General features: G+C 47.3%; 1 protein-coding gene across 1 annotated transcript; it reads left to right on the top strand.

Moving 5' to 3' along the window:
- The first annotated feature begins 8,733 nt into the window (after positions 1 to 8,733).
- PRICKLE2 (prickle planar cell polarity protein 2) lies at positions 8,734 to 112,897 on the top strand. Its single transcript, XM_036390952.1, is given in 10 exon segments — positions 8,734 to 8,813; positions 9,096 to 9,181; positions 80,110 to 80,293; positions 91,823 to 91,936; positions 93,643 to 93,780; positions 94,437 to 94,640; positions 96,305 to 96,491; positions 99,096 to 99,586; positions 99,588 to 99,960; positions 110,216 to 112,897. Coding segments are annotated over 10 exon segments (2,688 nt in total). The 5' UTR covers positions 8,734 to 8,771; the 3' UTR covers positions 111,085 to 112,897.
- Positions 112,898 to 121,199: the final 8,302 nt, after the last annotated feature.

The following is a 121,199-nucleotide window of genomic DNA, read 5'->3' as shown; positions in this document are numbered from 1 at the left end:
AGAGAAGCCTGTTCTGTTGAGTCTTTCCAACACAACTCCTCAAACAGATGATTGAGGGCTGACTCAGAAGAAAGCATTCTGTCAGGGGAAGAGCACTGAGGTGAGACACCTCCCATTACCAGGCAAAGGCACAGGAATTCAACCCAACCCAGGTGTCATTAACAGCTGAAGTGGCTCAGCCCATGCCTTAAGTTCTCCCATCACTTGAACTCTTCAAATGGAGAACTCTTTCAACCAGGTCGTTGTAAGAGAAGTGTTTCAGTTCATCCAGCAGTCACAGCCCTTCGTAGTGTTGGTCACGTTGTGGGAGGGGATGAGTCCCTCTGCAGAACAGATTCCTGGAGGCAGCTCCGGCTTGCATTGAGCAGGAGGAGGAAGCTGATGACCGAAAGTGGTGCCTGTCAGTCTCACTCCAACATTTTCCAAGTATTCTCGCCTGTGAAGTGATCCAGGCAATTGGAATTGTAGCTTTCCAGAAGCAGATTTAGCTGACAAGTTTCTGACCTCTCTTTGCAATAGCGAGATGAAGAATGCTAAGAAGTTATTTTCAGCCTTCACAGAAGAGCCTGAGTTTCCACTTCAAAGTTGGCTTAATTTTCCAGCTATTTAACATTTGCAAATACAAGGCACAGATTTCAGAAAAAAAAAAAAAGCATAGTATTTTGACCTAACCCAAATGCCTTTTATACTATATTTCCTGGGGAGGTTTCTTTTGTTTGTTTGTTTCAAATGAAAAAAAAAAAGAAAAATAAACCTGTGAAATTTTCCATAAAATTACTTCTGCCTCTCTCTAGTTATAAATATTGATTTTGAAGTGTTTGGAGCTGTGATCTGTTGACTGTAAGTACAAGAAGATCTGATGTAGGTACCATTTTCAGTAAGGGGAGGTAGAAATTCATTTCTCCTTTGTGTCACTGATCTAGGTCCTTCTAGGCAGGATATGAAATGCAGAAGCTGAGGCCATGCCCATCAATCCATTTCCACCAGGAAAGCCTCAGTTCTGCTGGGAGCAGAATGGTTTCCACATTACATCTCCTCACAGGTTTTGGCACATGCCTGGCTCTAATGATCAGTCTGAGCCGCCAGCAACAAGATCAAGCTGCAGCTAATTAAACATGTGTTGGTAGTCAGTGTCTCCATTTCTTAAGAGACAGTATGAGGAGAAGAGCCAGAAGTCTGGAATAATCTCTGATTACAAAACCCTTTGTATGTGGGGCAGAGGGTGCAGCGGGAGGCAGGGCTCTGATATTCTCTCTGAAAATCATTACTTGGCTCCATTCATATGCTTATAATTTCTTCATCCTTCTTTAGTCTGCGCCTACATTTCAGATGAGCAATTAAATTAATCAGGTCTTTTCTGCATTGTCCTTTTCTAATCCATCCTCTGACCTTCCTCCTTGAAGCTATTCACAGCTCGCTGCCTGCCTTCCTCAGCCCCACACAGAAAGGAGCATTGACTGTGAAACGCTCTCATTGCTCCTGCTGCCGGCAGCAGGGAAGTGGGAATGGCTCCCTGCAAACTCGCTGGCAAGAACAGACACGTCCAGGTTAGTTGCTGTTACTGGCAAATCCGAGTAGCAGTAAATACAGGTGCTGCCTCCAAGCCCCCGCGCAGAGGGGAGCGAGGCCGCCCGCAGCAGAGGATGCAAGCAGGTACCAGATGCTGCCAGAGGCTGGAGCTGTGGCCTCATGCATGGCTTGGACTTCCCAGATGAAGTTTCTCAGCTTGGTCCCAGGTGTGAGTAGCCCTTTGGAGCAGGATGCACGTGTGTAGTGGTGGGAGCACGCAGCTCTGCACTTCCCACTGAGGCTGATGCCTTGCCAGAGCTTAGAATAAGCAGGTACACACTGGTGGCAGCCTGTCCCTGCTTCAGAAAACGCAGCACAGCTGAACTGGCAAACAACTGAGACCTAGAATTTCAAACCATGAGCTGCTGAAAGGAGATGTAGGGCAGCAGTGGCCATGGAGGTTTGTTTCCAGGCAGCACAGTGAGTCTGAGCCTTGTCTGTGGGAGCAGGAGGCAATGGCCTTTCTTCTTACTGTGCTGGGGCTCAGCTGCCTAAACATTTTGCTGCCTGTCTGTCCTTCAGTGTTCTCATCCCTGAGCATGCCACGTCTCCTCAAACCACATGTCTCAGGGGAACAGTAAACCCAGATCAGTGGCACAGGAAACCCCAGCAGATCACTCTGCTGGCTCTCACCTGAGCTGCTGCTCCATTCAGGTAGGGCAAATAGAGAGGTGATACCCTTCAGATCCACTTTTTAGAGATATTTCTAAATTCTGCTGACTGAATTGCTTGAAGTGGGGTGTCCTCAAGACATTTCAACAGCTCTTGTCAACACCGACAGCTTCATCCTGCTCTGTGTGGAAAAATGCAGTGGGTGTGCCCTGTGCTGGGGCAGAGCTCACCTGGAATAACCCCTGAGAGCTGCCTGCCTGCCCCAGAGAGGCTGTTGCCCAAGATAACCTGAGTGTGTCCTCCTCTTCAGCTTTCCTCCACATTGTGCAAGTGGCATGTGAAGCTTTCCAGGTACAACTCACATTCAGGTTTCAGTAAGGGCATTCTCCCATCTGATCATTCCCAATGGCTTGGGGCTTTCAAGAACTCAAATGTATGGCAGCATTTAACCTGGGAGAACCAGAAGCTTTTGACAGCAGGTTTGTCCTGGGCTGTTTGCCTTGGCTAAAGAACTGGTGGCTCCAGCAGGCAAAAACAGCACCAATATAAAACCTGATAACATTGGTGTCTAGAAAAGAAACAATTTCTGGCCTCACAGCTACCTAATCTCTCATAATCTGAGCTACCACCAGCAGCCTGGTTTTGCTAGGCATTTCTCTACCCTATTTTTAAGCAGGCTTCAACCCTGTAAAATGGTAAGTAAAAGACTCTCTTCTTTTTCTCCCAATCAAAAGAGACAATAAAACAGCTTTAAAAACATGAGTCAAAGGACCTTTCCACCTGCAGGGTGGCAAATGAATGATTAATGTGAGGGATTGCAGGATGTCTGTGACACTTCCAGTGCTGTGGCAAAGGAAGGGCAGGATGGCTTCACTCCTGCCAGCTCACCTCCTGCCGTGCCTGCTGACACCTGCCTCTCTGCCAGTTACCCTAAATTGGTTTGTTTTCCCTTATCTTCATAAATGGTCCTGAAAAGTCAAAGTAGCATGGCAGAAGTGTGAATTTACAGCGTAAAGCAAATAATTCTGCTGCACTAAAGACAGCTCCAGGGAGTGAGGGGGGATAGTAGAAAGTTACTTGTTGCTATAGCACTAGGATGTTGTGTGCAAATTGGCAGAGTCCCACCTGATTGCTTTGTTTAGCTTCAAATTGAAAGGCATTAAGTAATCACATGAACTGGGGCCATCTCCCACCCCTTTGTCAGAGAGGCTGGGGGAGCTGAGCTGAGGGGTTCCTGAGCTTGACAGCAGAGAAATACAGACCTGGGAAAAGCTGAAGCACTGGCATTTCATTTTGGAGAGCAAAAGCCTGAGGGATGAGGAGAGGGGCTGGAAAGGAGCAGGAGGGAGGGAAGGGGGCCAGTGACACTCTGCCATGCTGGCATCAGAGGCCAGGGTCCCTCCAGCACCTCAGCAATGCCCAGCCTGAGAGGGGCAGGTTCCTTTTTGAGAGGATAAGTTTTATGTATCCACTTGGCTCTGCATTTCATAGCAGGTGCTGCTCTCCACAGAGTGGAACTGGGCTCCAACTTTTTATTGGTGTGGACTCCAACTCCCAAATGCTATTTACAGGGAAATTGAAGACCGCCTTCAAAATTAACAATAGATGGCTATAAATCTTACTCAGTTACTTAGCAACTAACACAATAAAATCCTAAGGTTAAAAGGAGAAGGGTTATTTGGAGATACCTTGGGGAGCACATAATGGCCATTTGCATTCCTGGGTGGGAGGACACAAAAAAAATTCCTGGGATATTTACAAATGAGTGTACTGATGAAAGAAAAAAGGTGCAATTACTCAGTACCGTTTTAATCAAAATACCTCAGAACAGAGAAATCGAACAAAAAAAGTAATAGTCAAATGGCTGTGATAAAGAGCACTGAGAAAATGTATGATCTCCAGAACTTGTAGAAGGGCTTGTTAAGTTGCTAAGCCGACTTTGTTGCCATTTGTGACATTTGAAGTGTGTGTACTGCTAAGTATCCCTGTAAGAAACGTTCAGAGTGAATCTGACCATTACATGCCTGATGGAATATGCCCCAGAAAATCCTACGCAGCGCAAAAAAATTTTAAAACCAAAGTAACACAGCATGATTCATCCCGGCCTGGGTTCCTGTTATGCACAGCACAGATTGAAATTCCATCTCCCCACCTCAAACTGGGGTTTGTGCACAGCCTTTTCTGCCTGCAGTAATTGCAAATCTGGGAGCTGGAATGAGTGGAAACACTGAGAACTCCTAAAAGACCCTCACGGGGGCACATTTACCCAGGAAGAAGGAGGCTTGGTGGAGGAACGATGCAGTAAATTAGAGGTGTAGGCCCCATCAAACTCCTTCAGCAGCTGTGGCACTTAGAGGTATTTTTAAGCCCTCCTTTTGCTGTTTGAAAGGCTTCAGACAATAACTTCCTAATAACAGTGAGACATTTATAACCTTCACAGTACTAGATGGAGACAGGGCTCATGTTGAGCTGTAATTCACCTGCACAGGCTGCTGGCAGGAGGAACCACGAGGGGACTGACTCAGTATGTAACAGCCAAATTCACCTTGACATCACAGAGGGGAGAAATGGATGGGTCCAGCATGAAAATGAGAGCTGCTTTCTGCCTTACTACACTGCTTTCTGTTGGTGCTACCCCTGCCTTGGTGCTGATGGTCAGGGCTGGACTGTAAGAGGCACAGGGGTGTCAGAGCTGATGGAGGGAGGATGAGAGCTTCCTGCATGTGGGTATTTTGGAGGTGATTTCCTGACATGAGGCACGGTTTGCAGGATAGAAAAGCCAGGGGCACTTTCCTGGAAAGACTAGCAAATTTTCCTGGCTTCACACTCAGAACTGTTTTGTCTGCCAGCTAACTCCCATCCAGAATTACTGGACCAGAGCTGGAAGCAGACTTTCCACGGTCTTTGGTGGCACAAGTTGTCCCCATATTTCCCATCCCATGGTTGCAGCTACTGCTGTGGACCTGCAGCTCCTCTTCCCAGCTGGTAAGGACTGCCCACTGGGCTGGGACACAATCACTGCTGCTATTGCACATGCTGGTGTCCCACATGGGATGGAGGTCACCAGGAGAACAGAGCCCTAATGACAGCTCTGCCCTGCATCCCAGGCTGCCCTTCTGCACAGATCTATCCCATGCCAGTCCCTGTTCCACCTACCTTGTGACCAAAAGCTAACACAGGAGCTGTATTATACCTTTCCCTGAGCTCTCTGATTTTCATCATAATTATTTCTGTAGTATCAGGTACAACAGGGAGCAGGAAGCAAAGAGCATCCCTGTCATTTCCCTCCTCTTGGCCATCCACAACTTCAAAGGGAAGGGAAATGGGTCCAACTCAGTGCATGAATGGAGCAAACTGGGTTTTAAACTGGTTTAGTCATTAGAAGGGCTGGAAGGAGAGTCAGCTCTCGGCAGGTTTGATTGAAACAGAAATGGGAGGGGAAGATCACGTATGGAACAATTTAAGTGACAGCAGAAACAATAATTTGTCAGCCAAACTGTCTAGCATGTATTATACATGTGTGTCTGTTTCTGAGCCTATTTGACAGCAGTATCTGACACCCCCCACCTCCAAGCTGAGTCTGCCTCCACTCAAGAGGAAGATCTCCATGTCTATAAAAATAATAATGCAAAATACTCTTTTGAAAGTAGCTCTTGTGGTAGCACAGGTAGGGCTGGAGCTGTGTTGCTGTCCCCTGCCTACCCAGCCATGCCAGGATGGTGCATCATCCCCTTTGCACATGGTGAGAACAAGGGAGTGGGAGTTTATTTCCTGAGAGATCTTTACTCTTGGCAGCTTTTCTGGGGGAGGAAAGAGAAGAGGAGCATTCAGGCCAATGAGATAATGTATCCCCTCCCTTTCCCAAATGCATCCAGAGATGATGTTCTGGCCTGGCTGTTTCCTTATAGAGAGGGAGCATCTGAGCATCCCTAAAAGGGGGGATGGGGTCCTCCCAAAGAGCCTTTTGTTTACCCTGCATGTCTCAGACCAGAGAGAAATTGTTGATCCCATGAGATATTTAGGTGAGCAGGAGTCCCTAAGGACCTGACTTCACTGGGGTCTGTGCTACCTGAACATTTTTATGGCTCTGCATGGACCTGATTTCCCCAGATCCCTCTGCAGGCACAGCAGAAGCAGTGAGCACTCCTCACCCCTCTTATCTGCATTTTCTGCACTCCCAGGCTGAGCCCTCATCTTCCCTCTTCTGAACACACTGATGCAAGCCTTGATGCTCAGAGCCTCCCCTGCCTTTTGCTTGTGTCCCCCCCTGTGCTTGCAGTATCTGCTGGCATGAGCCTGGAGGACACAAGCATGCAGGGTGACAGGGAAGTTTGGTAGCTTCATGGACAGCTTGGGAGGGGACCAGCCAGCCTTGTTTTAAGTAGCAATTTAGGACTTGCATCTTCATCAGAAGACTGGAGCTGTGATTCAGTACAGCCACACCTCCAAGGAATTTATCCTCCAACTTTGACTTACATTTGCTGTTTTAAACTCATAGCAGATGTCCTCGCCAGCCCTGTTATTGAGGGCGCACAGCATCTCTTGCAACAGCAGAGCAATTAAAGAGGATTTGCAGGTCACCTTTAAAGCATCTCCCACAGCACGTTGAATCTTGTTATAAGTCCTGTATCCAATACTGCTTTTATTTCAGCAGTTTTAATTGGAGTTTTAAATATTCTGAACCTTATGCAAGACACCCAAAGTGCTGGAGATTTTCAGGCCCTCTCTTGCATGACACCCACTCCCTGAAATCCCATTGTCCTTCTGTAGAGCTAACAGTAACTCAGCACCCTGATAATGCATTAGACACTGGATACAGGCTGGAGGCTGAGATGTTTTAATATGAGGTCAAAACCCAGTCTGCAACCAGTTGCCCGCTGTGTGATGAAATGTATACTTGGAGAGATCGCCTCTTCCCTTGAGAGTTTATAATATATTCATGCACCACTGTATGAGTTGGAAACTGGGAGAGAAACCAAGAAGGAAAATGATGAGGAAATTCAGCAGAAGGGAGCAATAGAGGGAAGCTTGGAGGGTTTTGGAAAGGTAAAAATAGCAACCACAGAAAAACAGAGCAGGGAGCATTCAATATTTTCTCAGTGCCATGAAGAAAGCATATGGAAAAGGAAATTTTCTCCATTATAAAATTCTCCACGTGGAGGGTTTTTTATTTTCCTTAGGTTGGGTTTGTTTGTTTTATTTGGGTTTTTGTTTGGTTGTTTGTTTGGGGTTTTTTGGTTTTTTTAAGGAAGTACAGTATTTATGGCAGGAAAGAGTGAAAATCTCCCTGAAACTTTTTGTCTGAGACTCTTCAAAAGACCACCTCAGCTCCACAGCTTCCAGCCTCATTTCAGCCTCCCAGGGAAGAAGATACAAGAGAAGAACTGACAAAAATGAGAACTGATTAAATGGAAAAAAGAAATTATCAAAGGGGTACCATTTTAACCAGCTGTGAGGCAGCAAGGCAAGGGAACAAAGAGGCAGGGAAGGAGGGGAAGGAGCTGACAGGATCTGCAAACAACCACAACCCTGGGTGAAGCTGTGAAATGCTAATGGCGACGCCGCTCCAGCCCCACTGGGGAAGATTTTCCGAGGAGCCCTGTGCTCTGTGAAGCGTTTGCTGCTCCTCCTCTCCCCATGGTTCATTTTGCTCTGCCTTGTGCCAGATGTGTTGTTTGACTGCAAACCCCAGGAGCGCGGGGTGGGCATTGCTTTTAGTGCACTGCATGTATGACAAGGGTGGGCTGATGCATGGGCAACCCTATGGCTCCCAGCCCCATGAATCCCAGGCTCCCAGCCCCATGGATGCACAGATCCTAGGATCACAGCTCCCAGCCCCACAGATCCCAGGATCACGGCTCCCAGCCCCACGGATCCCAGGATCACAACCCCACAAATCCCAGGCTCCCAGGCCCACAGATCTCAGGCTCCCAGCCCCACGGATCCCAGGATCCCAGCTCCCAGCCCCTGGATCCCAGGATCACAGCCCTGCTGGCCCACACGTAGCTCCGGTAGCACCGTGAGCTCGGGGCTGTAACAGGTGCTTTGCGTCCCACTCCAGCATCTCAGGCCGCAAACATATTTCCTATGACAGTGTTTCTCCTGCACCCTGCTCGTGTTTGTGGGCTAAACCTTTCCTCCTTGAGGAGGGGATCCCCGGCAGGAATCCGGGATGATCGCTCCGTGCCTGGGCCAGTGAAATCCCCTGCACAGCGCAGGTAACCTCAGCGTGCGCCCTGCCGAGCCCCAGCTCTGCCCTTGGGGAGCTGAGCTTCTTTATCGCCACCCAGCTCTGGAGCCCAACGAGGACATCGCGCTGCCCACTGCACACCCGGCCGAGCGCGGTTCTCCGAGGGCGGCCAGGGCCGGCAGGGCCCGGGGAGCGCGGTTAACCCTGAGGGGAGCGACGGCAGCGGGGCGGGGGAGCCGGTCCGTGCCGGGGCGGTGCCTGCCGGGCTGAGGGGCGGGTGAGGGGCGGGAGCGCGGCCGAGGGGCGGCCGCCGGGGGGGCGGGACGGGCCCGGACGGGGCGGCCGCTGCTGCCGCGCACTCGGGCAGGGCTGCGCCGGGCTCCGCGCCGGGAGCGCTGCCATGTTCGGCCGCGGCTCCCGCAAGCGGCTCTCTAGCCGCTCGGTGAGTGCCAGGGGTCCCTCGCCCCTCGTTCCCCGCCCCGCTCCGCTCCCACCTGTGGCTCTGTCCCGCCGCCCGCTCCGGCTGCGCCCCGGCGCCCGGCGGGTCCCCGCCGCCCTCATGTGCCGCTTGCTTGGGATGGTGCATCCCCGCTCCAGCCCTTCCCCTGCCCTCTTCCAGCCGTGCGGGTGCCTTTCCCCCGGGCGTGCCCCTTCCCGATCCCTCCGGTGCCCGTTCCCGTCGCCCTCGTCCCGCAGCCGCCGCTGACTCTGCTGTTCCTTGCAGCTGACGGCGTCGGGGGAGCCGGAGCGGGGCCAGCCCTGCAACACCTGCGGGGACCAGTGCCCGGGCTTCGCCCTGCACAAGTGGAGGTAAGGCCCGGCCAGACCCCCGATTTTCCCCGGCCCGACCCCCGATTTTCCCCGGCCCATCGCCCCCGTCCCCCCACGCCGGGTCCCGTCGCGGCTCTCCCTTCGCGGCGCCCTCCTGGTTCCGAGCGCATCCGGGGTGCAGGTGTGGCTATTCTGGGAGGGCTTGTGTTAGTCCGAAGCGCGTTGCCCACCCACGGTGGGGGTTTTGGGGACACGGGTGGGCCACCCCCACACAGGTATGCCCGTGGCCGCCGCCGGTGCGGGGCGCAGCAGGATCCAGATGCGGGACTGGGGTAACTGGTTTGGCGATTACCGACTCGCAGCTTCCCCAGTGCGGTCAGGAGCTCGTCCTGCTGCTCCGGGTCATGCCGGGGGCTGAAGCCGCCCTGTCAGGGACAACCTGGGTGGGGTGGGGTGGGGTGGGAAGGGAAAAATGGGGCTGAAGGGGTTCTTGCGGTCTGCACCAAACCGCTGCGTGAAACTCCGGCAAAAATAGTATTTTTGGTTATTTCTGTTGTCTTTACAAAGATGGTATTTCTGTCTCTTTACAAACCTGACAGTGCCGGTGCCTGATAAGCACAGCAAGCCCTGGCCTTCTCCTGGGTCAGCCCCTTCTCCCCCTCCCCATGTTCTGCTGTCTCGAAATGAGTTCCTGCTGATGTGCGATCTGGGACTCGGTGATATTAAATCTGGGCTGTGGGCCCTGGGAGCTCTACATAGTCTTAGTAGGCCAGGGAGCCCTTGGCGACCTTTTAACCTTATTTTTCAGGGTATACCCTTTTCTCCAGCATCTGCTGTGCTTGGCGTTCCTCCCAGCTTCTGCCCTACTTCTCTCAGAGCTGTGTCTCACCAGATTAAAGCTTGGATTCAGAGCAAGGATGGGGATTGATATATTCCTGTTGAATTGTATCTTAACGTTTAGCCTTGCAAATCATTGTTCCCTTTGGCATTTGCCCCAGGGTGTGGTGGGACGGGTTCCATAGGCTGAGGCCTGCCCTGAGGGATGCACAGCAGCAGGTGGGGCTTGCCCTGGTCCTCGGGCTGTCACGGATTTCCTCGTGTCCCTGCAGAGCCACTTTGTAATACTTAAAAGTGCCAAGGAGAACTTTCAAATGCAGGATAAGAAGAAAAGCCGTGGTCACCAACAGTATTTCTCCCCTGCTCCAAGGACTTTTGAGGTGCTGTGCTTCATGTTTCTATTTCTACCCTGCCCCAAGGACTTTTGAGGTGCTGCGCTTCACGTTTCATAATGTCAGAGAGTACAACTGTACAGTAGCTTTTGAAGGATTAAGTGAATTTTGATAGGATCCCACCAGAGGCCAAAAGGCCCAGCAGAAGGGGCACACAGCTGCCTGGGGAGTGTCAGATGAGAGGGATGTTGCAGCTCTTTTCAGACTGTGCCCTCCGCATTGGCACACTGTGCCTCTAGGCCAGATCCTGCCAAACCCCATGTGCAGGAGGAGCCTCCACCCTGCCAGGACTACCCATAGCCATCTCCTTTGCTGAGGACCCCCAAACCTGGGAGAGGATTTTGCTAAAACAGTGTGGATTTTTCCAGCAGCTTTTTCTCAGGAGAGAAGTGCTTATGTCCCTTGGGGCAGGAGAAGGATGGGGACCCTTTGGGTATGGGTGGGGTCAGCTCCCAGAGGCATTGCAGCCTTTGTGCTCTAGGGTTTGCATCCCACTGAGCAGGTTAGACCTTACTCCAAGTTTCCTTACACCAGGACTCGATTAGCTGAGAGCCCTCCTGCAGACATTCCCATTTAATTGCCTTGATGTAAGAGTAATTACACAATTAAACCAAATAAAGCAGTCTATTTGCCAGAACACAATAGAGAGGAAATTCGTTCATTTTTCACTAGGCAGTGGTCTATTAATGCCAGGAATAGGTAAGCAGACAAATTATTCCCAATAGTTTGTAGGTTGATAACATGCTGAGGAGCCTGTGCCCTCTGTGCAGGAGATGTTGCAGTCACTGACTGGTGGGGCTGCTCACCTGAGCGTGCAGAATGAGACTGAAAGAAAACAAGAAAACAAGGTTTTGCAAGGAGATCCTCACATTAGGGGTATAAATCCAGATCAGTTGACCTGTAGAGATTTGTAAGGCTTTTTATAATCCTTTGACAGCAGAGTTTTGCTGATAAATGTAAATGGGGTGTTTTTGCTTCAAAGATGCAGAGTGGTGATAACACTTTAGGGAGACAGAATTTATAAACTTGCAGACACTGAAGCCATTGCTGAGGCAGGCATTGTCTATACCTAATTATGCTGGACTGTGTATTTTCTACTTACCTGTGATTTTAGGTGTGATCTGTGCAGGCACTACCTCAAGCAAGCAGATTGCTTTGTTAGAAGAGGAAGATTCCTGTGTTCCTATGTTGCCTTAACAGCCACTTTTCTCAGAGATGGCTCTGAGCGTTTGCTGAATTTATCATTCCTGGAAGCACAGGCATGCTTCCCGAGACAGGGAAACCTCTTGAAAATAATTTATATTCTGCAGAACTGTTTTCAGAATAAGCCTTCTCTCTACTGCAGGTGATGTGCAAAAAGAAGATGAAAGGGGATTGTTAAAGAATTAAAAAACGTCCCTGGTTTTTGAAGTTTGTTTTAGAATCTTCGTAATATTGCTCTGAAATTATAATCCCACATTTAAGGTCGTAGGTGAATTATCCTGTAGCAGTGTCAGTTTATTTAATGCTAATGTGGTGGAAGCAAGGAATTGAAAACACCTCAATCCAGCTAGAGCCTACATCTTACTCCATCAAAGAGCTCTCTTCTGCACGCCACAGATCTCTGCCTCTCGTTGTGAGGCAGAAATTCAATTTATAGCTTTAAATCATTTAGCCCTAAAGAGGAAAAAGTAAGTGGTTTTTCTCAGAAGGTTTGGGGGCAAAGTCCATGAAGACACAGCTATCAAACTATAACCAGTAAAATCCTGAATTTCTCATGGGCTGAGCAGAAAAATGACTCCTTCCTCTCGTCTCATCACTTTCTACTGTGGTGGGTTGTCAGCAAAGTGCCAAAGGACTGAGTTCATTTGTGTGGGCTCCAGTCTAGAAAATGGAAATGGCGTGTAGGTAACCAAATCCTCATTAATAAAGGTGGCTTTGCGTGGAAAAAGGGAAATCAAATTCAATAAAAATTGAACTCCTTAGGAGCCCGGTTGCTGTTTTCTAATCAGATCTGCATTACATTAAACTGTGTGCCATTCAGCTTGTTAACAAGCTTTGGCATTAAATAAAGCTGTCACTGGAGTTTGGTGAATGAATAGCCATTAGCAGTGTCTTTTGCATAATGTCTTGCAGAGAAAAGCCTTCGAGGGAGGTGGTCCAGGAGCAAGGAAGGGAATTTATAACCTAGTGCCGGTGCAATTAGTGTGAATATGCAAACCTTAAAGGTGACAAATGGTTCGCTTTTGCTGCTGTTAAGCTTACTGTGAAGAACTAATTTCAGATTTACTCCGGGTGAAGTAAAATTACAGCCTTAGTACCTCCGTTAAAATAGCTGATCCTTCGTGTTGGGAGATTGGCATGTGTTTAGCACACGGAGCCATGGTTTGTTTGCTCCTAGAGAAAGCCAAAATACTCTTGCAGTTCAGCAGACCTTGCTGTTCCCTGCTCCCTGCCTTCTCCAAACCCACCAACTAAAAAGATAGAAGCAGGACACGCAGGTCTCAGGATGGTGTTTGAGCTTTGGTGTGAGGAAGGGGGATGTGCCACCTGGTTTGCAAAGCCTGCAGAGGCAGTGGCATACGGCTGGTTTCTGAGGGAAGGAATTTGGATGCTGTGACAGAGAAGACAATTTTAAAAATAGAGTCTGAAAACCTTTGGAGAAGTCTTTGTTGCCATAGTTATTCTTCTGGTTTGCAGAAGAATTTGAAAAGCAGTAATAAACATGACATGAAGACAAAGACTGGTTTGCCAGGGTTTTAGTTTCAGTGTGAGATTATGTCTTACATCTTTTCTTGGAGCATCTTTTTCCTTGCATACGTCACACAATCTTTGTCCTTTGGAATCACATTTTGCTGAGGAAGAGATCTGCTTCTCTTCATGCATTGCTGTCACACATTGTGCTCTTAATATCAGTGCTGTGTGTTTGTGCAGCACACAGTGCCTGGCCCTTGCCTTTCAGGGCAAATTTATGTGACCTGATGTAGTATTCAGTAATATTCCTTATTAACAAATTTTGCTGCATACAGTTGTTTTGAGCATTTGTTTATTTATTTCCATAACTCAGCATCTTGCTGTAATCTACTGCAGTTAGTCCTGCTGAAGTCTGATCTCATCCGGCCTTTTTGGATCAGGGAGTGTCTGCAAAGACAAACTTCTCATCTTCTCAGGAGAGAGCTGCCTGGAGATCCCAGGTGATCAGCCCAAGGGGTTGTGATTGACCGCTGGATCACAGAAACCTCTGGACAAGGAAAAGAGATGCATGTCATGAGACTGTGACCTGAAATGGGGTAGTGGACCAGACGCCCTGTGATGTTTGATGATGTTGGGTGATGATGCACAAATTGCTTTGCAACTCCCTTCTCTGCCTTGTTGACTGTAGGCAGGGAGTTGCTTGTGGCAGTGGATGTTTGTTTTGTTTTGTAGGTTTGTTTGTTTAGTGCCCAGTGCTCTGGAGATTGCTGTGCACAAGAGCAGCAATCTGTGTGTTTGAAATGAGCGAGAAATTCTGTGTGTTTGCAGCCTTTGTCTGCATGCCTAGGGCTCTGATCCTGCCCATAGGAGGTACACCCCAGCAAGCTCATCCCTGGGTGCCTTTGGGTCTCCAGTTTGCTGCCTAGTTCCTCATCCAGAGAGCAGAAACAATAATATTTGTAACGCAGCACATGAACGAATAACACCGAATTCTGAAGCATTTGTTTCTACTTCCAAAAAAAAAAAAAAGTACAGATTATTGCTTCCATATGTTTTCAGCATTTCTCATAGGTTATGTCTCTTGCACACACACACTCCCAGCTTTTCCCTGGCATGAATAACAGGCTTTGTGCCTCCCTTCTTTAGGATTCAGATATTCCGCACTTCCTTGCGTGTTTATTGGAAAGGATTTGGAGATGTGAGAATAGCAATGCCTTATCTTGAATAGTCTGATGTTCCTATCACTGCCATGGTGAATTGTGCTAGCCTGGAAGGTTTTAGAAAATTCATTTTGCAGTTGGGAACCTGCTGAAATGGGCAAAATTCAGCCAGTGCAGGTCTAGCCCAGTGCAGATCCATCAAACACTCCTGAGGTGAGTCCCCAAGGGACTGCAGAGGGCTAAGGCTGCTGCTGTCCCTAGGGGACCTGTGCCTGTCCCTAGGGGGTGGGCAGGAGTCACCTGCTTCCCAAAGATACTGTCACCCTGGCAGAGGGAGTGCAAAAAAATTCAAAGGCTGGTTTTGTTTGCTGATTTTAAAGCCTTTCACAAAGCGGTTGGTACCATTAGCTTGTTTTTAATTTATTTTTTGTGTGCTTATTTGGTCACAGGTTCAGAAAGGAGAAGCCACTCCCTGCCAGGTTCTTCAGTGGCAGTCAGTGCCCTTCAGCCCCTGTGCCCAGGCTGGTTTGGTGTGGGTGGCTGTGGGCACTGGAGCTCAGCTCAGGGGGATGCTGCACTGTGCACTTGGCTTAGCATCCATGACTTCAGCTGTCCTATTTTTTTACACCTGCAAGATTAAACACTTGTGTAAGTGTTTGGAAAATCAGGTCTACTTTTTGGGGGGCTTTTCACCCCCATGGTAGTAGGGAGAGCAGGGATAATGAGTGATGGCTCATGCTGCTCCCACTGTTCCAACAGCATCTCTACCAAGGGGTGTCCGGGCCATTGCCATGGGGGTTTGGGTGGATTGTGGTGTAGGTATCAGCTTTGCCCTGCCCTGGGACAATTCTTTTCTTAAATATTGAGTGCACAGTTACATTTAAGGAACTCTCAACAATTTTTTCTGACTTGTGGGTTCCATTTCTTTGTGCCCTGCTGCTGAAACAGCACTTGAAACAGCACTTAAGACAGCCAAGACTGATAAGGTATCCTGTTTGTGTTGGCTGGGAGACACAGTATCCACATTACCAGAGCATTACAGTGTCAGAGGCAGTGTTGTCCCTGGCAAAAAGCCTAAAATAAATTCTTTAATTTTTTGTATGCAATGTACAAAAGAGCAGGTGAGGTATGTATTTGTTTCCGGGCAAGCCCAGGGAGCCTGTTTGAAGTCCTTTACAAGCCACTCGGGATTGTATTGCAAGAACTCAAAAGCAGTTTGGACACTTGTTGATTGAATTTCAGCTGAGCACAGAGCCCTGCTCTGCAGCTGCTCTCACTGGAGCTGCTCTGCCTGGCTCCATTGCCACTGAGCTGCTGGCAAAAGCAAGAAAAGCAGAATTTCTCCTAGGGAACGGGCAGTGTGGGTAGATTTTCTGTCTGTTTTGAAGTGGCCATGTGCAATTCTATTTTTATGAATGGTGTGAAAAAACACTTATAAGCTGTTGCGGGATTTGGGCTGATTTTGTGGGGTTTATTCTGTATCTGGTGTGATTGTGAATTACAGTGATGATGGATAGCTGTCGGTAGAGCAGACACACTGAATTCTGAGTTTGTATGGTATTTTACTTCTAAACAAATAATTTTAAAATTTGGTCAGGATTTTTTTTTTTTGCACTATTTTTGTTTTTAATAACTACAATTGCTTCTTGGTATGCAAAAAGTAGAAGTTTGCCTGCCTGGCATGAGCCAGTGGGGTTTGCCATCCCAAGGGCAGAATTTGGCCAGTGAATATTTTGCTGGCGCCTCAGCCACGGGGCTGTGCTGCCGGACACTGGCAAAGCACAGTTCCCTCATGGAGCCTTTTGAGATGGATTTGCCCAGGAAAAGACCCACAAAACCTGGAAGCAGGATGGATTGGCTAGCACTGGGATCTCCTAGAAGCAGACAGCTTTGGATTTGGAAGCTGTGAATTAGTGGGACATGGTGAATGATTTTATAGCCCAGTGCCGCTGGATGTGTAAGGTCCTGAGCTCCCTGTGCATCCACCCAAGCCCAGGGAAATGGGTTAAATCACTTGTTGAAGCCTCTGCTGAGCTGATGAGAGGGAGGAGGTGGGAGATGAAGAGTTGCACTGGTCCCGTGACATGCAAAGCTGAGCTGTCACCCCCGCTGTCGCCACCCTCACGCCCTTCCCGAGCTGTCCCTCCGGCCGCTCAGACCCGCGCTGCCCCGGGCTGCGTCCCGCTGGAGCGCGGCCGTGCCGTGCTGCGTGTGGCCTGGGTCGGGCCGGCAGGAAAGCTCCTACTGCCTTATTAGAGGGTTTGCAACAGGCCTTTGTCACCAGCGTGCTGTGGCGTGGAAGAAAAAGCTGCCAGCCAGCGCTTTGGTGGGATAAAGGCTGGAAGCCGGGATTCCCGCTGGAGGGGCCGGGCGCAGCTTTTGGCTGACGCCCACGGAGCGCTGCCCTCCTCTTTGTTGCTCTCGGCTGTTGAGAGTCTGTTCAGTGTTTTCAAGAGTTTTTCTTTGTTTTTGTTCTTTTTCTGTTTGCCTTTAAAAAGTCAATCTTCAGTCTTTTAGCCTTTTTCAAAGACATTCTCCCCACCTCATTCCCCCCCGCCCAGTAATCCATCCTTATTACACCAGTGAGTCACTCTTCAAATAATGAATTGCGTTTTCATTGTCTGGCTCGTAAGTCTATCACCGAGTTTAAGGATGGCCGATAGTATCAGCTGAGACCTTTGGCAGCTGGCTTTGCAATTTGTGGTGCTCATTTGGCTATTTGCTTTTTTCTCCAATGAATAATCTCCCAGCAGTGGTGGTGGAAAGCCGGACCCTTCCTGTGCTTGTAGCATCTCTGCGGTCGCTATCTAATGTTGAAGGAATTTGTAACATTAGCAGAATTGTCTGATGTGAGGAAAACTAATTTCAGGGTAAATCTCATGAGCGTGGCTGTAAAGAACATTTTTCTCATGCTTGCAGACCCCAGACATGCATCAGTGCAGTCCCAATGGCCAGAACCTTTCTGAGTTCCCCAGTGCTTGGGTCAAGAGGTGTACAGAAAACTCAGGGTGCTCCTCTCTGCTGCTGGAGAGGCTGTGTCTTCCCACGTGTGTCTCCACTCTTCACAGGACCCTGATACCAGGGCTTATCACTTGGAGAGCTCAGCGAGACAATTACTATTCTCACTGCAGAGCGAGACACTTTGTACTGAGCCATTGCAGCAAACGTTTCATCCCCTATCCATTGCCCTTGTGTGGATGCTGCCGCTGCGGTGATAAAAAACATAATGGCTGCTCTTGCTGATAAGGGGAGTGTGTAAGTGTAATTATTGAAATCCCTATGCAGAGCTCAGAGGATGGATGGAGAGTCCCTCTCCCTCTGAGGGGTTTCTGTTGCTCTGGAGCCTGTTGGGGAGAGCACGAGCCTGCAGCTCCTGGCAGCTGAAGTGGGAGCTGCTCGGACACAGCTGTGAGCAATTAGTAAAGGATGTCTTTTCCCCTCCCTCCACTTTCTTTCCTCCTCTTCTCTTTGAAACCAAGTCACAGGCTTCAGGGAGTCCAGAGGAGCGCTCAAGCAGTTCAGGTTTGAGATGCTCCTGGACCAGCTTGAAGGTGGCCACTGCTCAGTGCATTCACATTCCAGCAGCAAGGTGAAGGTCTAGGGATCCAGCCCAACCTTGCAGGAAGCATACTGCAGCCAGGGAGCCAGAGATTATTTAGATCAAGCCAACAAAAAAACATATTTCCATGGCAGCAGTAACCATAGGAAACCTTCTCAGCATGTCTTGGGTGGTTCCTGTTCTCCTGCCTTCATCTGTTTGCTTTGCAAGAGTAGCAGTGGTTGCAAGTGCCCCGGTGTCACCAGGAGTGGCCCATGAGCCCTGTTGTCCCCAGGGGCTTGGCAGCCACACCAGGGGTTGTGTCACTTCTCCTTGATTTCTCTTTTGCTCTAGTTGGTAAAAAGATGCTTTGAGAGGCTTCTTTAGATGCCATAAAGTCTCAAAGCCACCTCTTTACCTGGTGTCAGCTCACAAATGTGCATTTGATCCTTAAATACCCAAGGCATAAAAGCGAATTGTCTCCCAGGGTCCAATTCTTCTTCTTTTCTATAGCGTCTTAGAAAGATACTTTTATATTCCCTCTGGCTCAGCTAGTGATGCTTGGCCTTCAACCAAGACAGGGAATCTAGGACAAGAATCCCTGAATGCTCTTAGAAGAGCAAGATGAGAAGTTATAAAAAACCACAGCATTTTGTTGGCAGAAAAAAAGCTGGTAAAAGATTTTGTTTAAAAAAATAATCTGGAATATTTTTGATCAACTTCATGTGGACACATTTACAGGAGGGTGTAAGAGGAGGCTTGTTTTCCTGGGTAGTGCCTCCTCTAGGAAATCCAAGCTGTGAAGTGAATACAAATGCTGGAAATTGAGAGGTTTTGCAGTGAGTCACTGGAAGGGATGAGGAACCAGTTGTTCTGGTGTGATTGTGCTGATGACAACCAGCTCTTTGACCTGCCAGGGACAGAGTGGCTGTGTGAAAGCACCTGGAGGTTTGGGCATCTCAAGCCAGCACCCAAGGGTGCTTGGACCCCCCTGTCCTCCTCCCACCCTCCAAGGGCAGTGTGGAGGTGTCCTCACGGAGCTCTGCAGAGCAGATGGGCCCTGCTTGCAGTGCCAAGGTATTGCACAGAGACAGGTTAAAAAAAGATGTCTCCTTCTGTGGGAGCGTGACACAGAGAGGGAGAAAATACCTCGTGGTGCCAGTAACCGGGGTTTTGGTGCTCATGTAGCAGACAGTGCTGCTCTGACCTCTCCAGGCTGTCGGGTGCTTGTCATGGCAGGGTTTGCTCTGTGGAGAAGGACCTGGCTGCTCTTTGACCCATCTGCCTTGGAGGTGGAGCCCTGTGCAGAGATGCTGCTGGGCTTGGTGTCCCTTGTCTTGCCCTGACTCTTAGCAGATAATTTAATCCCTATTTTTGCAAAATCCCAACTCTATCAAAGTCAGACTTCTGCTTGAAATTACACATTTGAAGAAGTAGCAGCAGGATGGGGACAAGGCTGATTCCCTTTCTCTTCTCACCTGTCAGTGGGAGCACTCATCACATTGCTGTGGCTGGGCCCTATTATCTGCATTTGGTGCCATAAAGGCCATGTGTCTAAAGTGCAGCCCCTTTAAATGTCAGATGTGAGAAGAACTGGAACATGAGAAGACAAGAAAAGTTAATATTCTAAAGTCAGGTTTGTGCAGCGTAGCTTGGATTTTTAATATCAAGTGCATAATTTATTACGAGGTGTAGCAGTTTGAAATACATATATTTGAATATGTTTTAATATTATCTTTCCTTCCAGTAGCAGGAACAATGCTGCTTTACAATAGAAAAATGATTTCACATTGCCACGTGACAGTTTCAGCTTGTACCTCTAATAGATGTGTGATCTGCTGAAGTGTGAAGGCTATCTGATAAGTGCCTGAATAATAAAGCTATATTGTTTGTTCTGATCTCCCTTTGTCATTTTCAGGTGTATAAATAAAACATTTTCACATTGAACCCTGTGCAGTTCCAGCCCAGACTTATTTACTTTCTGCTGAGGTAACTTGGAAGAGACATGAATCTTTTAGTGTGACAGGAGAAATCAGGTGGCATCATTATTGCATGTTGCGTTCGAAATGATCAAATGTAATATTAATAAATATTTTCCTAAGAAAAGTTATAAGTATTTAAAGAATATTTTTAAACAAAGAAGCATTTGTCGCATGTACAGCAGAGGGCACTCGGCATCGCTGCTGCACTACTTGGCTGCTGCTCCAGCTGCCTGAAGGGGAAAACAATCCCTGTGCTTAAATTATAGTTTGCAGAAATGAAATACTCTGTGTGTGTTTGCTTATACAGGGGTGTGAGTGTGTATATAAAAAGACACAGGGTGGCGTATATATAAAAATAATCCCAGCACATAATGTAAAACTTAAATATTCGTAGTGGTTGCTGAAGTTAGGTGAAGCACATGTTGTGTTGATTAATGCTCTGCCTGCTGTTATGCTGAGCTTCAGAGGGAACTGAAGTGTGCTGAGAGGAGAAAATGAAGAGGCCCTGGCTAGTGAAGGGTTGCAATCTTCATCTTCTTGAAGGCACAGAGGCTGGCGACAGCCTAGGATGCTGGGAACTGCCCGAGCAAAGGAAAGATCTTGAAAGATGGATAATATTGGAGGGGGCAGAATTAAGAGTCCTTCTGTCTATAAAAGCAGCAGATCTGGGGGCTTGGGTGTTCTGTGCTGGAGTTTGTAGTGCTGAGGTCTCGTTCCCAGCAGCACTAAAGCTTGTGGAGTTGCGAGGCTCTCGTGGAAGTCCCTGAGATTGTTTTTATCCTTACTGTAGGAGTTATCTGTGTAAGGAAATTTAAAATACTGAGGTTTGTGCCTGAAGCAGGAAGCAGCCCTAACCCCAAGGATGCTGTGGAAGGGCTGGATGCTGGCTGGGGTGTTGTTAGTTGGAAGATGAAGCACTTGCTTGCTGGGGAGGGACCCCATCCTGGAGGTACAGAGGTGTGTGCTTCATGGTCCAGAGATGATCACAGAGATTGGTGCCATCTCACTTCTTTAATAATTTTTTTTTTTCCCCAACAAAAATGGACTTTTTTCATTTTTGTTCCCTTTAGCTAATTACTCAGACACTGCCAAGGTACTGCCAAGGTGTTTTTCTAGTTTAACTCTTAGTGCACCTTGTGTTTTTCTTTTAAGAGGGAATAAAGAACTCCAAAGCCAAGTCCTTGATCAGCTTTTGGCTGCATTGTAATGCTGTTGAGGTATTCTGGGTGGCTGGATTTTGTGACATGCTTTGGGTGATGTGTTTCATGGTAAAATCATACAATGCCATGCTGAATTTTCAGATTTTAGTAATTAATTCAAGAGGAATTCAGATTTCCTCCCGTCTCCCCCAGTGAGCTGCTTGCGTTGGGCTTAATCTAAATCTCTCAAAGCAGGGCTCCTGCAAGAATCTGGAAGTGTCAACGCTGTTGTATAAAATATGGGCCTGGTAACAAGAATGAGAGGGCATGTGGTTCAAGATAACCAGTTTATGCAAAATACACAGCTGGGTGGATTTTTCTATAGAGAATCTGTGGCATATAATGATCAGAGAAATATGGAAATGCTGGAGGGGCTTTATAATAATGGGTGTTAATTATGATGAAGTGGATTTGGGTGGTAGGGAGTAATCCAAGATTACAATAGTAAGGGTTTTTTTAAAGTAGCTCCTGCTATTTGGGAGGGCAGCAGAGCTCCTTGTTACATGGCTTAAAACAACCTCTCCATGGGATTGTCACAAGCAGCGTTTGTCCTTGGCTGGTTATTTCACAAGGGCTTGGTACAGCTCAGACATGACATATGTGAGTAATTTCAAGGATACAAGCTGGCCCACGTGCTGCAAAGCACCTTCTCACTAGGATAAAGATGCTGTTATATCACTGTGCCTGGATAATTGCTTTCCTGGAGGTGTCACTGGAGCTGGGTCTGGGATGGGGCATTTTGTCCCATTATGGTGGCTCCTGGATTGGTTCCTGGTTGTTTTGGGGCTGTGAGAGCAGTATGGTGCTGCCACCACCAGTTAGATGCTTCTGCATCTGCTGGTGGGCTGGGAAGTACTGGGAGAACGCTGCTGGGAATGAACTGTTGCAGGTCTGGGATTGGGACCAAGAGCAAGTTGTAACACCCCAGCCTGGAGCACAGGATCCTGGCTCTGCCCTTCTGGCTACAGGTTTTTGGGCAGGAGCACGTTTGTAGAGCCGGGCACTTATCTGCTTGTACTGCTTGGCTTTTCCTTTCTTGTAAGGATTTGCTGGTCTTTTTTTCTGTGCTGACCATTCCACAAGGCACTGGACTTAGCACACAGAGTGCCTCAGGTACTTGTCTCCTTGGGAAACAGTGATTGTGAAATGTTTTGTTGTTGTTAACAGAGATGTGGCAATGCAGAGCTTGAAAAGCTGCACTCGTGAATTATCCAGCCTTGTGCTGGAGACCAGCAAGCCTTATGACTCACCTTAGCCAGAGTCAATAGAAATGAAACTATTTAAATACACAATTAAAATATGTTGTTATGTTAGCATGTGGACCTCCATGCAAGCTTGCTCTCTAACTAGATCAATTAAAGGACCCCATGGAAGAGATGTAGGAGGCTGGTTAAAAAAAGAAATCCCCGTCTTAACTGCTTGTTTGCTGCCAAGTAGATTTTGGTCTGAAGTGAAAGGCATAAAGGCACCTGGGTTTGGGGGATTTATCTCCACTTTGGGACTCCAAAATCTTGTAGGCAGTGAGAAGAAATGGGTTAAAAAGATGCTGCATGCTTCCTTTCAGGGGATGAAACCCAGCTGCCCTGTGTGCTGGCACACAGTGCCCGAGCCCTGGTAGCAGACAGGGTTGTTAGCCATGGCTAGCACATCATTGTGGTTCAGCTCCACCACCTCCCTCAGCTTTTCCAGATGATCCAGGAGCTTGAGTAGTTCATAAAAGGAGTGAGTAGCCAAATGGACCAATAAAAGGAGTTTGTGGAAAGGCCCAATATATTTTATGAAGAAAGAAATGGATCCTCTAATGCGAGGGTTGTGTCTTGTAAAATTTTGCAGGGCTGCAAGTGCTGTTAAACACTGCCTCCCTGCTCCAGCCACTCCTTGGAGCACATGCAGCAACTGCTGAAACTTTCCTTTTGACCTGAACTCTTCCAAGTTTGGAGTGAAATCCTGACCTTGGGAAAGTCATGTCATGAATTTCCCAGGGACCAAGAAAGTGGTCATCAGTGCAAGACCTGTGATAACAGTCCTTGAATAAAATTTGTCTGGCCTTTGTGGGATTTTTTTAGGCAAAATGAAACAAAGCTTTACATCTTCTTAATGCTCTTTGATGGCAACAACAGCAGCTGGAAGACCAAAATTTGGCCTGACCATGGTTATTGCTGGGAAATGCCTTTGTGTGATCCAGGAAAAGTGAAGCTGTTTGGAAGTGAGCAATGAGTGAATTTGCAGAGTGGGACGCTCTGTGCATGCGTGGTGCTTCCAGTGATGGTAACCCAAGGAGTGAAATTTCAGCCCAGCACAGGGGGCACACGCAAGGGTGATCAATGATTTAAATCCCATCTCCCCCAAGCTGTTTAAAGAGTTTGAAGCTGGCTGTGGCACAGGGAGCTGGAGTGCCCTGCCAGCTCAGGTGGCATCATCCATAGCTGCAGAGATCTCATGTCACCATGCCACCCTGAATGCTGTAGGATGGGGAGGCAGCAAGTGAGGCACAGCATCACTGGATGTGGCATTGAAAGGATGGGCAGAGAGCTGCAGGAAAGTAGAAAACAAGGATCTTGCTGCTGATTCATTGTTTTCTGTGTCTGCAGCTTTGATCTTGATGCTAGCCAACCTGTGAGATTTTCAACTAAACCTTTTTTAGTATTCTCCTTAAGTAGTTTGAATTTATTCCAATGGACTGCAGTGATGTGGTGGTGTTCAAGCCAGGCTTGAGTTTCTTAACTGATAAAAATTTGATAACATTTCTTCTGTCTTGGCCCCAAAGAGCAAAGCTTCAGAGCTCAACCAATCTTACAAGATTCCTGTCCTTTTGATCCAGCAGCTTCTGAGGATGGTTTCTGCTGCACCCAGACTTTAAAATAGGACAAATTCCCAATTTCCAACCTGTAAATTCCCAGTTTCCAACCTGTAATTAAAATTTGGCTTCAAAACCAATGTCTTTGGTCCAAAATGCTGAGCAGAGACAAATTTTGGGTTGTGTCCCTCTGCAAAATGACCACAGAGACGATGCATGCAGGTGTGTGGCCTTTCACTGGACCAGCGATGGCGTGACCCCAACTGCAACCCAAGAGAAGAGTCCAAATTTTAAGGGAATGGCATTACATTTCTCAGTCACTGGAAGTCGTTACAGTCCAGGGAGGATTACCTTTGGAGAGGATTTGGTCATTCCCAGTTTTGGAGGACTAGCTTTGCTGAGATCTCCTCACTGGGAATGCTCAGCTTCCCTTCAGCTTTATGGGAACACAGCAGCGTCTCCTCTTGAGGACAGAGATGCTCAAGAAAAGGGGCTGTGGGACTGAATGAAGTTGCCATGCTTTTGGCTACCAAGCCCCTTCCTGTGAGCCTTCTCAAAGGCAAAGGTTGGGTTTTTCTGCTGGAGCTTGGCTGCTGCTCTCACTTTCCCCACGGCCACCTCTTGAGGGGATCGATGGTTGGTTTTGGCAGGAACTGTTTTATTTCGTGCTTGGAAACACAGTGATCTCAGCTGTGTGCAGGTCTGCGTGAGGCTGGGTATTAGAGCTGCTTTGATGTCTGCACTGATACATCTTAAGGCAGCTCAGGATGATTTTATGCAGTAGCCCTAAGGTGCTTGCACAGAAAAAGGTGCTTTAGAAATGTAAATTCTGTTTGAGGACAGATTTTTCTCTGCTGTTCTCTCTCAATTCAGGATGAGGCGGTAAAAATGTAGCATTTAATTAAAGTTTGTAAAGGTTTGGAAATGAATTGCCATAAACATAAAGGATGTAATCAAATGTCTGCCTAATCCCCACCTTAAGGGCACATTAAATGCAGACAGAGTATAATATATTAGAGACCAGGATTGAAAAGCGATGAGGATTTGGGAGTAGATCTTTTTTACCTGAAGCTTATAAATTATTTCACTTCAGGCTTAGGGATTTAGACATCTACGTACAATAGAAAGCCACGTAGCAGCCCAATTCTCAGTAAGCACAGCTGGCATCATTCTACTGAGTCATTTCAGCTACAAATCCTTACGGCACAGCCCTGTGACGTGGTTACAGCGCAGTGTCCTGACGGAGTGTGGCATGGGAATCATTCCTCAGTTCATCACTGAGTTGGGGGCTGCTTCTCTGAAGTCAACAGGTGATTAGGTAAAAGCACCTAACAGGTTTTCATTGTTGAAATAGAACAGGATGAAGAGGGGATGTGGCATTGCACAGTGTCAGCTGGGGAGCTGGGCTTACTTGGCTGCAAGATGCCTTCTGCCGTCTCCAGCTTCAGGTCTGAAATCCAAAAAATAAAATAATTCAACCAGTTTTTATCGTGAAAAACTCAGCAGGAACCAAAGGCTGTTATCTCTCTGAGATATTTTTTTACCTGTGACATATTTTATTTCTCTCTAGAGAAATAAAATCAGGACACATTGGAACTGTCTGGCTCCAATTGCCATTCCCCCCGTATCTGTGGGAGCCAGGCATCCCAAAGATTTGCTTTTCCTCATGGACTGCTGGACCCTGAGGCTGGCTACCCTTTAGCAGTACCCTATCAGCAGGACCATGCCATAATTTTGGTTTGCAGTTAGTGATATTTGGCATTGTTTGGTGTTGGGTAGAAACCAGGCTATGTTCTGTGGTCCAGCTGTGATTCCTGTTGTGATTTGTATGGAAATCAGGAATATTTCTCTTGGTGAAGAAAGAGCATGGAGGTGTCACCAAAACCCCAGCTAGACCCATGTCTTGTGACACTTTGCTGATGGCAGTAGAGCTTTGTATTCTTTGGGACCAAGGCTTGAGGGTGTGGGATGGAAAGGGTTGCAGGGAGTTGGCTCTCATGGATTGTGGTGGAGGTGGTGATGACAACCCTTAGAGGAGCAGAGGTGGTAGTAGGGAATTGCCCTCGATGGTAGGTAGCAGCAAGGAACCAGCAAAGGATCCTCTAAATGACCAGGAAGAAAAGAGCCTGGACTAAAGGGAAGGGGCCAAAATACTGGTGGCAGAGCTGAAAGTAGCCTGGTTAAAGGTAAAATCAGTCCCATGTCTTATACTGCAGGGCCCCATGGAAACGGGGAGGGCTTTCTTTTTCTGTTGAATTGGGCTCTATGCCAGGTGAAGAAAACATTTTCCCAACACCAAATGGAAAAATGCAAGGCAGACATCTTAAATGAACTGTTAAAGGAATAGAGCCGTGAAAAGAATACGTTTGCTGTGCACTGGGGTTATGGATTTAACAGATTTTTTACTATATGCGACCTTTGCAGTTTGTAAAAAGTGGAATCTGCTGCAGAAACTCAAATTGTACTCAAGGCTGAAGGCAAACCTCAGGTTTCATCGCTGTTCCTGGCTTTGCTCAGGAGGAATGGACAGTGTATCTCTGTCCTCCTCAAACCTTGCTCTGATTTTCCTCTCTCCTTTAGCCCTCTCCTTGCTCTTTCTACAGATCATTGGCAGTTTTGCTCGTGCTTTAAAATAACCCAGGCTAAAAAGTGTGATCTGCATTTCAGCGATTTTTGATTACACCCACGTCCTATATTTATTGCCGTTTAAATCATCTATGTTAGTTGGAAATGTGTTTCTTTTGAGCAAGGCAAAAAAACCATGACTCTGTTGCTAACTGTTGCTAAGGCAAAAAAGATATTTATTCATCAGGGCACTTCTTCAGTACTGCAAGGATGGTAGCCATGGAGGAGTGGAAGGAAAAGAACAGTTATGTATTTAAGCCCTTTCTGTTATTGTTGTTGGCCTCTTGCCATATCTGCTGATGGTCAGCAGATGTCTTTTTTCTCCCCTCCCAGCACTGTGCATCTTGGATTAGAGGTGCAGTTTGGGTTATGGTGCAGGGCAGCTGATCTGAGGAGCCTGGTGTGAAACCCAGAGGGTCCCTGGGATGATCCTCAGGGCTGTGGAGAGTCCACGGTCCCACAGGTGTTACGAGGCTCCCATGTTTTGTAGCTCTTTCCCCTCAGTCTCTCCAAAGACACTTTCTACTTCCTGGCTTCAGAACGTCCTTTTAAAAAAATCTCATCAAATCAAAGCCACCAAGAGCCAAAAATGATGCACATGGCTGTGTTCCCTCCCTGAGCTGCTGCTGGGGGATGTGCGGCAGTGCTGTTAGCTGGCTCTTGCCAAGGGAAGAGGTTTTCCTTTCAGCTGTCATAGCAACAAGAAAATATTGTTTTGATGGGGATCAAATTAAAAATTAAATTTGTCTTTTTCCTAGTAAGCAAATTGCTCACTCATGAAAAATATAAATCACTTTGATCAGGGTAGATGTCTTTTTAAGCACCTCTGTGGATTTCCAAAGTGAATTCTGCAAACGTCTCATGCCACATTATGTCTCTGCTGGGTTTATTAGTGTCCCATGAATCTGAGCTTTATTTAACATTAGACTTGGGTTGAAAACCTCCTTGGTAAAACTTCCTTGGTGCTTATAACTGGCCAAAGCATGTAGGGGAGAAGTGGGAAAACAGGTCTGAAAAGTTTCTGGAAGCAAAAGGAGTGACTTGTCAAATGTAGCATTTCTATGTTTTCAACTAAAAAACCAGACAAGCAGACATTAGTTTGGTGGTTTACAAGATGCTCTGGTTTTTGGAATGCAGAGGTGAGCACAACCTGAGAGTGGAAAGGAAGGGGTGAGTCAGGTAATTGGGAGTGTCTGGGACAGTGCTGGGAAGAGAACAGTGTGATGGTGTCTTGCGCATGTTCCCACACCCAAAGTATTTGCAGTCTGGGGACTTTCTAAGCCATGGTGATTTCCAGGTATCCCTGGATGCCTTTCTGTTCCGTAAGTTCCCTTCTTCCTTTGAGCCCACATGGACTTGTGGCACCACAGCCTCACTCGCCATGGCTCAGTGCCCCTGCAAGAGGGATCACCTTGCTGAGGGTGCTCTGAACCCAGGTGATTTCCTTCAGCAAGGTCACGCCATGCAGGTGGGGAGGCAGAGGAGGGAGAGGGAAAGGCCTTCCCAGGCTGCCCACAGGTCCTTGCCAGCACCAGAGCTGCACTGATGGCCACATTTCTTCTCAAAGCAGTACTTGGAAGCTCAAGCAAATTATATCTTTTCCCCTATTGGCTCATAGTATAGCAGCAGTTGCAAATTTATTCAGCCTATCTCATTCTCTCATCAGTTTTATCTGTAATAAAGATTCCTAACAGATAAGGAAGCAGCTTTGTGGTTGGATGAAAAGCAAAAAAAGGAAAAGGGTTTTCTTGGAAAGCATTTAAACATTACAGGCATTCTTCTGCAGAAGTGAACAACCCCCTGTCCAATGTTGTGCAAATAATTGGGTTTGTTTTGTTCAAAAGACATCCTGGTAGCTCAGATGCTTACATGGTTTGTGAATGTAACCAGGTTTTTTGACTGCATGAATGACTCTGACCTGACATCTGCCGTGGAATACAATGTATTGAGGGCTGCAGAACTCCGTGGTGCTTGATTGAAAATGATCTCCTAGACTGTGGTGACAGAGGGAGGCCAGGAACTTCCTACACATTACATGGGGTGTACAAAGGCCAGCTGTCTGTGAGAGGGGCTGTCCTTTTGGCCGTGTCCCTTCAGCTGCTCTCAGTACAGGCTCTGGCTCTGGGTTGCCAGAAGCTGGGGAAGAGGGAGAAACCATCCAGAAAATAACCATTTTATACAAGTGACTGGTGGGCTTTGGGACATCTGAGCTCTCCAAGTGCCCAGGCCTTGGTGCAAAAGTGCTGACTTTGTGTAGTGACTGTGCCACACTCACACACACTCTTGCAGACTCAAATACACTCACACACACAGAGTTACATACACACTAACACACAGACATGCTCACACACATTTTCTTCTTATATATACTATTGAAAAAGCAGTACTAAATTACATATATAAATGGCAACATCTGTTGCAGAAGCCTGGTCCAGGCAAATTACTGCTTTAGAGAGTCGGTGCAGATCCTCCTGTGATTCACTTCTGTGCTTGCCAGAGTCACATCATACCCACAGCGCTTTTTTCCAGCTATGATAGGTGTGTCTCTTTTCTTTTACACCCACATCAAATTCCTAAAATAAGAGGAGTGTAAAAGGGAAAAGTAACTGGAGTTTATTTTCCTCTGGAGTCCATGGGGCTCTGGAAGTTATTATTAGAGGTGAAGTCATCACAGAGGAGGCTGTAGCCCTTGGGGAGGGGTGTGGGCGATGCTGTTCTTGCAGAAAGAGGGGTGGTGGCAGCAGTGGAGTCCTGGGCCAATGGGACACAGGCACCAGTGGGAAGGCTGGAGAAATCCCTGCCTGCACCTTGTCCATGTCCATGATTTTGGCTGGATTGGAGACACTCTCCTGCTCTGTTCCCTCCTCCAGTGTGGTGGCACTGGCAGCAGAGCAGAACTGCCCTGGGTGCTCCAAGCTCCACCACGTCTGCAGCACCATCCCGTCACTGGCATAAAGTGCCCACACCACTATGGTAGCTGGATGGAGTTGTTCTTTATTTTTACTTCACATAAAAGAGTTGGATCCTTGTTACCTAGGAAACCAGCAGTCCTAATTATAAGGAGTTTGATTCACTGGATGTAAAATGCTATATGATTCTCCTTTTTCTCTTTAAAAAATAGGAATTAAAAATGCGTTTCATAAAATGATAAACCCGTACCTAATGTAAGGTTAATCTTGAATGTTTTCTGTATGAGTGGTGTCCTAGAAAATATAGAAAATGACAGTTCTGCTGTGTCTGTAGTGGTGAGCCAGGCTGTGATCAGCAATACCATCCTTTGCTACCCACTTCTTGTGCTGAACTATGGCTGCCTTCAGGCCAGCACTGAAAACAAATCAAAGTCATTGCATTCTCTGTGATTTTCTTGATGGGTTGGGTTTGGTTTGATTTGATTTGGGGGGATTTTTTGTTTGGTTTTGTTTGTTTGGTTTGGGCTATTCAGTTTTTTGGCTGTTGCATCATGTGAAGCACAGAGAGGAGATAAAGCCAGAGGGCAGAAGTGAAAATATCTCCTGCCGGGAACTCCAGATTGCAGCGAGGCAAAGAGCTCAGCACTGCTTGGTGCAAAAAGGATTTAAGTCTGTGCAGGGCTTATGAATAGCCCCATTGAGCAACTGCTGGACTGGAAGCTAAGCAGTGGCTAAAGTGTTTTGCCAGATCTGCTGGAATTTGCATTTTTCAGACAGCAGTGAAGTAATATTATGGTTTACAGCAAAACAGGATGCGAGTCAATATGTAAATGCTGAGTAAAGAATGCTGCGTGTGTGCAGAGTGGCCTTTGCAAGTGGTCTCAGAGTTCATCCTCTCCAACCCTCTGTCCTTTGAGGGTAATAGCTGAAAACTGCAAAAATTAGGGAGCGTTTTCTGCCTTGGCTTTCTGGCTTCCTTTACTTGAAGCATACACCAAGGGGACCATCCCATGCCGGTCAGAGCATTGGCTGTATTTGGGTCAGGAAGGTTACCAGGAGGGCAGAGATTTGCACATGGAATTTATTATTTTATTCCATTTTTAGAATGTGCTTGCTGCAGTTTAAGGCTAGAATTCATCTTGTAACACAGATATTTAAATCCAGGCCTGGAACCATGGCTAAGAGGAGAGCATTTAATACTTGCTAAATCCCTATTTCAAATAAACATGTGAGAGAGCAGCTTTCTGGTTTATTGGTGAAGAAACAAAGCTGATATTTTAGAATGTATCCAATTAAATTCTGCAGAGTGGGCTTTCATGTGAGGATAAATACATGTCCCTTCAAGCATGAGAAGCAGGGACTGATGAAGAGGTGTTTAGCTGTAACTTCATCATGGTTTTGACAAGGACTTTTTCCAGCCCTGGATGTGGTCACTGATGAGTTGGGAGCCTGTCTTCCACCAGGGAATGGCTGGCATGTTCTGGTTATATGGCATCATGGAAGGAGCAAGGCTCATTGTGTTAAATTTGTGCTTGGAGTTGATGGTCTTAAGGGTCTTCTCCAACCTAAATGATTCTGTGATTGCCACCTTTGGTTGGGTCTGCATCATATGGATGAGAAACCAATGTGGGAATGGGTGGGTAGGTCACAGCAGCTCAGGGGCTTTGCTGGGAAGCCTGGGCTGCCCTGTGGTCTCTCTGCATGGGCTGCACCCTCTGATGCTCCAGCATCCCTCTGGCTGGGTGGCACATCCTGGTCTCTCGTCAGGATGCTCCTCTGTGGGAGAGAGTGACTGAACAACCTGGAGAGAGGGAATGCTCTCTATCCGGGGCAGCCCAAGAGTGGTTTGATGTGTTACTGCACTTCACTGTTGTGGGGATGATCAGTACTGCCAGACACACTTTTAAGGCCTGGGGGAATAATTTGGGAGTGAGGAGGCAAGCAGCATTCCCTGTTTGCAGGAGTGGGATGGGTGCCTGCACCATACCTGTGCGCAAATAGGATGAGAGAGCTGGATACCCCAAGGATGCTCATTCTCCCAATGGTTTTCAGTTAATGGGGTCCTGATATCTGTGATTATGTGGCAAATTGTGTGCTTAAAGTTGTATGCATGAATGGTTTATCAAAGGCAGCAGAACTGACTCCTGTACTCAGTATTAGGTGTGTGTTTCAGTGCCTTGTTGAATTGTAGAGAAAGCAGCTGACCCCAGCCAGGACTTCAGCTGGGCTTTTTCTGGACTGAAAGAATTTTTCAGCTGTTTAAATACATCAGGATTTTCACAAGACATCCATCTCTGGTTCTAAAAACCCATCACCATAGTATAGCCTATCAATGTCTGACAGCTGTGACCAGGTAAGAATTACCATGTCTTGAAGTGAATTTATGAAGCCACAAATTACCTTTTACCTATTGAAAATTAATGCAATGCTAGTGGTTTTGGGCTAACACAAAGAAACCACAGTACTTTTTTCATTTAACAGTCAGCTTGTGACTGATATAATTTTTTAATGTACACCTCCCCAAATGTTTGGAATGTATAAATATATATTGCACGTTAAAAAAATTATAAAAACTATTAGGCAAGAATAGCACATTAAAATGTATTTTACATGTTTTTCTTAGGCTCAGTTGGCCATATGTTAAAATAAACTTCAGCAATGGCAACAATTCTGGTTTGAGATTGTCTTCATAAAATAGTATGTGGGTGGTAAATACAACTAGATACATTTCTGCACAGGAATTGGGATTCAGCTATTTTATATGATCCTTATCTAAACTATCCCCACTGAGTAGCTTCCACCTGCATCATCTAGGTTAAGAAATAGTCCTCTTCCCACTGGAGCCAGCAGGACCTCTCCAGTGGTATTGGTAGAATGTGCTATTGCAAGGGTGCCTGTGGGGTAGATGGAGCTGGGCATCCTCAGGGGCATGGTGCAGAGCTGCTCCTCTGAGAGCTTCTTAGAGCTCCTGCATCTACTAAAATCCTTGGTAGATACAGTACTGGGACAGCAGGCGGGACCTGCAGGGCTGGGTGCCTCAAAGAGGCTTTCAGCAGGTGCAGGGGCTGGATGCAGGCACTGGGAGCATCCCACCCTGTTCTCCAGTATGACATGGAATGCTTGGAATGGGGAGGATGCCAGGCAGGCTGGATAACAATTGCATTTTCCCTTGACACTGTAGTAGTGAGGTACCATGCAGCAGAAAATGAACAGTTAAGGCTGCATTAAAGAAAGTGAGCGGTGTCCTGGTGTCACTGTCACCAGTCTAAGGGTCAGGATGGGGACTGGCTCTACCTGCAGTTAGTTTGGAGTCCGTGCCATCACCTTCTGTGGTGTCCCAGCCCCTCTGGCTCCCACCTCAATGCCAGACCCATCCCTGTGCTATTTATCTTCACTGCTGATCATTTACTTAACTTTGCATTTACTCAGGATTTAACTCTGCAGCCTGTTTTAATTGGTGGGGCTGCAGCGTTGTTGTGCTAAACTCAAGACAGATGGTGCTTGATCAGGGACCACACACAGAGACCACAGAAATGGTGCTGGCCAGTCCAGCCAAGCAGGTCCTGTGTGGATACCGGTGGGTGGGAGCCAGCCCCAAGTCAGGGATGCTTTGCTGAGCTGCCTTAAACACCACATGGGGGGAGGCAAAGGGAAGGGGCCGTGCTGGATATGAGGGAGAGCATTGCCTCCCAAGCTCACCCACCTCTGTTTGCCCCATGGAATGGACTTTTTTTTGTGGGAGAGCCTGCCAGGTCCAGCTCCATCACCTGCATGGGGAGCTGTCATTTTTGCTGGAAGGGCCCTGCAATGCAGAAGTGCTCTCTTCCCCTTGCAGGCAGAGCAGGGAGAGAGGGCAGTGCCAGGCAGAGGCTTTCTAATGAGGTGATGTAACTGTGGCCAGACAGCATTAGCTCAGTGCACCAGTTGCCATAGTTGCCATGGCATCTGGCACATGTTGGCACAAGGGCTGGGATAGCACTCTGCCCAAATGCTCAGTTTGTCTCATTGCTTGGAGCCCAGGAAGGGGCACAGGGATGGTTCTCTACCAGGAGATCCCAAAACTTGTGCTCTTCTGCAACACCTGCCCCAGGACCCCTCAGGGCATCACACATCAGCCCAGCCTATGTGGCTGTAGTGGTGCTCAGGCAGTCACTGTGTAAGTGTCTCTCTGCACATCCTGACAACTCTTCCTGCTGTCAAGCTGAGGGCAAGGAAGGTGTAATCCTGGCTTCAACAAGATGAGGCTCCTCACAGGACTCTCTCAGAACTTGCTGATAGAAGTTAAAGGGAAGAACACTCCTAAGGGCTTGTGAGGAGTGGTGAGTGAGCTGGGGGCACTCAGCCTGGAGAAAAGGTGGCTCAGAGAGGCTCACTCTCTGCAGCTCCCTGAAAGGATGTAGAGAAGTGAGGGTCAGCCTCTTCTCCCAGGCAGCAATCAAGAGGACAAGAGGAAATGGGCCTCAAGCTGCACTGGGAGAGGTTTGGATTAGATATTAGGAAATACTTGTTCTGAAAGGATTGTGAAGCGTTGAATAGGCTGCCCAGGGAAGTGGTTGAGTCATCATCCCTGAAGAAGGTATTTAAAAGCAGAGTAGAAGAGGTACTCAGGGACATGTTTTAGTGGTAGGCTTGGCAGTGCTGGGTTCATGGTTGAACTTGATGATCTTGAAAGTCTTTTCTGACCTAAACAATTCTGCAATTCTATAAACTTGTTCTCTCCTCGAGATGATGACAAGCACAGTGGGCACATGTCTGTATGGTGCCTGCTTTGCAGCTGGGCTTTTTCCCCAAGGTGTGTGGGTGCCCTTCCTCTTGCCCATGCACCAGCTGCTGGAGATGTAGGACAGAGCATCCTGAAGAGATGGTCTTGCAGCTGAGAACACGTGTTGATGACCTCAGACTGTGAGAGGCCATGATTCACCAGAGCCCTCTGATGAGATTAGAGATTTAACCACTTGAATTTCTTGAGACCTCTGAAGCAGGAAGAAGCCACTAGTGATCAGACTTGTCCTCTCTTGTCCAGTACTGCAGGCAAGCAGTGAAGCTGGTGGACAGTGGTTTTGTGACTGCCAGGAGAGCCAATAGAATGTGCTGACCATGTGAAAGTGCAGGGTGGTGCAAAGGCTTTCTCATCTTCCTTAAGGAAATTGGTTTGCAAGTAGAAACGGTTCTGCAATTAGAAGTTCATCTGTGTGTGACTTGGTTGTAATAAAACACCTTCACACCTTCCTTGGACTAAATGCAAGGTAACAAATGCTGGGATCCTGACAGCTGGATTAAGGGTGATTATCACAGGATTTCAGGAGAATTAACATGACAGTAAAATCAGAAGAAACCCTGGGAAACAGTAAGAAGTACAACAGGAGAAGACCCATCCTGTCAGTCTGCCAAATGGCTGAGTGCTTGGTGTGGTCCAGTCAAAGCCTGGGAAGGGGGAGCAGATCCAGAGCTGTGGACCTTGGACACACACTGGATGGGAAAGGCAGAATCAGATATCTGTCTTGGGGTGTAACTCTCCCAGTATGAAATAAAATGCAGTCCTGGATTGTTGGTTGTGCCACAGCCAGGGTGCTGTTATGTGCATTTTTATGAGGCATTTTATCTAGAAGTGCTTTTTCTCTCGAGGACCCTTTAAATTGATTTTCCACACCAACTTATTTTTATAATTGCATCATGTTTACTGATTCTGGCTCGTGAACTTGTAACATCTGAATGCTGTAACTGCGAGGCAGCCAGCCTTTCTGGGGGGGCTGCCTTGAATAAATACAGCACAGAGGAACAGATAAAGCCAATTAATTAGCTAGCACCCAGCCTCAGTAACGAAGTGGCTCACAGGGTGTTTATCCAGGGAGTTGCACCTTGCCTGGGCTCTGCCCGGGGACAAGCAGAGGAGAGGTTACCTTATTTCAGTCAGCTGCAAGTCTGCTGGTGCAAGATGAAAAGCAGCAGAGTGGAGCCAGTGTTCAAAGCTGAAGTCTGAAACCTCTAATAGAAATAGAAAATTGAAGTAAACAGAGTAAGAAAAAGAATCTTTATTGAAATTCTGATAAACAGCTGAAGTAATGCAGATGAAAAGTGAGAGATTTTGTTGTCATTAGTGAAGTAAACAAGGGTTAGACAGGGTTTTAAATAATTTGACCTGTAGATTTTTTTCCTTTTTTTGTACTAAACTCATTTGAGTTGCCTGGTCAGTCATTCAGGGACTACCATTTTACTGGGAATATTGGTTTTCATCACATCAGCTGCTGATCTGTGGTGCAAATCTCTTGCCATAATATTGTAACTACCATTTCACTCAATTCCTCTGGCAGGGTTCCCTCCAGCTGTGGGGTAAAATGGTGACAACAAAGCAAAAAGCTGTCCTGACCTTGCCACAGTGGACATTACCCCTCAGAAAAATGAGGCCTTTTTAGAACCTCTTGGGACTTGCAGAAAATGGGTTTGCATTTAGGGCTGGCTCATTAAGAGCCTTCCCTGGCATTGCAAGGTGCTCAGAGCTCCAACAGCTCCCTGGTAACAAGCTGGGGTTCCCTCTGATGTACACCCCATCAAACCTTCCCACATTTCTCAGATTTTCTGCCAGAGTGTGGGTGCAGAGTTTCACAGGCCTTGGTTCAGGTGTTGCACTCTGTGTCTGTCATTAATAAACAGCATTTACATAAGTAAGAGGGTGGAGTACTGCTCACAGCCCTCATCTGGTGTAGAGTAGCTCTCCACTGATAAACTGTTTATGTCAAAGAGGGAAATAATGTTTAAGTGAAATGGATAAGCAAATAGCTGGATTTGGCAAACAGATGTGAGAAGTGGAGTAGAAATCAAAGTGTGTAACAATAGGTAAAATATTGTCAGGATTCACTGTCTTAGTTCCCCTCTCCTCTGGTCCAGTATCTGGGCAGACAGAAGGAGGAGGCACGTGGTGACCTGCCCCACAGCAACCCAAGCAGCTTCAGGGGGGAATTTCAACCCATACTGAACATTGCTTTAAAATCACTGAGAAGCAGGAAATTTTTTCAACAGCTTTAAGAACAACATGTTGATGGCAACAAAGCAAGGTTTTAATAATGAGGAGTGGAGAACAGTGTTATACTCCCAGGATCTGTTGCTCTAACACACAAGTTTGTACTGGGATGCTTTCCTAATGTGATTTATTACCAGCCTTGTTATTACATGGCTTTTCTAAATGATATTTTATTAATTCCAAGTGTTTGTTTGGTGCCTTTGAAATAGAAGAGAGCCAAATCTGACAGTTCGATAGTTTGACATTATTTATTGAGATCTCTGTACTCTGGTTATCTCTCCCTCCAGCTCCACAATGAGTTTCTTTACCCTGAATAGGGGTTTATGTATTGCACATGGAAGTACTATAAAAACTAAAACAACTTTACCTTTGTTTTTCTTGCTGTCTGAGCTCCAGCCTCACAGTCCATCCCAGCCATCCACAGCTGGGAGAATTTGGAGGGGGACAAAAGCAAGGTGTGGCCATTCTCATTCAAATTCTTTTCTAAAGTAGAAGGCCCCATTTTGCATCAATAAAATACCTTATGCTTAAAAGATAAATCTTGGTACAAAAGAGACACAAATTATAGGAGAGCTATCATAAAGGCTCCTTGGAAAAATGTAAGCAAGATATATGTGTGCTATAGATATACTGTGTGTGTAGATACTATTCTTTTTATTCTGTTTTATTTAAAAAGAGAGGTTTTTTCAATCTCTCTTTACCAGTGGTGTGGTCTCATCTGGAAACCATTCTTTCAGGCCTGCATCCCTACACAACAGATCACTATTTTGTTGTTTAATATGAGCCCAGTTCCCTCGGGCATTCAGTATATCCAGGCACTGGATGTATTTCTTATCATCTATATTGCCTCATTAATGCTGCACAAACTGACCCTGTAGCTGTGGAGCTGCTTTTGTGTGCCTGGTGTCACCTCCTGCAGCCAAATGAAGGCATGTGCCAGGGAGCCCAGGTCACAAATCTGGGCATGCAGTGTAAAAATACAGATTTACAGGGCTGTTAACAACCACAGCCTAATTAAAGTTGGACTCCCATTTTCTAACCCTCTGACCCAACAGATTGCTGGAGGTTTTTTGTTTTGCTGGGTTTTTTCTTAAAAAAGAAATCAAATTAAGCCTCAGATGAGAAGTCTGAAGTTATGGTACATCTGTGATAGCTGCAGGGTCACTGGGTGCTGGCCATGTAGACGTACCTTGGAGGCAGCTGGATGGGGACCATGTGCTTAATTTGAGGTGCTCATCTGGGGCCCTTTTTTTGGCATCCATGGCACTACACAGGTTTAAATGAACCCCAAACAATTCTCCTTAAGGTGGGAATGACTTTTTTCCAGATGTAATAGAAGTGAGAACTTTTTCTGCTGATGGATAGGAGAACATGGAAAGTTCCCAGTGCAGCTCAATGTGTAAGGGGGAACCCCACTCCTCCAAAAACGAGGAAAGAGAAGTGAAGTCCATATGGAAAGCCCTGTTGAACCAGGAGGAGGGGAGAGATGTGCACAGGCTGGGCATTACTGAAATCCAGCGGGATTTGTTATCTCAGTGAAGAAGCCTTTGAGCCTTTCTCTGTGTTTGTCTGGGAGGAGTGATGTGCACCCAAAGAACCATAGAAACAACAAATAACAACGGCGGCGCTAAATGGCTTGCTCTAATCAAAAGCAGACTGTTGTGGTTATATTTGAGCACTGTCATTACAAGAAACTCTATAATGAGGGGTTTTTTTTCATTTTTCATTTGCATCAGATTCCCTGTATTAGCATTAACATCCTTCTGTGGAGCCCAAGGTATTTACAAATTCGATGGTGCTGCTTCAGTCTTGTGGGAAGATTTTCAGTTCTTATTTAAATCACCCAAGACAGTTACACTAGGCAGATTGGAAGCATGAACTATGTGGATAATAGCACACATAAGCTTTGTTGTTGATGAGTGGTCTGTAGTCCTATGCCTTTGGAGACCTAAAGTACTGATACATAACATATGTAATATATATAATATGTCTATTGACTCACTGTGTTGTGGCTGTGATGCCAAATGCCCAGAGCATCTGGGAAGGTAAAGATGGACCATCCTTCTGCTAACAGCAAGTGAATCTTTGTTTTCCTCATTTGATTAAACCCCTCTTGTAGGAAACTTTGGATTTTGATAGTTGATAATTGGGGTTATTCGTAAGAGAGTGCTCTTACTAATTGAAATGTGAGTTGCCAGAAGTACTATGGTTAATCTTCTCTTTGTAGAGGGAGAAAATATATCTCAGACACGTGTTGATGTTCTGTAAGCAGGTTCTGCTGTGGCATTAATTTTGTTTGCAAACAAGAAGCATGTTTATGGTGAAAGGAGTCTATCCCTAATTGCTTGGCATAAAAGCGTGGCTGAGGATTCATAGTGGGTTGCACATCCTCACCTCGCCACAGTACCTCTGCTTCGTGATGACTTCACCTCCATCTCTGACAGCTACTTGAAAGCAAACTGTCCATCAGCCTCAGCCTCTCACCTCACCAAGGGGTGAACAGGGTTCATATCTGCTCCTGAGTCAGTTATACCACAGATAACCCTACCTTGCTGGTGCATTGCATGGATTTGCAAGCCCTAGTACTGCAGAGGTGGTGGCTGACGGTTTGATGTTAGGTCAGTCAGCATCTAAACTTTGCCCACATCCTCTGAAAAAAGCTGTAAAAAATAAAAAAGTGTACAAAAAACCCTGGGCTGGCCAGTCTTCCGAGGGGTTTCGCAGGGGGGTTTAGTTGAGGAGAAGGTAGTGGCTTGTAGAAATCCCTCCTTATTTCTAGGGACAGGTAAAATGTGGTGATCCATATTGATTTGCTGTGGGTTAAAGCCTGGAATAGCCAGGATTACTTTCTTTGGTGGAGGTCACAGCACAGAGGGCATGTGGTATCCTCCAGTAAAGCACTACAGTGAATGTTTAAAGGAACATTACTAGTATTTTAAGGACTTCTTCCAAGTGTATTTGTCCATTTCCTGAGCCTAGTTATATCTGATGGACCTTTAGAAGCAAGGAGACTCAGTGAAACCATACATGAGCAGCATGGGGCTGCCTTACAGGAAAGGACAGAGCTGCTCTGAGGTTTCCAGAAACAAAATTGCAGAGCAAATTCAAGATTCTTTGGTTCCAGTCAAAATTTTGCATCTCAGCCAGCTGAGCACTGTGATTGCACTGAGAAGAGAACAGGGCCCCTAGGCTGGGGTGTGATGAGCAAGGACTTGAGGTATCTCTCAGGGGATGTTTCTCCAGCAAACCCCCTTGTGGGAGCAAGGTATGGCCATCTGCATCCTTGTCATGTTTTGGTGGTGCATGAAAGCTCTTTTGTATGGTTTTTCTTCTCCTCTCCCTGTCTTTTACTCACCAGCCCCCCTTAATTTAATGGCATCATTTCCAGGGATCTGTGTTGGGGCCAGTCCTGATTAATACTGGCCAGTCCTGATCATCTTCACTGATGATCTAGACAAGGGGATTCAGTCCACCATCAGTAAATGCCACCAAGCTGGGAGCCTGTGTCAATCTGTTGGAGGGTAGGAGGGCTCTGCAAAGGGACCTGGACAGGCTGGAAGGGGAAGTTTAGGTTAGATGTCAGCACTGAAAGAGTGATTGGGCAATGGAATCATCTGCCCAGGGAGGTGGTGGAGTCACCATCCCTGGATGTGTTTAAAGAAAGAATGGATGGTTTAGTTGACAAGGGGGTGTTAGGTTAGGTCATAGATTGGACTTGGTGATGTCAAAGGTCTTTTCCAGCTTAGTTAATTTTGTGGTTCTGTGATTCCACTTGATCATTTCCCAGAAAACAAACATCTCTTCTTGTTTCTGCATTACTGTGTGATCACTCCATCTTGCAAGGTCATCCCTCATCAGCTGAGACACGGGGTCAACACCCTGGACCAACATGTCTGTACAATTTAGCACATGCTTAAACTGGGAATGGAAGGTCTCCTTTTCAGGTCAAGATACTTCTTTAGTTTTCAAGTATCCAGAGAGTTTGCAGAGTTTTGGAATACTTGGATTTTGTGTCAGCTTTCATTCTCTTTGGCATCCAGATGTTAATTATGGATGAACCAAGCAGCGTTGCTGATGAGCCCATTCCCACACATAAATGCATATGAAGAATAAATGAGTATCTTGGCTGGAGCAAGCACACGTTCCTGCTCTGCTTATATGACTCCACATACCTTTGAAATAGATTCAAATCCACGTGTCACCATGTCACCATATGTTCTCAATATAGTGAGCATGTCTGTCTTGGGAGATAGAAATAATAGAATCAAAGTGTAATTCAGAGCCAGTTGTTGTTGGTCCAACTTCATTTATCGTCATCATCATCCTTATCAGTTTTGATTCTGACTGTGGGCTGCTGTTGGGCAGATACTGGCTCTTTTGTGGTTGGTGTGTTTGGTCACAGTGCAGCTATTTTGGCACGATAACATGAACTGTGAAATTCCTTTTTCATAATATTGTTTTTCTGCTGTTCCTGTGTATGGCGTCTTGGAAGTAGAATGTAATTTTGCACATGATATTTTACATTGCGGAGAAGTAGTCCAAGAGTATTTGGTATTAACAAGATGTTTTTTAATGGGAAACATCTCTGTAGACACAGACTCAAGTTTTCATAGCTGTCTTTTCAGTAACTACCAGTTGTGTGCTCATTTAAGCAGATGTGTCTCCACCCATTCCCTTCAGTTTGTGTTTATTAGGATGATTTGTTTGCTTGCGAAGCTTTGAGAATTTCAGTCAACCAATTTGCAATAGGAAATAAGTGAATAATAAACTCTGCAGAAGTTGGTGCGTGATCTGTTTCAGGTACAGGGCTTGGTTGCTAACTGTTTTTTCAGACACGAGCACAGCCGAGGCTGTTGCACACAACAATATCCTGCTGCACTTGATTTTTTCCACTGCCTCTTCCTGCGTGCACAGACGTAGCCAAGGTCCAAGACGCACACGATTACTCACACAATCAATTCCCCTACCCCTTGGGCCAGCTGGTTGGACTGAGGTACCTTGCATGAACCCTTCTTTTCTCATTATTAGTTGGTCGAAACATTGACTTTGTACCCTGTGCGCACATAGTTCTGCAGCAGGCTGCCAGTTCAATACCATTCCCTGCTCTTTGAAAGATTTGCAAGGTGTTAACCATTCATCAGACATTTACTATTGAATTCTGTGCTTGTTCAAAGTTCCCAGCAGCTGTTGGCTTTGAATCTCCCAGATACACATTGCAGAAACCACTCTTTTCCACAGTAATCATTGTAGCAGGGAATATCTTGGCTCCAGCTGCTTTCCAATGCTGTCACTGCCTCGTTTGTGCTTTGGCACACGTGCATTTTGCCACCTGCTGATATTTCAAATACTGTTTTGCACACAGGTGGACAGAGTCCTTTTAGAAATGACTCTAGCACTGTTGTATTCATCACAAGACATGAAAATTCAGCCTTTTCCTATATTGTCCTTATACATCATAGTCTTCTGTTGGGTTTTTGAAAGCCCACTGTGCAGTGCACAGTTGGGCTATCAATAAACATGCTTGACACTTTCCTGCAGTGGCTAGAGAATTGTATTGAATGTCTCTGTAGATTTCACGTGGCTTGATAAACATGCTTAGTCTATCATCCCTCCCTCTCTGTTTCCTGCCATGATAATTGATTGTAGAAACCTTAATAAATAAATTCAGGCCAATCCATCAAATAACCAGCTTGAAATACATCGTGCCTTTCTCTCACTTGGCAAACAGATGCCAGATATTAGGGCTGCAAGTCACAAACCTGAGTGAATTTAATGGGGAGGTTCTCATCATTCCTAGGGCCTTTGCCGAGAGTTGTAAAATAAATTATCCTCATTAATTTTAATATTTCATGAAATCTCACAAAGTGATGGCATTCTGGGCAGATTAATACAAAAGCTATAAAATTCACATGTGCCATATGTTATCTGAGCACCAAATGGGATGCCTGGGCATCAATATCCTTTTAAATTTGGCTTCAGCAGTGATTCATTACATTGTCCCTGATGAGAGCCTTGATATTGCGAGTGACATTATTTCAATGTGCATTTGCTCTGTGCAACTGGTTATTGGACTGGATCTATGAAATCCCACCACACGTGGTGTTTGCTGGCTGTTCAGCTGCCTTGGTCTGCGTGGTGGCACAGTACCACCAGTGAAGTCTCATTCACTCTGGGTTAAATAGCTGGGCTCAGTTGGCCACGTAGGTGTTTTGGTCCTGAGCTCTTTGACAGCTGCTTCCACGCTAATGAGCCAGCTCGGGTTTCTGCATTAAATCCACCCTTACTGGTTTGTTTTCCTGCTTGCAGCCTCCCCAGGCTCCTCACATTTAGCCCTGGCTAAAAGCAGATTGGTGTCCTCTCTTGGTCCTCCTCACTGTAAAGTTTATTTGGGAAGTGCTCTACCCAGTCAGCATTATCAGGTGCTGTTTGTAAAGTTGCAATATTAAACACAACTATACTTTGGATATTCGTCCAGTGTCTGTGCAAATGTCTGTAAAAGCGGTCTGCCAGCTGAGTTTAGGGGGTTTTATAATTATTACTTTTTTATTCCTTCCTTGGAAACCCTGGCAGCATTGAGGCTGGACTGTGCCAGCATAGTCACAGGCAGTGCTTGCTACCTGGCTCTGCATTTTGCCTTCCCTCTCCTCGGATGCTGCATCTGTTCATTTATCTCAGAGCTGTCCATCATTTCTTAGGTCTCAGCCTGTCTCACCCAGACTACTTTTTGGAAGGGGGATGCTGTGAGGAGCCTGGGCATTTTGGCATGCTGGGCTCCCTTGGCATGCCAGGCTCCCCCACAGTGCCTGCATCCTGCAGCAGCAGATCCTGGGTCCCTGTGCCAGTGCCAGCCCCACCGAGGTGGCCAGGATGACTTACTCCAGCCACTAGCAGCAAAACAATGGTGTGGTTTGATTGTGTTCACTTGCTGAGAAGTTAAACCTGTCCCTCAACAGGGATTTGAGATCCACCCTTGACAGAGATGTTTTTGATTATAATTGTCTTAATGCACTTTTAACCTGGAGGTTATTCTCCAGCTCACAGAATGGTTTTTAAAATCCTGTCCCATGGGCTTTCCTGTGTGCTGGGGATTAGTGCCATTAACAAGAAGCACAAAACCATGTGGTTTTTTCTTCCTCTGTTTGCTAATATTTAACATAATGGTCTAATGTGCTAAAAATAGCCCATGCTCTTCCTAAGGCACCAATACAATTTATTTCCTAGTCAGTTTTCAGTTTTTCAGGCTGCTGCATTTTCTCTGAAGAAACAAGTTTTCAGAGAAAGAGCTGCAAAATAAAAACCAGATATAGTTACTATGTAGGAAAGAGGTGATTAGTTGGCAAAATACTTAGGTTTTTGTAGAAATGAGCCATGAGGTGTCAGTCCTTAGCCCAGTGGAAGTGTAGTTGCTGCTAGACAGTATTTTATACCCTTTGCATGCTGATTTCATAGCACTGTAGATGCCCAGGGATGGTGTAAGCAGACCCAAGCCCTGGCTGCTGTGTACGTACAAGAGAAAACAGCCCAGCACTCTGGGTTGGGCATAAACTGTGAGTTTATGCCTGTCTCTTGGATACCTCCTGAGAGAAAAGTCAAAGGTACCCAAAAGCATCTAATCAAGGCAATCCAGGAGCAATTAAAAGCCTGCAGGTGTCTGTGCTGCAGAGTGGGTGTGGGCATTGATGAGGAAAGCATTAAGAAGCACCCGGGAGAAAGGCACCAGGACTGAGGTTCAAAATAGAAAAGATGTTAATGTGGGTGAGAGCATTGCCTCCTGCTGCAAAACATGCCTGAATCCCAGTGCAGCCCCTCGCTGCCTCCTGGCTCTGGGGAGAGAGGGGAGAAGCTTGTGCTGGGAGGTGAGTGGGAGCTCTATTCCTCATTAGCCATCAGAGAGGAATTAGCCATGTCTGGGATCTCACTCATCCCCTGGGCATCCTCATTCCCTGAGCATCCTGCTCCCCTGGTGTCTTTACTAGGCAGTGGCTGCCCTGCAGTGATTCTCTCCTCCCCAGGCCTTCTTTGTCCCCTTCTTGGTCCAAGAAGGCAGGAGGCAAAGACTGGCAGGACAAAGGCAGGGTTAGGCTTTGTGATAGCACTGCCATATCATTCATTGGTGCTGGGCAGGCAGCTTGCTCACAGGCAGCTCTCTGGAGGGAATAGAGTCATCTGGAAAGCTGAGGCACACATTTTTCCTGTGCTGCATGACAGTGGGGTATCACTTTAAATAGGTTTTCTTGATGCGATTTCCACTGTTCACTATCCCCTTGGGATTGTGGCGTGTGTGAGGCAGGCGGGGCAGGTTTCCTAGGAGAGAGACAGGGCAGCACTGTGCCTGCTCACCCCCCTGTGTCCCCAGGGCCATGTCACTGCTGTCTCACTCCTGGCACAGCACTGTGACATCCCTCCCTGGCATAATCTGCCTGCGGTGCTGGAAACCTCGGGAGGCTGGGAGAGTGTGGAGAGAATAAAAAGATGCAGCTCTAAAAGGGTTTTAGGGGTGTCACTGTGCCAAACCCACCAGGGCTGAGCAGCAGTTCAGCCCAGACCCTAGCACAGATCCCTGCTTTGGGATGAAGATGTGTTGTGGGGGTGTTGAGAGGAGACTCTCCAGCAAACAATGTGGTTTCAAGAAGGAGAGGAGGAGAAGCCATCCATGGGTCAGGCAGCCCTGGCTACCCCCAGAGCTTTTGGAATTTTTCATCCTTCTCCCTGTCCAGGGATGCTTGTTTGGGTTTTCTAGTGGGTCATTCCTAGCTATCAGGACACTCGGGGGTTAATCTCAGCATTTCTCCACTCTTTCAGCAGAAGGACAGCAAGTCCTTGCTGTGTTTTGTTTTTAATCAGTTGGCCAGTTCAAGTAAAGCAATGTCAGAAAAAGCATCTTCCAGTGACAATATGATTAATTTCTTCTTATGGAAAAATAACAAAAAGAGTTGGGTATTTCCCCCCCCCCTTTTTTTTGCCATTACCTGGAGATGGTCTGACAGTAAAGAAACTATGATTAATTGCACCAAATGAATTATAATAGACACCATTTTTGGCACCATCTGTATTTTGTATGATTTTGTTGTTATCTCGTTGGCTCCATGCAGAAAAATTATCTCCAAGACCACTCTAAGGAATGTTAACTTCCTTTCCTTATTACAGATTGATCTTTGATATGTGCTTTTCTTCAGGAGCTATTTTATTCCCACAAGTGATACAAACCTTTTGCTGTTTTCCATATATTACACTTAAGTAGTTCAATACCTTTGGAAGCCCATATGGGAACATTTAATAAAGATTCAATGATTGCTGTATTTTGAAGGTTATATGATATGAGAAATCATATATTGTTTAATAGTTGAATATATCTGTGCTGTTGATTTCAGATAAACCAATATTTTTTAATAATACAGAGAAATGATACCTTCTTTTTGTTGTTTATATCCACTAGAGTGTGAATATTTTCCCTTTTCCCTGGTTTCCAGTTAAATGGATTTTCAATCTCTCTGAAATTTCTGCCCAAGTCTCAGCAATATTTGCTTAAGAGTAATCAGAGTATTACCCAAATCTCTGTTCAAAGCAACAGTGACCTTACCAGTGGTAAGCAATAATTGGATTCTTTTCAGAGCTGTAGTGAAGATTCACTGTAATAACAAGAGAAGAAATACCAAATGATAACACCACTTGTCTTCAGCACTGTAAGCCACAGCACTTTCCACAGGATAGTTTTAATATCTTAGCATATTATGGGTACTGAGTGAGAAAGGCAGATCTGGGGAATAGATGCTGCCTTGCAGTTTGGGGTGATGCATGTGTTTATGGCAGGGGAGTTCTTTTATTATAAAATCCTTAAGGTTGGAAAAGACCTCTAAGATCACGAGTCAAATGGTTAACTCGGCACTAAACCTTATCCCCAACAACATCCACATGCCTTTTTGTAAATTACTATTATTATTATCAGTATTGTTATTATTGAAGTAATTTTGTCAGGGTGTGATGCTCTCTATGTGTACCCAGGGCAGTGCTCACCTGCTGCAAGGTGAGTTTCAGCAGGTGCTGCCTCACTCACACAGTCACAGCCCAAAACACCCTCCCTTGGTGGCTGGGACACCTCCATGTCCCCAGCCCTGCTCACACAGCCTGGCCCTGGGGTGCAGGAGCAGCATTCCCAAGCAAATGCCTGTGGGGTTTCCTAGAAGACAAATTGGAAACCATTTGGGAGAGCAAATCCATCCCCACCCGGTGTGGGGTGAGCCTGATTGCCTCCCTCTCTGCTTTTAATTGTAAGGAATTATCTGGCTCAGCACAGCGGGGTGCTGAGCCTCTTGGCTGAAACTTGTGTAATTCACCTAAGTGTTTACATAAAAGCCAAGTAAATGTTAAGCTTCCTACAGATTCCAATATACATGAAGCCTTGTTTGTATTCAGTTTGGGAGACGGGGGAAGCAAAGCAGCCCATATGGCTGTGCACTGGAGCAGGGAATGTGTGTGTCTGTGCATACACATGCACAGGTCTCTTGTGGCACTTCAGAACAGGGGTCAGTGGTGGATGTGGTAGTACCAGTTAGTGGGTGGACTTGATGATCTTAGAGAACTTTCCCAACCTAAATGATTCTATGAATTGCACATGTTAAAATAAAAATCTTGACCTTTAATTTTCCCCTGGAGTGGGTTTTGTAGTGACTTGTCTGCTTACTCCACCAAAAAAAAAAAAAAATCTGTACAATTTTGGTTTATTAAGAGAAGCTCAAGGATACAGGGGAGTTTTTGCCTGTTGACCACTAAAAAAGAGACCTGTGCCATCAAAGCCACCAGTGTCCTTTGATGTCCTCCCATGTGCCTATATCATTCTTGTAATTACTACAAACGAGCCTCCTGCAGCCCAGGCTGCTGTGTAATTCTAACCGAGGCTGCTCGCCAGATGGGATCCTTTCTGGGCAGGACCTTGGCAGTGTCTGTCCCCACACTGTGACAGGAAGCATGTCACACAAGCAGGATGAGATGTTGGTCCTGACCTGTGATGGCACCTGGTTGTGGAGCAGAGCTCCCTCAGCCTGGCTGTGCCCTGGTGGGCTGAGAGGTGACCCCTGGCTCTGACACAGCCTCTGCCCTGCAGAGCTCCAGCTCTCTTGGCTTCCCCTTGACGCGAGAGGAGCCGAAATTTGTGATGCTGTGCATCAGCCAAGCCCTAGTTATTGTCCTGATGAGGCCGGGTTTGCTTTGAAATAACCAAACCAAACCAGGCTGTTAGAGATTTTGCATTAAGATAATTCCCTGGGCACGGTGCAGCCAGGAGATCTCTGTACCTGGATGTAATTTATTTTTAGAAGGCATGTTTAGGTGCATAATGACCTCATTACCGTGCCAGTTGCAGCCCTGCGTGTTTAGGAGTAGTTAATTGTTTTCATTCCCTGTGCACAGCCCTTTGAGTGGATAGGGTAAAAAAGGGAGGTTGTGTGATGGGAAATAATAAAGAATGCTGAGGCAGAAAGCAAAGTGCTTGTCTTGAAGCATCCCTGTAAGATTCCTTCCCTAAAGCATCCCAATATTCAGGGAACTTGCAGTGTTTTGGAGCCCTTTCCTTCAAAGAGGAGAGACAGCTCCTTCCATTGCCTTCTGAGGAGCCACAATTTTTTCCTCTCTTAGGTTTTTCTGCTGAGAAAAAAATGTTTGAAAGGCAACCTGAGCTCCCTTTCATCAAATGTCTGGAAGCTGGGGATTGAGGAGGGAGACTGAGACAGTGTGCACACTGCCCCTTCCTAGCTTCTCCCCAGGGATTTCTGTCATGTCTGCTTGCCAAAATCTCGAGGTGTCTCTGTCTTTTCCCAGAGAACCCCCCCAGCAAAGAGAGTAGCCAGCTGCACCCTTCCCTCCTTCCCCTTCCCAACCTCATCTCTTGTCTCTTAAGTTATCAGTCGTTATCATCTCTTAGGCAACAAATGGGACAAAATTCCCTGAGAGAAAGGGGGGAAATTCTTGCTTCTTTGGAAGAAAGAATGTATAAAAGCAGGTAAAATAGAGAGGAAAGGAAGGGGAAAAAATACTTATATTTCTCTGGCAGTGGTTTTCTAAGGAGCCTTGATTATTCAGCAGCAGTGGAAAAAAAATATAGAAGATGTAAATAATCTTCAGGATTATGCTAAAGCCAAGCTTCAGTCATTTTCTTGGAAAAAAAATGCATGAAGTCTGTGCATTTAATAGCGATCAACCAGAATTTCTCTAGGGCTTCTTATATTTTCATTAAAAGGATCAGTTGTCTTGAAGAGAAATGGTAATTCTGGTATCTACAAATACCCTTTGGTTGGGAAGCATGTGGTTCAGGTTGGTGTGCTTCTGTGATTGGACTTCTCCTTCCCCTTTTCGTTGTACTAATGTACATTCACATCCATGGTTACACACTGAAGTGATCAAAAGCAAAGGGTTGGTTTATCATGAAATGGCAAACCAGGGCTGTACTTTGCAGTGCAGGACACAACATGATTTTTAGCTTTCCCTGTGTTTATGTTTGCTGCCAGAGGTACTCAAGTGATTTTTCAATGTGTATACATTACAGTCAGGTTTTCAAAAAAAATATCCTAGTATCTGTTGAAATCTATACAGGATCTTACCCTGCTGGGCTTAATTTTAGACTATTGAGTTTATCATTCAAGTAGAAAAAAATGGGTTTGTTGTGTGTATTTAATCAAGTGCAGCAAAAAAATTTCACCGGCATCGTTCATCTTCACAAGCCAATTTTGATTTCTATTTTGTAGAAAAACCCTACCCCAGTAAAATGAACTCATTTATTGTGCAGATCTGATGGCACCAAGATTACAGCTGCTGGCAGGTATCGGCTGGTTTATGGGGACACTCCCCATATGGATTTTTGTTTTTATGGGCTTTCAATGTTGAGAACTGTGTGTTTAATCACTGCAGAAATGCCGGGAGCCAAGGATTTAGGGATGCTTGAAAAAAAGGGAAAGTGCATGGTGTTCCCATTGCAGCTTCCAAAACACGAGATGTGCTGCAGATGCCTGTGGCTGCTGGATCACCAGCAACTGGCAGGGTTTAGGATGCTTATTCATCCTCAGGCAGCTTTTATCCTTCACATCCCTTTGCCCTCCTGGGAAGCCCCATCTATGGAAGAGGCACTCATCGCTTTTGTGGTGAGCTCAGGTGTGGTAAAGCAGTTGGCATGGGGCATGAAGGGGGTCTGTGGTCCTTCTCTGCTCAGCTCCTCTCCATTCCTCAGGCTCCGGCTGTTTCCATGGAGTGCAGTACCCGAGGTGATGAGAGGAGGGTGAAGAGGGGAATTGTCCTTCATAACTCATGGCAAGGAACCACTTGGGCCAGCAATGGGTGCATCTCTTCTGAGTGGGGCACAGCCAAGGTTACGCTTCTCAGCAGACAAGGCTGCAGCTGAAGCTTCTCTGGGGGGAACCCTATTGGCTGCACTACAGAACATTTTAGTATTTAATAAATACTTGAAGAAATGTCATGATTTGCCAGTTTGGTGGCGCACAGGTAGTTGAGAAGGTACTTTGGCTGTGGTAGTGGTCACACATGCAAGCAGCCAGTGAGGTGCCTGGCTGGCATGGCCTGAGCAACAGGCATCCTCATGTGGGCAAATTTTGGGCAGGCAGGCATGAAAATCCATGTTCCAGGAGTGGGGTTAATAAAAATACTTGGCTTTGTATCAGAGAGCCCTTTGTGTGTGGGAGAGGCTCTGATTTATTAGTGCAAGGGCTTGTCAAGGTGGGGCAGTGGGGCTCACATTGCTCACAAAAAAATTCCGGTCATCACTACTCAAACACCTGTCTGGGGTTTGTTTCCAGCAACCCTTAACTCAAGAAGCAGCTTCTGTCCCTCCAGGTTAAGACATAGGCAAAGACCTGGAAGGGGGAGAAAGAAGTTATGTGTCCTAAGCTGCAGGAAGGGAGCACTGGTATTTTTCATAATTTGAAGTGCTAAATCCATAATCTTCCCTAAACACCCTGGCTGTCTCATATATCATATATCTGTGGGCTGCTACAGCAATATATTCTTCAGGTCCAGATTTGCCAGGGGTGATGGCTTGTGAGCTATTGTGGCAATACAAAAAAACCAAAAAAAAAACAAAACCCAAAAAAACCCCCAAAGCTAACAAAGCTAACAAACAAAACAAAAAACAAAACAAAACAAAAAAAATCTTGGAAGGGGGCAGGGAGGGTATGTGATGCCAAGTGGAACAGTTCTGTCTCACCAGTCTTGAAGAGAAATGATGGAACACTGAAGGAGACAGGCTCCATAGCACAGATTAATGTGCAGTGTTTGAAAGCAGCCAAGAACATTTTATACACACACGACGAGGCTGGAAGGAGCTGGTGGCTCATCTCTGCAGAAACCATTCCTTTCCCTAAGAGAGCATTTAAAAAAAAAATATAAAGGAGAGTACAAAGGTCTCCAGGAGAGCTCAGCTGCTCAGGCAGTTTAATTGGCTGGAAGTAGAGCTTTACAGTTGGGATTAATATGAATATTTCTTAATAATGTGTGGTGACACATTGTCAGGAGTTCCAGGGTCAGGACTGCAAGGCTGCACAGTGGATGCAATGAAAATTCTTGCCTTTTCCTTCTGTTTTTTATTACTACAGTAACTCCCAATAGTGTGTATTGAAAGGAAGATGTTGTTAAGTTGGTTTCTTCATTTATTCCTGTGCAACTAGTGAAAAAAGTGGAAAGATGAGAGGAAGAAATGATGATAGTGATGCAGTGATGCCTGCATTGTAGATTGGCTGGTGGATCCAGACAGGTTTTGACCTGCACATGGGGATGTGCAGTGCATCAGTGTAAACCTAAGCAAAACCCACCAGAAAGCAAGTAAAAGTGATTTAGCAGTGCTTGAGGTGGCTCAGAAGGACCTGAGACCATTAGTGTTTTTACAAGCATTTTTCAGCTGGCCTTACTGCCTTTTATCTCTGTGGGTCTCCCCTGAGTGACTACCAGCAAGGGTTGCCTGCAGGGAGGAGGTGGCTCTTCTGTCCCTGCTCTCAGGCAGCCAGGGGATGTCTGTGGGTTATTTTGCTGCTTCTGCTTTTTTTCCTTTTTTCCTTCTTTCTCTCACCTTCCCTTCCCTCCTGGTAATTTCAGAGCCCGGTAATTTCAGTTCTGGGAAGCCCGCCTCCTTGATCAGCATGTGTAATTGCCACCAGCCCTAATGGGATGCACTCAGAAGAACGTTTCTGTAATTTCCCTGCACTCCCACCTGCCCTTGCCCCTCTCCAGGAGTGATTGCCTCCACAGCTTTATAATCAACATCAAAACCACAGAAGAGAGGTCCTGTGCCTGGAGCCACTGCAGAGCAGTGAGGCTGAAGCCTTCCCTGCTCTCTCTAAAGCCTGTGCCTCTCTAAATTAGTGGCACAACAGCGAGCAGCGAGCACACAGCTGATAAAAGTCTCAGCGAGGCGTTTGTTCCTGTAATGACTGTCTTTTATGCATAGATAATTCTGATAGAGTTAGACTTCCGAAGCCCACTGTCATCAGGGTGGAGTGAGCTGACCTGTTAATCATAAGGGGAATTAATGGAATTACAGCTGCTGGAGCCCCCCTCTCTGCAGAGCTTGGTTCAGGGGTAGCACTGGAGGGGAATTCAGAAACGAAGCAGCGTGTGTTGTCCTTAGAGCTGCAGATAAAGTGGCAGCAAGGCCATTCCCTGGGGAGAAGGGAGGTGTGGAGGAGATAAACTCCAGGAGCACAAACACCAGATTAACAGCCTAATTCTCAGAAGCATGAGCACACATGCATTTTCATTGCATCCACTTGGTAACTAACAGAGACTTTTAATTTAGCAAAGAGAGAGACCAGAACTGCCAGGATTTGCAGCCTTTCTGGTGTCTGTATCTGAAGGACACCCAGGTGGGATGATCCTGCATTACCTCTCTTGATGGGACTTCTGTGGTATAAGTTGATTTAGCACCATTGATGTGAAGTGAACTGAAATTCAAAGGATTCTTGCTGATGTTTCACCCCATCTGAGGTCCTGACTATCTGCAGATATTAGCAAACAGCTACTACATAAACTCTACCAAGCATTTCCTCCAAGTTTTCTTTTTAGGATAACCTGCTTTTAAAATGCCATATATCCATGCAGCCTGCAGAGATTAAAAATGTTTATCTCATCCATGCAGAAGACTCATAAAGTCATTAAATGTGCTTTATATTGGTGTTTCTCAAAGGAAGGGCTGATTATCTGGTCTCAAATATCCAGAATGTGGTTGTTGCGTGCCTGAGTGTGTGTACTCAAGAGCTCTCTGATGAGTAGTCAGACAGGCTGCTCAGACAGACCACACTTAGGAATTTGTGAAGAATAACACAGCAAGTTGCATTGAAATGCTGTTGTCATTGTGCATTCCAAATGCATGTGCCAGGGCGTGGAAGAGAGGACAGCAATTAGTCAGTCCTGTTAATAATGAGTATGGTGCTGGGAAGGGAAAAATTATGATAGAATGAGTTGTTTCTTTTGTAACAGTAAAAGGAAGGTAAATGGCATTTGCCCAGTTCCATGTATGCACTTCAGGAGGTTTTAAAGTCTGCTTATCAGTTTGGGTAGTAATTGATAGGGAGGAGGGGCAGGTTTGATGCAGAACTAGCAGCAGGTTTGTACTTTGGGAAGCATGATGAAGTAGTCCTCTTCCAGGTCTGCTGAAGAGAGATGCTCTGAATGAAGGTGGTGTCCTTGCCCAGCAGAGGCACTGATGGGACCATGGGCACCCCTGTGCTGTGCCAGCCAAGGAGGAGTTTCTCTGTGTGGATACAGCCTTTACTAAAGTTTTACTGTGAGGTTGCAAATGAGGGTGTGAAAGTCCCCATGCAGAATACATGCTCAGGAAAGGGTGAGCACCTTTCCAAAATAATAAATTTTGGGATCTTCAGGATGTCATTCAAGGATTTAAGACCAGGCGAAAAATTACATTACACTGATCTCTGATGGCGCTGTCTCTGGCTCAGCTGAGGCTGGCACCAGGTGGCACAAGGGTGGCTTTAACTGTGTGTTTCTTATGGACACACTCAGAAGGTCCCTGTTTGCTGTCCCATGTCTAGTGCTGAGGTGCTACTGCTCACCTACCACACAACCCAGGTTAAATGACACAGTGGGGAAAACTCAGACTTGCAGGGGAGGGTGGGGAGAATATATTTTGGGTAGTCTGTCAGTCAGCTTGACACTAATTGGTTGCAGTAAGTAATCGTTCTCCATGTAAATTAGGCTCCAATTTCCTCTGTAGTCTGTCTGTTTGCTGTGTGGGCTTCGGTCTCTAATTAGGCTCTCACGTGGCAAACCTGGTTTGTAAGCTGCTTTTGTTCCTGGAGAGCCAGGCTCAGCCCTCCCCGAGGCTGCCAGTGCTCTTCCAGACCCGCTCCCCAGTGGAATGTTTCTTAGATTAACACTGCCAAGTTCTAAGTTCTTCTTTTAACGTACATTTTGATTACTTCTATATTTAAAGCTTGCAGTGGTGGTGGGGTTAGAATGCAAAGAGGCTTATTGGGCTTGCAGTGGGAATACCCCTCCGAAATGCTTCCTCTGTGTTCCTGGAAGCCCTGCTCTCTCCTCCATGAATAGACCTCATTGAATCCCCAGCCTGTGCTAGGGCTGGGGCAGCTTGCCCACATCTGGATTCTGCTGCCTGTCTGCTGGGACACCTGGAGTGCAGACCACTGGCTCCCCCCTCGCTTGGAGGAGCTGTGTGAGCACATTCAGAGGTCACCCAGATGCCAGCCCACGCTCTGGAGCTGCTCCAGGGTTGCACATCTGTAAGTGAGTGCAGCAATGTGCAGTTGCATGAGAGGCTTTTATCCCTGCCTGTTGGTTGTTTGCAAATGAATGCAGGTTTCCAGGTCGCTGCCTGTAGCCCTGTGCTTTCTGAGACCAGAAACACAGAACCAGTGCAGCCAGAGTGTCAATCAGGGTCAAGCATCTAGGTGTGTGTATAGCAGAGAGAGATGTGTCTCTACAGTCGTTGTCCGTGCCAGGCTGAAAAATAAAAGGCAAACCATATGTTTTGGCCAGACAGGCTGTTTGCCAGCAGCACTTTATGATTCAGTTACCTTTATGATTCCGTTTCCTTTGTGAAATTCAGTATAACTTCAGGACCCATGTGCTGATGGTTTCTGCAAACCTCCGTACGTGTTACAGTCCTGCCCCAGATGTGACAGGAGCACTGGTAGGCTTTCTTACAAACAGTGCTTGTATTGGCATCCTAATATTTACCATACTGATTTTTGATCTGGTGATACAGGCTGAGAGTTGCCAGCTTTCTTCAATGCTCTCACATCGCTGTTAGTAAGTAAATAAGAAACTTTTTTTGTCAGAAAGAGGTGAAATAAATTTGAGCGTGGGGGTGGTTTTTTTATTGCTTCTCTTTGTGTGATTTATACATTGGCAAGGTAACTTTGCTTTCACACTGCTAGTCAAAACTGGGAAGGATGTTGCCTCTGCAGAGAGCTACATTTGGGTGAAGGGACAGGATTGGATCGGGGTTTAGGATTTTCACCAATAAGCTAAAGCTGCGGTGGGCGTCGCTCCGGCAGCGCCAGGGCCCTGCCCTCCCCAGATGACCACAGCTGCTGGCAGGGCACAGGCAGCCCCAGCTCCAGGGATGCTCCAGGGTCTGTCCTGCCGCTCCTTGCCTCTGTCCTCACCCGTTCCATGGGGCTGTTCCAGCCTGTGAATGCCTGTTTAGCCGGGGTAAGTAATCGCGCCACGTTTACAGCCTCTGAAAGTATAAGAGGCTTTAATGCTCGACAAATGTTTGCATTAGGAGATGGTTTTCTCTTTCAGCTCTGGTTCCTGCCTGCCTTTGCGAGCATCGGTTCCCTTTGCAGGCAGTACCCAGGGGCTGTCGGGGGCCAGGCACTGGAGCAGGGCTGTGCTCTATCCTCTGCTAATATTTGGCTGAATATCCGGACACAGTAAAACTTTTCCTTGATGCAGACATGACTTCTGTCGCCAGTCCCTGAGCTGCTCCTGCGTTTTCACTCTCTTTAAAACCCATGAAGAGTAAAACCCCGCGGGAGGCTGCAGCTTATCTTCAGCTCTGAGTTTCCAGACCTGCTGTGTGTCTTCTCAGCTGTTGCAAGGATATGTGTGGAATGACAGAATGCGGATTTTTGGGTCTTTGGCAGCTGTGTTTAATGCAGGATAAAGGGGTTTTTTATCTTTGGGATGTTGGATTTCTCATGCCTTTGTTAATATGAATTCAGGAGAAAAACTCCAATTTTTTTCAGGCAAAACAAAAGCTTCTTTTGAAGGAAACTAAGTGTTCTAAGTACTTAATCGACTTGCCGAATTCAGTTGCTTTAGGATAATTTAGGAATTAAACAGAAGGAGGCTGTGTTAGTAACAAACTGCGGTTTTGGTTGGAAACAAGGATTCATTCCGGCTGGAGAAGGCAGAGGAAGCCGCAGCCTGTGGGCAGAGCTCCTGGGTCTGTTTGCTAGGCAGGGGGTGGGGGTTTAACAGCATCCTCTATTTGCCTTTGTTTAGGCAGTGCAAATTATTTGTGTACTTTAGGATTCCTTCCCTTCTTCAGCAGATGTTTTGTCTGTGCAACTGGTGGAATAATTAGTGAGAGACGTGGCACTGGTGTGCAAACACCCCATGGGGGTGGGTAGAGAAATCCCAGAGTCCACCCTGGGAGCAGCTGGCTGAGGAGCACGATCAGCACAAGATGCCAGAAGCAAAATTCATATGGCCCAATGTATTTGAATTTATTTCTGCAGAGGGTTTGTTCTCCCCACTGCCAAAAGCAGGCGGAGGCTGCTTCTTAGGGCAGAAGACCTTGCTGCTGCTGCTTATTGCAAATTTCTCTCAACATGTGAATCATTCACTTGGGATTTTTATGGTGGTGGCTGGGGATGATTAAATGTTCAGACTGTAGGAAATTACCAGGAGATTTGAGTGTTTTCCTTAGTGGCTTTGGCCCCCGTGGAGGGGTGACATGGGAAGCTCTCCCTGTGTGGATCAGGCTGACTGTGGATTTTGAAGTCTCAGGTTGAGTGAGCATGTTTTAGCTCAGCTGCCATTTAAGTAATGGCAGCAACATGCTGCTTCCTCTAATGGTCTTGATTTAAGTTATCGGTTATTTCCTTAATTAGCTACTTCATCTACTTATACCTTAAATTACTCTATTTGCTCACCCAGAGAACGGGGGAAAAGTTCTTTTTTTTTTCTCTTTTGAAGGGTGGCAGTGGAAATGTGCCGGCATGTGTGGTTCTGACTCCAGGAGATGCTGGTGCTTCTTGTGGGCTGACTCTCCTGGCAGCATGAATTAGAAATGAGGTGTAGATGTGCATTTATTCCTGGCATCTGTGTCATGCCGACAAACAAAATGAGTTGAAGTGGTCCTTTGAAAGCCCTGTTTGTGTGTATTAGCTGGACTAAGACTGGGGTTGTGTCTCAGGACCAGTTCCGATGGGGATAAGGCACCTTTTAATCGCCAGTGGTCTTTACATTTCCCATGCATTAGCACGTGGCACTGTGTTGGCTGCCCACTGTCTCCACACAGCCCTTCAAAAGCAACCTCTCCAGCTGGCACCAGTTCCTCACCAGTATTCCCCACACACCATCCTCTGCTGCGCTTTTTCCTGCATCTCAAAGAGACTCAAATATTTCTCTTCGGAGAGTCCTTGTGATACATGTGGCAGCAGCCCGTGCTTCAGACCAGTCTATTTGTTCCTGCTTTAGCACTGTTTATTACTTTAATGATATTCCCTTCGTTAGCCTTAGCTTCACACTCTCCCTAGTGCAGAACTCGCTGAAACACATATTGCATAATGAGCCTGTTTCCATATTTAAATCAGAGGGACAAGAGCTGGGACTCTCCCAGCTAAAATGGAACTAAATGCTTGCCCTTCAGTTACATTGAAGCATCTGTGCCAAAAAATTATGTATTTGGGAGGAATTACCAAAAGTTCTGACGTACACAAGCTTTAGTCCTTTGATTCTTCTACATTTTTAGCCATTTGGCATGAATTTGGACTGTACGACTTTCCTCTGTCAGAGGAAACATTTCCCATGGCCTATGTGAAAGGCAGAGCATTGCCCTGCAAAGCAAAACCACAGGGAGCAGCACAGACGTGTCTCCAGCACCAGCACTCACTCCAGCTGGGACCTGCTTGGATGGCAGTGCTGGAAATCCCACGTGTCACGTTTGGCAGCACACACAAACCCCCAGCCCCAGTGCTGCCAACTGGGCTGACTCTGGCCTCTCAGCGTTACTCTTGTGGTCTTGGGAATCCCAGGGGAATTGCAGCTTTTGGGTTGGTTTGTGAAATAGCTGAGGGTTTGGTGGGAAGGACTCAAATATGGGAATTCTAATGGTCTAGAAAACAAAATCCTAATATTTCTCTGTCGTGATTCCTAAATGATTGTCGTGGTGTTGTGCAAGCAGGCATGGTGGATCTTGTGGTCAGCTGTGCTCTGGTCAGCATGTTCACTGCTATAGCAATGCCTCTGGGTGATCCATGTTCCCTGACTTGTCTGTCCTGGATTGCTTGTGTAACCTTGGACAAATCATGGACACCCTCCAAGCTGCAGATGAGGGAGAACAGCAGAGTTCCTGTTGCAGCTGTTCAGAAGTTGGTGTCAGAGCAGAGCCAGCCCCAGAGCAGTACCCAGGGATTCATGTATCCACAGGATACCTGCAGTGGACCCCCATTGTCACAAGGACCTCCAAATGCAATGGAAAAAGACAGTAAAACCAAATAAGCTAGACTCAAGAAGAAAATATATTGCAGGCTTGTCCCCTCTGCTTTTCTTCCTCTGCTGATCCTGGGAGGAGGTAGCTGAGAGGAAATATTTGCTCTTAACAGGGTTCGATTTCTCTTTGCATTCCTTGGAAATCTGTGTTTGGTTTTTGCCCTGTTGATGTTGGTTTATGCAGTGATGTTTCCAGCAGCTCGATTGTGTGGTTATAGTTCCAACTCTTGGTATTTCATGCAAAGATAAAAAAGAAAGAAAGATGGTACTTGATGAGGTGGCTATTTAATCACAGCAGGACTCGCAGGAAAATGTGCATTAAGTATTTATGGGATAGTATTCATTAACATTTTCACTCTGTTGGCACTGGGCAGTTCAAGAAAGCTGCCGAGAGAATTGGAGTCTGTGTTGCACAGCCTCAGACCTGGAAAGGGCTGCAGCAGAGGCAAGGCATGAACGCTGCCTTTGTTACCAGATGTGTCCCTCGTAGCTGGCGTTGCATTTGGAGCTGCAGCAGTGAGCAGGATTTTGGTAGTTTAACTTACCCTTCTCAAAATGCTTGCGGTGAATATTTTAGGTCTGATTTTTCTGGCTGCCGTGTCTTATGAGAGTGCAAGTGGCTGACACTGAACCCCTGATTTTCAGGCAGGCAATTAGAGAGATAAGCCTAAGTGACTTCATGTGTCTCCTTTTTAGATTGCTCTGAGTTGATGTAAAGGGCTGGGATTAGCAGAGATTGAGTTCTCAGAGTGCTGGAAACCAGCTGTGGCCAGGGGCCTCATCCAACAGGAGCTGTAGGTACTGAGTTACAGAGTGAGTTTTCTGTGGGCATGAAATGATGCCAGGAAGATTAGAACTGATGATAAAATGCTATTAATTCTTGCTTCATTAACAGCACAGAAGGTATCAAATTACTCTGGTGCTATAAATCAAAAGGCTTTCTTATATTTGTTAAGTGAAGCTATTTAAATGGTTGAAATACTTTCACTTGCTGGCCATTGCATCCTCAGATACAGGATCACAGCAAAGTGTTTTAGATTTCCCAGTGTTAATGGAAGTATTGAGCAGTAGCAGCCTGATGGTTTAAATTTTCCTTTGAGATGACATGGGGTCTTGTGTTAGATTTTAGGATGCCTTGTTCTGGACCAGTACTGTGAGCCCAAGACTGGTGTCAGGCTCATGTCAAAAGCTGCAGTGGTTGCACAGGTCTGCCAGATTTGGGATTAGGGGCTGAAGGACCATGATGCTGGCCCTGTCCAGCCGTAGCAAGTGACATGCCCAGATCAGGCTATGCCCACAGGCACCTCCCCTGCTGGAAAGTTCCTTTTAGGATTACTGTCATCAAGAGACAGCTTTGTCCTACTTCTTAACAAGTGTAAAAGGGACATAGAGAGAATTACCTCCTTTACCTGAATGCCTGTTGAATAAAATAAATGTTAATCTTGACTAATTAGCAAATGGATTCAATGTGGATGTCTGTGATCCATTTATGTACTTGAAACCCCCATTGATTTCCACTGGAACTGTTCAGCAGAGCAGCAAGTGAAAGGTCTGACTGTAGCTGTGCTCTTGGCTTCCTGATACCTTTCCCCTGTCCTTTGTATGAGAAATGAGATCCTGATGGCAGTCAGGAGTGTGGTGTGGTTTGTGCCAGGCGTGCAGCACACAGAGCTCTCACTGGGCCTCAGCCTCTGCTTTGTTCTGTTTTTCACAGGATGCCTTGTGGCACCCCACATAGATGGCTTTGATTAATTTGCCTCTGACACTGCCTAACTGGTCATTCAGGGAACATTCAGCAAACCTCCTGGCTGCAGTTATTCCTGAACTCTCCCACCCAGCCTTTGCTTTTTCCTTTCATGAGGGGTTAAATTTACTCAACATAAACATTTTCTGCTCTCCGAGCTTGTCCTTATTTGTTGTCTTCATACTCTCATTTTCTTAAGCACAACAAGAAACAGTCCCTTGCTTGAAGAGCTTAGAGCTCATACCTCCAAACATATTCACAGCAGATACTTTCTGAGTGTCTTAACACCCACTAAAAATCATTGGGAATTGAATCCTTAACTACTGCCAAAATATGCAGATACCCTGAGGATCTGACTGCTTCCCCTGACCACCTCCATTAGACCAAGGGATAGAAGAGAGGAAGTGAGAAGAGCATTCCCTCCTGGAGCTTGAGCACCAGAAATTACTCAGAATTAGTCTGGGTCTAAGCCACAGCATATTTTTGCAATTTAGGTCCTGTAGCTTGTCACATCAGCAGATTTGCAACCCTTGTGCTGACTGTGGATGTTGATCCAGACCCTAAAACTGGTGGAAGTTTTTTCTGTGCTATATGCTCACTGCCAACTTTGTTGTGCTTCAAGATGTGTAAGGAAAGAACATCAGATAAATACCCATCAGTGGAGGATGGTTGTATATATCCACTGAAAATTGTATTTGTCATGTTTTGCAATTCGTGTAGAGCAGCTTATCTCTGGGGCTTCAGGCACTTCAGAAAGTTGAGTATGGCAGGTTTGCCTCAACATAGAGGAAACAACGTTTTGGTCAAAGTCACAGGCAAAATCATAGTTGACATCAAAACTAAACCCAATTTCATGTCCCTTCTGTCAGCACACAGTGCTGCTCACTCAGGTGGAGGTGGAGAGGCTGGAAAAGCATGGATGTGCTCTGTTCTGTGTCTTGTGTGGAATGCAAACTATCAAAGTCAGAACTTTTTTCACGGCAGAGACGTTCAGAGTGCAGCAAGTGTCAAAGTCCTTGGCCATGGCTGGTGCTGGTGCGTGCGGCAGACGCTCGGGGAGGGCAAGGCAGCTGTTGGGCTGCAATTGCTGCTTATTACGCTAATTACAATCGTCTCGCTGGTATCTGAGCTCCCCTTCTCCTCCCCCATCTGTCGGGTTGGCCATCCATGGTTGCTCATCCCTTTGAGATAGGTTTGAAGTGCTCATTACCCCAGAGAGCCTGACGGTGCTCCCCCTCTGCTTCTCTGTACTGACACAAGGGAATGGTCACAGTTTGTACAGAGAAGGGATTTGGGGGTTGAGCTGTTTGCCTTGAATTAAGGCCATGCAAAGGGGAGGTGTTGCCCTTACTCTGCAACTCCACATTTCTGAAAGTCACAGCCAGGTGAGCCACCCTGGTATGGAGCATGCCAGCTTGTTTGAGATGGAGGGAAGAGGCCTTTCTTCCTACTTTTTGTTTTGCCCTGTACCAGTGCAACCAGGCTAACTGCTGGTCAGAGCAGTCCCCTCCAGTCAGGGCATGTTACAGGAAGATTCCCAGCTTTAACCCATCCACGATTTTCCAGAAATAGCTTCAACCCTCTGCTGCAGGAGCCTGGCTAATCCTGCCTTCAGTCAGCTGCTGAGCTGACCCCAAACTGCTGTTGTTTTGTTGCAAGGAGATACTGTAAGTTAAACACTCAGCAGAAAGAAAGCCCCACTCCTTGGATGCCCACCTGTTTTTTATTTCCCTGGGGAGGGTTTATGCCTTGTCACAAGGTGCTGGCTATGCAGAACAGCCCAAAGAAGCTCAGCTTCCAAAGAAGCTGCATGAGCCACAAAACAATGGGACTCACTAAGTCTCCAGCAGCAATAGCTGCTTCTAAAAGGCTGATGTACTTAGTCTGCTTGTGTTTAGCAAACATCTCCACTTTGCCCTTTGAAGATAATGCTGCATGTTCGACACAGCTTGGTAGGAGAAAAAAGAGGAAGCAATGGCCCGTGGTTTGATCATGTTTAATGAGCAGTGGCTGGTGGGAGCCATAGCATTCAATAATGCTGGTGTCCCCTGTTAATTGCCAGCAATTGGGTTTCTCCACCCCTCCTGGTGCTTGAGCTGTGGGGCAGGATGCCCTCGTGGGCTCACATAAACCCCACAGCTGAGGCTCAGGCTGGTGGAAGGCCAGCAGCAGCCTGGCAGGGTAATGTGGTCTCTCTGCAAGCCATGCCTCAGTGTGGCTCTGATGGAAACAACAGCATCTTACAGGATGGCTTTGAGCCTTCCCTAGGACTGTTTCCAGGTGTGTGGGTCTGGTCTGACACAGTGAGAAGGGATGCTCTTGTGACACTGCCTGCATTGGACCCATCCAGGGGAGTGGGGACACTGTGGGACCCCGTGGAGGAGGGAGCCAGGGTAGGAATCAGTGGCCACGTTTCCGGCCAGCCCTCTCCTGATGCAGCCTTAATCCCTCCCTGCAGGTGCTGATCCCTCTGTTCCCAGAGCAGACTATATAGTTGCATTTCCCTATAGATGATGATAAGATAAAAGCCTGGCCGTGTTGTACAAGAAGAGAAGAAGGTTTAGGGGATGACAGGCTGCTGCAGGAGGAAGGGATGCAGGTTTCCAGCTGCTGCTGAGGCTGCCTTTGATGAGGGCTGTGATTGATGCTGTGTTTGGAGCAGGCAGTGACGCGCTGACCTTTCCCTGACGGGCTGAGCAGCTCTAATGATCTTGATGGAGCTGGCGATTTGTGTATTGGGTTTGATGTACAAGGCTTGACACGGCATGGAGAGATGGGACTGGAGTATGACTGACAGCCCATTCCCATTAAGGATGGTGAGGCACAGGCTGTTCTCCAGTGATTCCTTTCAGTGAGAATGCTTTGATGAATTATATTGTAGCAGAGAAGTTTTGCTGTTAAATACCGTCCTTTTAATAGCTTCAAAGCAGTTAAAACCAGATGAGATTGAAGTAACTTGCAGGCCAGAAGGCTTATCACTAAAAAGGCTGTCCAAATTACACACTTAATTAATATTTAGTGAATTATTTTTACTCTGACTTTAATGTTGAGTCCTGAGGCAGATAAAACAATGCAGTGGCTTGCATCTGGGATTCTCTTTTTCTGTAATTCAGCTGTATAAAATTTCAAACCCTGGACTTCTTGCAGGCAACATTAAAACCTTTTAATTTCCATGAGTTGAGCTGTGTATAAATCACACCCTGGTTGGCACATCTCGTGGGTGCTTGTGGCAAGAGTAATGAATTTCATGGTTTGTTATGAGCTACTAAAACCAACAGAAACACAGAAAGCCTGTTGTAATCTCAGCATATCGTTCAAGGAAGCAATTTATTCCCAAGTATGAACAAATGTCAAGCCATGGTAACAAGTTGTTATTACTAATTAAAACAAAGGGAAGAATAGCAAACATCTCCTGTCATGTGTGTGCAGTTGCCAGGCTGTCTGGAGGATACTGGAGCTCTATCCAGCTTCAACCAGTGGGACAGCCAGGCTGGGAACCTTGCCATTGCCTAAGACAGGACAACCCTCTGTGCATTCCAGGAAGGGCACTGGGCCATGATCCTAAGAGGGCTGGGGCTGAGAAACCACCCAAGCTTAAACAGAGATGCCACTTTTCAGAATTTTATTGTTTTCTGTGTTTTGGAGGATTATTTTAAAATCAAGGTCGGCTTGATTGTAGAAGTCTTGTGGAATTTGGGGTGTACTGAAACAGCACATGCTAGTCCATCTGCTGGCACTAGCTGGTTTTGTATCGTCCAGGGCCACTTCTTGTTCTCAGGTGTGAAATAAAAACCCATTTGGGCACCTTTCTTCCCGCTGCCCTGTTGGGAAGTGAGGAGCCAGGTGCATTCCTGACCATGTCTGATTTCCCTGTGCTTGCAGATACACTGGGAAATTTAAGACTTGAAGACATTGCAAGCTCCTTCTTGTTCATGACCCAGCATGCATGATTCCCTCCCTGACATCATATGAGAGAATTGACTGGATCCAAAAACATGCTGAATTTGCTACCTCCCTGGGCATTTAACACAGTTTGGGTGCAAGCAGCAAGCAGGTCTTAGTTGGCTCTGTCTCCTGGGTGGGAGTAGAAGCATTGCCATCTCAGACCTTTGCTGGTGTCAGGGATCAGAGGTTTGTGCAGCCCTGCAGGACCTGACTGGGAGCAGGGGCTCATGTGGTGCCAGCCAAAGTGAGGGGAAGCACTGAAATCCTGCTGGCAGCCAGGGAAGATGTGCACAGTCTGGTTTAAGGAGGTAAAAACCAGGCTTGTGTCACTTGTCGAGGACTGGGCTGGCTCAAGGCTGGCCTCTGAGCACGGAGATGGTCAATTCCCCTGGTCCTGGGGAATGCACAGCTTTGGTGGTAGGGCCAGGCAGTGCAGAGGAGAGATCAGTGACTTAAGGCAAGAAATCCTCAGTACATAACCACTGACCCGAAACACCCTGTTAGACAGGTTTGAAGCCAAAAAAATAAAATAAAAATCATCTGATGTGACAGCGACCCTGACAGTGTCAGGCAGTGAGAAGGGCGGCAGCGAGGGAGTCCTGAGCTGCTGCCAAGGCACATGTCAGTGCAGGCTTGCAGGGTTAGTTGGTTATCCTGAAAATACATCTTCTGTTTTGTGTAAATGGAAAATTAATTTGTTGCTGATCAAAGGTTTAGATCTTTGGACAACGTACCACCAGATAAGCTGAAGATTTATGCATTTCCTTTGTAATGCGTTTTCAGTGAACACTTTATTGTTTGTGGAAAGGCCCCAAGAAAAAGATATGATTACAAAAATAGCTATGTTGAGTTTATTTAGCTTAAATTACGATAGACTGCTTTAATGAGGCTTTTGTAGACATCATTAAAGGACACAATTAAAGTCTTCAGATGAGAAGCCTATCAGGCTAGCAAAGGGGAGAAAACCACGGGTGCATCTGGATTGTTCACATTCAGTTACAAATTTGATTTCAACATATAAAAGTAAAAAACATATTAGTGCCAAGTGGAAGCTGGAGGCTATGAAAGCCTTATTGTGTTAAGCTCTCTAAAGCTTCTTACATTAAGGTGATTAAAAAAAAAAAAGAGAGAGGAAGAGATAGTGATTGATGAAACCCTGTTGTTGGTGTGCTCTGTGTGTCACACTGGGGTGTGCAGTGCTGGGGTAGGGACGGTCAGTGGGTGAGGATCCTTTTGGGGTGCCCTGCCAGGGAGGGGATTGGGGTACCAGGCAGTGATGCTCAGGAGCATCAGCACAGTGTGCTGATCATCCCTGCATTTGTGTGGTTCAGTGCTGCCAGAGGACATGGGCAGCACAGCGTGAGCTCATGGCCACACCTCACTGTCCAGCCCTGGCTGTGCACCAGAGGGTACCAGCCAGGGCCAGACCTGTCTCTCTGGGTGAGTTGGTAGGAAACACAGAAAATTGTCTCCAGAATCAGCTGCAGTGTGTATGGGCTGTGCCTCCCCTTCTGCGTCAGCTACTGCTGGGCTCGATGGTGTTTTAAAAACTAAATTCCCCCTTGCAGACTGACAGCACAGATCCTTACCCATGGCTCTGCCAAAAATGAGTGGAAGGCAGCAGTGGTGACAGCCGGAGGACTGGCTCTGTTGTGGTTGGTCTCAGGCAGCAGCCACAGGAAGGTACAAATGGCAACCCTGAGGAGAAGTGGAGGACGCCAAGTTTGGAGATTAATGATCTGTGTCTGATGCTGGTCTCTCTGCCTCTCTGTCTATCCCATTTTTATTTGAGATAAGGCATCCCTGCTTCTAGCACTGAGAGCTGTGAGGAAGCGTTTGCTGCCTTGCTCAAAAAGAATAAAGAAAAAACAAAGCTCATCTGCATTTGAAGTCCTGACCTGTATTTCATGACTCAGATTCTCCAAGGAGCTTTCCCCATACCTGGGGCACATGCTTGTGTGTCTCCTGAAGAGCCAGGTGTTTGGCTGGGCAGAGTGGGGCTGTACCATGCCACATGGAGCCATTTCCCTTCCCTGTCACTAACAGCTTTTTGCAGTCATCTTGCCTTTCCCATCCAGTGTTTGCAAAGCTGTGCCCTCTCCAGCCTGTTGTTCAGCTGCTTAAAACTGCTTTGTGCCCAGGGACCACACTGGGCTCATCCTGTGCTGGCACTGGGCTGGGAGCACTAGCTCTGCCAGTGGGGATTGTTCTGCAAATTACAGGGTGAGCATGGGAATAGTGCAGGAAAAAACCACTGTAGTGTCCAATTCTGTATTTCTGTGGTCAGAAAGAGCGATGGGAAAGTAATCTATTACTATGCCTGTGACTGTGAGCCAGGATGGACTCAGTGGTGGTGGGGACCTTCAACCCCCCTGCCTCAGGACAGTCTGTGTCCCTGTGGGCAGCATTTTGGGGTGGCAGAGTCTGAAGCCTCTTGTGACATCCCAAGGTAGCAGTGCTGTGCAGTGCCCTGGTATGCTGCAGCAGAGGATGCTCACTAAATAATTCAGAAAGGCCACTTGATCTGACATTCATCAGGTTAGGAGCCCAGTGACCTTGGGGACACCAGTCTGCTGTTGCTCCGTGTGGCTCTGCTGTGCAGCCCATTGTCATCAGGAGAGTCAACATGGTCACATGGAACTCTATTGATTGACAGACAATCGATACATCAAGGTAATAAAACACAGCATTTATGAAACATGGGCTCTGCAATGATTTGTTAAATTAGCCATGGGTCTGAGTTTGTGCAAATGGCAGAAAGTTTAGAGTTGACTGGGTTTGGCTCCTTGTCATTAAAGCTAGCAACAAAGGGAAGAAAGATGGTGCTACATTTACAGGCAGAGTTGTCTGTCTCACACCACTGCATTGAAGCAGGGGCTTCCTGCTCTTGATCTTTCTTTATTTTAGTAGCTTTTTACTTCTGGTCGTTTGCTTCATTGCTGGCAGTTGTCAGCATCCATCCTTGTAATGGTGCAAGTCCTTCACCTAACCTTTGATAATATGCCCCACCAGCTCAGTATTCTCCTTGCTGCCTAATGAAACACCCATTTCACCTGCATAATGTGCAGAATCCGTCAGGAAATCTTGTGTGCCTTCTGGAGTTATTCCAACACATGACCTTTTCACAAGCCTCACAGTGGGTAACGGTAATATGGAGCAATTGCCAGCAAACCGGCAGCTTTCAAAGCAGGAAGGCTCATTTCCATTTCCCTGAGACACTTGTGTGTCCAAACGTTACACAGCTTCTGATCTGATTTCCTGTCTCAGAAGAGGCTGTTCGTTGGATTTTGTGGATATTTAGATTTGCAAGTATTGGAACAAGAGGTCTGTCAGGAGCGATGACAGTCAGAGATGCTGTTTGGAGACACAAAGCTCTTCTGCTCACAGCTAGCCCTGCAGCTCAAGTGTTACAGACATTGGTCTTTCACTGATCTTTTACTTCCATTTGTGATTCTGACACCCATTTAATCTTTGTGGATGATCTTAGAGTGAAAAGCTTGTAGTTCATGGTATGATCCCTTTGTGCAGATGATCAGTTGGCCAAGAAAGCCAAGCAGAACTCACCTTTAGGGTGGTTGGTTGTGTGGGGATGGCACTGCCATGTGCCCTGGGGTGGGATCATGTCAGGCTGGTGCAGAGTGATTGAAGCTGCTGTAGATGGTGGCACAGAGGGTGTTGTACAAGAAGTGTGGGGTTGGACACGTGCCTTGCCAACCTTTCCCCTGAGGGTGAGGCCAGCTGATGGAGACCCTTGGAGCACGAATAGAGACTTTGCTCCAAAGTATTTGCAGCTAAAGGGCCTTTCCTCTTGGAAAATTAATGACAATGAAGTCAGACATTTTTACTCATTTTGGGTGAAAATGAGTGTCCAGAGGACATGTCCTATGGAGCAGGATATGTTCCTTGTGCTGTTTGCAGCCCCGAATCACTGCTGCGTGCTTTGAGAGATATGTTTACAAGGAACACACGTAATTTCTGCTCTACAGCATTTCTGCTCAACATTATCATTTTATAAGCAGGCTTCTTTGTTTGCTTCTGCCCAATTCAGTTTTGTCTCATTCCCTTTGTGTTGTAATTAACATGTTCTGAGTGTAAGAGGAAAAGTAAATTGTCTTGGGGCCATGGCACATTAATCACAGAGGCAAGATTGACAGCCTGCCGGCAGCGCTGATTCAGGCTGGAAAGGGCAAAATGGGCCAGTTTAGGAAGCTGAAGGATCAGGGAAGATTTTTCCTACAAGTTCTATTGCTCTTTGTAGTTGGAGGAGTTGAAGGAGACCATTCTTGGCACTTCAGCCATCTCTAGCAGAAGCCCCTGCTCTGTGAAAGGAAGGTCTGATCTGGCTGGATGCACTAAGAGTCAGTGCTCAACTCTTGAACTTGCTGCTCAAACTTAATATAAATGAAAAAAAAAAAAAGAGAGAGTTCAGAACACTGCACATTCTTGATTTGTCCCACTTGGCTGAGTAAGTTGGGGAGGCTCTTAGAGCTGGGCTGGTTTGTCCCAGCTGCAGATCTCATCCTTGAGATTTTGAGTGTAATTCCATGTAATTAAACCTAATTTATGAGCCTTAATAATAACAATTTAAGGCATTTGAGGCTGCAGAAAGACTCACAGCTGTAGTTTCTGCATCCTTCTGTGTTCTGTAAACATAGCTAATATTGCCAAAATCAAGGACTCTGAAATCTGGAGTCAGGCATCAAAAGTCAAGAGCGTGCAAGAGAATGTTAAGGCAACTTCCCACTCTGACCATTCACAAGACTCTCTGGCAGTCACACTCCCAAGGCCAGAGACTTTAACTTCTGGGACTGAAGCCCCTTCATGGCAGCAGCTCCAGTGAGCCTAGATCCCCTCTTGGCTTCCCCTCTCACAGCCAGACCAGGTTTCCTCACTGGTTCAGCCCCAGGTTTCCTCGCTGGTTCAACCCCAGGTTTCCCATAGCAGTCTCAGATGTCCTGTTCCATAAAGCCATTTATTCCCGGAGCCCAAGCTGGTGCCTCTGAGAACCCTCCAAGAGAGAACACCTGGGCTTTTATCCTCTCCTAGTCTAGCCTTTCCCTCCAGTCATTTTCCGGCTCCTGCTCTCCTTTTTCCTGTCCGTCCACTTCACTAACATCACTGGTCTTCAACTCCTTTGTTATCCAAAAGGTCGGCAATTCCCAGTTCCTGCAATGTCTCTCAGTGTTCATTCACCTGGCTGGCATCCCCCATCTTCATGTCCTTTGTTATCCCAAAGGTTGGCAGTTCACGGCCTCTTGTCTCGGGGTCCCACCTAAAGTGCATTTCAATCTCCATCTCAATCTGCAGTCTTCAAGCTCAGCTACCTGGACCAGGTGTATTCCTCAACAAGAAGTGCTGTGTGTTGGAAAAGTTTTATTTGCTTTCTATGGGTTTTTTTTTTTTTGAGTCCACAGAAACGACTTTTTTGAATTTCACACACTTTTTTGCAAATGCTAAAAACTAAGAAGTACGCTGTCCTCCAGATGACTCAGATTATTCATTTCTGACCATCCAATTCCCAAACAACGGAATTAAAGAGCAGCAGAAGGAATTTGGCAGCGTAGCTCCTTCTCTGCATTTTCTTTTCCAAGGAGAAGGAAACACAGGGGAAAGAGGCTTAGCATCCCCGTTGAGGTGCTGTATTCCTGGGGCTCGCAGTACTCTCCTGAGACACACATAAAAAGGTGTGAATCGTTCATCTGTCTTGGCCCTGTGAGAGAAAATGTATTCAAATATGCAGTGACCGAAATGCCATGCTAATAACTTGTTTTCCCCTGAATATTTAGCCCTGCTGGTCATAAACATGCTGCGTCTAAAAGCCAGTAGGGAATCATAGCAAACTAGTGTAGAAGATAATTGAGAGGGCATTGAAAGCCAGGAGAAAAATGATGCGTTGCTCGGAGCCAGCGGATCATTGCGTTAATAGCCCGCATACCTAAGAAGCGGTACCTGAAGTTTGACAGCAAGTTGAGGTTCGGTCAGCATCAAAGAAGAAGGGAAGGATAATTAATGTCTTCGCACCATTCAATTTAGGCTGCTGGTGCGCAGCCAACTCTTAGAAACACGCAAGCGAGCGAGGAGGATTTTTTTTTCCCCCCTCCCATTGCCCAAGCAACCTGGAGGATGTATCGATTTGGGAGAGCGGGCTGATTTCCATGTAAATAAAGGGGCGGGTGGCCGGGCCGTGGCGGTCCGGGTGGGATGCGGTGACTTTGGCTTGCTGACATCATTGCTCATTAACATGCAGGAGAGGAGAGCAATGCAACAGCAGAGCCCCGCGCCGCTCCCGCGCCGCCAATTATTCTCCATGGGCTGCATCGCTCCTCGTTAATGCCTTGCGCTCGGCGAGCAAATTGGACATCCTCTCGCCACCTCCGAGGGTCACTCGGAGAAAGGCAGGCTGGAGGGGGGAGCTGCTGGATCCGCTCGGATTGGGAGCAGGGAGGGAGGGACCCTCCGGAGCCGGATTTCAAAGCGAGGCGATTGAGGCGAAAGCTGCAGACGCGGGGCAGGGAAGGCACGGTTTGCCAGGGCAGCTTTCCTACGGGAACGTGCCTGCTCGGAAAGGCTTCCACAGAGCCCCAGAGCCGGAGCGAGGGATGCTTTGTGGCACTGCGGGGCTCCGGCTGGTCCTGCGAGCAGCCCGCAGGCACCGGGCACGGCTAGGGCAGCTGGGCAGCTCATAGATCCTTCCCTCCTGCGCTGCCATCGCCAGCAGGAACAGGTAAGGAGCTGCCTTTGGCCAGTCACTCCAGATTTGTCGTGGGTTTTTAGAAGGGATAGAAAGTAGAGGAGGAGGAATAAGGAGCATTCCATGGATGCACGCAGTGCTAACTTTGCTCAGTGTGCTGCTGGTGGTGAGCTGCGAGGGGCTGCGCTGTTTTTCCAGCCTTTGCTGTGCTCTGTGTTTATGGATGTATAAGGTTAATTGTTAAATTGTATTTCTGCAGCTGCAGGACGTCTGGGAGAAATGCTGATGCTATTGTAATGGAGTTCTCGTTTTAAAAATAATCAGGAAGGCTCAGCTGGCTCTAATAGGAGTTTAAAAATCTTCATTTCTCGGTGTTAATTGTATTGCTCTGGTGAATGCAGCCCCTAGAAGCCTGGATTCTCTGCACATTTTCTGAGCAGACTGCGTGGAGGCTGGGGCTGTGAATGAGGACGCTGCCGTTCAGATGTTTATTTTGGTGGTTTTGCCTTCCTGAGAATAGGAAGTTTTAAAGTAATAATCTTTCTAAGCCCTTGTTGTTCATGCCAGTATGGCAAACTATAAACCAACCTAGAACTGCAACCTGGGGGTTATGTTTTTCAGTGCAATCTTTTCAAGTCCAATTTCCTTTTTTTCTTGTCCCTTGAAGGAACATTTTAAGCAGATGTGACACAGACGTGACCTGTGACCGTGGAAAGATTTTAATCCAGTTATTCTTTGTTTTCTAGTCATGATTCCTTGGCGGTGCTAAACAGTGATTGAATCTTTTTGAGCAGTTGAGGATTAGCGCTGGACAGAATAATGCCAAAATAATTATTTGCACCAGATGCAGTGTCATCCTTTCAGTTTTAGCTCTCTTATCTTGTAACTTATCTGACTTATTTTCATTCGGCGATTATTTCGCCTGCTGTGGGAGCACTTACATGTCTCGCATCACTGCATTGTGTTTATAAGGGTGCCGGCTTGAGCCTGTGATAAAGATTTGTAAAGTAAAACTGTCTGCAGCTAACAAGATTATATTTTGCTTCGCGTTTTAATCTCCTCTCGTTGTGTGTTTTCTGCCAGCCAGACTCGGCTTAACAGAATGACCCAGCCTTGCGCATTTGCTGCTGGCAGCCTGGCCGGGCTCAGCCAGCACAGCCTCGGATCAGCTGCCAGTGTTTGCTTTCACATGCGGGTCGGTATTGCCTGCCTCGGGGGACACCGTCTGAGCCTTAACTTCTGAAATAAATTACCATTTTCAGCCTAGCTCATCCTGCTTCTGAGCGCCTTGCCCATCAGCCAGGTTTTTTCCTTTAGGATGTATGGCCTGTGAGATGCTTGGATTGCAGCGTGTTTACTGCTTCCCGTGGTTTCTGCTTGTCATGCTGCAAATACAAGTGAAGGCCCTTAAAATAGTGTATACAGCCCTGGGGCAGGTCACTGGGAACTCACTTAGTTTAGCTAATCTGGAGTGATGGGCTTGGAGCCTGGAATGGGATGGGGGAAAGAGAGGGGCAGGAAGATAAATACTGCCTGTGGAGAGCCCAGAGTTATTAAAACTTGAGAAAACAGTGAAGATCTGCATGCTGAACTGAGATGGGTTTCTCAGTGGACAGCTGGGTTTGGATCCAGGGTGCTAGAACCCCAGGCTTGGAATTTTCATCTTCAGTTAAGAACAAAGCAGAAAGGACCTCCTGTGAGACTGCTCTACATCCTGTTAGGCTAAAAAGCCACCCAGTGCTATCATTAAAATCTGACAGGATAGCCCTCAGGGTAGGGCAGGGCTTTGTCACACAGACCCACACTGGCTCTTGGATGGGGAGCCCAGAGGGAGAGTTCCTCAGGGCCCTGCTGTGCCTGCTCCTCCACTGTCTCCCCTCTCCCATCCCCATCAGCCAGAGGCCCATTGGTCTCTGGGATCTGTGGGTTTGGGGTTGTCCTGCCATGGGGGACACCAAACCCTTCTGGGTGTCCACAGCCCCTGCATCTGCCCATCCTGTACCTTCTGCCTTTTATGATCATGACCTTGGCTTCAGCATTGTTTGCCCACCAGCTTCAGGGTTATTGCTGCTGCTCCTGAGCCTGTTCTTCTCTTCAACTTGTAAACTAGTGGTTTGCATTTCTTCTCCATGACTGAGGAAAAACATGTGGTTATTAGTGTTTCTGTATGCTAAGAGCTGGACCTTTAAGGGGAAAAAAACCAACCCTAATATAAATATGCTGAGAGTAGCGGTAAGCCTGTGAGCTGGCAGACTGCCTCCATCGTCTTGGATGTGAGGGAGCAGCCTGTTGGATGCCTTTTCTCCTGGTAGCATGGCTGGGCAACAGGCTGGGGCTCACTGCAGCTTCTTTTGCCTCTTCTCTCTCTCCCCTTTGCTTGATCTGCAGCTCACGTGGGTGTAGCACTTTGCCCACTTCTGTCTAACTTCTATTACAAAAAAAAAATTATTGAATCTTTTGCAAAATATCCTGAGACCCAAGTTGAGGGTTCTTCTGAGAGCTGCTGAGTTATTAATATCCTTTAATTTAACCATCTCATCTTTATGCATCAGAATCTTCACAGTTTGTGTCAGGGGTTGTGGCTCATGGGAGCAGCCTGGCACTGTGGCTCAGGTCAAGAGGGTGTTTCTACACCCTGCTGCTCTTACCCAGCTCACAAGGAGAAACTGGAGCCTAAGCACTGACCTGTGTTCACTGCAGAGCACTGAGATGCACCTGGGCTCTCCCAAATGGCCTGTGATGCACCCCAGATCCCCCACTGTGGTTTAGCCACAGGCTGGAAAGATTGGTCATGTTTTCATTCTCATCCTGGGGTGTTGCTGAAAAGTCTGGCCACAGCTTTGGTCTGTGGTTCTGGGACTCCTTGCTTGCCTAAGAGGGCACCAGACAGATCAGATGAGGAATCTGGGGGGTTGTGCCTTGTGTTGTGTTTTGTTCTAATTTCCTGGTCTGCCTCTGGTGTGCTGGTGGTTGTTCCCTGCCTGTGGTGCCTCAGACCCCAGCAGGACTGGGAGCAGCCTGGAGGCTGCCCTGGGCTGTGCCTCAGGGAAGCAGTGCTTTGGAGACAGGGCAGTGGAACCCACAGGCAGGTGTTCTACCTGCTTGGGAAAGGGATGGTCCTGATTCAAGATGGAAGCAGAACAAATGGAAAATCCTCAAAGGCTGCTTTTGCTCATATTTGGCTGCAACTGGCAGTACTAGGGGTAGTTCTTTTTTTATTCTTATTTTTCTTAATTAAGCAAGAATAGCTTCTGCGTTGGTAAAGGATGAGTTTTAAAATTAAAATTGGTCTCCAGCCTGAGGCCAAACATGGACAAATCAGCCAGAGAGGAGAATTTTTCCAGGAGTGGAAATAGGCTTTGTCATAAAAGCTTCAATGCCATCCTGAATACCTTCACAACTGCTGCTGTGGGCACTGCAAGGGTCAGGGGTAACTACAAATAAATCAATACTGTAAAGAAAGTTGCCTTGCTTAGAGCAAAATTGAGACAAGAACATGGATGGGGAAAATGGAGAAGAGTCTGATTTGCAACTCCTCCATCCTCTTAGTGTTTCCCCACCTAATGTGACCTTCATGCAGATGGGTGGCTACATGTGCTTTTCCTGTGGCCTTTGGGATCTGGGGACTTCTGTCTGTAGGATGCAACCACTTTGGTTGCTGGATTATTTCTCTCTTCCTTGGTTTCCTGGCATTACTGTTCTGCCAGCTCTGTTGCTACCACCTGATGTTGATCTGTCAAGCCAGCTGTTCCTACAACATGGTGTGTCAAGTGAATGTTGGCATCCCCTGACTGTCCTTGCGGGCCACCAAGGGCACCTTGTCCTCAGACTTTGAATTCCTGCTATTTTAGGTATCCATGTCAAATTCATCTCCTCCTGCACCACAGTAGGCAGGTAAAAGCTTTTGCTAAGCTTCCTTTTCGACCCAAGTAACACAGAGTCTTTGCAGTTCATTCCCACTGATAGGTTGGGGTTATTTCAGCTCCAGTGACTGGAAGAGCCGAGAAGTTGCAGAAATATTTTGTCTGGGGAGATGCCCCTTTGTCACTGGGATCCATGGGTCCTGAGGCCATGGGCAGCAGCTGGATGGGGGCTGCTGGGACCATTTGGTTCAAAATACAGTGTTAGAGAAGTTAGAGAAAGAGGCAGAATTTCAGTCTGAACTGTCTGTTTCAAGCACAAAAGCTTGGGACTCCTGATGGTTAGGAAGTCCATGGGGGAGCCACAGCTGGGTGCTGCTTGTGGTTGCTCCATGCCTCAGTTTCCCCGTGCTGGAGGAGAACTGCTGGACTCTCCCTGTGGCAGTGAAGGACTGTTAATTTTTCCATTTAGGTAAATATTTGCCCTGCCTGTGGGGTCTGGAAAAACGTGTCTATGGCTGGAGCTCACTTGGGATGGGAAGATGCCTCATTAACTCTCAATTGAGGAGAGCAGATAACAGGCAGGGATATTAAAACACCCTTGTTAAGAGACTGAGGGGTTATAGGAGCTGCCCCAAATCCTGAGCCTCCAGTCCCTTTTCCAAGAGGTCTTGGGGTTTTGTGATTTACTGACTGATGACCCAAAAGCCTTATTGCAGTCAGAATGATGGCAGGATGCTGGAAAGAGATCAGGCTGCCATGTGTGTCTTAAGCCAAGTGAGAAGGGAATTGTCCGTCTGCATTTACACACCCCATCTGAGCAGAGCAGACAATTGCCTTTTGAGGGATTCCAAATCTTGCATGCTAATGTGTGCACAAATGCATGCAAATCCTGTATTAGGGAGCACAGCAGAGGCGTCCATGGCCGTGCAGGGCCATGGCATTCCGGCTGCTCGCTTTGTCTGGAGAGGGAGCTGCTCCCTGACACAGCCCATTTATTTCCATCCCAGAAGAAACAAGTGAGAAGCAGAGATAAGCACCCGCTGGTGGGTGATAAGGGCTGTTTACTGAGTTCCTTCTTTGTCCAGGAGGAATTTTAACATTTCTGCCACAATTTTAAACTCTGCCTTCGTTCCTGCTGTTGCTGGGAGGCATTGGGCTCTGCCCTTTCTCAGAATATTTGTGGATCTGAGCCTGGGCAGGCTTTGCCTTGGTGCTCTTTGCTGTGTTATGTTCTGCATGCCCACCCACTGAACAGGAAGAGAAGAGCCCTGTGGCCAGGAGCTTTTCCTGCAGGCAGGGGTGTGCTGCCTTCAGCATCCTAGGGAGTCCCATCCCAAAAGCCAGACACACAGGCTGTTCCCTGGGAGAGGCCAGCTTACCTGGCTCCTTTGCTGGAGCTACACACTATTGGCAAGGACCCCCGTTTGCCTTGGTGACAGGCTGCCCTCCATCTCTCTTCCCTGACTTTTCAGCTCTGTTCATGCTTTCCCAAATTGGAGTCTGCTGGTTTTTCACAGCAGGGAGACCTCATCTCTCTTCAGAAAGCTGGGGTCATGCTCACAGCTCTCTCCAGAGCCTCTTGCACAGCACTAGTGTTTTCAGCATGGTTTAGCTTTTTGTTGGTGCCATTGCTGAGATGAAAGGGCTGCAGGAGGCCCCAGAGATGGCAGAGGCTGTGCTTTGCTAACATGGCTGTACAACAAGGGACTGCCTCGTCCCAGAGGCCTCACAGGTCACTTGGCTTCGTGTCAAGATCCATGCAAGTGGACCAAAGCTGGGAGTGTACTTCAGCATCCCAAGCAAGAGGTACTTTGAAGCCATGTTCTGTGCTTGGTTTGTTGGGCTCCTGTTTGCTTCACATTCCCTGTTTTCATTTATAAGAGCAAAGGCCTGGTGTGGGGTGGTGGAACTATTTGCACCTTCCTCCTGTACCAGCGTGTGGGTAGGGATATGATTGGAAGTGGGCTTAGAGCCTCCTCTGAGGAGAGGACGTGCCCACTGTGCCAGGAGCACCATGTAAAAAGCAGCCAATGCAAAATAAAACACATCCATCTTGTAACTTCACTGGCCTTGAGGAGAAGAAATTTTTCAGTCTGTTTCTGAGACATTGCTGCTTTGTACCATGTGAAGTCAATTCAAGACAGGCTCCTTTCCAGCTAAATCTGACACCAGGAAATGTTCTTTTTCTCCTCATTTGCTTCCCGCCGCCCTGGCCCCAGCACAGGACAGCTCTGTGTGCAGCTCTGTGCAGAGCAGCCCTGCCGATGCTCCCCAGCCCGTGCCTCCTGCAGCAGCCTGCCTGCCGCTGGCTCCTGCTTGCCTTTCCTCCCTGTCCACAAGCTACACCAGCTTAAAAGCTCCTTTATTCACCCTCTGTGCTCAAAGCCAGTCATGCTGTCAGCCATCCTTGCTCGTTGTTTCCTCCCCGGTGCTGGTGATATCTCTGATTCTTCCCTGAGACAAGCTTGCAGACCTGGGATGGGAGCAAGATGGAAAGGCTCATGAATGAAGACGGGATTTCCAGCCAGTGATTGGTGTTAATTTATTCTTGCTAAATAAAACCTGGCTGCCTGCACTCTTCTCAAGTTGTGCAAGGCTGCACAAGCAGCAGAGGTTGTTGTTGCTGAGGCTTTGGTGTTGGTGAGGCTTGGCCAGAGCCAAGCTAATGGGTTTCCCTTTGGAGGAGGTGCCACCCCAAGGCTGCGGCTCCTTGTCCAGGGTGAGGTGTGTGACACACGGATGTGCTGAGCACCTGCAGGCTGTGCTGCACTTCCTGCAGGAGGGACTGAGGAGCTGCTGCTGGCAGGAGCAGCCAGGCAGGCTGCCAGCCATGGCCCTGCTCCTCTCCAACACCCACCAGCTCCCTCTGTGGCACCCACATTGTCACTGTGGTCACTGCAGGCACAGGCGAGCGCTGACACGTGCGTTGTCTCGCTTTGTGCTGCTCTGCTCTGAGTGCAGCAGGGGAAAACGTTTTTTTTTTTTTCAATTTCATCTCACATTTGAAATGTACATTCTGATATTAAATTTTTGCTATGGGGAATTATTTTTAATTATGGTGAGCTGGAAGATGATAAAATAAAGTTGAGTAAGTGAGACCTATGTGAAGAAGTCATGGAAACCTGATCATAGAAGTGGAAAGACACTCCTAGGACACTGGGTATTGTTCCCATGAAACAACATATCCTAATGTAAAGAAAATTGTAATTAAAGCTGTTAATCATCTGCTTTTAATGAGCAGGAAAAAGCTGAATATCTCAGAGACAAGGTCTTGAGTTTTGTACAGTTTGCCCAGGGAGGTGGCAGAAACCCCATGCCTGAAGATGGTCAAGTTTTAATGGTGCAAAGTTTTTCTGGCTTGGGGACATCACTACTGAGTAGATAGGCTACCTGTGTTGTTTTCATCCTTTGTTTTTCTGACTAGAGAAGCCACTCCCCAGCCATGCTCACTTGCCTGGGATGGGGCAGGAGGGAGGGGGGTAAACCAGCTTCCTGACCCAGTCCTCAGGCTCCTGGCTGTGTGTGGTGTGAGCTGGGGGGGTGGGAGTGATCTCTGGGGTCTGACTGATCATACATCTCACCGATTCAGTCTTTGACACTGTTATTACAAGTCCTGATTTATTTAATTTATTAAAAGCCAAGATGTCTGATGCTCTCCTGCCATGTCCCATCTCCTGAGGGGGATGTATCTAGAGTGGGAAGGAGGAGGAAGCCTGTGCTCTTGCTTTTCCCCCATCATAATGCTCATGCTCCCACTGGACTGCTGGGTTTGTCCCCCTTTGAAGCGCATGATCAATATCCCAAAAGTCAAAATTTGGTTAAGTCCTGAACTGCCTTAGAATAACTTAACTCCAGGACCAAATCTGGGGCTCTATGAATTATCCTTAAAATCTTGTTTCCTATTAAGCTGCTTTTAATTGTATCATGAAATGAGATGGAAGCATCAATGATAGCAGTGATTTTGCTGAGGCAGAGTACCCCTTCCACGGTAGCTGATTAATTAAAATATTCACATGAAATGGTACCTTGGTTATTTTTTAAGGAAACAGCCAGAGGTGATGCCGAGACTCCCCGACTGGACGCAAACCAGACGCTGGAGTGTGTGGGGGTTGCTGTGTGGTTTAGATCTGATGAAAGGCAGGAAATGGGAAAATCTGGCAAATCTCCCTGGCTTGACTTAACGGAGCCTCTTGACTTTTGCTAGAGTGCGTTTTTTGTGCTGTAATGGCCAAATGGAAATTTAGACTTGAAGCTGGATCCGAGCACTGCTATGCTTAGCTGGCTTGTACACAGCAGTGAAAGAGAAGGAAAGGTGTTTAAAAATTCCAGCCCCTGGGTTTAACTATTGCTTCCCTCTGAATTTCTTAGCTTTACTGCAGAGCAGGGAAACCTGCAATAGCAGCTGCATATTTTCCCTTGATTTTGTGTTGTGCCTTCTTATTTCTGAGATGTCTCCCTTCTGCTACCCAAGTGAAACCGTATCTCATTCCTCAGAAGTCAGTGGTGCTTCATTAGTGCAAATTAATTCAGAATCCTGTGTGGTTGCTCTAAAGTAGATACCATTGACCCAGCCTGTGGAAAAGCATTGAGTTTTCAGAAATAGAAGCCAATTTATCAGCATTCCCTTTAACCTCTTTTTCTTTGTCAGGAGACGTTTTCAGCCAGGTTTGTCCTTCGCTGTTACCCTGGTGAAGGGAGTGTGATGATTAGAGGGATGAAACACCTGTCCTGTGAGGAAAGGCTGAGATGGTTGGGATTGTTCAGCCTGGAGAAGAGAAGGCTCTGTGGTGACCTTATCAGCCTTTCAGTACCTGGAGGAGCCTACAGGATTGCTGAAGAGGGACTTTCTACAAGGGCATATAGTGTTAGGACAAGGGGGAATGGATTTAAACTGAGACAAAGTTTAGATTGGATATTAGGGAGGCATTCTTTACTGTGAGAGGGGTGAAGCCCTAGCACAAATTGCCTGGAGAACTTGCAGATGTCCCATCCCTTGAAGTGTTCAAGGCCAGGTGGATGGAGCCCTGAGCAGCCTGGTCTAATGGAAGGTGTCCCTGCCCATGGCAGGGGATGTTGGAACTGAATGACCTTTAAGGTTCCTTTCAACCCAGACCATTCTGTGAGTCTGTACTGTCCTTGCAGCCCTGCAGATAAAAGTTCAGGTTCAAACCTGTGAAGAAAATCTGTTACAGGCCACAAGCTGCAGGAACAGCCCCTCTAAAGGAATGTTAAGAACAGCAGATACTTGCAGTGAATTAATCAAATGGCTGTTGAATTGCAGCCTCTGTGGGCTGTTCTTTCAGCTCTTATGCTTTCCTCCCAGTGCTGCTGAGCTGTGGCATGTGCCACCAAGCCAGGTGGTTAAGATTCCATTGCAGTGTGAGTGTGGGTTTTGTAGCCTCCCTTAATTTAATTTAGATTTATATGTTCAGACCATAATCAATTTTTATGCTACTTTAATAAGCAAATTTATGCTATCAGCATGCTAAAGAGACTTGTCATTCACAGCTTCCCAGTCAATCCACCATTTCCCATTTTAGCAAAGTGCTCAGTTGTCCTAAATTCAGTAATGACTCTGCAGTTCTGGCTGGCAAGTCGATCCCCGCCAGGCATGGCCTGTGCCTGTGCTGGCCCCTGGAAATACTTACTCTGTGTGGTGCAGTAAAGGGACAAGCAATTGCATATCCCCAAACACTGGGCAGTCTGACTCAGATGGATTGCCAAGTGTTTTTGCAGTAAATAGGGACTTTTATTTCCTCCTCATAAGAGAGACAAATCCTGTGTTAGAAAATGCCTGAGGATAAGAAAGGGATGAGTTTAGTCTCGATTGGCAGGAATCACTTTCTTACTTAAAGCACTGCTCACCAGGGCTTCTCTTTTTCTCTCCTCACCTTACAGGAAGATCTGCCTTCACTGTAAGTGCTCCCAGGAAGAGCACATTGTAACAGTTATGCCTCTGGAGATGGAGAAGACAGTCACGAAGCTCATGTTTGACTTCCAGAGGAATTCAACTTCTGACGATGACTCAGGCTGTGCTTTGGAGGAGTATGCCTGGGTGCCCCCTGGCCTGAAGCCTGAGCAGGTAATGATGACACCACCCAGCTACCAGAAAATAATTGGGTTTGCGTGTTCTTTTGATAGTTTACCTGATTTTTCTTCTAGGGGTGCAAGCACTTGTTGTGTGTGGTTGTTTCTGAGTGCACTAGAGAGACTTTGCAGGGTCTGAATGCTCAAATGGAACAAAACAGACACGTGATCCTTGCAGGACCTGTGGTTTTCTGGATCTGTGGATGTAATTGGTAATTGAGAGGGGGGAAACAAAATACCTCCAGGATGGGATTTCTTGTGGTTGTGCAAGGGAAAAGACGTATCTAATGTTTCACTGGGAAAGAAGCAATGGGACTCCAGTGTTTCTCAGGGGCTCAGTGCTTGTGCTCTGCCCTCCTGGACTGCTCTTCTCTGTGGTGAGTCCAGGGCAGACAGTCAAAGCTGGTAGATAACTCTGAAAAATGGGCCAAAAGCTTTGTGGTTTGGGCTTTCCAAGCATGATGTTTATGCCTTGCTGGAAGGAATAACTTAAATAAAGCTCAAGTCTCTTGGTGCAGGATTGAGTGGGACGGATTAGACCTCAGTGTGCTCTGTGGAGTGTGCATTGATTCTGCTCCTTCCAGTTTACATGATTCCTTTGATTTTTATGCTGGTCCTTTATATGTTCAAGTCAGAACATCATTTGCAGTGAAGATGGCAAAATGAGCTTAGCCTTGGTAATTGCAGAATGATATGATATGGCAATAATTTTAAACTGTAAGGAGGCTGGAAGGGGGGGGAAAGCTTTCATTCTTGCTGCCATAGTTGCTGTCCTTAAGTACTGTGTTTTCCTGTGCTTTTATTCAGACAGGCTTAGGAATTTCCTGAAATATTTTGGCACCACCCGTAGGCTGTAAATATTATCTGTCTGATTAGAGAAAATCCAGTTGTTTGGTAGCTTGTTTCTTTTTTTTTTTTCCTTGTCTTTATAAGCCTTGTTCAGTGCTCTCTTGAAACTCCACAGCACCATGTGTTTCATTTGGTGCCATCCAACCATGCAAATCAGGCAGCAGCCTTATTTTCTGTCACCTTCCTTATGTCAGAAGCTCTCTTTTTGCCTCACAGGAGGTACAAGATGTGGTGTGTGGAGAAATGCAGATGGTTCTGAAGTGGCTCTGCTGGTCCTTCGTGCTGTGGCAACATGAACTGATGGGTTTGGGGGGTCCCATTGGAGGACCATACCCAAGCTGGTGCCACCTGCTCTCATTGCTGGTTTCTGACCAAGCATGTCAGCAGCTTCTGGAGCTCAAGCTGGCCCATGGTCCTGTAGCTTTCGGTGGAAATACAGGTATTTAGTGACAGGTGGCACCTGACCAGGTAGACATGGTTATGGGCAGTGATTGAAACCCTCTTTCAGCATGGAGGTGACATATTCCAGGAGATCTGTGTGCTTCTTTGATCCTTTAGATGCTCTTTAAATGTGGCATCAGGGAGTTGGGCATGCTCAGGAGGAAAGAGAAGTCCTTTAGCTCTACCAGTTGCTACTGACATCTCATGCATTACTCAGGTTAATGTAATTTTAGGTTCTTCCAGCATCTGTTCCTTGCAGAGGTCACGGTGCTCCTCAGTCAAAAACTTGTTTTCTCAGTACACTCCTCAGTCTGCATCGCTGGGCCTTTAGGCAAATTTGCCACTTCAGTCCTGTCTCTAATCACCATGGAGATAAAGAGCAGCCGTAAGCAGAGGCAGAGACAGGCCCTGAAATCCATCCAGCAGAGGATGGCTCATCTGCCAGCCCTGTCATGACTTTTCACGTGTTAGATGAGCCACTGAGATGACAAAAACGAGATGTGACTCTCCTGGGCTGCGCAGGAGCCACACTGCAGGCCTGGCCTTTGTCCCTGGTGAAGAGCAGCACCCTGAATTTCATGGAATCACAGAAAGGTTGTCCCATGGCTGGGATTGCCCCATAGTGCAGGAGGGGCCATTTACCTCCCATGGGGGTAGGAGATGCCTCTGCAGCAGCTCACTGGGGACGTGTCAGTCTGCAGGCAGATGTGGCTTTTTTGGTCAATGAGTCAGGTGTGTGCACGTGGTGTGGAGCCTCTGCAAGGCTGGTGCCTGCCATGGAACAAGCTGGTGGGCTCTGCCCTGGCTGAGGGTACTGCTGTCAGGCTGGGCTGAAAATAACACATTAACAGGCAGGGAATTTCTCTCTGCCTCCTGCTGTTTCGCTGTTGCATTTTTTTTGGATGTGAAGCAGATTAAATGAAACAACTTTTTCCGCAATATTCTACTTTATTAAAATCTTAGTGCAGTATATGAACTGGGGAGGTAAGTGTTCCCCTGAAAGACTAATGCAATTTTCTTATTTTACTTGGACGACAGCCTCCCTGCCTCACTATTCTTGGGAGACAGCGCTCATGCCTCACTCAACACAGCAATTTACAGGATTTCAGTGGGGAGGAGTTGGCCTGCAAACATGACATTGTTTTTTGGCAGTGTCCAAAGGTCATTTCAGTATTTGAAGAGTCCCTTCAATCCAAAGCTTAAATTACTGTCATCTAGAGGGAAATAGACTCAAGCCTATAAGGTCTCACTGTACTCCTGGACACTAACTCAGGCCTCAGCTGCTCTGTGAGACATGTCATAGTGAAAATCATGCTGGGTACTCTCAATGCCCAATACTGAAGACAAAAAAAGCATTGGTCCAATGTTCACAGATACTGATCCAAACATTGTAATGAGGAGTGGAGCTTGAAGTTATCCCTTATATTATGGCTCATCAGTGTGTAAGACTAAAAAGTCTTAGAGTATGTAAGGCTAAAAAGGGCTTTACTCAAAAGCCATAAATGAAATATATTTCTAAATATAACACAGGGATTAGGATAGTAATTTAAAAATTGATAGCACCCCTCCATAAGGTATGATGAAAATTTTTCTGGTAAACCAACTAAAATGTATGACATGTCTGCTCAAGAAAGAGGGGTGTAAACTGGAAGGACACTGGAAATGTTATTTCATTGGGGAGCCTACAAGAGCTTGGTTTGTCCAGCCTTGCAAATTGTTCATTAGGATTGTTCTTTGCCCTGTTCGTTAGAGGGGGCAGAGCAGTTACCCAAGCTCCAACTTTAGCCCAAGAACACCCAAGACATAAACTGTCTCCAAATGCATTCAGGCAGGAAATTGGAAGAGGTTTGAGACCATCAGGGGTGTAAGGCTCAGCAACAACTTGCCAGCCAGGAAAGTGACAGGTAAAAACCCAGGACTGAGCTCCATAAATCACAATGTGATAAGGAAACAGAGTTTCTTGTAGTAGCAATCAGCTACACAGGATGGCCAGGAGGCTTCTGTGGGGTCTAATCCACATTGAATCCAATCCACTTGGATTGGATTCAATGAGAAGTTGTCTTATGGCAGAAGAGGGACTTCCCTTCTGGAAGATAGGGATGCAGATGGGAATGGCAGAGATGGCTGTACAGAAGCAGGGACATGGGCTTTGTGAAATGCTCTTTTTTTCTGCCTTGCAGTTCAATGGTTGGATAAAGAAATCAGTGTCAAAGTCTTGAAATGGGCAAACACCTTTAGAAGTGTGTCCTCAGCAAAGCAAAATCCCAGGCTGAGCCTGGCTGCAGAGACAGAGGAAGACATCTTTGGGAGCCAGTTTGTCTGCTGGGGCTGGCAGTGGGACAGCTGATCCTCCTTGCACTGACATAACTTTGAGGGCAGATGCTTGAAAATAAGTCCTTCTGTGATGTGTTTTTCTCATTTTTAGGCAGGGCATGTGTAAATACATGTGAATGTGCAGCCTTGAATTCCTTGGGCCTGTGGTTTGGAGAAATCCAAAGGGGTTATAACATGCCACTTTGAATTTCTGAATACAAGGGATTTTTTAGGATTTCTATCTTTATTGTGTCTCAGTATTAGGAGCAGCTGGTTATGGGCAGAAATTTCCAATTAAACAAAAGATGGGGCTCTACTTCAGCCTTGCTGTGGCTTTTTTGTATGGCTCTGGCATGCCAACATCTGAGAACCTTGCATGTGCTGTAAGAACTTAATTCCCTCTTGTTGTCAACACAGTTGCTCTGGTTGAGTCCCTTAAAAAGTTATGAAAATCTCATCTGAGCTAAAATTAGCAGCATGAAGGTTCAGGGGACCATTTTTCTCTAAGGCAGCCGTTAGAGCTTGGACCTGAAGAGCTTTGCAGTGGTGTGAAACTTGTAGCTGTCACAGGGAATTTATCCAGGGGCTAGAATATGTGTTAATCCTTCTTCTGGATATTTTGAAAGACCTGTTGCAAGGGCTCGAGTTATAAAACCTTCAAGTTTCATCAGTTGCTGTTCAGGTCACAAAGTGAGGAAAGGAGAACAGAGATGAACCTACACTGAACATGCATTTACACCTTACATAAAGATTTTCACCATTCTGGTGAGGCAGATGGTACATTATCTGGGCCAGGCATCCCTGGGGGACGTGTGTCTCACTTGTGCCTGTGTGTCACGGTCATTGTATCATCTTGTCCTTTCTTGAGCCTCCTGAGTTCAGCAAACTGTTTCACTCCTCAAGAGACTGAAGGCTTGCACGGGGCAAGGAAGGAGTAAAACAAGCCAAAGCGACCCAAACCTGTGTAGTAGTGGGAAGCAGACAAGCTGATTTACAACCTGGTAGAGGAAGGACAAAAGGCCCATGAAGAGCTCTTCCTTGCTGGTAGATCCTGGGAGCAGAGCAGCATGGATGGAAAGTGAGGGCCCTGAGGAGAAGCTGTTCCTGGTGTACCCTGCTCCCAGGAGCTGCAGCTGCCTCTCATTCTGCCCGCTTACACATGTGCACGCTGGAGTGTTTTACCCAAAAGCTGCCTTTCAGCACGTTTTGAAAAGCTCTCCAGTTTCACTTTGAGGTAGGGTAAGTCCATCACCTCCCCGGTGAACTCTCTCAGTATCTAAATAGCCCGGCAGTTAGCGGCTCTTATTTCAAGGCTGGAGCTGTCTAAATCCAGCCTCCAGGCATCGGACTGTGCCGAATGCTTCCCAGCTGCTGGATGGAGCAGCAGTCCTGCACACGGAATGCTTTGCTTTTTCTGCCTGTGATGCCAGTGCTGCCTGACTTGGGGGCAGCTGGAGTGGGGTAGGAGGTCCTGGAGCTGCTCCCCTGACCTGGAACAGAGTGGATGAAGTGTGAGCACATCCCATGCTGCAGAAGAGCCCATGGCAAAACTGTGTCTGGACATTTGCTCCATTTCTGTATCCTGGGGTGTTACCCTGATCGTGGTGAGCCAATGGAAGCTGTCTAAATTACTTAATCCTTGAACAATCTTATTACCAGGGAAGGAATCAGCTACTCTTGGTGGGTCACAGAAACGAAACCACTTGCCTGACATGGTTTGCTCGATTCTGAAATTTGAAGAATATGTGTGGAGGTCAGCAGAGGTGAGAGGCAGGGGAGGAGCAGGGAGTGGAAAAGGAAACTGAAAAACCCTGGACTACCCAACAGAAACTTCTCCTGGAGCTTTATTCCAGTGTGCAATTACAGCTTTTCTGAGTTGCAGTGTTACACAAGTGTGCTACCCCGTGCCTTAGAAATCCAAGAGCATGTTATGTGGCATGCCCAGGGGAATGATCAGTGATGATCAATGCAGAAGATGATCATTATCATTCCTGGTCCTCCAGGGGACCCTGAGCCCTGCATGGACCTCGCAGCATAGACCGCTCTTGATGCTGTTGAAAGCACTGATCTGGCTCTTTTTAATCCAAATTCAATTTCTGCTTTAAAAAAAAAAAAAAGAAAAACCATGTCATAGGCTTTCACAAGTCTAAAACGTGCGGACGTAGAGCCTTCATTCAAACGTTCCTCTTTGATGGCAGCAGGAAGCGGCGCTTCCGAGGGATCTCTTGCAGGGAGAGCTGCTCCAGAGGCTTGGCAGGGATGGATGTCGTTCTGACTGGGAGCAGCAGCGCTCTGACGCCTCAGCTGCCGTGGGAGAGGAGCGTGCGGAAAGCCGCAGAGCGTGCCAGAGCAAATAGCACTTAGAGAAATGATTTTTCCTTTGTTCCCTGCCTTTGTCCCTCTGCCTTAGGAGCGGGTTTCCAAGAGCAGGCGCGCAGCGTTGCGGGATGCCGGACTGCCCGGCGCCAGGAGTGCATCTGCCCCCTCTGCTGTGTGATGGACACTCTCAGTCTGGGAGGGACACAGGCCTGCTCCCAGCTGGGGCTCTGGGCTCTCAGGGGACACTCTGCATCCCTCCAGGGTGCCTGCCTGCCTGCCTGCATCCCCACGCTTGGCAGAGCCAGCCAGCAGTTCCCACTCTTCAGAGCATCTGGCCCTGCTGTAAGGATTGTTTTGCTTCAAAAAAATAAATCAGTGCTTTGTATCCTAATGGCCTTGGAAAAGGAGGACGTGCCAGACTCAGGCCAAAGCACACTGAACCCGTTTTCCAGGCTCACACGTGCTGTCATCTGTGGAGCTCGTGTGTGAGTCAACGTGTACAAACACTTGCAGTGTTTCACAGACATATTGGGAAGGTTATTTGCATGTGGTTTGTTTGGGATTTTTTCCCCTTGCTTTTCCAAGGGAGGCCAGCAGAAATGAGAGACATACAAAGGCATCAGGTTTGTTTCTCTGTCAATTTTAAGTGCTCAGTGTAAAGGGTCATTAAAGCCTGGTGTGTGCTGTTCAGAAGCTGGCACTGGGGAGGAGCAGGCAAGCCACAGGAGCAGCCCTGCTCGCCCAGGCCAGCACAGGCTTGTCAGAGCCACTGTTTGCCTTCCTCCCTCAGCAGCCAAGTCCCGTGGGAGTTTGCACGCAGCAGTGAGCCAGGAGAAGGGGCCACAATGAAGCACACACACATCAATGTGCCACCAGCTCCCTGTGCTGCCACGGGACATCCCAGGCTGTCATGGAATGGGCTGCCAGGGCTGTGGTACCCTGGCACGTTCCCAGGGGAAATGATGCTGTGCTAGACATGGTGGGGACACTGGGGAATGCTGTATTTTCAACAGACTCCACTGTGTGTGATGCTTTACTGCACTGTGCCTGAGTGCTGGCTGACTCACCAAGGTCCCCTTCTTGGGGACATCCGCGCTCAGGCACCCTACTGTGCACAGGCCAGCACGTCCTGCCCTCACAGGGCTCTTTGCAAAAGCCTTGCAGTTGCTTTTGCAGTTGGTTTGGTTTCAGGAGAGCCAGGCAGGATTGCCCAGCTGGAGCTGTGAGGGCTGAGCAAGTCAGCACCCGTGCCAGGACACCGTGAGCTCCTTTGTAGTCCATCCCAGCCATCGAGTCATCCCAAACAGCCCGGTTTGGTGGGTGCTTTGGGAGGGGGGTTGTGCTCAGGGCGAGTACAGCCAAATGCTACTTCCCAACAGCAATTTGTGGCGTAAGAAATATGATATTTCCCCTCCACCTCCTTTAATTCATTGATCAAAGAGATCCTTCACCAATAGCTTGAATTTACAGGATGTTTGCAAACTTTTCCTTCTAGGAGGTGTAAGGCTTTGCTCACAGATACGCTCATGTGGGTTTTGTCTTTGGTCACCCTGGGACCATCAGGACAAGCTGTAGTCCTGCCTTTATTTAGCAGGGCCAGGGTAGGTTTGTAAACTGTCAGAGTTAAACTGGAAACATACTCCAAACCTAAGAAGACCACAGAGCACAAAGGCATTTGTAAACTAATGTAATTACTCTCTTCAGTGCCTTTGAATAAAGTTGGCTCCAGTTTAAAGGCTTTTTCCTGCCCTGTTTTTACATTATGTTCTTTCCTTTCTCCTGGTTTGTGACTTTTTTAATTTCTACCTTCCCCTCCTCCCTTTTAGCATCAAGCAGCTGTTAAATTTCCAAGATGTATGTCGGTTTTTGTTAGCAAAACTTGGTGTTTGGACATTTTCCTTATAAAGGTGAGAATAACACCCTGAGAATCTGTTGTGCCAGGTTCTGGTAGCATGGAGCCTGTCCAAGTGGGACTTCCCTGGGGCAGGATGAAGCTTGCCCAGCCCCTCAGTATCCCTTGGTACCTAGCACCCACAGCTGTCCCTGTGTCCAGTGCACTGGCCAGACCATGCTCATGGCATCTGCAACCTTGAGATGTTGTGTGAAGCTTTATTTTAACTCAGTGTGATGTTTTCCAGTCTCTTTTGGGATTTCTCTCATGCAGATGTGAGCAGAAGTCAGTGAAGTGAGACAAGTGGGAAAACTGAGGATAAAAGCTAGTCCAGCCCCACAAGGGCCTCCTGTGTGTTAATGATGTTTGTTGGGATAACCACGGGCAGAACAGATCTGTTGTGAGGGGAAATAGGAGGATGCAGAGCTGCTGGGTTGTACAGCAGAAGTATTTAATAATAAAAGAGTTACAGATACTGCATGGTTTAGAGAGGAAATGTTATCTCTCTGGGGTCATTGCCCACACTGTTATCCTTATCTGGGTGCAACTCCTGTTGCAGAGCCCGTAAGGGCAGTGAGGAGCCATCAGCAGGCACATGGGGGGTCTGGCCCTGGCCCTGCAAGGCTCACCAGCTACAAGGCTTGAGCATGCTGCAACACAGAACTGGATGGAGGAGGAGTTACTTGAGCATAAAACAGTGACCTTTTGTACAAAAGCAAAGTGCAGAGTGAGCAGTTTTAGTTTCCCAGCAAGTTAACACTTTCTGTAGGCTTTTTCCCTGAAAAGCCAGGTTGATCTAAGAATCCCCTTTTCCTTCTTTATTTTTGAGCATCACAGAGGCCTGTGCCAGCCCAGCTGCTCCCATGCCAGGTCAGCAATGCTGTCAGCAGCCAGCTGGGCACAGAGGCAGGAACACTGGCAGCCTGTGACCCTGTCCCTCCCTTGGGTCTCCCATCAAGGAGCTGGGTTCATGCCATGGGAACAGGTGATGGATGAGAGAGTGTAATATGCACAGGCATGGCCTGATGTCAGCCTGGGCAAGGGGTGGCCTTCTGCTCTTCATCCACCCCCTGGGTGGATCTCTTGGGATAGAAGTGATGTCCCAGGTGAAAGGATCTGTGTGTCCCTTTGGTTCAAGTTTTTCCCCAGAAGAGGATGGTGGCTGCAGAAGGATGGGCTCCAGAAGGGGATGGTGGCTGCAGAAAGTTGTTGGCAGGCATAAGGATTTTCTCCCTATGAGATGTTCCACAGGTACTGGACAGGGATTGGCAGCTGCCTCTGCTCCATCCTCTCATGAGCACTCCTCTAGAAGGTCCCTGTGGCTGATGCAGATCCAAAGCAAACCCTTTCAGGTTATTTCAGGCAACAGAACACAGGTTGGAGCCTGTTGTATTTATTTTGTTTTGCTTCTCAAACCAAATTGCCCATCCCTGCCAAGCTATGTTGCTGGTGTGATGGGAACCAGTTCCTGCAGTCCTGCTGGATGTAAATGGAAAACTTCCCAGCGGAAGCAGGAGCAGAGCTGGGCACGTACATCCTGCTGGATTGTGCTCCAGGAATGCAGCACCCAGGCAGCTGAAGGAAGAGCTCCCATCCTTGTTTTTTGCCCAGGGTGAGCGTCTTGGGGCTCGTTGCTGTAGAAGTTTGGCAGCTCTTAAAAAAAAAAGTAATTTATGGTCTCCACCAACTTCAAGGATTGGGTGGCAAAACTTCATTGCAAGAAATCAAAACACAAGCTAACCAATGTGAGCACAGGGCACAGTGAACAGCCTCTCTGCACGTGGGGGATTTGGCAGCAGAAGCCACAGGGGTGTGTGCTGGCTGGGCACACACAGCGTGGCTGTGTGGAAGCCTGGCAGCCCAGGAAAGGGTCTGCTGGGCTGGGCATTGCTGGGGGATTTTCAACTGCAAACTCTGCTGCAGACTTGCTGCGTGAACTTAGGGAGCTTATTTAACACCATGATGCTGCAATTAGGCCTTTGCAATGTGTATATTTGCTACCTTGGATAGCATGTCATAAGAATTTTAGTGTTTTTAATGTGCTTTGATGTTCCTGGATGAAGGATGCTCTATAAATGCAAAGTAAGTATTCTAATGTATGTAGTTTGTTTTCTTTTTAACATAACAAAATACTTTGCAGCCATTCTTTCTTTGTCAGTTTCCATAGCTGGTGGGTCTGTTTCTGCTGTGCCTTAGCAAAACAAATTTAGGGTTTTGCAGTGGAATATGCTCAGCATGTTCCTGAGCTTTATGACACAAGCAGTTCCCTTGTCATCAGCACTGCAGACCTGCGTGTGGAAATCTGCTAAAATCTCCCTTTCTGGAAAACCTGATGGTGGGGAAAGGTGGATGGTGACATCGGTTTGGGAGGAACCATAAATTGAGAAAACCACTGGAGCAGCTCTTGCTCTCAGGTAGTTCTGAATGAGAGCAGGGAGTGAGATGAATGCAGAGCAATTATTCCTGAATAAAGCTAGGTTTGGATAGTTATTCTGGAATAAAAGGATATTTCTTTCTGTAGAAGGTAATTGCATGTGAGCCACCCCCATCAGCCTGTGAGCCCATGGGTGAGCTCCCCTGGCAGCCAGCCCTGTGTGACCAGCCCGTGTCCCCCTTCCTCCCAGTGACCCACAGCACCCCCCTGTCATTTGCAGATGCTGTGGGGCTGTGCAGGCAGAGGGGGCCTCTCTGGAGAGAGCTGGCCTAGGTGGTGCTTTCTAGGCCAAAGTCCAAAGCATACAGTGAGGGAAAAAGCTGATCAGAAACCATGGCAAAGGAAGTGTTATTTGGGAAAAGCCCTGTGAAAGCTGCAGGCAGTGCAGCCACTCCAAAATGAATTGCTGATAGCTGAGGGAGCATCTCGGGGCTAATCCCACCATGGCAAAGGCAGAAAGCTGTGTGCACTGGGAGAATAGCCTGCATCTCTCCAGCCAGGAGCAGATTTACGGAATTCAACCAGCTTTCTGCTTCTGCCCAACCATCCAGAGACATCTGGGGCTGCAGCAAATCCCAGTCCCAGCTGAGCTTACCTTTACCTTCTCCTGGTTCTTCCCAAGCTGTTCAGCATCACTGTGGCCATTTCAGAGTGGCTCCTCAGCCAGCAAGTCCCCTCCCGGTGCTGGCCCGGCCCTTGAGTGCACATCCCAGGTGTGGCAGTCGGAGCAGAGATGCTGGGGTTCAGGGTGTGCTTCCTCTCCGGGCTGCACTGCGCTCCCAGCGTCGGGCACGCCGTTCCTCAGCCTTTTTAATAGCTGATTTTAATTACACGCTCTGAGACGAAAGAGAAAAACTGAGCCTTCCAACAGATTTTATCTGCTGTTTATTTCCACAAATTGCTGCAGAAAAAAGCCCGGAGGGGTTTGATGGAGGTGGAGGCTGAGATAGCCGGCAACACGGAGACTGCTGGGGCGCAGCCTTCTTAACCTCCCTGCCGAGGCAGGTGCCGACACATCCCCACAGCCGGCGCAATGCTCACGCTATGGAGGCTGACAGAGCAAACGGTAACGTGCCCACCTCGCCGGGGCTGCCACCCCTCTGCCTTGGAGGACAAAAGAAAACAAACCCAGAGCAGCTCCTGGCAGCGTTTCCTTGCTCAGAATCTTGGGGAAGACCCAGCGCTTGCTGCCTCAGGGGGTGGCTGCTGGCCGGGCACAGGGGCATGGGCTCGGCCAGGGAACCCCACTGACAGGAGCCCCCTCTTTTGTTCCCTAGGTGCACCAGTACTACAGCTGCCTGCCCGAGGACAAGGTTCCCTATGTCAACAGCCCGGGAGAAAAATCTCGCATAAAGCAGCTTCTTCACCAGCTGCCGCCACATGACAATGAGGTCAGTATCCAGAAAATGTGCTTGGACATCAGCAGGGCTGCGGGTGGGGAGTGGGTGCTCCTCCTGGGGTTGCTTGTGGGAAGCGTGGCTTTCCTTTCTCAACTCCTTTTGCTTTTCAGGGGGATATACTTGAATTTCAGTCATGTTGCTGTTTAAGTTGCTGTATTTGCTTCCTGCTTTGATTGTTGGAGTGGGGAGTTGTTTGTTTCAAAGGTTAAAATTTTTTTAAGTCATCTTTCCTCAGTTGTCTGAAAGAAAAGCATTTCCTCAGCCCTTGGAGGCCAAGGCTCCGTTAAAAGTGGCTTGGAATGCTGTTGAGATTATCTAGAGACAGATCCAAAGTTGCAAAAGCCTTTTCCCAGGTGCTGCTTCCGACTCACCTTGGAGTGGGAGTGAGTGTGCTAAGGAGGGGCTTGCTGGGCTGAGCCTCATGAGCTGGGAGAGCCTGCAAGGCCACAGGTTGAGTCAAAACCAGTCAGAGCAAAATAAACCTTCTTTCGTCTCGCAGGAATGATGTGAGGCAGCAAAAAGGGTCTGGTCTTTGACGTCCTGATCTCACCAGTGAGAACACTGCCTTTTGGTAACCCGCAAAATTTCCCTGTGTAAACAAAAAAAATTATTTTCATGCTACTTTCTGAAGAAGCAGCTCTGGGAAATACATGCAGGTAACTTGTTTGATCTCAGTCAGATTTTAACAACTTTGCCTGCGTGTGGCTGGGTGCCATGGGCACAGCACTGTCAGCATGGGGGGAGCTCCAGGCACAAAGAAGGGATTTCTTCCTGTACACCCTTGGGTCCCAACCTGCCTACCTGCTTCCCTGGCAGCTGCTGGAAACCCACAGCCTCTGACAGCCAAAAAACATAAGAATAAATACACACAAATGCTGCTACTGCAGCCTCTTTTCCTGCAAGTTGGACTTGCAGGTCTGTGTGTATTTTCTGCAAATTGGCAGATTTTGCATCCAGTTTCCCTTCGTGCTCAGTTTTGCTCCTTTTAACATTGTGTTGCTGGTTGCTCATGTGAATAACGCTGCTCAGCTCCATGAGCCTGCTCTCCCAAATAACGGAGGGTGGATTGGGCACTGGTGCCACATTTGACCTCCCTGGCTCTTTAGTTGTATTCCCCATTGAAATGCAACCAGCCAAGAGCTAAGCCTGCAGGATGGAAATAGCCAGTAAAACCTCAGAGTTTTATAAGCTTCAGGGAAATTGCATCATTCATTGTTTATATCCTTTTATTTTACTTATTTCCTTATTACCTCGCAATGCAGAGGTTTTGCAAATGAGCAGGCTTGATCCTGTGCTGGAAAAATAGTTCACAAGTCACTGGAACTCTGTGTTTTGTGCAAAGAAAAGGGTCTGTGCTCTAGAAATGCTAGTGGAATGTTATGAAGACCTCCGCCACAGGAGGCTGATGGAGAAAGCAGGAAAACCCATCAGTCCAGTTGCTGGTCTTGGTGGGTCTCTGAGAACCCAACTTTTAAGACTTTTCTACAAATTGAGTGCTCAAAGAGCAACAATCCTCCTGCCCTTTTTTCTCATCTCAACCTCTTGAAATTCTGACCAAACCCCAGCTACCTGAAGCCCATTGTTTCTCCAGCCTCCCCACAGCCAAGGGCAGAGGTTTGCAGTGCCCATGGAATGGTGCCTCACTGAGTGGCGAGCCAGGGACACCCCAGGCACTGAGCATCATTTGTGTTTTTTAGGTTCGCTATTGCAACTCATTGGATGAGGAGGAGAAGAGGGAGCTCAAACTCTTCAGCAACCAGAGGAAGAGGGAAAATTTAGGGAGAGGCAATGTTCGGCCATTCCCTGTAACCATGACAGGAGCCATCTGTGAGCAGGTGGGTAGTGGCTGATGAACTGGTACCTGCATCACCAAGTTAAGTGAAATATGTCTCCTCTGAAGACAGGCTGAGAGAGCTGGGGCTGTTCACCCTGGAGAAGAGAAGGTTCTGGGGTGCTTTAAAAACCTCTCTAGTACCTAAAGGGACTACATGAGAGCTGAACAGGGACTTTTTACAAGGGCATATATTGATAGAGGGAATGGCTTTAAACTGACAGAGGGCATGTTTAGTTTAGATATTAGAAAGAAATCCTTTCCTTGAGAGTGTTGAGGCACTGGCACAGATTGCCTAGGGAAGTTGAGGCTACTTCATACCTGAGAGTGTTCAGGCCAGATTAGATGAGGCTTTGAGGAACCTGGTGTGGTAGAAGGTGAGCCTGCCCATGGCAGGAGGATTGGAACTAGTTGATCTTCAGGTTCCTTCCAAGTCACACCATTCCATGATTTAATGACACTCACGAAACAAGCACCTGCCTGTGGCCCTGCCAGGTGTGAGTGCGGGGGTCTGTCAGGGCACCTTTCATGATACTTGACATGAACTTGTGAATTCATCTTCTGGCATTATGCAGGGCAGTGACTGTGAGAGCACCTGTTAGTGATGGGTGGCAGTGGGGTCACCCACACTCCTCCATTAATCCCTGGCTTTTCTGACAGTGCGGTGGCCAGATCAATGGAGGGGACATGGCTGTCTTCGCCTCACGAGCGGGACACGGTGTCTGCTGGCATCCTCCCTGCTTCATCTGCAGTGTCTGCAACGAGCTGCTGGTTGACCTGATCTACTTCTACCAGGATGGGAAGATCTACTGTGGCAGGCACCACGCCGAATGCCTCAAGCCCCGCTGTGCTGCATGTGATGAGGTAAGAGACAGCATCTGCCTTGAGCGCTGCTGCCCGCTGAGGTGGCACAGAAGGGTTGGGTGGCATCTCCCCTCCATCCCTGACTTTTTCATGGAGGCATACACACCAAACTGATGGCATGGCTTTGCCAAGGGTTTGAGCAAGCTTTTCCTGAGGTTTCAAATATTCTTAGTTTCAGTCTGCCTAGAACTGTTATGAGTTAGGGCCTCATCTACACACAGGAAGCTGGGGAGGTTTCCATGACTGTTTCCAGTAGAGGCACAGCCCCCTCTCTTTGTGATTTTAGCCCAGCTGGGTGTGGTGGTCTTCCCTTCTCCTCCATTTCCCCTGAAGAAGCCCCTGGTGGGATGAGTGCTGTATTTCTTACAAGTCAGTCATGTCTGAGTACACACCGAGCTGAAATAGGCTTTGAGAGAGGCGATTAACAGGCTACAGGAAGCTGAACAAATAGAATACAAAGCTGAGATAGAAAACCATACAGAGTCGCCTCTGAGCACTTCTCAAGTGTCAATCTCTGTTTAAAAGGCTGGTGAAGGAAATTGCTCTGGTTTTTAAAGTTATGAAAACCATAGTGTGGAAAACCGTATGTTCTATAAAATACCACGTCCCATCCTTGTAAGCATGTAATAGTAAATATCCAAGGCTATATGCACTTCAAATATAAAGAGCATTGATGTATGTGTCCAATTAAATTTGTAGTGTTACCAATGAAAGACAACCCTAACCATTCAACTGGTTCTATTTTTTTGTAGCTTAGGCTGGGTAATCTTTTTTCATGTATTTTTTATCCCTGCAAATTCTCGTTTAATTCTTTCATTCAGCTCATTTTTCAGCATGTTTTTCTTCCCCTAAAACATCAAGTACGAATTGTGAGAAACAATAATTCAGGGGTAGGAGGATCTGCAAGGGAAAAGCTTTTGGTGTACCCTGTGCCAGCACAGAGAAACAGGGAGCAGATCTGAGGCTGCTGGCTCCCTTGGCTTTGTAAGTTGAGAATGGGTGGGGATGAGAAGAAGCCGCAGCAAGAAAGCATCTGCTGAAGACACTTTATATGGCTGCTTCTCCAACTCATCCTTAACAGCACTCTGTGCCTCAGTTTCCCCACTGGTACAATGACTGCAATCACCTTTATAGACACCCAGGCTGGGGTAGCAGCAAGATGAGGAGCCAAGGTAGCTCCATCTTTTCTCCTCTAGAGAGCTGCCACTTTTCCTTGTGTTTTTGCTCTTCCTTTGTGGTCAGGTCCCTGTTTCAGAGATGAGTAAATGTGTTCCAGTAAGCAGCTGTTCTGTTCTTCAGAAGTCCAGCAGATCGATAGGTTGTATATAAGTGTGTTTATTACCCTGATCGACCCCTCTGTTTGATGGGTGAGCTCACGAGCACATCACTGCAGCTCTGCCTTAACACTTTGTAGTCTGGGCACTAACACGCTTCGGAGGAATTTGCATTTTAATGGATTTTCCTAAGAAATGATGGGTGCCCCTGCCGCAAACCAAACTATGGGAGTTTCTCATGCAGGACTGGAGGAGTAAGCTGTAAAATTTAGAGGGTGCATCAACAAAGAGGCCCAGCTGTCATGCAGGGCAGGAGACACAAAGGTTGGTGTCTGCATCCCAGGTCCCTTTTCTGACCATCTCCTCTCCACGCTTGTGTTTCCTCCCCAGATCATTTTTGCTGATGAGTGCACCGAGGCCGAGGGGCGGCACTGGCACATGAAGCATTTCTGCTGCTTCGAGTGCGAGACGGTGCTGGGCGGGCAGCGCTACATCATGAAGGATGGGAGGCCCTACTGCTGCAGCTGCTTCGAGTCCCTGTACGCCGAGTACTGCGACACCTGCGCCCAGCACATCGGTACGGGCAGGGGGCACGGCCCACGGGGCTCACAGGAGCTTTTGGATTACATCCTTGACAGCACCGTGGGGCTGTGGGCAGGACTGTGTCGCTCTTGTGCACAATAACACAGGATATCACAGGAACAGGCAGGAGGCAGTGTTGTAGAAAGTGCAGAAAAGGCTTAATTCAAGAGAACCATGCGGTTTTTATAGTGATACAATAGATTCTATTGGATTGGCTAACTAACAAAAACATCTTCCTCATGCACCATCCTTGAGAAGAGCAGAAAGACGAAGTAGAAAAACACCACCTGCAGATTGTTTATACTTAACTAGTTATCGCATCCTTACAGCTCCCTAAAAATTCTCACAAGCTGCTGTGAGAAACGCTTGCTGTTTCTCTCTCTCTGTCCCATGGCATCCACAGGACTGTGCATGGCTGGGGCAACCAGATGTGCTTGTGCCTCTCTCTCATCCCACCAAGGAGGTAACATGGTGATTTATTTGGTTAAACCAGTGTTTATCCCTTTCTGTAGTCAGAGAGGGGAGGGTTATCAGAGGGCAACTTCAGGAGCAATGGCAGCTAGTGAAAGCTTTCTCTGGCATAATAAAATTTCACTGGCACGTTTTTTTCCCTTTAAATCTCATTTTCCTGTAAACAGCCTGGCTCTTCAACTCAGGTTTTTCTCATCCAAGCTTGGCAAAGGATCACATGATTTGATGAGCTACTGTCAGAAAAGATGCTTGTTCATTAGGCATCATTATTGTTTCTGGACCTTTTTCAATCAACTTGCAGATAGATGTTCTCAGAGAGAAAGAAATAATGGATCAGGGTCAATTTATGTTTCTAGAACAGTGATTTAAAATGCACTTCAGTCAAGGGGCTAGATGTCCCCAAGCTGGGTGGGCTGGGAAGCCTCTTGCTGCTCTCCCCAGCTCCCTTTGCCACTTGGCTGAGCACAGTGAGCACGCAGACAGCCCTTCCTTTGTCCATGGAGGTGAGCTGTTCAAGTACTTCATATGCTGCAGAGGAAAAGAAACCAAACATTTTCCTGCTGTGCAGCAGCCAGATGGCACAGGGAGGGGAAACACAGGGAGGATGCATCTACTGTGACCTGCAGCACATCCTTCCCACAAGCTCAGCTGCAGGAAGGTGAAGAAGCAGCTGGTAATGATTCTTGCATGGTCCCTTCTCTTGTGCTTCCCCCATCTGCTGTCCTTCACTCCAGCTAGCCTGCTGGAGCCTGCTGACTGTCAGGTTTTCAGGGTAAAATGTCTGGTTTGGTGCATATTTGCACATTTCTAGCAGAGGAGGGACTGCAACCATTTTGCTGCAAGTCTGTCATAGTAGTGAACTGAGCACTGTGCTGACAAGCTACATAAATCAGGGGTAAGCATGTGATAAAGCCTTGTAAGGCTTGGGTTGGGTAGGTGAGGATGGAGTATGGAGGCTGCACTCCTTCCTCTGCAAGATGGCTTTGGGCAGTGGAAAAGGAGCTGATAAAATCCCACCCTCCATCTTATCTCTCTTCTGCTCACAAGTGTAGCACTCCCAACTGTATAAACGCATTTTGCTCACTATAAGGGGAGGAAAATACCGATTATACTAAACCTAACTTAGCTTGGAACAAACCAGACCAGTAACATAGTGTTCATTTATGAGTTACCTGCCAGCACTTGGCCCCACAGCGGGCGAGCAGGCATGTGCTGTGCACATGTGGCGCAGCACCCGCCGTGCCAGCCAGCCCACACTGTGCGTGGCAGTTCCTCAGGGAACAGGGGCAGCAGGGGCTTTGGCCAGGAACAGCAGCTTAAACAAGTGTGTAAATGTTGTAACTGAAACCTCTGGAGCTTTGCTCACGGCTCTGACTGAGAGCACTGTGCAGATGTTGCTCCCTGGGGTTTGGCTGGAGGGAGACAGACTGTCTGTGTCAATTCCTTTACTGAACCCAAGGGGGGCCTGGTGAAGCAACCCAGGAAATGTGGCTGGGTGCAAGGCAAGGGTGTGTGCTCGACCCCTGGGGCCGGCTCTTTTGAAGCCAAAATAAAGTTAGGATGGGACCACAGTAGCAGCAAGGGACAGGGGTGTCATCTGCTCTGTTACATACTTAACCAAGGCAGAACAAATTCCTCATTATGGTTTAGCTGGAGGCTTTTTTTTTCTTTTTTTTTTTCTTTTTTTTTTTTTTTTAATAAGCAGCATATTGCTTTTACTTCAAGGACTTTATGGAGAACTTCTTGCATTTCTTTGCTTTATGATCGGAAATATCCCCATTTAATAGAAAATAGCTTGAGGCATGGTTCCGCTGCCTTTCCCAACACTGAGTAATTCCCAAGCAAAGGCCTGGAATTAGAATTGGGAGGAATTAAAAATGGGATTAACTTCATGCATCAGAGAAACCCTGAAAAAGGGCTTTCAAGAGCAAGGCTGAGTGCATGTCATAGGGAGTCATAGGATAATTTGGGTTGGAATGAACCTTAAAGGTCATCTCATTCCAGCCACCCACCATCAGCAGGGACACTTTCCACTGGGCCAGATTGCTCAGAAGCCCATCCAGCCTGGTCTTGATGCAAGTGTTGAGTGCAGTGCTAGATGACCCTGACACTGTGATCTTCTCCCAAGGCATTGACCAGGGCCAGATGACGTACGACGGCCAGCACTGGCACGCCACCGAGACCTGCTTCTGCTGCGCCCAGTGCAAGAAGTCACTGCTGGGACGGCCCTTCCTGCCCAAGCAGGGGCAGATCTTCTGCTCCAGGGCCTGCAGCATTGGCGATGACCCCAACGGCTCCGACTCCTCCGACTCGGCTTTCCAGAGCGCACGGGCCAAGGAGTCGCGGCGCAGCGCCAAGATCGGCAAGAACAAGGGGAAGGGCGAGGAGGGGGCACGCAGCCCCTGCAACCAGCTGCAGGTCACCTCCAACCGCCTCTCCACCGACGTGGACCCGCTGTCCCTGCAGATGGATCTGCTGAGCCTGGCCAGCCAGACACCCAGCCTCAACAGGGACCACCTGTGGAGGAGCCGGGATGAGCTCTATCACTACGGGGGCAAAATGGAGCAAAGCCAGTCTCAAACCCCCTTGCAGCTTCTCAGCCAGTGCAACATAAGAACCGTCCTATAACCCCACCCAGGTCCCAGGCTCGCAGTCAGATTTATGGGCAAAACACTTCAGCAACCAAAAGAGGAGCTCCTCGTTGGCCATGAAGAGCCACGGTGGCAGCTTCATCCAGGACTGCAGAGAGGACTACTACTCAGGGAGGCTCCGCTCGCAGGAGAGCTACAGTGACATGTCCAACCAGAGCTTCCCAGAGACCAGAGGAAGTGTCAAAGTCCCCAAGTATGAAGAGGAAGAGGAGGGGGGGATGCCAGCGTCGCAGTGCCGCACCCGTCACCCCATCAATGCCCTCAAGTTCACAGAGGACCTGACGCCCACCGAGCAGACTCCCCGGGGCTCCATGGAGTCCCTGGCACTGTCCAATGCCACAGGTATGTCACCCCAATGCCACAGGTATGTCACCCCTGCTCCTGCCACCCTGAGACCACCCCAGCATGCCCTCCATGCAATTGAATCCCTTGTGTCCTGGTGTCTTCCCAGGATGAGGGTAACCAAGCCTGGCGACCACTGCTCAGTGACACAGCCTTGTCTGCCAGGTCCTGGCAAGCCTTGACAGTTCCTCTCCATTCGCTTGCTTGTTTACCAAATGCAGTGCTTTATGGATGTCTGGCCTTTCTGTGCAGCTCAAAACAAATGTTTTCAAACCCTTTAATCGTCCCTTTTGTGAAGAGAGGGGGAAAATCAAGGCCAACTGCTAACGCAGAGGCAGATTCCAGCTTTCAGCACTTGAAGGAGTGCTGTCAGCTGCCCTTGCAGGCTAAAAATATTTCTGAATGCCTTGAAATAGGCCCAGTTAACCCCTTTTGAATGTTATGCAGTCCTCAAGCATGTGACTAGTTAAAAGAAATTCCTCCCCCTCTCTGCACAGCTCTTTAATTCCTCTTCCCCAACCCCTTGGTAGAAACTGCAGGGAAAAGCCAGGCAAGATGCTTGTCCCATCAGGCTGAGCTTGTTTCTCACGAGCACATCCCAGGGTCATATTTCTCAGTCCTCTCACCCTAAACATGTTTGGGTTTCACTCGTGGCTGCAGGGATGGGTGTGTGTGTGTGCATAGGCTCTGGTCTGCAGCCGGGGCTGGGCAGGCTCTGTCCTCCTGCAGCCTGCTCTGCTTCGCTCGCCCACCACAGCTCCCACGTCCCTCAGCACAGAGCTACTCAGAAAAGAGAATACTGAGCCTGCTTTGCTCTGGTTTTCTCACCAGAGAAGCTGCCTTGCTTTTTCTTTGCAGCTTCCCTGGCTTTTCTCTGTTCCAGCCAATCATTGCTTGGATTTGGGCAGGTCTTGCATCTGAACCCCTACAAAATGGAGCCCTTCTGCCTTGTTGCTGGCAGGGAGTGGCCTGTGGGGTGTTTGTGCCTGGTCCTGAGGATCCCCCACAGATTGCTGGCAACGGGTGGTGAGGATTGCCAAGCCCACAGAGAGCTGAGCCCCCCTGAATCCCAGTTCTGGGCTCTGCCCTGCCTGGATGGACAGGTTTGCTCTGCTATGCCCGTGACTCCTCATCTGGGGTTTGGTGTGTTTGTTTAGGGAAGCTGCCAGCCCCATGCCAAGATGTGAAATGATCTCTGTTTCAGCCAGGATCTCCCTATCCAGCAAGTGGAAAAACAGGGGGAGAGGAGAAGCTAATGAGCTGGGAAGGGTTTTTGCTTAAACAGTCTCAGATATACACAGAGGAAAAATAGATGCGAAATGGCGAGGGAATTGGGAATTGCTCTCCAAAACAGGGTTTTCCTAAGCAAAACTCCACATTTCCAAAGCCTTTTGTGTTCCTGAAAACTTGTGTTGTGTAAACCCCATCAGTACAAAGAGTCTTGAGCAACACCAAGCTTGGATGAGCAATCCCTGAGCAGTGGAGAGGTTGTTGCATGCTTTGGGGCTGAAGTGTAACATATTATTGGGGATATAGGTCAAGGCAAGGCCTCCGTATCAAAATGAAAATCATTCTGCCTTTCATTTTAGAAACCCCTTTTTAAAATGCTGGGAGGGATTTAAAATGCTACCTCCCAAAGGCATCTGTCCACCATACAGAGCCAGAGTCTGACTTTCCTCAGGGGCAGTGACTGCCTTCATGGCTTGCTGTGTTCCTGCTTTCTGGAGCAGATGTTCAGCGTGATGAGGCTTGCAGTGAGTGTTCATAGTTCCTCTGCAGAGTGAGGTGATAACATTTTTATTAATGTGTAAGGTTCTAATAATTTTCCTTGCTCTGGGAGCTGGCTCAGCTGAGCTAAGGGCACTGCAGCAGCAACAGGCAGCTCCCCCAGGGCCATGTCTGCAATTATGGAGGACACAATTATCATCCCATTTAATTGGCAGTGTTTTGAGGACGGGGAGATTTGGTGACCTGGATGAGGTCTGTGAGAGAGCAGGTTTTTGGTCAAGTGATGTCAGGGCACAGCACCCCCCTGCCTGGCTTTTCCCATCCCTGCACTCACTGCTGTGGCTGATCCAGCTCCCCACAGAGCTCCCCCCAACCACAGCCTGGTGGTCTGGCTCACCCCATATCCTCCAGTCCTGCTTTGCCAGAACCTCCCAGGCATCCACATACAAAGTCCCTTTGAGCTACCAATGCTGCAGAGTTGCTCCACCTTTCACTTTGAAATAATTAACACCGCATCCATGTCAGGTTTTATGGCATCACTGAAAACAGTCTGTTTTTTATAGGGAGCTGAAGGGCAAACAGTCCCTGACCTGGAGAGCACATGGTAAAAGCTGGTACCTCCCTGGCAGTGGGTTTTGCTGTGATGTTTCTACAACGACTTAACTGCTAATTAGGCAGAGACAGTCAGCAATGCAGATAACTCAGGGCTGTGCAGCGCTAATCCCTGTCCTGTGGCCGGAAGGCTGCCTGCCGTGAGCAGATGTTGGTCCCTGTAACATTTCAGGGTCAGCCATTGTGTGGGTCAAGATCTACGTGACCCCAATCTCCTGCAAGACCCCAGGTTTCTTCCTTACCAAAGGGCTCTATTTAATCACTTTAAAGCCAATTCCCCATGGGTTAGTAAAGAGGTGAGACACGGTGTTAATCCTGGGCATGTGCCCTTACAGTGCGGGGTTACAGTGCTCTGCTGTCACCATGGGCAGTGCTGCAACAGCAGACTTGTGAGTGGCAGAGGTGGCTGTGACCCTGCTTGTGCTCTGTGTTGGAGTTGGAATTAGGTGGGAGTGTCCCTGCTGTCCTCTGGTTTGTGCTTGTGTAATTGCCACAAATGCTGATGGGATTTAAGCACATCCAGTGGCAAAGGGCAGTGTCTCCTGCTGGTGGAGGGCATCTCTCCTTCCCTTCCATGTTCCTGTTTGAAAATCGCTATTCTGCCATCAGCTGAAGGCTAAAACACACTCCAGTCTGCTACAGCTTCTTAGAGACTGTATCCTTCACTACATGGCCATCAGATGGAGAAGCAAAAAGGAAACAGTATTTCTCAGCCTATTTTCTAAGACAGAGCTCATTTTTGCTGATTTTCTTTTATATTATTATTTATATTGTGCTTCCTTTGTCTACTTTTGGGGGTTTTGGGTTGTTGAGTTTTTTTAATGGCGGGAACAAGAACAAAACCAGTGGATCCTGTAGCAATGTTTGCTTTGTAGCACCCTGCATTAAGCAATTGGGACAATGCTAAGATGGAATTTGTCCAGGAAGGTTTGCCCATGATGAGAAGCCTGATCCTACCAGAGGTTAATCACTTTCCAAAAGATACTTGGCCCATCAGCCCTGCTCCCTGTGTCTGTTTCCTCCAGAAAGATGTTGCAGTTGCTGCCTGTGCCTGGCAGTGGAATTGGAAATTAGGAGCTGAACTCTGTTGATTCTAAGCAGTTATTTCCACAAAATGACAGCTGGTCAAATAGCCCATTTAAGAAAGTACCTGCAGGCTAAATGTTGTTGTCTGGGAACAGTCCCTTTGTGCTGCTTACAGAGAGCAGGAGCCTTTTGGAGGTAGAAGTCATGTTGAATGGTGACACTGCTGCATGCAAAAGGAGAAACAGATTTTAAGGATTCCTTGAGAAAATGAGTTTGGGTGGGGGAACATCTGTCACAAGCATAAATCCAGTTTATAAATATGTTAAACTGGTGCTGTTACAGGGTGGAATGTGATTTCATTTGTATGGCACACACTGTGCTTGTCATCATGTGTTGTGTGATGCCCAAAGGCCCCAAATAGTTTGTTTTTCCAGGACTAGACAAGTGTGATATAACCAGAAAGCAGAGAGCAGGGCTGATCCCTGCCTGTCTGAGCTGCAGAGTGACAGAACAGCATCATCTGTCTCCAGTCCTTTTTCTTCCTCTGCCTGCAGAGGAGCTAAAAGCTGCAGGGCAGGTGAGGGTAAGAACAAGCCCTTACTAAGGGCCAGGGTTGTATTTTCTGGAGAGATATTAATTAGCCCAGCCTCTCCTGCACTGGGGGCTTGGGAGCAGCTCCTGAACACCCTCAGGGATGGCAGTGAGGGATCTGGATGCTGGTCTCCCTCCCTGTGTGCTCCTCTCTCCCCTGGGCTGGAGAGGGCAGCTGCCCCAAGTGCTCCAGCTGAGTTATGCAATGCAGAAAGTGACACATTTGGCTGTTCCTGAGTTTTTCTATGAAAAAAAGGAGGCTCCCAGCTCTCCACCACGTTCTTATCACTCTCTTTCTCCCAGACACAGCCAGCACAAAACTGCTTCCAAGTTGGAAAATCAGATCCCTGGGGGGGAATTTTTGCAATTTTGAGGCACAGGTATAACATTTCCTAATCCAAAACAGATAACTTCAAAACTGATGTGAAGATAAAGGTTTTCCACCCCAAAGGCCCAATGCTAAAAAACTGTCAGGAACATTTCTTTTCCCCCTCACTTCCCTTTTGCCACTCAGCACTGGGAGGTTTGGTGTGCATGCTGTGGGGGCCGCCCTCTTGCATGTCTTCACCCCTTCAGTGTCACACATGGACAGTGCAGAGCAGGTGGGGTAATGAAAACCAGAGAGACAACCAAAATGGACTCTGGAGGATGTTACTGGGGCAAGCAACATCCCCAGCATGGCTGGGAGGATGCAGCAGATGGGAGTGCTGGTAAAGGAGCTATAGTGGGGCTTCTGGGTTAAAATCCAACTCTTCTCCAAGCAGTAAGGGACTTCTTCCACCAAGCTGGAAAGGATTGCTTGGGTGGGAAGTAACCAATGACATCCGTGGGTCACACATGGGGACATACCATGGGAGGCTGGTGGGACTGTGACCCTCTTGGTGGGGGCTGTGCCTTCCCTCAAATTGTTTATTTTCCATGATTTCCAGTTACATGAAGGTTCTGCTTTATTTCTGCATGCCCTGAGGTCGTTCAGAAGTGAGACAGAGCTGAGCTATAAACAAAGCTCTGTGCAGGCTGTTTTCTCCTTAAATTTCTTTTTAGTTCTACACATTGACCTTGAAATAAACCCTGTTTGAGGAGTGGTGAGGATGCCTGATGCTGTGTGAGAGAGAAGGGGCTGGACATAAGAGACACTGTGCTGTATCCTCCTGTGTATCTATAGCTGCATTTAAACACTGGCTGTCAGGGCTGGGTGCTGGGTTTTGGTGCTGGCAGGCACCTCTGTGGTGAGAGCTGTGATGCACAGATGTGTGTGTCTGCTGTGATAAATGTTAAGGCAAGAAGCAAGCATCAGCAAAGCCTAAGTTGTTTGCAACATCCCATGTCAGGATATTTTGCATTCCCTGGCTGGTGCTCTCCTGCAGTGGGATGCTGGCTCACCCTGTGTTAGCGCAGCTTCACGGGGAGCTTGATTTAATGGGGGCTGGGAGCTGCTTCCCCTCGTGGGGGGCTCCACTGCCAGCCTCACACCCAGCCCACACACTCTGTGCTGTCATTTGCTGAGTGCTTTAATAATTCATAATGCAACTTGCAGCCCCCATTTAGCACAGCACACAGTGGGACTGGAGCACTCCGAGTGCTTTGTTGTGGCAAGGTTGTAGAGGTGATGTTCTCCAAGGGTACCTTTGTGCTGTGGCTTTGCTTATTGGGGTGTTAATTCCCTTGGCAGTGTTTATGGGATAAGCATGGTTCTCAGGAGGGGAGGGGACAGACTTCAGAGGGGGTGGTACAGGGTGTTCTTAGTGAGCCTGAATGTTACCCAGAAACCTGCTTGGTTTTCTTGGTGCTGCAGCAAGCTCCACTTCTATATCGAGCACCCACAGGCGAGCTGCAGCTCTCCCTTGTGCTCATTGGGAAAGCACATGTTGCCATGGCTCCAGGGTGAAATGTTGAGCCTGGCAGCCCCATGCAGTGGAGAGCAGCAGCAGAAAAACCTGCTGTGTCTGTGTGTGCTGTGGTGCTGGCACCAGTCTGGCTCCAGGACAGCCACTGGCCGAAGCACCATGCTGGAGGCAGCAGTGACATCCCTTCCAGTGCATGTGCCTCTGGGACAGCCAGCAGTGGATGTGCTCAGTCTCAGAGCATCATGCAGAAGTAAATTTTGGTGGGGTCAGCATGTTATACCTGGGTTTGCACCCTTGGAATGGTCTTGGTGATGTGGTAACAACCATCCCACACCATGGGCCAGAGCAAGGCTCCTGCTCCCTTGGATGACCTTGGGAAACAGAATCTCACATTTCTTCATTAGGAGAAAGCCAGGGCTGAATGGTGGGGTCTCATCTCGTGTGCTCTTCTAGACTGCAGCTCTCTGGGGTTATTAGCTGTGTGCTCAGATTAAACACTTCATTAAGCAGGAGGTGCAACAGCTGCACATAAATACTGGCAGCTCAAGAAGATGGGGCCTCATGGGTGGGTGTAGCTCTGGAATGGCAAATGACCTCAGGACGCAGGGGTTGGTGCCACCTTCACCATCCAGGGCAGTGTGGGACCAGGAATTTGGAACCACCCTGCATGTGCCTGGGCACCCACTCCACTGCCTTTGGGTGCCAGGGAAACCCTCCAGTGCCAGAGCCTGCCCCAGTCACCTTCTGCTGTGATTACACAGCAAGAGTTTTCTTCCTCCCCAATTTAAAACTTTCGTTGCAGGAGTCAGCAGGAGTCAAATGTGTTCCCTCCTCTTTGCAAGCATTTTTTTCTGCCTTTGAAGGTTGTTACTATATCCCCTTCAGCTTTCTCTCCTTTAGACTAAACAACCTCTGCTCTTTAAAACTTTATTCCCAGATCATGTTTTCTAGATGAAATTTTTTTTGACAAATGGTTATTGCTATCCCCTGATCTCACTGCGGTCAGACTGGAGCACTTTTGGCTCGTTCCCACTCTGCCTCCTGAGGTCTTGTGGCTCCACAGAGAGCCATAGAGAGGGACATTTTGAGACTTTAGAAAGACTAATCTGGGCCTAGCCCTGCTCATGATGCCTTGGTATAAATGTAAAATTCAGCCTGGAGACACCTTTGTGTTCTGCAAGGATTGTAGACTGAATCCTGGACCTGTAACCTGCTGTGGGCACTGTAAGAGCCATGCAGAGCTCTCAGTGCCTTCAGCTGGAAAAGCACAGCTTTGCTCCTGAGCAAGTGGAATAAATCCTTCACCTGTCACCATGAGCAGCTAAAATAAAGTTTCCCTTTCCCAGCTGCACAGCTTGCTGGGTCATTGCCAAGCGTGGCTACCAAAAAAAAGGCTTGTGCATGTGCAACCTGCCCAGTCTACCTGGGAAGACACATTTTACCCTCAGCATAGAGCCTTTTCCACTCTGTCATATGGAGAGATGAAGCCAGTGGGTGTTGGGCTGGCTTTGCATCAGAGCTTCCTGAGCACAGGCTCCATCACTCCCCAAGTTCTGTGTGCTGACAATGGTGATGGACATGTTCAGTGCTGGATTCCTCTTACAATCAGCATTTTCTCAGCAAATCAAGATCTCAGAATGTTTGTGCTTAATTATAATCAAGCTGTCTGAATGATCGGCCAGAAACATCCCCAGGACTGGTTAAACCTTGCACTCTGAGCATGAGCCATTCACGTGGTCACAGGATCCTTGTCTGAACTCACTGCCCCGTGCTGCCTTCTAAGGGGAAGAGACTAAAGCACTCATGGTTGTCTGCTGGAGGTGTGTGAGGGGCTGCAGACTCCTATTCTGCACAAACTTAACCAGTGAAGCTCTGGCTCTGCCCTTCTCAAGCTCGAGTACCTCGCTTACCACAGCTTGCTTTACTCTACATAAAGGAAACAGGTTTCCCTCCTGGTTGTCCTGCTTTATCTTGGCCACATCATTCCTGTCTGTGATGTGAAGGATGCAGATATGTCCTGTTTAATTTGAAAAAACTGTTTCACTCTTGCCATGTCTCCAGAGCCTGTGCCCAGACACTCATTCTGTTCTTGTTGGATGCAGGACCACAGGAGGGAGATGGCTCTGAGGGGCACTGAGACCCATAGGTACCACCTGATATGGCTGGCACTGGGAGCAAAGCTCGTGCACCCCCTGTGAGTGAGGCAAGGTCAGCCCCTTGTTAATGATGCTGCCAAAATCAAAGTGTTGCTGCCACAGCAGCATCCTGTGGTGTTGGAGCTGTATTTCTGCACAGCATTGCTGTTGCTCATTCTTATTGCCGAGCTGCACCGGCTCCCTTAATGAAGTGCTGCATAAATGTCACCGAGGGCTCATTTTCCTTGGTGTCAGCTATTGTGTGACAGATGTGATTAAGGCCACATTGGGCTGTCAACAGCCATGATTCTCATTGTGATCAGCTCTGCCGGCAGTCCCGCTGTTGCTCCGGCTTTTCAGGAATCTTTGCGCGTGTTCCCAAGTTGCTTTTCCCTCCCCAGGGGCTGCTGGGGACAGTGGCACAGGAGGGGACATGGGGAGCAGTGCCTGATGTGACAGATGCCTCCACTGGGTTCACAGGCACAAAATCGCAGCTCCAGCCAGGAGGAGAAACATGGGAGTGTGGAGTGTGGGTGGGCAGCTTCAAAGGGGACAGGAAGCCCATCCACAGAGCTTTTTCCAAAGGGCACTCACTGGGTGGGGTTGGGCTTGCTCACTCAAAGTCAGTGTGATTTAGGGAGGAAGAAAGAAAGCATTAAGTTGACTTGAAAAGTGTGTCCTTTTAAAAAGAAAACATGGCTTTCCCTTGTTTTTAACCCAGCCTATCCCTCTTCCTGTGACGTTCAGGGATCCTTCACTTTACCTTTCTCTGTAATCATAAACTCCAAAAACACCCTCATTAACAACGGGAAAGCAAAGAAGCTGGGACTCAGGGAGCAAAACCAAACCATGTGAGGGCCAGTAATGGCTAAAGCTCTCCCTGATGCCGCCGAAAGCAGGATTTGGAAAACTCTGCCCAGCTTTGCAAGAGCTGTTGATCTTTTCAAGGCTGAGCCCAAGGAAACCCTAAAGCAGCTCCTGAATGGGGTTAGTGACAGCAACCCTTGTTCTTGTTCAGGTTTGCAGCAGCAGCTAATGCGAAAGGAGCCAAGCTCTTGATGAAATGCAAACAGCTTTTGTTAAAGGAAAAAAGGCTTTATTCTTGAATTGTGGGCTGGGTTGTTATTTTTTATAATTAATTTACAAAGTCACAAATTGTTGGTGATTGCATAAAGGCTGTGTGTCATGTTGGAAATTCTGCTGACGGTGCTGTGTTGGGTCTGCACTGGGATGTTGTGGGAGAAGGGATGGAGAGAAGGGTGCCAAAGCAAACATTCCACGTTTGATTTGGGATGGAACAGATTTTCTTTGAAATAACTTGCGAAACATCTTGTCCTGAGCATGCAAGCAACCAGTGACTGCTGCCAGTTTTCAAGCCAACAGGGAGACAGTCAGAAAATAGTCAGGAAGCAGCCATGAAACAGGCTAAGGACTAGGGCACCGTGGGGTGCATTGAGTTTCTTGTTGACAGGCAGGTGCTGAGCAGACACCCCACTTCTTCCCTGCTGCCAGGTGAAGGCTTCTTGGGCTGAAGGAAAGCACCTTGCAGGAGCTCAGGGCTCGCTGGCACATGGGAGAGATCTAATGGGTCACCTTCCCAAGCAGAGCAGCCCATCAAGGTGGAGCTCATGTTTCTGGCTCCTGCCCATGCACAACTCCCTGGATATCTGCAGGGATAGTCTGACCCTCCCACTGTCCTGCTACTCACAGGGAGCTCCAGCAGACCCTCTGGTGCTGGGGTGTTTCCTTGCTTCCTGGGAAACCCAACTGCAGCTTTGGTCTCTCCACGGGTGTCATTCAGGGGACCTGTGAGGTGCAGCATAGTGAGAACCCCGAATTAAGTCAGTGGCTGCATTTTCATCTGCCACTGACATTGTTTAGTCCTCCAAAATGTGTTGTCATTGCAGAAGGTGTGAGTGCTGGATCATGGCACCCTACTTAGCTCGGCGTGCAGGAGGCCTCGGGTTACCTCTGACGCATGGTTTCTCCCTGGCATCGTTGGTTATTCCTATCAAGTCACAGACAGTGCAGACATATGGGAAAGGAAGTCGTGAAAAGCAGCTTGGAGTCCAACTCAAAACTCCTTAAATTGGTGTGATTTCCCCAAAGGAGGAACTGCCTGCTTTTGAAAAAAAAATTGAAGTCCTCCTCTTAAGAAGGGCTCTTCAGGACAGGATCAGTACCACTGAGTTACTTTTTAAAGCAAAAGTCTTGGGCCAAAACCAACTTCCACCCTGCATCTCTGCTGACAGAAAATTCTCTTTCTTAAATTCTTTTTTTTTTTTTTTTTTTTCCCTTTACCCTTTTTCTGCAAAGGCCTCTCAGCAGACGGTGGAGCCAAGCGCCAGGAGCACCTCTCCAGGTTCTCCATGCCTGACCTGAGCAAAGACTCGGGCATGAACGTCTCGGAGAAGATGAGCAACATGGGCACCCTGAACTCCTCCATGCAGTTCCGCAGCGCCGAGTCCGTGCGCAGCCTGCTGTCGGCGCAGCAGTACCAGGACATGGAGCCCACCCTGCACGACCTCGCCAGCCCCCTGGGCTACCAGGAGCGGCCGTCGCACGGGCGGATGCACCAGAGCTTCGACTACGGCAGCGGGGTGCCCGGGGCCAAGCTGGGCCCGCAGGAGATCCCCCGGCACGCGCCCATGAGTGAGCGCACGCGCCGCAGAACCGTGCTCCGCGACGACGAGCGGCACTACCGCCCGCACCGGCCCCGGCGCTCGCGGCGCTCCCGCTCCGACAACGCGCTGCACCTGGCCAGCGAGCAGTGCTACCGCCTCAAGGAGAGACCCTCGCTGCGAGCCAGGGACGACTACGACCCCTTCGTGCACCAGAGGAGCTGCAGGGAGACCATGGAGCAGGGTCCCTACAGGGATGTCTACGGCCACTGTCCCCGGACGGTGTCGGATCTCGCCTTGCAGAACCACTTGGGCGAGAGATGGGGGCCCTACTTTGCTGAGTACGACTGGTGCTCCACCTGCTCCTCCTCTTCGGAGTCTGACAACGAGGGCTATTTCCTCGGGGAGCCCATCCCGCAGCCTGCCCGCCTCCGGTACGTGACCAGCGAGGAGCTGCTGCACAAGTACGGCTCGTACAGCATGCCCAAGTCTTCCACGGTGGGGGCCAGGGGACAGTTGCACAGCCGGAAAAGACAGAAGAGCAAGAACTGTATCATATCCTAATGGCATCCTTGCCAGGCACCTTGGGAGAATGTAAATTAACTCACGATCTTGCACTGTTTTAGATCATGTAAGTGCTTTTATTGTAACAAAAAAAAGGCCCGAAGAGTAGGGATTTGTTAAGGAGGTTGTAGACCGGCTTCTATAAATAGTCATAATCCTGGGCACAGTGAATATATTTTGCACATCTTACTTTGGAGATAAAAATTTTAAAAGTTCACTTTAGCCTGTAATATTTACCCAGTAGTTTCTCTTCCTTCTCCCAGATACTGCCAGCCCCTTGAGCTCTGTTTGTCCGTACGTTTTGGTTGCCACTGTTGACTCTCAGCATCAGTTTGCTGGTAAGGTTTTGCTTTCCACCACATTTTTGTTTTCCATTAGCCATGTTGGTAGGTGATTTGTCTCTTGGACAGTGTGGGAGCCTAAGTTATTTCCATGATTGTTGTAAATGCGATGTAAATGAGAGTTTGGAGAAAATATTTTTGTATTTTGTAATATCAGAGGAATTTCTATATCTTAGGAGTCACTGGGAAAATGCATGCACGTTCAGAATTGTTTTCAGTCAGAGCTAACCAAACAGTACTTTGGAACCCCCTTTCCATTTCATCATCACTTAAGTTTATCAGTGAGAGTCTGAGTTTTCATTGGTTTTGAGGGTTTTTTTTTGTTTTAACCCTTTTTTTCTGTTTATTTGTTTTGATCCTGGTCAATAAACAGAATGGTTTTTGATTCATTAAATCTTGACAAGCCTCAGTGGCATTTTGAAGCCTATGATTTGCAGGTACACTCCATCAGTCAGATACAGGAACCCCTGACAGCTGCAAAAGGGCCTTTTTTTTAATTATTACTATTATTAAATAGGAAAGACCAGAACTACCAAATGTCTGCAACATTGTAAATTACCAAAGCTGGAGAAGGAATTTCACACCTCTGTAGAGAACGCTGAAGTTACTAAACGTTGAACTATTATTTGGAGTAAATAAAGTGTAAATGGTGCAATTGTGTGATGTCAGCATGACGTTGTTTTGAATATAGACTTGTCTTATGGTGCTCTAGTCTCCTGGGTTAACTGCTGTTCATATCCAAGTGGAAGTCTCAGTATTGCCTCCTGCCTACGACATATGAGAACACCTGCAAACTGCTCCCCACGGGCCCCTCCTGCCTGGCAAGATGCCCTGGCCCCTCTGGGGCTGATTGTGGCCAGGGTTTGTCCCCTGGGGGGCTCAGCCCAGCCCCTCGCCGTGGCAGAGGGCCCCTGCATGGGGCTCAGCTGTGTTGTATTCTGGTGGATGTGAGTTTGTTCTCTGTGTGCTTTAATCCATTGGGGTTCTGCCATCCCAGCTGCAAGCCAAGGCCAGGTTGTCCCAGTGCTTCCCATAAAGGAGCAAGTTTGCAGAAAGGGGCTCTTGGCACCCAGAGCACCTGTGGGGGTTAAAATAAGGCTGGGCTTTGAGCCACAGGAGGGCTGAGAGTTTAACCAGCTGCATTGCCCTGGCCCATGTGCTGCTGGCACCTCAGGGTGTCCCTGCACCTCGAGGCCACCCCTCCCTGCACCCTGGGAATGTGGATCCCACTGCAGGGGTGGCACTGGCAGCCCTGGGCACACACAGGGACACCCCCATGCCTACTCAAAGCAGCAGATGCAGAAAAATCTAGAAGATGGATGTCTCCATACCACAGACTATTGCTAGGAATTTTTTTGTTGTTTGTAAAGGACAATGTGATAATTATTATTCCTTTAAAAAAAAAGAAATGATACTTAAATATATTTAAAAATGTTTTTTCCAGTTGGAATAAATGGAAATATTCATCCAAAGGGAAGAGTCTTGTGTACATTTTTTGCTCTTAAAGAGCGTTGGTTAATCATGAATAAAAAACTTGATTTTTACTGAGCTGGTCTTGAAATAAAAGCACAAAAACCAGCTCAGCTCCATCGTTGGCATGGTTTTGGTGGGCAGGGAAAGCTGGTGGAGGAGCTTCTCCTGCACACCACACACCTTCCCCAGGGTTGGAGATCTGGTGTTGTAACACCTGGACCCATTATTTGTTGTTTAAAAAGCCACATCATAGATTCATTAAGGTTGGGGAAAAACTCTAAAATCATTGAGCAAGAACAACCCAACACCACCATGTTCACCACTCAAAGATATTCCCAAGAGCCATATCCACACAGCTTTGGAAATCTTCACCTGGTAAAAGCCAGCACAGCTCAGCTGAAATCCCTGCTGGGCCTCTGGCATACTGGAGGAGACTAACAACCTAAAATGTACAAATAACAGCCTTTTCTTAGAACTTCACAGATCTTGCCATGTTTTCCAAAACAGACCTGTTAAGCTGGATAGGGGTATTGCTTACAGCAACAAATATGACACTGTAACTACAGGTTATCTATAATTGGAATTTAATATGTGCAGTTTAATTCATTGTCAGTGATTAAAAGCACAACAAATGTCTGTCAGCTCTGGTACAGCTGAGCTGCTCTTGTGCAGCAGGAGCTTGGGTAGCTCAGCAAATGGTAAAAAACTAATCCCAGCCTTTCCTCTTTCCCTGCTTGCTGCCTCTCCCCAGGGGTAACAGAACAAGTTTAGAGACTCCTTGCAGCAGAATTGCAGCACTCTGCACAGTGCAGTTTGTCTACTAAAATCCTAGGCACAGTGCCTCTGTTCACACAATGATTTTGCTGCTGGAAGCAACTCTTCAAAATTTGGTTCTCACTGCAGAGCATCTCTGCATCCCTGCAATGCACCCCAGTTTTAATGCAGTGCTGGAATTGGAACAGATGGGCAACAAACAGGGAGAAAAGAGTCTCTCAGGTGATGTTCCCCTCTGATGGACCTTTCACTAGCACCACAGAAAACAGAAAAGTGGCAGGTCACATTTTCTAGGAAAGTCAGGGTTGGTACAAATTTCAGCAATAAATGCAAATGCAGCTTCCAAACCCTTTTGATTTTTCATATGGGCTCCAGAAGTCCAGTACACTTTGAGGCACGTGATTGAAAAAGAAGTTGGTTTTTTTTTCTGCTTAGCCCAGTTGGAGTATGATTAACCATTTCTGACAAACCCACTGAGCTTGAGGGATGGAGCTACAAGTCTGTAAAATCTTGCTCCTTTGCCATCTGGCCCTGCTGATTCCCCTCTCTGTGCCTGCTGCCCATGGAAGCAGGGCCCGTGTGCTGACGTTGCTTTTGCGTCTCCAGAGCTGCTGAAGGTGACACCCCCTAAAGCTCAGGGTGAGTGTCAGTGGCTCCCAGGTCCCCTGGGGTCACCTGCAGTGTCCCTGGTTTGGCCAGGCTGGAAGCATTTTGCTGGGCTCCTCCAGACAGCTGTGCTGCCAGAGCCAGCCCGGCACACTGTCATTGTCGCTCACAAAAATAATTAAATCTAGATTGCTATGGTCTATTGCTACCACAAGTTTCTTCTGTAAAATATCTCTTTTTTCCCCCTTTTTTTTGTCCAGAAAGTCCTTGGCAAAACCCACCCAGTATTCCCATGGGATGGGCTGGTGCTAACCTCCATTGCAAAGCCAAGGTTTGCATCACATACTTGGCCATGGCTGGTGTGATGGTGGGAGCACAGCATCCTTCACATCCATCCTCCCCTGCAGACATGGGGGGCTCCCTAAGGTCCCTGCAACACCTGAAACACCCCAGCATGACAACATGGCCCAAAAAACACTAGAGCTGTGCAGGGAAGCTTCTAGCACACCTAAGGCTTGTTTTTCAGGAAGTCAAAGGCCACACAGCCTTAAACCTAGCAGACACATCATAATGAGATGAGCAAAGCCTCTGCAGAAAAATCAGAAGTGTCAAGTTAGAAATATTCAGCAGCACTTGGTCTGGAAATTATCATCCGCAGATAATCCCACATTTGCTAAAGGCCCAAGTGACTCTGGCATAGCCCAAAGCACCCTGGCTTTGAAAACCTAGTTGCTTATGAAGTGAGGGGCAGCATTGCTGAGAGGAGGGTTAATAAATTACCTCAGTTTGGCAAAGACCAACTGCTCCTGAGAAACAGACACACATTTACCCTCACAATTTAATACCCCAAAAGTCCATGCCTGTGCAGTGGGGGACGGGCAGCACCCACCTGGCACTGCTGCTGTGCCCCCTCCCCAGCTCTCAGCTAGTCTGGGCTCCTGGGCTTTGAACTGCCCTGGTATCTGATGAACTTTGCTCTTTCAGGCTAAAAAAAAGCTCCCAGTTCCTTGCATTTACATACAATTGTGCTATTCTTGAAATCTAGGCTGTCCTCGTTCTCCTGAAGATTATTTGCCACCTATTAGATGACCATCCTCCATGTCCAGAAAAGCTCATTAACTTAAAGCAATTCCAGAGGATTTTATTTTTAAGATTATCCTTTTTTTCTTTTTTTCTTTTTTTTTTTTTAATGCAATACACTTTTAACCTAGATCCTTAAAACTATTTAGGAATTCAGATCTGGTTTGAGTACAAAGGGGAGTCACTGGAGAGCTGGGGCCCCTTTCCAAAAGCATCCACAAGTTTGTCAGAATCTCTGAGGAGGGAAGAAAAATTTAGAAGTTCAAATGATTTGAATTTGCTGCCTCTGCCCATCAACAATGGACTCCAGTGTTGTGCTATGTGTTAAAGCATCAGCTTCATCTGCAGCTAGGCTTCATCCTCTGTAGAGAGGAGCAGAGGAAGCCAGGTCACAGGATTTTCCACCTGTGGGACACTGGCCCTCAGATCAGGGACCAAAGGCAGCTCCACCTTTCTGCTTCTTCACTTCTTATTAAGCACTCAGCAAATTACCAGTTTCCTTGTTCTAGGCAAACCCAGTCAGTTGCTAAAGCATTCTCAGGAGAGTTTTCCCCTTGTAAAAGCAAATATTTATATCTGCTGTGCTCTTAGAGGCTCTGGATATGATCAACTCTTAAGGCAAGATTTAGCTGAAAGAGATGATTTATTAAAATGGATAAACAAAGCCCTGTGAAGCAAGTTAAATCAGTCTAAATAAAGCATTAAACTCTGAAGAGCACACATCAGATCACAGTATATATCTATATGTACATATATCCCATGTAATTCCTGCAGTCAAAGCTCAGCCCTCTGCACTGGGATCCCAAATGCACACCCAGGAGAAAGGCAGCCCTGAGCCAGGCCATGGGTACATCAGCCCATGCCCTGCTCTCTACCAAACCCAGCCAGGCAATCACTGCCACCCAAACACGGGGACCCCTTCGGCTGCCAGCCCTGCCTGTGCCCCGTGCCTCAGTTTCCCCATCTCCAAACCTCCACCACAATCATGCTTTGAACAACAAGAAATTGAAAATCTGGGGTGAAGGAGGCTGGCAAAGGAGTTGTGATTTAAACCAGTGGCTCAGGGCTTGAGCCAGCTTTGTTGGCACTGCATGCCAGCAATTTCTATCAGAGTTGTTTCCTCCCTTAGATCTTTGCTGCTATAGAGCTTTAGCTCTATAAAACTTGGGTTTTTTTCTTCTTTTCTGTAAGTTGGGCCTTAATTGTCAATTATCTGCTCATGAGAATGCTTTCATGGCTGATGCTGGAGCAGACTCAAGCAGTTTTTATTCTTGGTACTTGGATTAATTAGCTTTATTGGAAGAGGGAGGCAGGGCAGGGATTCATTCTCGCTGCTCATCACATATTCATTATTTACATTTTTCGGTATCCCAAGTAACTTGGCACAGAAAACAAATAAATGAAGACTGAAACATACACAAAACATCTGGAGCTGCTGCAATTCTGTAATTATCACTGCTCATTCACATTGCACAGAGTGCCTGTTGGAAAGGCCATTCATGTATTGGCCCAATGGAGATTTTTCCTGTCAGAGGCTTCCAATGAGCCCCCCCATCCTCCTGCCCCATCTGCCTGGCTTAGGTCTGACCTTGACTCCCCACCAAAAGCCAAAGCAGCAAAATTGCTCCTTGTTGGGAGCAGCAACCTCTGGAGCTCCTGGCCCAGGACAGTGAACACAGCTGGGCACATCAGGGCTGCTGAATAATTTATGTGATGACTCTTCAAAATAGTAAATCCTGCTTCTTCAATCCCTCATCACGTGCCTGCTGAGCAGTTTGTGAATATTTAGGAAGTTTTACTAAATTCATAGATTCCTGTAGCAAACAGCTTTAAAATGTTGAGTGAAACACTTGCATCTCACACTGCTTTCTGTTCATGTGACCACAGGGGAGCAAAGGGGAGCCAGGGAGAGTCACTGCAAAATCCTTGAGGCTTAGATGAAAATTTTCAAGATTTTGGTCCAACGATCCGATGCTGCCCTGTGCCCCCCCTGCTGCTCTACACTGCTCTCACCCACCACTGAGGAGTTACATTAAAACTTAATCCTTGGGTAACACATGAGTGAAATGGCAATTTTTTTATATGCCAGGAAGGCCAGGCCTCAGCACAGCAGCCTTTGAATGTGGGGAACCTCAATGAGACCTTCCAAAAATGGTGATGTGGCCCCAGCCTGGGATGGAGATGGCTCAGCTGGGAGCACTGGTGGGGTCTGCCAGCCTGAAGGGAAAGGAAAAAAGGGAAAGGGAAAGGCAAAAGGGCAAAATAAATGGGAAAGAGGAAAGCAGAAAGGCAAGGGAGAAGAGGAAGTGAAAGGGGAAGGGGAGAAGCTTTCTCCTCGCTGGGCACACAGCAAGGCAGCCCCTGGGCAGGAGCCCTAGAGCAGCCTCCTCTCCCAACACTTGGCCTTCCAGCAGTTCATTTTGGAATTCACAGTGCTGGGAATAAATGTGCCTGGCTTCACAACCTGGCCCAGTTGTGACAGTAGAGGGTTTTGCTCAGAGGAGGCAAATCTTTGCATATTTATGAAGATAATTGTTTACGGCAAAAGATACAAAGAGGAGAAGTTGATTTGGGATGCACAGAGAACTGGAGCAAACAAGCCTGGCTCCCCACAGGGCTTCATGCAGCCCCAGAGATCCCTGCCTTTAATGCTCCTGGATTGTTAACAGCTGGGAGAGGGTGGGGAGAGCTTTTCTAGGGGGAAAAAGGCAAAAATCTCCCAGTTTCACTTTCATAATTTGGAGTTTCAAACCAATGTTTATGACAATGTCATAATTGCTGAGCATCCACTGGGCTCTGGGAATAAAATTCCTTTTATTCATCTCCAATGTCAGGATTTGCAAGTGCAAGAGATTTTCAAGAGCTTGTCTCAGTCCCTGTTTGTATGCAAATCATGTTGTAACATTTCTTAGACTAAAAGACCTGATTTTTGCTGTCATCAGTCAAAGCATCTGTCAGCCTTGTCAGAAAAGAAAGACTTTGATTCTTTCAGGTCAAAACAACCCAAAATTATTGCTAGAATATTGAGATTGGTTTAAGACATGAAGATTACAATGAAAATTGCTCAATACTCATTTTTCCTTTCAATGAAATTTAAATTTTGATTTTATTTCCAAATGCAATTTTTTTTTCCAGGTGACAGTTTTAAAATCAGAGTTCAGTGCAATATTCCAGACCTCCATAATTGGGCAGGGAGCAGTATTGGATTCAATCACATGTACAGGAGAAAACTGGGATGAGGAATGAAACAAGCTAAAGAACGGGCAAAAATAAGAGAAAATTGAGTAGGAGTTTGTGCCGAGGCTTGAAGGGAGCAAGGCTCCCTCCCAAGGCTCCAAGATCAAACACTTCCAGAGATGCTGTAGGCACAAGTGCTTGGGAATAGGGTCCTCTCCAGGAGGTAAATCCTCTGTCCAGAGAGGATTGTGCCGTTGTCCCTGCACATGTGGACCCCAGAAGATTGAGGTTTTGCTCATTATATAAACAAAAAAGGGCTGCTTCAGCTGACCACTGTGACCACCCAAGCAAGCAGCCTCTGCCTGGCACTGAGCATCCACCTCCAGCACAGAAAACAGATGGATTTTCATTTACAGAGGCACAAGGCTCTCTCTCTCCTGCCATACACACACAGACATCACAGCCTCCACCATTTATATGAGGAACTGTGAAGAAATAACATGTTATAAGAACAGCATGGATATATCCCTCAAGCTCTGAATGATAAGGCAGTAATCATTTCACCAAAGTGAAGAAAGATTTCCCAGCACTCTTTCCTAAAGATAAGCATGTTCTGGGATCAGCATGATACCCTCTCCCCACCAGCATGCACGTTTTCCCAGAGAAGTGATGCTCCCAAAAGCCACCACATTAACCTATAGGCAGAACAGCCAGTTCCAAATCAGCTGCAGATGTGCTTCCATCTAGCAGCCCTGATAAACACCTTGCCTGTATTTTCATACTGCATTATTTATTCATAGAACCCTGGGAATTGAGGAGCCTTGGGAGCAGTGGGAGGACACTACATACTCACAAAGTAATATTTCCCTCTCACTGATGCATTACCATCACTTTCCCAGCACAGGACTGTGCAAATGGACTGCCCACCAGCATCTTCCCAGGCCTCTGCCCACCTGCAGAGCACACACTTCTTATTCTTCTCACAACACAGCACAAGGCACAAGGGGCATTTTCTCAATTTAACCTTAACCTGATTGCTAATTTCCTCCCCCAGTGTGTGTGTATTTCAGAAGCCTGAATTTCTGAGGTTTGTGGCTGGCTGACTATCTATCCTATCTATCTATATCTATCTATCTCTCTCTCTCTCTCTCTCTCTGTCTCTCTCTCTCTATCTATCATCTATCTATCCTATCAAATGCCACTTGCACAAGCAAGTTTGAACCTTTGGATGGGCAAGCACTTGAGCATGAATGTGAACGGTCACTCCTGGGTGTGCAAACATGACTCTGCAAACACAGAATCTTAGAATGGTTTGGGCTGTAAAGGACCCCAAAGATCATCCAGTTCCACTTCCCCTGCCAGGGAACACCTCCCACCAGAGGTCCACATGGCCCATGCCACCCACACACAGCAAGGATGAACTGACAGCTGCAATCATGGGATAATATTTTGGTGCCACAGAATTTTTCCCTTCTAAATTAAGCACATGAAGTGAGTAGCTGGTATAAAGTACAGCTGGATGTGTAGTGGTGGTGATTATAAACTCCAATTTAAAATGGGAGGAAAAAAGCCCAATGGCTTTCCTTGACTTCCCCCACATTTCCAAGGTCAGTCACCCAGTCCTGAATACCAGGAGGGAAATGTGAACACCTCTCCAACTGTTTTTGGAAAACTGAAACATTTAATGCCAAGGCCATTTGGTCCTTGTCTCCAACTTTGAGCTAAAAATATCCTGATTTCTAAAAGGCTGAGGTGAGAAAAGAAAAGAGCATTTAAAGTTCTTTGGGGGAAAAAAAAAGAAAAAGAAAAGGACATACAAATTCCTGTGAGATTTTTACCTATTTCATGCCACAGCTTCAATCCCATAATTAGGTCTCCTGTCACTTCGCTTGATGCTCTGTCCCATTTATCTGCAACTTCTTGACCCTGTTTTCATATCTGGTAATATTTTTTTCCATTACCATTCTCAAAAGAAGACAAAAAAAAAGGATTCTTGACCTTCATTCTGATGACTGAAATATGTAAGAACTGTTTTAACTTTCAAAGGAGGTGATCATTGTGTCAGGGCAGGATATTTATAAAGTAGGATATGTATATATATATATGTATGCAGATATATAGAGATAGATGATAGACAGATAGATAAATAGATAGATAGGAGAGGGCAGCACGGGGTGCAAGTCTGATTTTTTGGGCAAACCAAAAATGCAGGCAATGGCTGCAGTGAAAAGCTGGGGCACAGAGGGCACCTGCTTATCTTGAAATTAAATCTCAGTCAGAATTTGTTAACAGTGAAGGACCTTCCTGCCTGTGAAATGGTACATGCTTCCAGGCAAATCCAGGCAGTGAAACCATGTTCCCAAATGCCAGATCTCAGAATAGATGAGCCTGATGTCAACTGCATCACCCTTTTATCTGTTTATTAAGTGAAGACAGAATATCTGTTGCAGAAAAGCAAGCCAAGCCACCTGCTGCCAAAGAGTCACCTTCCCTCTGCCACAAACAAATGTCTTCACAGCTAATTTATGCTCAGACTGTACTTCAAGTCACACTGTGCTTGCCAGATTTTGAAAGACCAGATTTCTCACTGCTACAACACAACCCCAAAAGGAGTTACCTCCTCCTCTGGGTATGAACACCCAGTGACAGCCACAGCTCCCTTGG

The sequence above is a fragment of the Molothrus ater genome, chromosome 11 (genome assembly GCF_012460135.2).
Source record: "Molothrus ater isolate BHLD 08-10-18 breed brown headed cowbird chromosome 11, BPBGC_Mater_1.1, whole genome shotgun sequence".
Taxonomy (NCBI): Eukaryota; Metazoa; Chordata; class Aves; order Passeriformes; family Icteridae; genus Molothrus; species Molothrus ater.
The sequence above is the reverse complement of the archived record's forward strand: the minus strand, read 5'-3'. Positions and strand labels throughout refer to the sequence as shown.